Source organism: Oncorhynchus clarkii, chromosome 12 (assembly GCF_045791955.1).
Source record: "Oncorhynchus clarkii lewisi isolate Uvic-CL-2024 chromosome 12, UVic_Ocla_1.0, whole genome shotgun sequence".
NCBI lineage: Eukaryota > Metazoa > Chordata > Actinopteri > Salmoniformes > Salmonidae > Oncorhynchus > Oncorhynchus clarkii.
In genome coordinates, this window is record NC_092158.1 from 14,436,830 (window position 1) to 14,574,611 (window position 137,782).

General features: G+C 45.3%; 4 protein-coding genes across 7 annotated transcripts in view; all 4 read right to left on the minus strand.

The window, feature by feature from the left end:
• LOC139422737 (rab GTPase-activating protein 1-like) overlaps positions 1-37,011 on the minus strand; it is a 144,477-nt gene extending 107,466 nt beyond the window's left edge. Inside the window, exons 1-11 of one of the 3 annotated variants that reach the window (XR_011635756.1) lie at positions 36,721-36,838; positions 27,579-27,786; positions 24,220-24,249; positions 22,991-23,285; positions 22,274-22,487; positions 17,053-17,227; positions 11,066-11,223; positions 2,319-2,429; positions 1,665-1,834; positions 623-792; positions 1-83 (exon numbers count right to left, since the gene is read on the minus strand). The exon at positions 1-83 is cut by the window's left edge and continues 77 nt beyond it. Coding sequence is in view for 2 of the 3 variants with exons in the window: in XM_071174047.1 (XP_071030148.1) it covers positions 1-83; positions 623-792; positions 1,665-1,834; positions 2,319-2,429; positions 11,066-11,223; positions 17,053-17,227; positions 22,274-22,487; positions 22,991-23,285; positions 24,220-24,249; positions 27,579-27,734 (1,562 nt within the window). In the remaining variant the exon portion in view is untranslated. Of the gene's footprint in view, positions 84-622; positions 793-1,664; positions 1,835-2,318; positions 2,430-11,065; positions 11,224-17,052; positions 17,228-22,273; positions 22,488-22,990; positions 23,286-24,219; positions 24,250-27,578; positions 27,787-36,720 lie in introns of all 3 variants that reach the window. The other 2 variants (XM_071174047.1, XM_071174048.1) reach the window with 2 other exon arrangements.
• Positions 37,012-41,954: 4,943 nt separating this feature from the next.
• Positions 41,955-90,779, minus strand: LOC139422739 (roquin-2-like). Of its 2 annotated transcripts, none has more exons than XM_071174054.1 (19): positions 90,545-90,779; positions 84,368-84,690; positions 83,612-83,729; positions 81,888-82,121; positions 79,594-79,769; positions 75,455-75,655; positions 69,999-70,131; positions 68,903-69,024; positions 68,093-68,205; positions 67,628-67,915; positions 66,699-66,919; positions 66,001-66,407; positions 55,071-55,208; positions 50,493-50,654; positions 49,716-50,316; positions 48,305-48,389; positions 46,318-46,501; positions 45,978-46,102; positions 41,955-45,631 (listed from the first exon to the last, which is right to left on the minus strand). In XM_071174054.1, the coding sequence occupies exons 2-19, from the start codon at positions 84,596-84,598 to the stop codon at positions 45,493-45,495; spliced, it is 3,678 nt and encodes a 1,225-aa protein (XP_071030155.1). In that variant the 5' UTR covers positions 84,599-84,690; positions 90,545-90,779; the 3' UTR covers positions 41,955-45,492. The 2 variants fall into 2 exon arrangements, with proteins under 2 accessions (XP_071030155.1, XP_071030156.1); XM_071174055.1 differs by lacking the exon at positions 90,545-90,779 and adding an exon at positions 86,717-86,817.
• A 3,872-nt stretch (positions 90,780-94,651) lies between these two features.
• On the minus strand, positions 94,652-96,402 carry LOC139421874 (zinc finger and BTB domain-containing protein 26-like). Its single transcript, XM_071173003.1, has 2 exons — positions 95,320-96,402; positions 94,652-94,843 (listed from the first exon to the last, which is right to left on the minus strand). Exons 1-2 carry the CDS (start codon positions 96,400-96,402, stop codon positions 94,652-94,654), a joined length of 1,275 nt encoding a protein of 424 aa, XP_071029104.1.
• A 6,264-nt stretch (positions 96,403-102,666) lies between these two features.
• LOC139421875 (keratin, type I cytoskeletal 18-like) lies at positions 102,667-119,098 on the minus strand. The gene is made up of 11 exons (XM_071173004.1): positions 118,990-119,098; positions 114,975-115,245; positions 114,491-114,616; positions 113,894-113,976; positions 113,378-113,534; positions 108,943-109,110; positions 107,335-107,460; positions 106,363-106,485; positions 106,164-106,258; positions 105,673-105,698; positions 102,667-103,467 (listed from the first exon to the last, which is right to left on the minus strand). The coding sequence occupies exons 2-11, from the start codon at positions 115,236-115,238 to the stop codon at positions 103,340-103,342; spliced, it is 1,296 nt and encodes a 431-aa protein (XP_071029105.1). The 5' UTR covers positions 115,239-115,245; positions 118,990-119,098; the 3' UTR covers positions 102,667-103,339.
• Positions 119,099-137,782: the final 18,684 nt, after the last annotated feature.

A 137,782-nucleotide genomic window follows, 5' to 3' on the forward strand; every position in this document is an offset into this window, starting at 1 on the left:
GTCGTCTTCTTCCTCTCCCTCTCTAACTCGCTCTCCAGGCTCAGCACCTCGTACAGGGTGTCCTTGTTCCTCTTACGTTCCATCTGGGAAGGTGGGAAAGTCATGTACAGGGTCGAGACAATAGGTAACCGGTTTCATGGGTAAAGAGTCACATACACCCTTCCTGTCATGGATCTAAAAGCATTGGATGGTGTTGTTGTCCCTCTCTGGGAAGGGGGAGGGAAATGGAGTCACATACAAGCTCAAGACAATAGGTGACCACTTTAACTAGCAGTTACATTGTCAAAGAAAATATAAAAGAGCCTTCTCACAATTCATGTTGGGTTGACATAAATGAACACTAAAAGGTATGTTCGATGTGGATTATCCATTGGAAACCGGCCACAAATGTTTAAGTGTCATAAAAATATATATTATTAATAGCACAACAATAAAAGCCAGGAAAAAGGAGTAGTGGTTTCAGTGAGGTACAATGAATATAAATAGAGGATGATGTCAGATATTAAGTGTTTAAAACTGTCTCACCTGTCTCAAGTTTCAGCTAGAAGCTCCGTCTCACCTGTCTCAAGTTTCAGCTAGAAGCTCTGTCTCACCTGTCTGAGTTTCAGGTAGAACCTCTCACCTGTCTGAGTTTCAGGTAGAAAGTCTCTGTGTAGCTGCGTTTGCTGAATGGCCAGAAGAGCCTCTCGTTGGGGGAGCAGACTCTGACCCTGGTCTCCAGCAGGAAACGAACCGGCTCCTCCACCTCAGTGATCACCAGGTCCACCGCCGTCGTCATGTAGATAAACGTATCTGTTTGACATAACCCATAATCGCCATTAATATAACCCTTAAAGAAACCCTTATATCTGTGGTCAGGCGAGGTCTTCTGAGTGGTGCAGTGGTCTATGGCACTGCATTACAGTGCCACTAGAGATCCTAGTTCGAGTCCAGGCTCTGTCGCAGCCGGCCACGACCGGGAGACCCGTGGAGCGGCACACAATTGGCCCAGCGTCGTCCGGGTTAGGGGAGGGTTTGGCCGGCAGGGATGTGCTTGTACCATCGCACTCTAGCGACTCCTGTGGCGGCCCGGGCACAGTGGACGCTGACACGGTCGCCAGATGTACAGTGTTTCCTCCGACACACTGGTGCTGCTGGCTTCCGGGTTAAGCAGGCATTGTGCCACGAAGCAGTGCGGCTTGGCTGGGTTGTGTTTCGGAGGACACACGGCTCTCGACCTTCGCCTCTCCCGAGTCCGTACGGGAGTTGCAGCGATGAGACAAGACTAACTACCAATTGGACACCACGAAATTGGGGAGAAAAAGGAGTAAAAGTACAAAAAAAAACATTTTGGAATAAAAAATAAATTAAATAAAACAACAAATGTAATAATCTGTGATCAGGTACATGAACCCAACACTCATCAATGTAAACCTTAAAGTTGTGGACCTGTAAATGAACTTATCTGGAACACAAATATCCTCTATGACCAGTACAGTAGCTGTGGTCGTAGCTATGTAGCGAGATGACATCAGCTAGAGAGCCGGCCACGGTCACGGTTGGCTATGAACTATCTGGGGTCATTATACTTAGAATGGTGGACATATACAGACAGGGCAATTACCAATGTTATATTGGCTCTACATAACAAGCTAGGGACACCACTGCATGATGGCCTGCTGTACCTTTGGCTGTCTCCTCGTTGACAGCCTGGAACTGAGGCGTGTTGGGATTCCAGCTCCCTGTGATGATGTAGGACTTTCCATCGGATGACTTCCCCATCGACTCCAGGTCTAGCAGGTGCATGTCACTGTTCTTCACGTTCGTCCCTGGGCACAGCAGTAGGCCGAAGCACCTGGAACACACACACAGAACACACACACACACAGAACACACACAAGAGCACACGCACAGAGCGGAAGCACAGATCACACACACACCTCATAAGAGTGGAACCAGGTGGAAAGTCTCAGCTGATTCATCTCTCACATAGTATCAGGCTAGCTAGCTATATATCCTTCATAAAACGAAGGATAAAAGACCAATTCCGGCCCAGTATAGGAAGTGTAAAATAACAAAGAGCCATGGAAATGAGATGACGGTGGTTCAAAACAACATTATTAACCATAGAGAATTAGCAGGCTCAGAACAGAAACATCCATCTAATTCTCATGGCTGAACTGGGACACTTCAGCTCGGAAACAGACAGACATTAAACAGCGGTTGTTTATCAATTAGAACTGAATTACGGCCTGTTATGAATACCAGGGAGACGTCCAGACTGAGAAGTCTCCATGGTGGCAGGACTGTGTCATGTCTGCGTTGTGTGTATACGTTACCTCTCTATAGACAGCTCCTTATTGGACGTCTGCTGTACGTAGATGAAGACCTTCTTGTCCATTCCAGGACGCAGCTTAAAGCTGTTCTTGTCTTTGTCTTTCGCCACAGCGCTGGAAAAATAGAAAAATAAAGAGTTCTTTCTCTGAAATGCTTTGGCTGGGATTGGGAGAGATCTTGTCTCATTGCCCTGAGAGTCTTTAGCTACATGAGATTCGCAATACCATACGCATGATGATAATATCCCACTTTGCGTTTGTTTATGCATTTCATTGATCTAACGTGATGACGCGAGCACTGATCATTCATTCTGTTTTGAATCGTAATGTTTTGAATGTCTGCCGAAATAGATGAGTCAACCTGATCAAAGCCTGACTCCTACACCCGAAATATATTACACAAATCAAAGAATTTCCACAGCACACACTTCAGGCACTAACACAGCACAAACATGCTTTTAGATACACCACACGGGAGCTATGAGCATGTGAGATCGTAAATACAGTAAGATACTCTGCAAAATAAAAACAGTGTCAACCGGTCTAAGAGTAATTCTGTAAATACACGTTTAACAAAACCAATACATTTGCTAATGAACACCATATTAGAGGGTGAAGACTGAACGGGAAGACAGTCCAAGTTCCTTAAAAAGGATAATTTCAACTCTTCACACTCAACAATATTTTTTACAATCTTTGCATATTTGCTGAGTACTGTAGTTGTAGTGTCTGTTCTGGAATTCCTAGAGCTTAACATGGTAATTACTTGCGTATTACTAGCTAGCGTGTGAACGCTGCTCTTAGATCTCAGCATTCCACAAACAAGCAACCCAAAGCTTAATGAGGAGGAAATATGCCCGTCTAAAAATAAGCAATGGGATTTTTATGTTTTCAAAACAACCAGTGTAGTATTTGGCTATTTGTGAGCTAAGGGAAGTGACTTGTTTGGTGGGAATTGGAAACAACCCCCATCAGAGCCTGAGGAGAAGGACAGGTTAGATTTAGGGCTACGTCAGAGCCTGAGAAGGACGGGTTAGATTTAGGGCTATGTCAGAGCCTGAGAAGTACGGGTTAGATTTAGAGCTATGTCAGAGCCTGAGAAGGACGGGTTAGATTTAGGGCTATGTCAGAGCCTGAGAAGTACGGGTTAGATTTAGGGCTATGTCAGAGTCTGAGGAGAAGGACGGATTAGATTAAGGGCTATGTCTTAATTGCCATAAAAAGCGGGGGCAGTATGTTTTAAGAGAAGGAGTGTTGATCCAGGATCAGGTTAGCCTTTTATATCACAATCCTACCCTGAGACACTTGATACATACGGCCCCTGTCCTCTCCTCAATCACTCTGATCTGAGAGAACTGACGAGCCTCCACCAATCTGTGCAGATGATGAGGAGAAGGGGAGGACAGGAAGACACTGTAGACAATGACAGGGAGGAGAGGAGGACAGGACACATTTTTAGGCAATTGAGACAGAGCCTTGGAGGAGAAGCCATTAGTTCTAGAGACCAGATCCTGCTCTCATCCAAAAAATAAATATAACCCAGCTCAGAGCTGACTAATAATAGGGCCTATGCCTGCCTGAAGAGCATCCGCACTCCCTTTCCATTCCAAGCAGGCATGTCTAGAGTCACCCTGTGACAGTCAGTGACTATCCTCTCTGTCTGTCTGATGAGCAGAACCAGGCTGTCTGATGAGCAAGAACCAGGCTGTCTGATGAGCAGAACCAGGCTGTCTGATCTCCGGTCCAGTAGTGATGATTCCTATCCTAGGAGAATGTGTCTGTGTGTTGGCCTGGGCCAGTGAATACGCCTCTTTGTGAAACCAGGGTATCAGAGCAGAGACTAAGAAAGAAGTAATTTCCTTGTTCACTTAAGGGGCATATTTCTTTCAGGGAGTGAGATTGAATGCCATACATTTCAGTAGAACTAATTCAGTTACTGGTGTGGTTTGAGAGGGGGAAATAACCTTGTAAATAAGCAACAAATAGACGAGAGAATGAGGCCAGTGACGTTCTAAAATGTTCTAATGTAATATACAGTACAGTGTAGAGGTCGACCGATTATGATTTTTCAACGCCGATACCGATACCGATTATTGGAGGACCAAAATAGCTAATACCGATTAATCGGCTGATTTGTATTTTATTTATTTGTAATAATGACAATTACAACAATACTGAATTAACACTTATTTTAATTAATATAATACATCAATAAAATCAATTTAGCCTCAAGTAAATAATGAAACATGTTCAATTTGGTTTAAATAATGAAAAACAAAGTGTTGGAGAAGAAAGTAAAAGTGCAATATGTGCCATGTAAGAAAGCTAACGTTTAAGTTCCTTGCTCAGAACATGAGAACATATGAAAGCTGGTGGTTCCTTTTAACATGAGTCTTCAATATTCCCAGGTAAGAAGTTTTAGGTTGTAGTTATTATAGGACTATTTCCCTCTATACCATTTGTATTTCATTAACCTTTGACTATTGGATGTTCTTATAGGCACTTTAGTATTGCCAGTGTAACAGTATAGCTTCCGTCCCTCTCCTCGCTCCTCCCTGGGCTCGAACCAGCAACACAATGACAACAGCCACCATCGAAGCAGCGTTACCCATGCAGAGCAAGGGGAACAACTACTAGAAGGCTCAGAGCGAGTGACGTTTGAAAAGCTATTAGTCAGCCATTTCACTTCGGTTACACCAGCCTCACCTCGGGAGTTGATAGGCTTGAAGTCATTAACAGCGCAATGCTTGACGCACAACGAAGAGCTGCTGGCAAAACGCACAAAAGTGCTGTTTGAATTCATGTTTACTCGCCTGCTTCTGTCTACCGCCACTCAGTCAGATACTTAGATACTTGTATGCTTGTATGCTCAGTCAGATTATATGCAACGCAGGACGCGCTAGATAATATCTAGTAATATGATCAACCATGTGTTGTTAACTAGTGATTATGATTGATTGTTTTTTATAAGATAAGTTTAATGCTAGCTAGCAACTTACCTTGGCTTACTGCATTTGCGTAACAGGCAGTCTCCTTGTGGAGTGCAACGAGAGAGGCAGGTCGTTATTGCGTGGGACTAGTTAACTGTAAGGTTGCAAGATTGGATCCCCTGAGCAGACAAGGTGAAAATCTGTTGTTCTGCCCCTGAACGAGGCAATTAACCCACCGTTCCTAGTCATTGAAAATAAGAATGTGTTCTTAACTTATTTGGAGTACCTCCCCCCTTCTCAATTTACATCTAAAGACATACCCTAATCTAACTGCATGTAGCTCAGGCCCAGAGGCAAGGATATGCATTTTCTTGGTATCATTTGAAAAGAAACACTCTGAATTTTGTGGAAATGTGAATTGAATATAGGAGAATATAACACAATAGATCTGGTAGAAGAAAATACAAGGAAATAATACGTTTTCTGTTTTGTTGCTGCATCATCTTTCAAATGACCAAGAACAGCCAAACATACAGATAGGATGCTTGGGATGATTTGAATGAAGAACAGCCAAACATACAGATAGGATGCTTGGGATGATTTGAATGAAGAACATAAGATGGCAACAATAGCTGAGCAAAGTTTTAGACAGATAACTTCAAAAATGAGCGAGCTACATGACATGAGCATGAACGCATCCAGATGTCCCAAACAAATGTACCCAAATGTACCCAAGTGGCCGAATAGGTAAAGTGATACATTTTGAAGGAAAGAACTATATACAAAATACATAAATGCTATTCTAACACACCCCACCAAAAAATATATATATATAAAAAAAGAAGGAAAAAAAATAATAATAATTAACACGGGTAACTATTTACACATTTTCTATTTACAATATTGTTAAGACCCTCAGTCCTCTACACAATATTGTTAAGACCCTCAGTCCTCTACACAATATTGTTAAGACCCTCAGTCCTCTACACAATATTGTTAAGACCCTCAGTCCTCTACACAATATTGTGCTGCTGGTGCCATGGCCCACAGCAGTCTCTTTCTGCTGTAAAGCCGAGGTTTACTGAACACGTGGTGCAGGTGATGGGGCATTTCCTGTGACAAAGGGCACAACGACGTCTCCCTACTGTGCCCTTTTTGCCCTGAGGCACATTCATGCCTGCAGAGATGAATCTGGGCAGGTGACCACCACTGGTTGGAGCAGAAGGGACAGAGGTAGAGGGGACAGAAGGTGCTACAGTGGACTTGCTATAGCTAGCAAGCTCCTGGATGAGCAGCTCCCTGAAGGCTAGCTGTGAGATGGGGGGCTGTCCACAGCTCTTAGCCATTTCCTTCTGGAGGATGAAGGCATTCACACACAGAATCAGCCAAAACAAACAGTTTGTAACCCCATTTGGTTGGTTTGTTACGCATGTATTGTTTGAGGCTGATTCTGGCCTTTGAGGCTACCATCCTCTCATCGATGGACAGGTTCTGGGCAGGCTGAAAATAGGTCTTGCAGGCCTCAACGATGTTGGGGTAGAGAGGTTTGATTTTGAACAGCCTATCAAATCTTGGTATGCCTCTCTTCTTGTCATTCTCCTCATCAACTTCTGGGTCACTGATGTGAAGCGCCCGTCACATTCTCCCCATCAACTTCTGGGTCACTGATGTGAAGCGCCCGTCACATTCTCCCCATCAACTTCTGGGTCACTGATGTGAAGCGCCCGTGAGATAGTCAGAAACCTTTTAGAAGACATGACAGTCATGCGGAAAGGCAGTTGATAGAGAGCTGACGTTTCCAGTAGTCCCTTAGAGTTTTCAACTTCACCAGCCCCATGTAAATGACCATTGAAAAGTAGCAGAAAAGGTCTGACATGGAAATGGTCTTCCATGCCTCTTTCTTTCCTGCCTGCTTCTTAGCCCCGTACTTATTGGTGTTCGACACCAGGGAATCAACAACTGACGGGGTGAAAAATAGTTGAAAAAGTTGAAGGGGGCTGTACTTTGCAGTCATGTCTAGTTGAGGTCCTGGCTGCCTTTTGGGTCTATAAACTGGTGGATTTGGTTCCACATCATCTTCTAACACAGAGTGTCAACGACTCTCTGGCCCTCTGTCTGCAGGTTTCTCTCTTCCTCATCTCTGCTTCTTTGTCACTGACTTCACATCTCTAGATGGCCAGGTAGGTGTGGAGCCAGAGACAGCGGGGGTCCGGCTGGATGAACCAGCTTCAGAGGGAGATGGACACCTAGACATTGGCGGCTCATAATCAGAATCACTGCCACTGTGAAAGATTTTTTTTTAATCAGTAACAATACTTTCACGTATGAGCTCTGTATCAACACGTAAAATAAACAGTTATATATAGAGTACATGGAACATAATCACTATGGTGAAGTTGTGAAGGGCTGTTCCATCCCATGTTTATGTAAAATACATTTTAAAAATATATCACACACACACAGTATAGCCAATGTGTACTTTACACATTTCATTACAGATGATATTTTTATATATTGCAAATAAAATAAGAAAATCTTTTAAAAAATCTCATTAGAATCATATTTGATATTATTAATTTCAAACAATGGCATTAGAACGTACCAATCCAGCATGACATCCTCGCCATAAAGAAACATGTCTTCCGCCTGGGAGGCAAAACTAGCTTCGCTGAAAATTTCATCTTCCTGAAGCAAATCGGTCTCGCTGTATCTATCTATTTCCTCTATAATTTGGGTTAAATCTGTATAGCTAGACTTTGTTTTAGCTTTTCCTGATTTATTCGCCATATTTAAAATATATAAACTTGTTGAAAATGCTATTGAATATGTACTGCTATGCGTAACACCCGTGGCTCTGTCAAGTATGATTTTCAATGGCGAATGAACCTCTTTTACGCCAGAGTTTACGACAAAGGCTGGTCTTCAAACGTATAACCATTACATATTGCCGTTTACCTCAGCTCATTGGCTATCTTCCAAGCTATATTTCAAGATGATCAGTGGTCATTGGGCCAAAATACAGTCAATCAACGATAGACCGGTCCTACCATTGGTGCGCAATGATGTCATTGATTGGGGTCTTCAAATCGTTTTGTTTCGGTCAATACGCCCCGGGAAAAGAACCATCAAGTATGGTTGTGTTAGTAACAACCAGAGGATTGCAATGAAACCAACCATGACTGGATAAACGTTTGTTTAGTGTGTGTAATTACCACGAACGCATCGTCCAAAGTTGAATGAGACAGAAATCACGATGCAAGCTGTTTGCAAATGTTTCGTGTTAGGCTATAAAAATAAATTTTATCAAACAAAACGAACATTCACTGTGTAGTTAGGACGCTTGGCATCTTCAATGGTAAGCGATTTAGTTTATTTGTTATTATTTTATTGTCATTTCTGACTTTCATGACGCTAATGCTTGGTTGGTAAATGCTAGTAATACTTGTGTGTGCGTGGCGCCGTCCCCAGAGAATAGCATGTTTGCTTTCGCAGTAACGGCTTCTTGAAATCTGACACCGCGGCTGGATTAACAAGACGTTCATCTTTTAAATGATGTGAGATACATGTATTTACAAGAATGTTTACTATAACAAATGGTGTATTTAGAATGTTAGCTCTCTGTAGTGTCACCGGATATTGGCCTGGTGGGACGTTAGCGTCTCACCTACCCTAGAGAGGTTAACTGACTTGCCTAGTTAAATAAAAGGTATAAAGAATAAATCTAAATTTAAAAAATGTATTCAGCACACCGGCGCCCATAAATACTGATTTCCGATTGTTATGAAAACTTGAAATTGGCCCTAATTAATCGGCCATTCCGATTAATCCGTCGACCTCTAGTACAGTGCCTTTGGAAAGTATTCAGAACCCTTGATTTTTTCCACATTTAGTTACATTACAGCTTTAACTATAAGAATGGCAAAAAACAGCAATCTACACACAATACCCCATAATGACAAAGCAATGCCTCAAAATTGAGCTCAGGTGCATCCTGTTTCCATTGATCAGCCTTGAGATGTTTCTACAACTTTATTGGAGTCCAACTGTGGTAAATTCAATTGATTGGACATGATTTGGAAAGGCACACACCTGTCTATATAAGGTCCCACAGATGACGGTGCATGTCAGAGCAAAAACCAAGCCATGAAGTCGAAAGAATTGTCTGTAGAGCTCCGAGACAGGATTGTGTCGAGACACATATCTGGGGAAGGGTACCAAAACATTTCTGCAGCATTGAAGGTCCCCAAGAACACATTGGCCTCCATCGTTCTTAAATGGAAGAAGTTTGGAACCACCAAGACTCATCCTAGAGCTGGCCGCCCGGCCAAACTGAGCAATCGGGGGAGAAGGGCCTTGGTCAGGGAGGTGACCAAGAACCCGATGGTCACTCTGACAGAGCTCTAGAGCTCCTCTGTGGAGATGGGAGAATCTTCCAGAAGGACAACCATCTCTGCAGCACTCCACCAAACAGGCCTTTATGGTAGAGTGGTCAGACGGGAGCCACTCAGTAAAAGCCACATGACAGCCCACTCTGAGTTTGCCAAAAGGCAAGATTCTCTGGTCTGATGAAACCAAGATTGAACACTTTGGCCTGAATGCCAAGCGTCATATCTGGCGGAAACCTGGCACCATGGTGGTGGCAGCATCATCATGCTGTGGGAATGTTTTTCAGCAGCAGGGACTGGGATACTAGACAGGATCGAGGGAAAAATGAAAAGAGCAAAGTACAGAGATATCCTTGATGAAAACCTGCTCCAGAGCGCTCAGGACCTCAGACTGGGGCGAAGGTTCACGTTCCAATAGGACAACGACCCTAAACACACAGCCAAGACAATGCAGGAGTGGCTTCGGGACAAGTCTCTGAATGTCCTTGAGTGGCCCAGCCAGGGCTGGAACTTTTCCACCTTGCTTCCTCAGGGATTCGAACCAGTGACCTTTCGGTTACCTGCTTCCTGCACCATACATAAACGTCCAAACATACAAAAAATAGATGATGACAGCTCTAGTGTAAAGATTGATGTTCTAACATAAACCCACATTTATCATACAGTCCATGATGAACCCTAATGTCCCATCCAGTCCACAGAAAAAACAAATTTATCAAACAGTCCACGATGAACCCTAATGTACCATCCAGTCCACGATGAACCCTAATGTACCATCCAGTCCACGATGAACCCTAATGTATCATCCAGTCCATGATGAATCCTAATGTACCATCCAGTCCATTATGAAATATAATGTACCATCCAGTACATGATGAACCCTAATGTACCATCCAGTCCACGATAAACCCAAATTTATCATACAGTCCACGATGAACCCTAATGTACCATCCAGTCCACGATGAACCCTAATGTATCATCCAGTCCATGATGAATCCTAATGTACCATCCAGTCCACAATAAACCCACATTTATCATACAGTCTACGATTAATCCTAATGTACCATCCAGTCCACAATAAACCCACATTTATCATACAGTCTACGATGAACCCTAATGTACCATACAGTCTACGATGAACCCTAATGTACCATCCAGTCTACGATGAACCCTAATGTACCATCCAGTCCACAATGAACCCTAATGTACCATCCAGTCTACGATGAACCCTAATGTACCATCCAGTCTACGATGAACCCTAATGTACCATACAGTCTACGATGAACCCTAATGTACCATACAGTCTACGATGAACCCTAATGTACCATCCAGTCTATGATGAACACTAATGTACCATACCACACGTAGAGACTAAGGACAATGACTCTAGTGTACAGATTGATAAGATGAATGCCATGGTTGCGATGCACCATACCTAAAGGTCCCTTTCCCATCATCCTCCTTGATCTCTAGACTGACGGTGAAGGTGAAGACATCGCTGTCTGGGGTCAGGGGCGGAGCCAAGCCCGAGAGGAGCGTCTTCTTGGCGGACCGCCTAAAGGCCGTGGCAAAGCTGTACAGTATCCTGCTGACCTGTGGAGTTCACACACACACACACACACACACACAGGGATTGAATATCAGTGACATACACACACACCATTAGTCCTAGAGCGTTTTTCAGTCATTGGGAGACATGATAGAGTATCATAGATAGGGCTGAGCTGAATTCTCTCTCTGTATGTAGTGTGTGTGTGTGTGTGTGTGATTGTGTGTGTTTCAGTGGAGGCCCTGTGCCCCCACCAGGCTGGACTGGCTGTCTGGAAGATGACATGGTGGGGTCTAGACTGTCTGGAAGATGACATGGGGGGGGTCTGGACGATGACATGGGGGGGGGGTCTGGACTGTCTGGAAGATGACATGGGGGGGGGTCTGGACTGTCTGGAAGATGACATGGGGGGGGGTCTGGACTGTCTGGACGATGACATGGGGGGGGGGGGGGGGTCTGGACTGTCTGGACGATGATATGGGGGGGTCTGGACTGTCTGTCTGGAAGATGATATGGGGGGGGGGTCTGGACTGTGTATGGAAGATGATATGGGGGGGTCTGGACTGTGTCTGGAAGATGATATGGGGGGTCTGGACTGTCTGTCTGGAAGATGATATGGGGGGGGGGGGTCTGGACTGTGTATGGAAGATGATATGGGGGGGGGGGTCTGGACTGTGTCTGGAAGATGACATGGGGGGGTCTGAACTGTCTGGAAGATGATATGGGGGGGGGGGGGGTCTGGACTGTGTATGGAAGTTGATATGGGGGGGTCTGGACTGTGTATGGAAGTTGATATGGGGGGGTCTGGACTGTGTATGGAAGATGATATGGGGGGGGGGGTCTGGACTGTGTCTGGAAGATGACATGGGGGGGGCTGGACTGTCTGGAAGATGACAGAAGGTCCTTCACACCAGGACAGTGTAAAACAGAAGCTCCTCCACACCAGGACAGTGTAAAACAGAAGGTGACACACACCAGGACAGTGTAAAACAGAAGGTCACCCACACCAGGCAGTGCACAAATCACAAACTGGCTAAGTAGTGGCAGATCTCAGACATTCTGGAAGAGTTTGAGACAGAGCCGAGCAAGATTGTAGCTGTGACTGTTGATAATGCTGTTAATATGAATGTTGCCATCAAGAGGCTCCACATCCTAAAATTAGGATGCTTTGCGCACACATTGAATGTGGCAGAGCAGAAATCAGAGCAGTGGTCGTGTGGTTCAAGAGATCCTCGATGTCCAAAACAGTCTGGAAGGAAAAGCAGCAGCTCCTTGGTAAGAAGCCAATATATGTTTTATTTGACATTTTATTTAACCAGGCAAGTCAGTAGAGAACAAATTCTTATTTTCAATGTCGGCCTAGGAACTGTGGGTTAACTGCATTGTTCAGGGGCGGAATGACAGATTTTTACCTTGTCAGCTCGGGGATTTGATCTTGCAACCTTTCCGTTACTAGTCCAACGCTCTAACCACTAGGCTACCCTGCCGTCCCAAAATAATATTAAAATATTATTTTGAAATTCACACATTTAATTCAATATTCAAGTATGCGGTAATAAATGTGTGTTGTTTTTTGTTGTTGTTGTTTCAGACCTTCCGCAACACTCACCCATCCTTGATGTCAGGACCAGATGGAACTCTATCTAATGATAGAGAGATTCATGGAGCACTATCCAGCAATCCAAGCAGCAGCCTTGGAACCACGACTGTGAAAAGCAATGACCAAGGACAACCTGGACCGTCTGAAGGACGAGGACTTCCACCCACTCACGCCGCCAAACATACTCTCGTAAAACTGACTCTCCTACCGATCCTTGACTTCGGCGATGTCATTTACAAAATAGCTTCCAATACTCTACTCAGCAAACTGGATGCAGTCTATCACAGTGCCATCCGTTTTGTCACCAAAGCCCCATATACCACCCACCACTGTGACCTGTATGCTCTAGTCGGCTGGCCCTTGCTACATATTCGTCACCAGACCCACTGGCTCCAGGTCATCTATAAGTCTATACTAGGTAAAGCTCTGCCTTATCTCAGCTTACTGGTCACGATAACAACACCCACCCATAGCACGAATTCCAGCAGGTATATCTCACTGGTCATCCCCAAAGCCAACACCTCTTTGGCCGCCTTTCCTTCCAGTTCTCTGCTGCCAGTGACTGAAACTAATTGCAAAAATCGCTGAAGCTGGAGACTCATATCTCCCTCACTAACTTTAAACATCAGCTATCTGAGCAGCTAACCGATCGCTGCAGCTGTACATAGTCCATCTGTAAATAGCCCACCCAATCTACCTACCTCATCCCCATATTGTTTTTATTTACTTTTCTGCTCTTTTGCACACCAGTAATTACTTCGCTACTATGGGCAATTTATTGCCTTACCTCCTCATGACATTTGCAAACACTGTATATAGACTTCTTTTTTGTGTTATTGACTGTACGGTTGTTTATTCCATGTGTAACTCTGTTGTTTGTGTCACACTGCTTTGCTTTATCTTGGCCAGGTCACAGTTGTAAATGAGAACTTGTTCTCAACTAGCTTACCTGGTTAAATAAAGGTGAAATTATTATTTTATTTTTTTAATAAATAAGGCTGAGGAGTTTGTCCAGCTCATGATAATCCTCTATACATCCACACTGTGTCATGTGAAAAGAATGCCCCCTGTGGTCAGATCAAACCCATCCTCCACAAACTGGAAGAGAACTTCACAGTGAAGCATGAAGATATAACGTTAGTGGCAACCATCAAAGAGAAGGTGTGGGAGAACCTCTCCGAGTGCTATCAGGATGATGACATTCAATCCTTCCTGCATGAGGACACAGCAATGGACCCGAGATTTAAAGGGAGGCTGGTGAGTGACGCCACCTGGGACAGGCTGAGGAAGGCAACTGTTGAGGCCAATGTGAGGAGCAACACCAGGGCTGTCAGAGGAGCCGGAGCAGACAGACACAGAGCACCAGCAACAGGAGGAGTCTGAAGGAGAGGAAATGGAGGAGACAGTCCCTCCATAGTACAAAACAAGGAGTGCCTTGGAGGAGCTGTTCTCAGAGGAGGACAGGGAGTTGAGGTTGACGATCCAACAGGACACCTCGTCCCTCAGCGAGCGTGTTGACCTTGAGGTGGAACTCTATAAAGGCCTGGCTCCCAACCCCATCATCACAACCTAGTCTACAATAGTGATTCGTTTAAAACATTACCGTTTCTTTTGCTGTAAATAATTGTTTATTTTATATTATTTCAGAAAAAAAGCTATGTTAATTCTGTTCTTAATTTGTTTGGGTTTTTTTTTCATAAAAAATAACCGAAAGAATACTGTTAAAGTACCGGATGGATAAGCAGTATCGGTAAGAGTAGTAATACCGTTAAAACCTTAACGATACCCATCTCTACCCAGGACAGAAACACATTTTGATCCAACCAAATTATGAGGAAGCAAAAAGAGAACTATTTGACACACTGGAAAGAATCAACCAAAAAAACTAAACAAATTGGAACGCTATCTCAATCAAATGTATTTATAAAGCCCTTTATACATCAGCCGATGTCACTGTGCTGTACAGAAACCCAGCCTAAAACCTCAAACTGCAAGCAATGCAGATGTCTGGCCCTAAAACAGAGAGTACACAGTGGCAGAATACCTGACCACTGTGACTGACCCACAATTAAGAAAATCCATGATTATGTACAGACTCAGTGAGCATAACCTTGCTATTGAGAGAGAGGCCATAGCCTGTCTTCTCTCGAGAGCCATGTCTGCCTATTTATTTAACTTTTAACCTTTATTTAACCAGGAAGGGCTGATTGAGATTTAAAATCTCTTTTTCAAGAGCGTCCTGGCCAAGATAGTAGTAATCTAGTAAAAACCATAGAATTCACAAGAGTATAACAAAATCAAAAACAACAAATTAAAAACACTGACAGGTCAGGGAATCAGTCTCAAGATCATTCATCAGTGATTTAAAAATACCAATCGGGACAAGTTCTTCCAGTCTAAAAGACTTTTGTAAGGCGTTCCAAGACGAGGGCGCAGAGTACATAAAAGCCCTTTTACCAAATTCAGTTCGGACATTTGGAACAGCAGGTTAATGTCCAGCGAACGAAGAGAGTACCCACCACATTTCTGAACAATAAAAATGCCCAAATAAAAAGGTAGTAAACCCAAAATGGCTTTGTAAATAAAAGTATACCAGTGACTGAGCCTACGAGTGACTAGAGAAGGCCAGCCAACCCTGGTATACAAAGTGCAGTGGTGCGTAAGGGTTTTGCAGTTTAAAATAAATCTCAAAGTGCCATGGTAAAGGGTGTCAATTGATCTCAAACACTGTGCGGAAGCATTCATATATAAAATATCCCTATAGTCTAGTAAAGGCATAAATGTAGCTGATACTAGCCTCCTTCTGGCTTCAAAAGAAAAACAGGCCTTATTCCTAAAATAAAATCCCAATTTCAGCTTCAATATTTTTGTAAGTTGTTGAATATGCAATTTAAAAGAGAGGCCGTCATCAATTAAAATTCCAAGATATTTATATGAGCACGTGCCTATGTGTACACTGCCCGAGAAAAATGAGGTGGAAACTGAGCTGCACTTCCTAACCTCCTGCCAAATGTATGACCACGTTAGAGACACATATTTCCCACAGATCACACAGACCCACAAAGAATTTAAAAACAAATAAACATTGATAAACTCCTATATCTGTTTGGCAAAATACTGCAGTGTGTCATCACAGCAGCAAGATTTGTGGGTCGTTGCCATGAGAAAAGGTCAACCAGTGAAGAACAAACAACATTGTAAATACAACCAATATTCATCTGTTTATTTATATTCCCTTTCACACTTCAACTATATGCACATTGCTACAACACTGTACAACGCCAATAATATAACATCTGAAATGTCTATATTATTTTACAACTTTTGTGAGTGTAATGTTTACTAATGTTTCCCTTGTTTATTTCCCTTTTGTTTATTGTCTATTGTCTATTTTAAGCCCTTTGAATTGAATTGAGGGGTATATAGATGGGCGGTAGCGAGAGAGAGGGGTAGAGAGAGAAGTAGAGAGAGAGAAGTAGAGAGAGAGAAGTAGAGAGAGAGAGGGAGAGAGAGGGAGAGAGGGGTAGAGAGAGAAGTAGAGAGAGAGAGAGAGGGTAGATAGAGGGTAGATAGAGGGAGAGGAGTAGAGAGAGGGAGAGAGGGGTAGAGAGAAGCAGAGAGAGAGAGGGGTAGAGAGAGAAGTAGAGAGAGAGGGTAGATAGAGGGAGAGGGGTAGAGAGAGGGAGAGAGAGAGAGAGGGGTAGAGGGTTAGAGAGAGGGAGAGAGAGGGAGAGAGAGAGAGGGAGAGAGAGGGAGGGGTAGAGAGAGGGAGAGAGAGAGAGAGAGAGGGGTAGAGAGAAAGAGAGAGAGGTAGAGAGAAAGAGAGAGGTAGAGAGAAAGAGAGAGAGAAAGAGAGAGAGGTAGAGAAAGAGAGAGGGGTAGAGAGAAAGGTAGATAGAGATAGATAGAGAGAGAGGGGGTAGAGAGAGGAAGAGAGGGGTAAACAGCTGACAGGGAGAGATATTTCCTCTCAACATGAATGTTTGGGCATTGTGTGTGGGCAGCATGAGAAAAGTGCTGTCCTAAGAATCTGGTACTGTGAAAAAGAGTAGGAACTCTGGCTCCCCCTGCAGTTCATGATTTATACTGCAGTTAAATGTATACGGAAGTGTAGTTTGGCGAAGGAAGACCAAGGCAACATGGAGCTAAACAACTCAATCACTGAAAGTGAATTACTTACCACTGGGCTTTTGTAAAGGCTATGTGCAAGTGTTGATGTCTCAGTCTGTCACCATCCCCGAATCTGTGTGTGTGTGTATGTGTGTGTCCTCACCGCCTCTTGGATCTCACAGCGGAAGACATGTATACGGAAGATCTCTGCGTTGTAGTGGCTCTCTGTAAAGGCAAAGCAGTCAGTCTCAGGCGTGCCGTCATGACCACGCACACAGAACATGATCTTGTAGATGGGGTAACTGGCTATCTCTGTGCTTGTCTGGGGGTCCAGCAACCTGCAGAGAAACAGGCAGGTAAGGTTATGGCTGTTATAGTTCCAAGTTAATTGGTAAAAGTAAAATATAGATTATACACAGACTATATACAGCCTATATAGAGAATACATACAGACTACATACAGCTTATATAGAGACTAGATACAGATTATATACAGCCTATATATAGACTACATACAGATTATATACAGCCTATATAGAGACTACATACAGATTATATACAGCCTATATAGAGATTACGTACAGATTATATAGAGACTACATACAGACTATACACAGATTATATACAGCCTATATAGACTACGTACAGATTATATACAGCCTATATAGAGACTAGATACAGATTATATACAGCCTATATAGAGACTACATACAGATTATATGGAGACTACATACAGACGATACACAGATTATATAGAGCCTATATAGAGACTACATACAGATTATATACAGACTACATACAGACTATACACAGATTATATACAGCCTATATAGAGACTACATACAGATTATAAACAGCCTATATAGAGACTACATACAGATTATATACAGCATATATAGAGATTACGTACAGATTATATAGAGACTATACACAGATTATATACAGCCTATATAGACAACGTACAGATTATATACAGCCTATATAGAGACTACATACAGATTATATACAGCCTATATAGAGACTACATACATATTATATACAGCCTATAGAGATTATGTACAGATTATATAGAGACTATACACAGATTATATACAGCCTATATAGACTAGATACAGATTTATTACAGCCTATAAAGAGACTAGATACAGATAATATACAGCCTATAAAGAGACTAGATACAGATAATATACAGCCTATATAGAGACTACATACAGATTATATACAGCCTATATAGAGACTACATACAGATTATATACAACCTATATAGAGATTACGTACAGATTATATAGAGACTACATACAGACTATACACAGATTATATACAGCCTATATAGACTACGTACAGATTATATACAGCCTATATAGAGACTAGATACAGATTATATACAGCCTATATAGAGACTACATACAGATTTAATAGAGACTACATACAGACAATACACAGATTATATAGAGCCTATATAGAGACTACATACAGATTATATAGAGACTACATACAGACTATAGAGAGACTACATACAGACTACACACAGATGATTATATACAGCCTATAGAGACTATACACAGATAATTTACAGCCTAGAGACTACATGCAGATTATATACAGCCTAAATAGAGACTACATACATATTATATAGAGACTACATACAGACTATATAGAGACTACATACAGACTATACTAAGATTATATATAGCCTATATAGACTACACACAGGTTATATACAGCCTAGAGACTACATACAGACTACATACAAATTATATACAGCCTATATAGAGACTATATACAGATAATATACAGCCTATATAGAGACTGCATACAGATTATATACAGCCTATATAGAGACTACATACAGATTATATACAGCCTATATAGAGACTACATACAGACTACATATATATTATATAGACTACATACAGATTATATACAGCATAGAGACTACATACAGATTATATAGAGTCTACATAGACTACATACAGATTATATACAGATTATATACAGCCTATATAGAGACTACATACAGACTATACACAGATTATATACAGCCTATATAGACTACACACAGGTTATATACAGCCTAGAGACTACATACAGACTACATACAAATTATATACAGCCTATATAGAGACTATATACAGATAATATACAGCCTATAGAGACTACATACAGATTATATAGAGCCTACATACAGACTACATACATATTATATAGACTACATACACATTATATACAGCCTAGAGACTACATAGTCTACATACAGATTATATAGAGACTACATACAGATTATACACAGATTATATACAGCCTATATAGAGACTACATACAGACTACATGGATATTATATAGAGTACATACAGACTACATACATATTATATAGACTACATACAGATTATATACAGATTATAGAGCCTACATACAGATTATATACAGCCTATATAGAGACTACATACAGACTACATACATATTATTTAGAGTACATACAGACCACATACATATTATATAGACTACATACAGATTATATACAGATTATAGAGCCTACATAGACTACATACAGATTATATAGAGACTACATACAGATTATATACAGCCTATATAGAGACTACATACAGATTATATACAGCCTATATAGAGACTACATACAGATTATATACAGCCTATATAGAGACTACATACATATAATATAGAGAACATACAGATTATATACAGCCTAGACACTACATACAGATTACATAGTCTACATAGACTACATACAGATTATATAGAGACTACATACAGATTATACACAGATTATATACAGCCTATATAGAGACTACGTACAGACTACATGCATATTATATAGAGTACATACAGACTACATACATATTATATAGACTACATACAGATTATATATAGATTATAGAGCCTACATACAGATTATATACAGCCTATATAGAGACTACATACAGATTATATACAGCCTATATAGAGACTACATACAGACTACATACATATTATATAGAGTACATACAGACCACGTACATATTATATAGACTACATACAGATTATATACAGATTATAGAGCCTACATACAGATTATATACAGCCTATATAGAGACTACATACAGATTATATACAGTCTATATAGAGATTACATACAGATTGTATACAGCCTATATAGAGATTACATACAGATTATATACAGCCTATATAGAGACTACATACAGATTATATACAGCCTATATAGAGACTACATACAGATTGTATACAGCCTATATAGAGATTACATACAGATTATATACAGCCTATATAGAGACTACATACAGATTATATACAGCCTATATAGAGACTACATACAGATTGTATACAGCCTATATAGAGACTACATACAGATTATATACAGCCTATATAGAGACTACATACATATTATATACAGCCTATATAGAGACTACATACAGATTATATACAGCCTATATAGAGACTACATACAGAGTATATACAGCCTATATAGAGACTACATACATATTATATACAGTCTATATAGAGACTACATACAGATTATATACAGCCTATATAGAGACTACATACAGGCTACATACATATTATATAGAGTACATACATACCACATACATATTATATAGACTACATACAGATTATATACAGATTATAGAGCCTACATAGACTACATACAGATTATATAGAGACTACATACAGATTATATACAGCCTATATAGAGACTACATACAGATTATATACAGCCTATATAGAGACTACATACAGATTATATACAGCCTATATAGAGACTACATACAGATTATATACAGCCTATATAGAGACTACATACAGATTATATACAGCCTATATAGAGACTACATACAGACTGTATACAGCCTATATAGAGACTACATACAGACTACATACAGCCTATATAGAGACTACATACAGACTATACACAGATTATATACAGCCTATATAGAGACTACGTACAGACTACATGCATATTATATAGAGTACATACAGACTACATACATATTATATAGACTACATACAGATTATATACAGATTATAGAGCCTACATACAGATTATATACAGCCTATATAGAGACTACATACAGACTATATACAGCCTATATAGAGACTACATACAGACTATATACAGCCTATATAGAGACTACATACAGACTGTATACAGCCTATATAGAGACTACATAGACTACATACATATTATATAGAGTACATACAGACTACATACATATTATAGACTACATACAGATTATATACAGCCAAGAGACTACATACAGACTATATAGAGACTACATACAGATTACATAAACTATATACAGCCTATATAGAGATTATATCCAGCCTATATAGGAGATTATATCCAGATTATATAGAAACTATATAGAGATTATATCCAGCCTATATAGGAGATTATATCCAGATTATATAGAAACTATATAGGAGATTATATCCAGATTATATAGAAACTATATAGGAAATTATATCCAGATTATATAGAAACTATATAGAGATGATATCCAGCCTATATCCAGCCAATATCCAGATCATATACATCCTATATCCAGTTTATATCCAGATTAGAGGTCGACCGATTATGATTTTTCAACACCGATACCGATTATTGGAGGACCAAAAAAAAAAACGCTTTTTATATATATATATATTTGTAATAATGAAAATTACAACAATACTGAATGAACAATGAACACTTATTTTAACTTAACATAATACATAAATAAAATCTATTTAGTCTCAAATAAATAATGAAACATGTTCAATTTGGTTTAAATAATGCAAAAACACAGTGTTGGAGAAGAAAGTAAAAGTGCAATATGTGCCATGTAAAAAAAAAAGACTACATACAGATTATATACAGCCTATATAGACTACATACAGACTGTATACAGCCTATATAGAGACCACATACAGACTACATACAGCCTATATAGAGACTACATACAGACTATACACAGATTATATACAGCCTATATAGAGACTACATACAGACTGTATACAGCCTATATAGAGACTACATACAGACTATATACAGCCTATATAGAGACTACATACAGACTGTATACAGCCTATATAGAGACTACATAGACTACATACATATTATATAGAGTACATACAGACTACATACATATTATATAGACTACATACATATTATATACAGCCTAGAGACTACATACAGATTATATAGAGTCTACATAGACTACATACAGATTATATACAGCCTATATACAGCCTATATCACGCCAAGTAAGCACCACCGGCAACCCGGATGGGACCACAGACACACATGCGCGCAGACACGTGCACACACACGCACACAGACACACACACAATATTCTCCGGTGTTGGTTTGTTTGACAAGCAGTCCTGACCTGACGGTGCCCTCTGAGACGCCGGGCACAGATAGGGTGACGTCCAGGGGTAGCTGGCACTGCCCTCTGAGGACGGTCATCATGCAGAGAGCTTCCACCTCACTGCGGGGGGCGTTGACCGAGGCACAGCCCAGGTAGGTCAGCTTATTGAAGACCACACTGTCCTCGTCTGGGATGGGTGTACTGGGGCTGCACTCCGATGATGACTCATCCCCTGTGGAAGTCAAAGGTCACATAGAGAGGGTCTAGTGAGAGGGAGAGACATCAGATTAACCCTGAATCCAAAATCTAACCGTAGACCCTACCCCTAGGACATTGGCTATACAGAATTGATATTTCCACCCAGCCAATCAGAAGACAAGATGGAGCTATTACCGAGGTTCTGACATCTATCCAATCCTCTCATATCTACAGAAGTGTCTAAGGTGTAGAGGGGCCCATTCAATACAGCCAGCTGGAGATTATTATTTTGCGTTAAAAAAAACACTCCAGGCCACTCTTGAATGTCTAGAAATAGATAGATTACCATGTGCAAATGATCATGGATCTATATATTTTCCAATATGAGCACTTTTTCTAGACCACAAATAGATTTTGACAAACAAATCCGTAAAAAAAGAAATCTGCTGAATTTCGAAACCCCGATATGGCCCTTGAGCCAAAACATTGCCCTACCCCCGGTGTAGGGGTTGATTTGGTCTCCTTGCTCTGACTCACCACGGTACGATCGTTCATTTAGCTCGCTCTCCTGTGCACCTTGTGCGGATTGGACGGGCAGAACCATCTCAACTTTTGGCAGGGTGTTGAGGGGGTCGCTGAGGGGGTCAGGGCACAGTTGGGGCACGGACTGGGGTGGTACTGCTGTGGTGGGCTGGGACACATGGTCCCCCCCTCCCACCTGGTCTCCCCAGCCACCACCGCCACCGCTCAGAATCTGATCAGCTACAGAGGGGTCCATCAGAACATCCTCCAGCTCCTTCTGCAACTGTTGCTCACTGCCGTTTCCCACAATCTGTCACACACACACACACACAGACACACACAGACACAGACACACACACACAGTCAGGCGGGTGGATGCACACAAACAGACAGAGAATCCCAGAGGCAGACACACACACAGATGGGGAATACGGTCAAAATACAAGGTTATTATCATTCATCAAGCTACCTAAGAAACAGTTAATTAACCTCAGTAACCTTTTTCCTCCCCAATTACCTGAATGGCTAGGTTTAACATGTTACACTGAATGGCTAGGTTTAACATGTTATACTGAATGGCTAGGTTTAACATGTTACACTGAATGGCTAGGTTTAACATGTTATACTGATCTTGAGATTCTCTCCAAGTGATTGACAAGGGATTTATCAAACAGAGGAAGTAACAAGTGATTAGATTAGTATGTGAATTAAATTTAGTATTGTGAATCCAATAGATCACTAAAAGTGGGTTAACACGTGTCTAGATACTACTTCTGGTATGTCTGTTTATAAATTGTAGCCTATCGAAGAAGAGAAAGCACATTCTCACTATCTACAAGTGCCAAGTTCATCGAGCTGACAGACGCTAAGCAAAAGAGGACATTACAGTAACAGAGGGGCACAAAAACTGCAACACCAACTAGTGAAGACTGCGAAGCATAGTCCTCAGCCTACAGCAGAAGCCTAACAGCGCATCACACCCTAAAGTGGCGGACAAGGCTACAAGAGGGGGAACTCAGGAGGGGTGGCTGGGTGACTGGGGGTCTGGCCTGAAAGCCCAGGACTGATAGCTAGAACAAGATCTTGCTCCAGAGCAACTGAGCTAGCTGCTACCTCCTCACAAGACAATCTAGGGCAATCAAATCATTCAATAGCCAATCAAAAACACTTAAGAGCCTCACCGAGCACAGACAGTGTCACCACAGAATCACAGCACAGAGAGGGAGAGAGAGAGATAAACTGACCTTAAAGCTGACCCCTTCCTCAGAAATCACCTGCGTAGCAAACAACACATTTAGACACAATGTGCTACATACCTAGTGGGCTTGGGGAGAAGTGACTAACAGGGAAGTTTATTTTCACATCAATTCTGCTGATTAATAGATATGGTGATGATGTGTACAGTTGGAGTTGAAACTTGTGAGTTTAAATTTTAACATTCCTTAGGCTAGTCTAAATATCTTCTACCTCAACCAAAGGAAATTGAGTAGACTGAGTAGCCTGCCCCTGAATAGCTGGGTATAGTCATTCCAGTAGGCCACTAGCGCCACCTGTTGGTGACTTCAAAGCACTACATTATCACAAGATGGGTCTGTCCAGAGGCACCAAGTAAAGTAAAACATTTAAGGGGAAACTAACATTAACATAAATGTTAACAAACATATATATACGCACACATACACTTATTATGTCTGTATATTACGTGTGTGTGTGTGTGTATGTATATATATATAAATATATAGACAGTGGGGCAAAAAAGTATTTAGTCAGCCACTAGTTTGCAAATAAATTCATAAAAAAATCCTACAATGTGATTTTCTGGATTTTTTTTCTCATTTTGTCTGTCATAGTTGAAGTGAAAATTACAGGCCTCTCTCATCTTTTTAAGTGGGAGAACTTGCACAATTGGTGGCTGACTAAATACTTTTTTGCCCCACTGTACATAGACTACAGTGTATTCATGTTTATTTACAGTACATCATTGGCTTCCTCTCCTCTTAATGGATGTGCTGTACTGACATTGTAAATATAGGCTAATGAAAATGTACTGTAGGCTAGTTTTCCCTTTGACAGCATGAAATGGTACAGACCCACATGAACAGTAGGGCTGGCACAACTGCTGCATAACCATGTAACAGACAGTTATGGATAAAATAACCAGCATAACCCCCCCACCCACCCACCCAAAGAACTGCTAGCTGAAGACGGGATGGTTGGTCATTGGTGCGGTTGAGTCCGTTTCTGCGATAATATGGACTCGTAACAACATGATGAAACTTTGTTGACCCTCTGAAACAAGCAAGGTGTTGTAGCAAACGATGAATAGAATGGGCTTGGAACATCTAACCTTGGCAATTTGACTGGTAAACTCATAGGTACACTCGCAATAGCCGCCTGGTATTGTGATGCAATCATTTCCATGGTAATGGAGAATTTCATTTCATTTTAACTGATGTGGCTCATGCAATGGAATGTATATTTTGTAATGTCAGTTGAGTTGAGTGGTGCATCTGCAGTAGCTCGTGAGGGACTTAGGGGCCAAGAAAAATCTATTCAGCCTCCTGAGGTTGAAGAGGCGCTGCTGTTGCACCTTCTTCACCACGCCGTCTTTGTGAAGTGACCATTTCAAGTTGTCACTGATGTGCATGCAGAGGGACTTGTGGAATAATCTCCAAAACTCTCAAATGTGATGATTTGGTGCCTCTAGGGCAATTCAGACAGCTCATTTTTATTTATCCGTTATTTTACCAGGTGAGTTGACTGAGAACACATTCTCATTTACAGCAATGACCTGGGGAATAGTTACAGGGGAGAGGAGGGGGATGAGTGAGTCAATTGTAAACTGGGGATGATTAAGTGACCATGATGGTATGAGGACCAGATTGGGAATTTAGCCAGGACACCGGGGTTAACACCCCTACTCTTATGATAAGTACCATGGGATATTTAGTGACCACAGAGAGTCAGGACACCGGGGTTAACACCCCTACTCTTATGATAAGTACCATGGGATATTTAGTGTCCACAGAGAGTCAGGACACCGGGGTTAACACCCCTACTCTTATGATAAGTACCATGGGATATTTAGTGACCACAGAGAGTCAGGACACCGGGGTTAACACCCCTACTCTTATGATAAGTACCATGGGATATTTAGTGTCCACAGAGAGTCAGGACACCGGGGTTAACACCCCTACTCTTATGATAAGTACCATGGGATATTTAGTGACCACAGAGAGTCAGGACACCGGGGTTAAAACCCCTACTCTTATGATAAGTACCATGGGATATTTAGTGACCACAGAGAGTCAGGACACCGGGGTTAACACCCCTACTCTTATGATAAGTACCATGGGATATTTAGTGTCCACAGAGAGTCAGGACACCGGGGTTAACACCCCTACTCTTATGATAAGTACCATGGGATATTTAGTGACCACAGAGAGTCAGGACACCGGGGTTAACACCCCTACTCTTATGATAAGTACCATGGGATATTTAGTGTCCACAGAGAGTCAGGACACCGGGGTTAACACCCCTACTCTTATGATAAGTACCATGGGATATTTAGTGACCACAGAGAGTCAGGACACCGGGGTTAAAACCCCTACTCTTATGATAAGTACCATGGGATATTTAGTGACCACAGAGAGTCAGGACACCGGGGTTAACAACCCTACTCTTATGATAAGTACCATGGGATATTTAGTGACCACAGAGAGTCAGGACACCAGGGTTAACACCCCTACTCTTATGATAAGTACCATGGGATATTTAGTGACCACAGAGAGTCAGGACACCAGGGTTAACAACCCTACTCTTATGATAAGTACCATGGGATATGTAGTGACCACAGAGAGTCAGGACACCGGGGTTAACAACCCTACTCTTATGATAAGTACCATGGGATATTTAGTGACCACAGAGAGTCAGGACACCGGGGTTAACAACCCTACTCTTATGATAAGTACCATGGGATATTTAGTGACCACAGAGAGTCAGGACACCAGGGTTAACACCCCTACTCTTATGATAAGTACCATGGGATATTTAGTGACCACAGAGAGTCAGGACACCAGGGTTAACAACCCTACTCTTATGATAAGTACCATGGGATATGTAGTGACCACAGAAAGTCAGGACACCCGTTTAACGTCCCATCTGAAAGACAGCACCCTACACAGGACAATGTCCCCAATCACTTATAGTGTATTGATGTATATATTTTTGTTATTACAGGGCTCATATGTCAAAGAGACCTTGGTCTCAGCATGACTCCTTGTCAAAATAAATGTTACATTCAAAAAACTCCATCACTGCATTGCTTAGGCCTACACCACCTACCCAGGAAGTTCAGATCTACAGTGCAAACATCACAGGGTTAGGTAGGGGCACAGGGCCAAGGAAGTAACCTGGTCCCAGATCTGTTAGTGCATGTCTACTCCACTTGTCATTGTCAATGTTTGGCATGACAATTTTAATAAAGAGTTGGAGAGCAGCAACAGACTGGCATCCAGGCTAAAGGTGAAAGGTTGTGAGTGAATTAGATCCGGGCACGTTAGAGTTCTGTCCACTCACCTAGGTACTCTTTCTTTTGTCTTACCTTCAGTCCTGTCTTTTCGTCATCGCTACCGTTATTAATGGAGGAGCCTGGGGTGTCGTCCCCCAGCCGCGACACCAGCACAAAGTCCTCACTGTTCAGGGTGGACACTGAGTCGGACGACACGCTAATTTTCCCCACCAAGGCCTTGTCATCCATGACAGCTAAACCAAGCCAGACGCATGAATGGAGGAGAAATGAGTAAAATCACCTAGAAAGGAAAAGGAAAAACAAAAATAAAAGTAATGATGAAATGAGGCCGATATTGTGAAAATCATTTATTATTTAACCTCAAGAAAAACGGTAGGGAAGTATCAAGAACTCCAACAGGGAGCATTGAGGTTGAGCTTGAAGAAAAACAGTAGGGAAGTATCAAGAACTCCTATAGGGAGCATTGAGGTTGAGCTTGTGCAGTTACACATAAGCACCTGATGGTGGCAACAGTGAGCTAGTTATTTTGTTGAAATAAGAGAGGAAAAGGACAGTTTGAGAGAGAGAAGGAAGGATAAAGGCAGAAAGAGGGAAGTGGATGAGAAATGGAGAAAGAAAGCAGAGAGAGGGAAGAAAATAAGATCCATATTTTGCATTAAAAGTTGAGTCATTCATTTCAAAAGTATAATATAAGACTTGTCATCTGCAAAGGTAGGTCAAGTTTTAGCCATGGTGCTGCAAAATCAAGTGTGGATATGAGGGAGGTAAGCTGGGACATGGGCGGGGCACGCCTCTAGGTGCACTTGTCAGAAACAACTATATGTTTTAATAAGGTCAGTATCACACCTCATGTAGCCTAGCCCATAGGCCTATATGTTTAAATAAGGTCAGTATCACAACTCATGTAGCCTAGCCCATAGGCCTATATGTTTTAATAAGGTTTGTATCACACCTCATGTAGCCTAGCCCATAGGCCTATATGTTTTAATAAGGTTTGTATCACACCTCATGTAGCCTAGCCCATAGGCCTATATGTTTTAATAAGGTTAGTATCACACCTCATGTAGCCTAGCCCATAGGCCTATATGTTTTAATAAGGTTAGTATCACACCTCATGTAGCCTAGCCCATAGGCCTATATGTTTTAATAAGGTTTGTATCACACCTCATGTAGCCTAGCCCATAGGCCTATATGTTTTAATAAGGTCAGTATCACACCTCATGTAGCCTAGCCCATAGGCCTATATGTTTAAATAAGGTTAGTATCACACCTCATGTAGCCTAGCCCATAGGCCTATATGTTTTAATAAGGTCAGTATCACACCTCATGTAGCCTAGCCCATAGGCCTATATGTTTTAATAAGGTCAGTATCACACCTCATGTAGCCTAGCCCATAGGCCTATATGTTTAAATAAGGTCAGTATCACAACTCATGTAGCCTAGCCCATAGGCCTATATGTTTTAATAAGGTTAGTATCACAACTCATGTAGCCTAGCCCATAGGCCTATATGTTTTAATAAGGTCAGTATCACACCTCATGTAGCCTAGCCCATAGGCCTATATGTTTAAATAAGGTTAGTATCACACCTCATGTAGCCTAGCCCATAGGCCTATATGTTTTAATAAGGTCAGTATCACACCTCATGTAGCCTAGCCCATAGGCCTATATGTTTTAATAAGGTCAGTATCACACCTCATGTAGCCTAGCCCATAGGCCTATATGTTTAAATAAGGTCAGTATCACAACTCATGTAGCCTAGCCCATAGGCCTATATGTTTTAATAAGGTTAGTATCACAACTCATGTAGCCTAGCCCATAGGCCTATATGTTTTAATAAGGTCAGTATCACACCTCATGTAGCCTAGCCCATAGGCCTATATGTTTAAATAAGGTCAGTATCACAACTCATGTAGCCTAGCCCATAGGCCTATATGTTTTAATAAGGTTTGTATCACACCTCATGTAGCCTAGCCCATAGGACTATATGTTTTAATAAGGTTAGTATCACACCTCATGTAGCCTAGCCCATAGGCCTATATGTTTAAATAAGGTCAGTATCACAACTCATGTAGCCTAGCCCATAGGCCTATATGTTTAAATAAGGTCAGTATCACAACTAATGTAGCCTAGCCCATAGGCCTATATGTTTTAATAAGGTTAGTATCACAACTCATGTAGCCTAGCCCATAGGCCTATATGTTTTAATAAGGTTTGTATCACACCTCATGTAGCCTAGCCCATAGGCCTATATGTTTTAATAAGGTTTGTATCACACCTCATGTAGCCTAGCCCATAGGCCTATATGTTTTAATAAGGTTAGTATCACAACTCATGTAGCCTAGCCCATAGGCCTATATGTTTTAATAAGGTTTGTATCACACCTCATGTAGCCTAGCCCATAGGCCTATATGTTTTAATAAGGTTAGTATCACACCTCATGTAGCCTAGCCCATAGGCCTATATGTTTTAATAAGGTTAGTATCACACCTCATGTAGCCTAGCCCATAGGCCTATATATTTTAATAAGGTTTGTATCACACCTCATGTAGCCTAGCCCATAGGCCTATATGTTTTAATAAGGTTAGTATCACACCTCATGTAGCCTAGCCCATAGGCCTATATGTTTTAATAAGGTTAGTATCACACCTCATGTAGCCTAGCCCATAGGCCTATATGTTTTAATAAGGTTTGTATCACACCTCATGTAGCCTAGCCCATAGGCCTATATGTTTTAATAAGGTCAGTATCACACCTCATGTAGCCTAGCCCATAGGCCTATATGTTTTAATAAGGTTTGTATCACACCTCATGTAGCCTAGCCCATAGGCCTATATGTTTTAATAAGGTTAGTATCACACCTCATGTAGCCTAGCCCATAGGCCTATATGTTTTAATAAGGTTTGTATCACACCTCATGTAGCCTAGCCCATAGGCCTATATGTTTTAATAAGGTTAGTATCACACCTCATGTAGCCTAGCCCATAGGCCTATATGTTTTAATAAGGTCAGTATCACACCTCATGTAGCCTAGCCCATAGGCCTATATGTTTTAATAAGGTTAGTATCACACCTCATGTAGCCTAGCCCATAGGCCTATATGTTTTAATAAGGTCAGTATCACACCTCATGTAGCCTAGCCCATAGGCCTATATGTTTTAATAAGGTTAGTATCACACCTCATGTAGCCTAGCCCATAGGCCTATATATTTTAATAAGGTCAGTATCACACCTCATGTAGCCTAGCCCATAGGCCTATATGTTTTAATAAGGTTTGTATCACACCTCATGTAGCCTAGCCCATAGGCCTATATGTTTTAATAAGGTTAGTATCACAACTCATGTAGCCTAGCCCATAGGCCTATATGTTTTAATAAGGTTTGTATCACACCTCATGTAGCCTAGCCCATAGGCCTATATGTTTTAATAAGGTTAGTATCACAACTCATGTAGCCTAGCCCATAGGCCTATGTTTTAATAAGGTTTGTATCACAACTAAAGTGGCCAAATAACTTCTTAAAATTGAGCACATTAATCCGCTTTACAAAGGGTGTAGAACCTAACTGGCATTCATAAGCAGCGTGAGAGTTTCAAGTTCGGGGAAGATAATTTTCACCATAAATATGCACCGTTATAATAAAAGCATTACATGCATAATTGCATTTTGCGGTCACCTTAGATAATGGTGTTTTCCTGCTGATGGAACATTCCTACTTTGAAGAATCTCAGGCAGCATGTAGTCTAGTGGTTAGAGCGTTGGGCCAGTAACCGGAAGGTTGCTAGATCAAATCCCCGAGCTGACAAGGTATCAAATCTGTCGTGAACAAGGCAGTTAACCCACTGTTCCTAGGCAGTCATTGAAAATAAGAATTAGTTCTTAACTGACTTGCCTAGTTAAATAAAAGGTCATTTTTATATTTGTTTAAATATCAAATATATTTGGATTGTTTGACATCTTTTTGGTTACTACATGATTCCATATGTTATTTCATAGTTTTGATGTCTTCACTATTATTATAGAAAATAGTAAAAATAAAGAAAAACCCTTGAATGAGTAGGTGTGTCCAAACTTTTGACTGGTACTGTATGTGTGCTCTCTAAGGTCAGTCAGTGAACGCCGCAATAGGAAAACTGCCAGGGCACTACAACATTTACAAATTGCACCTTTTGCATTCTACTATCACAACTCTCAACAGCAGAAAGTTGAAAGCCTGAATGAGTTCCTAAAAAAAAGTTTAATTATTTTTAAGGCGGGACCCGCAGTCCGTATTGATCTGGTTCTGGGTCCGGACCGCGGTCCGTATTGATCCGGTTCTGGGTCCAGAGTGAGGTCTGTCACTTGCGTGATGTATTGTTGTCTCTACCTTCTTGCCCTTTGTAGTGTTCTCTGTGCCCAACCATGTTTGTACCCCGTTTTGTGCTGTTACCATGTTGTGCTGCTGCCATGTGTTGCTATCATGTTATTGTTGTGTTGCTACCAGGCTGTTGTCATCTTAGGTCTCTCTTTATGTAGTGTTGTCTCTCTTGTCGTGATGTGTGTTTTGTCCTATATTTTTAACACCCCATCACATGATCCCTCTGACACCCCATCACAACAGGGCTGTGACTGTAATACCTAAGCTAACCAATACAAATCTTTTACTTGACCAGCAAGGTCCCAGCATTGCCCCAAATATATTCAAACACTTGGCCTACATGCTAATTTGCTGGCACATATGTAAGTCACACAACTTAACTACCACTTTCAAAGATCCCCAGTGAACTGAACCACATTCCTCTGAGTCTGGTAGCTAATGAAGGCCTAATGAAAGCCATGTGATGTTTGAAAGGAGCCTTTTCTCACACAGCCTGCCAGGTTATCATGGCTGCTTATTTCTCTAGCAGGAAGAGGAGAGGCGGTAGAGAGAGAGATGCCAGCTACACGTAAAGGAACAGGAGAATGGAGGGAAACAGAGCAGAGAAAGAGAAGGGATGTAACAGGAAGAAAAGAGAGATGCCAGCTACACGTAAAGGAACAGGAGAATGGAGGGAAACAGAGCAGAGAAAGAGAAGGGATGTAACAGGAAGAAAAGAGAGATGCCAGCTACACGTAAAGGAACAGGAGAATGGAGGGAAACAGAGCAGAGAAAGAGAAGGGATGTAACAGGAAGAAAAGCTCACCAGAAGGTTTTGGCAGAGGGTCAAGAACCATACAGCAAGCTATACCTGGATCCTTCCCAACAATGGAGGAATAAGAGGAACAAACATGGCAGCAGTTCACACAAAGGCAACGGCTAGGAGCTTTACAGTATGTCAATAACACAATCAAATTCAACAGGGGGCAATTCCATGGTAACAGAGTGACACTGACACTTTAAAATGTATGTCAAACAAAAAACAATGATTGCGAAGTTAAACCAACCATATAACTCTATACACAAGTACTACATTGAACAATTTCCACAGAAACACATTTACTGAAAGAACAGTGCAGATGCAAAGTATTTCAACTGAATGACGGCACAAACAGCACAAACCATCATTCTGGATTCAACAGCTGACGTAAAGTAAAGCATGGTTGGGGTTTTTATCCTGAGCTGTTGAGACTCCTTTCTTGAATTTAGCCAAATTTGACACAGCTTTGGTTTTCTAGGACAGCTAGGGAGCTGGTCATATGGCATTTTAGGGCCATCATGTCACATGACCTCGCTTTTAACCTTTATTTTGAGCCTTTCCAGAAATTAGAATTACACCAACAATGAAAGAAATTGTCTGGTGCTGGACCATCTGATATACAAAGTAAAAGGGAACAGTTCGTCACAAGTCATGTGACATGATTGTCTTGGACACAAGGCTCTAAGCATAGACACTGACAACATTTCCTTCAAAATTAACACAAATTGGCTCGGTGCCTATTTATTTTCAAGTCACATACATTGACACAGAGATGTCAAAGATTTTAATAACTAACCCAAAATAGACCAGAGTCTGTCGTTTCCAATCGGAAGATAGTGAGATTCTATTGGCGCATTCTAGCATTTAATTGCATATTTCCATTAGGGAACGCCTACTCTAAAGTGTGCGTGTGCAATAACTCAATTGGTCCTGGCACTTTGGGTAAGGTCTACAAAACGCAGTCCACTCTGTTTGTTATAGTTTTGGAAACAGAAAACTGTTCGGACATCAAATGTTTCATCAATGAGAAAATTTGCAGAATGTTAGAAGAAATCCATCTCGCGCCATCTTCTCCCACTGCCAGACACTGGGCTTCCCACTGGGCTTCCCACTGGGCTTCCTACTGGGCTTCCTACTGGGCTTCCTACTGGGCTTCCCACTGAGCTTCCCACTGAGCTTCCCACTGGGCTTCCTCTCATCACCATATCTGGTAGTGAGTGGAAACGCCAAACGGATGCTTCACATTTATACATCCAGTGAAATATCTGTGGAGATATTGTAGGCAGGAAGAAATTCAACACACACAGTATATGTTTGTTTATTAAAATCTCCATTAGCTTTTATAGAAGCAGCAGCTACTCTTCCTGGGGTCCAAGTATGGGACAGTTAGACAGTCACATGCATGAATGGACAATCAGACTGGAACACACAATACACTGGCTGAAACTGAATAAACAAACCACTTTAACGGTTGCACTGACATATTCACACAAGAAGACGTTGTTTCATGTTGCTGTCTCACACCCTGACACCCTGCTCTGTTCCCCTGCTCCCAGCTCCTTATAAAGGCTGTTTTGTCAAGGCTTTCCCTCTCCCTCTCTCTCTCTGAACTGAAACACAAGCTGCTGATGTTTCCTCCCTCCGTCTCTTCCCTCCCCTACATCTATCTATCTCTCTCCGTCTCACTCTCACATCCATATATGGGAAGAAAGCAAATGGGGGTTATTCTGATTGCCAAGCTGATGCATCAAGAACTAGTTTCTGTCTTCTGTTCTGTAGGCTTAGCTGTTGTCATGTCAGTTGTGTCTCACCATGACAACACCATCTATCTATCCCTCCAGAGAGACCATGTTAAGATTTCTAGATGTTCAACATATTGACAAAAATGACTGTCTGGGCTGTTAATAAAGCCTCTCAGTGATCATCAGTCAGTGTATTCGAGAAGTTCGGCTAGGGTCTGCTTTGCTCACTGTTCAGCTGCTGGAGTAGTTTGGTTACTAAAGTTTGGCTAATCAGCTGCCACTGCCTTTCAACAGTCGTCAGCTGTGTCTTCAGTCCCGACGCTGCAGGGGGACTCTCTTATCTCTTTGTGCCCTTGTCTGTCGCTCTCCCTACAGCTGAACTGGCTGCTTTAAGGCCTGCCAGGCCAGCTGAGCTCTCCTCCTCTAAGTGCCTCTCATCTCACTAAAGATAGACAGGGACTGGGACTGTGAGCAGTCAGGCTTGCATATCCGCTAGTTTCAACCACATTTAGAGCAGTGATTTCAAAGGCTGTGAGAAAAAGAAAGCGAGAGAGACACAGACAGAGAGACACCGTGGTTACAGTTGAGCTTGGGACAGTCAAGTCACGAGTGGCAGTGCACAAAAGAGAGGAGGGGGAGAGAAAGAGAGCGGCAGAGAGAGACAGAGAGAGGCAGAGAGAGAAAGAGAGAGGCAGTGACAGTCACTGAATCACATTGTGCCGGTAATGATAACCATCTCATTTTGAACCTAGAGAACTCAGCCACATGCACAAGCTTGACTGGCTTAGGGTGATTTCTGGCTATTCATAAAGACATCCTACACACACAGTTTCTCATCATAAGCTACTAAACTGTATTATGTGGAAGACTGAGAAACTGCATGAAGATCTGTACTCATATCTGTATGTGTTGGCCTGGCCTACACCCTTTCCATGTAAGAAAGGTTGCATAATACAATCAATCAATGAATAGCACATGCCAACACTGACACTGAAACTCCCTTCCCATAGCTGAAAGACCAGGTGGTGTGCTCAGCTACTTCAGGGGTACAGTAACAGCACACACACTATGTGTCTGTCTGCATGGAGAACAAGGACAGGTGTCTTATATCCACACAGGTGACATCCTGCAGGCGAACACCTGACTACCTTGTTCAGCAGGTACAATTAGCCCAGAGTACCACCTGTGAAAGTTCTCTGGGGAAAGCCTTGTCCTGTCATGACCTGACTCCTGTCCATGCCTGGCTGTCAACAGATGCCACTGCTAGGCTGACTGGACAATGGGGTAACAATGCAACAACAGTAAGGCCTATCTATACCTGAAGTAACACAATTCAAGGCTACATGGCCAGCTATTAATTTGCACAAAGGAAAATTACTGAAATTCTGCAGCCTGGTATATTATTCAAAACACCTGTCACACAGTCATCAGCAACTCCACCAAACACTGATCAAATACCACTTTAGGAAAGAGCTTTCCTCCACTAGGGCTCCCGAAGCAGGTTTTTATGCAAATATTTGAATATAGTTCAGGATAATGGGGAGGAGGGTGCGTGACAAGCTGCATAGTTGTTTTGTCGACTGCTGCTTGTATTTCAGATGAGTGAACAAACCTCACCTGGTCTGGCTACGTTGCCATGACTACCGCTATGCAGGTACCCTGATGTAATTTGTTAGTCATCAGGGGGCCACCAGCTAGCTGGCTAACTATTCATCTGCCAATGCCGATTATGGGATTTAATACCAAGCAAACTAGCTAAAGTAGCTATCTTTTAAGTCCCCTTCCTTTGTAAATAACGCTAACTTAATGCTAGCACGATTATTTGATCTGCAAACAAATAACGTTAGCTAAACATCCATCTAACACACGATTGAGTGCAATAAACTGTACAGTAGCTGCCTGGGTAGAGCTAAGTTAACTAGCTAACGTAGATGGTTGTTTTTCTCGGTAACTATCATTACCTCTAGTGAGCAGATAGCCCCGCTAGCCTAGCTGATGCGTTAGCTACCTAACTCTGCTTTCTCCAGCCAACTTAAGTTGAAGGAAGACTAGCGTTATATATCTAACTAGCTTACGTTACTGACCAGCTACTGTCTAGTTTGGACATAAAACCAAATATAACTAAATCTGTGATAAAATCTTTCGCAAAACTTGGCCTTCATAGTGATGCACAAGCCTTGAACGTTGACGTTCGTCCAGCAGCCCACTGCACTGTCGGAGCTAGCACTCTAACAGACGCATTAGCTTCAAATTATCCTGTTCAAAGGAGACAACATATTTTTTGAAAACAAATATGCATGTAAGTGTCAAATATCTTACCTTTGTCCATAATTGTGTTTTATTCCAAAGACGGTTGACATAACATTGCACAAGTTAGCTTGCTACTTCTGCAACAACATTCCTTCTGTAAACAGAACCCAAACCCCACTGTAACGGCGCATGCGCAGCACAATGCCCTGGTTGTCAAAGTGTAGCCGTGCAAAATATATATTTTTTTAAGTCTATATGAGAAAATTAAGAGGCACTGAGTGTCTGAGAAAAATCGAATGGAGTGTCAAATAAGTATTCTGCATAGGATTCAGGCATACCAGTAATGACACCGTGAACAGTGCATCACCAGAAAATGTGGATGCTGAACATATGGTTCTTCTTCTTCTATGATATCATGGCGGTCTGGAAACAAACGTTTAAAGTGCATGTCGCCACCTACTGTGCTGGAATGTACGATCAATCATCTTCTACCACAGCCTCCACCCAAACCCATTAAACGTTATCTACAATCAGGTATTCCCAAACTGGGGTCTGCCAAATAAAAATATGACTCACATAAAACATTTATTTTACAAAAATAATCAAATAAAATGAAACCATCTAGTGTTCTGCAAAATAACAACACAATGTCAAATACAGGTAGCCTAGTCAAATAATTAACATCCAATCACATTATCCGTTACTTTCCAGCCGGTATTCCACTAACGTATGTTGGCAAACGTAGCTGCTGCTCATTCCGTTTGCTCGAAAATTGATGAATGATTAAAAACAGTTTGGCCCGCGTCCATAGAGACACATACCAGCTCTACTGGTCATACTGCTACTACCAGCAGTACTACACAAGTTGTTCTTCTTCCACGAGCACATCCAATGCTAGCATCAGTAATTCTACATTTGTTGTTAGCATGGACACTTACAGTTGTGAATCTGATGCAGCCGAAGAGCTACCCGAGAAAGCAATGAACAACAGACAGGGACGTTGGACCATCGAAGAGGCGCAAATATGATGAGTACTACATTGATTTGGAGTTCATTTATATTGGGAGTAGTGCCTTTCCTCAGCCAAGTACTATCTCACAACTCGATGAAACCTTCACTCTGCGCATACATTTAGAAACAAAACATGCCCATTTGAAAAATAAGCCCTGGGAGTTTTTTGATTGAAAATTAAGACGAATTTTGAGTAGTAAGACATGTATAAAACCAACATATACCATTAATAAGAAGGGGCTCGAAGCGTCTTATATGGTGAGCTACCGTGTGGCTAGGACAGGCAAGCCCCATACTATTGTAGAGGACTTCATTCTTCCTGCTGCTGCGGATATGGCTGGGACAATGATGGGGGAAAAGGCAAAAAAAAAACAATACAGACAATGTCTTCATCAAACCAACACTGTTTCACGAAGCATCGGTGACACAGCAGGAGATGTTTTGAAACAATTACTACTTTGCATACAAGCTAGTGAATTCTATGCTTTACAGCTGGATGAGTCAGACGTGGCGGGCCTGGCACAGCTCCTGGTATATTTAAGGAGGGTCAATTAAGGAAGACATCCTCTTCTGTAAACCAGGATAACAGGAGAGGATATTTTTAAAGTACTGGACAGCTTTGTGACATCAAATGGACTTTGGTGGTCAAGATGTGTTGGTATCTGTACTGATGGTGCAAAAGCCATAACAGGGAGACAGTGGAGTGGTAACGCGCCTGCAAGCAGTTGCTCCCGACGCCACTTGGGTACACTGCAGCATCCACCAAAAGGCTCTTGCTGCCAAGGGAATGCCTGACAGCTTGAAAGATGTTTTGGACACTACAGTGAAAATGGTTAACTTTGTTAAAGCAAAGCCCCTGAACTCGTGTATTTTCTGCACTCTGCAATGATATGGGCAGCGACCATGTAACGCTTTTACAACATACAGAAGTGCTCTGGTGATAACCCCCCAGATTGGCCTTTCTCACCTAAATGATCTGAATCTAGGATTACAGGGCCTCGCCGCAACTACATTCAAAGTGCGGCCAAAATTGAGGCTATGATTTAAAAAGTTGGAGCTCTTCTCTGTCTGCATTAACTGTCTGCAAGGACAACACACAGGTCTTTCCATCGTTATATGATTTTTGTGTTCAAATGAACTCCAACTTACGGACAATGTCAAATGTGATATAGCGAAGCACTTGAGTGAGTTGGGTGCGCAATTACGCAGTGTAACAGCTGTTGGAAGGAGTGGAGGACCAAGGTGCAGCTTGGTACGTGTTCATCTTTATTTAACTGACTGAATACAAAAATAAGAAAAGGAAAACCCGAAACAGTCCTGCAAGGTGAAACAAACACTAAACAGAAATACAACTACCCACAACTAAAAGTGGAAAAACAGGCTACCTAAGTATGGTTCCCAATCAGAGACAACGATAGACAGCTGTCCCTGATTGAGAACCATACCCGGCCGAAACATAGAAATACAAAAACCTAGACATACAAACATAGAATGCCCACCCAAATCACACCCTGACCAAACAACAATAGAAACATACAAAGCAATCTACGGTCAGGGCGTGACACGCAGGTACTTTCCTGAAACGGACGACACAAACAACTGGATTGGTTATCTCTTTCATGCCCTGCCTCCAGTCCACTTAACGATATCTGAACAAGAGAGCCTCATCGAAATTGCAACAAGCAGTTCTGTGAAAGTGTAATTTAATCAGAAGCCACTGCCACATTTTAGAGTGTCCTGCCTTGGCAAATCGCGCTGTTAAGACACTGATGCCCTTCGCGACCACGTACCTATGTGAGAGTGGTTACCCGGCCCTCACTAGCATGGAAACTAAATACAGGCACAGAATGTGTGTGAAAAAATACTGACACTCTCTCCAATACAATCCAACACTGCATAGTTATGTGCATCCTTTCAAGCTCACTCTTCTCATTAACCTGTGTTGAGTTATTCACCATTTTTGGTGAACAAATAAGGTTTTATATGTAAGATGGCTAAATAAAGGGAAAATGATTGATTATTATTATATTATTATTTGTGCCCTGGTCTTCTTTGTCACTTCCCACAAGCTGGGTTGTGACAAACTCACACTCATTATTATGTTTAATAAAAGTGTGTGGCAGGCATACAATGATGGCAAAAAACAACATTTGAGAGTGTGCTGACCCTGGTGCTGACCCTGGTGCTAGAGGGGGTACAGCTGGAGGTTGAATGTTTGAAGGGATGCGAGACTATAAAAGGTTTGGGATCCACTGCTCCATATCATGCTGAAACACCATTAGGATTGTTCAGCATGTCAACAACCATTTCAACAGTAACATCTGTTACCCACAATATCTCTTTTGTCGTCTCAAAAATAACCTGGCATTTCTGCTTTCCACATCCCGAGTCGTATTGAAGACCTTACCAATAAAAGCTATGAAGTCAACTTTATTCATTATCACACCGCACATTCACAACATTTCTGAACCAGTCTCGAAACCATCCTGGACCATAAGAAGCACCAGCCCCGACAGTAGGTCCACTTACAGGTACATCCATGATCCATCAGTCTGGCAGTAGGTCCTCTTACTACAGACACATCCATGATCCATCAGTCTGACAGTAGGTCCTCTTACTACAGACACATCCATGATCCATCAGTCTGGCAGTAGGTCCTCTTACTACAGACACATCCATGATCCATCAGTCTGACAGTAGGTCTACTTACTACAGGTACATCCATGATCCATCAGTCTGGCAGTAGGTCCTCTTACTACAGACACATCCATGACCCATCAGTCTGACAGTAGGTCCTCTTACTACAGGTACATCCATGATCCATCAGTCTACACTGTAGTTCTACCAATCTGTTTTCAGGCCTCTGCATATGATACATCATGACTGATCCTGTATCTCTTAGCCTCTCTGTAGTTGGCATCCACCAAATGCTGCATTGTGTTTCCCCCCATAATTCCAACACTTAACCTTCACATTATTTCCACATTCACCATAATCATGTTCCCCTACACACTTGGCACATCTTGTCCTTCCTTTACTCTGAGCAGCTACATGTCCCATTCTTTAGGCATTTAAAACACCACAGTGCATATGGGACAAATTCTCTAACATTGAAACTAAGGAAGACTTTCTCAAACCTCGGCATCACTGATAAGCTTTCACTTGTTTGACCCTCTTTCCTACTGATTAACCTTTTGGCCTCAATCACTCTGCCTTCCTTCCCATTCTCTTTATTATCAACTGTGGACGTAGATATTGGGACCCCAGTGAAGACCCCTCAATCTAGCATTATCACCAGGGACAAGGCTTTTAATCTTCTTCCCATTAAGCTTTTCCACTTTCAGAATCTCCTCTTGCTGAGCCCGTCTACCACACAATGTTAACAATCTACCATTTCCAATGAAATAAGCTCATTTCACTTCACCGACCTCTTTCTCTATGGCATTAGTTAGTTGGATAGGGTGTGAGGCCTTGTGGTCTCATCAAACACCACTTTCCACTCCAACACATCACTACTATTGCTTCCTACCTTGGCCCTCTTTATGCTCTCTTTACTAGACGCTCCACTGCTTTCTGCATCATGATCTCTCTTCTTCCTATGTCTTTCCACTACCGAGCATTCTGGTCCTTGACCCTCATCCTCCCGCTCCGTACCATCAGAACTGACACACATGTTGTTCTCATTCCAGCACAGATGTTGCTTCACCATCTCTTTCTGCATTTCCTCTCACACTCCCCTCTGAACATATGGTTCTTTTTGCAAATTGGTGCAACTCCCCTTCGCCATCAAAACACTGAGGAAACATTGTATCAGAATCTAAATTCAGGTTCGGCAACACCATGGTAAAGGCCATGTAACGCTAGTTCTTCCTGTCAAGGCTTGTTTCATCATGTTCCTGGACTAAAGAGTGTGAAATGTTACCTCAGAAAACTCTGTATCTACCTCTGGTATATTCTGTTGAAATAGAGCTGGAGGGGAAGTGTGTACAATAGGAAATCATAGCAATAGTCACAGGCAGCCCACCAGGGGGAGCCATTCACACTTGTTCTGAAGCTTTATGAATATTTAACCTTTTATTTATTAACTAGTCCAGTCAATTAAGATAAAATTCTTATTTACAATTGTGCACACCCAATGGGACTCCCAATCACAGCCAGTTGTGATACAGCCTGGAATCGAACCAGGGTGTCTGTAATGATGCCTCTCGCACTGAGATGCCTCTGTGCCTCTTGGGAGCCCTGAATATGGGCCCAGATCCGAAGTCCTCTAAGCAGTTGAGACAGGACACATATTTTGTGTTTGTTTTTCATTTATTGTAGCATGCAAAGTTTCAGGTACTGACATCTCCCTCTGATTTCACAGGTCTGCCTGATCCATCAAAAAAGTATCGGAGTATTCTGCTTGGCCAAGCTGTCAGTGCAGGAGCTAATAGCACACAAAGACAACCAACAGGTCAGGCAGTTGGCTGGTCACATCTGAACACAATCAATACTTCAAACTAAGGATACAGTTCAGGATATTGCCTTGCAATGCAGGGAAACCTTTCACAAAGTGATATTTCAAATGAAATAAATGGAATACATATTATTCATTTAGACATGTTTTGTATGCTGTCTCAGCCAGTTTCATCATTCTGAAACCTTTATTTGTCCCTCTATATCAGTATATATTTAAATATCTGATTACATTTGGTTGTATAAACGAGCAGTTAGTCCATCTAACGATGGTGCCAGCCGTGTACAATAATGATGGATGTGTGCACCATCTTGTATTTCATTTACATTTCAATCGAACAATAGATTTGCTAAGAAAATGTCTAATACAGACATAAATATTCAAACACCAGTTCCGTCATAGTTGTACAATTGACAAACAGGCAAATGTTTTCACCTTGCAAGACCATCCTCGGCTAACTTTGACTATTCAGAAAATGTTCAAAATTCAACTGAAGAAGCAGACTTGACTTATCCAGAGGGAAGTACTACAACTCAACCAATGATGGTAGTAAGTCATAAAGATAATAACACATCGATCGTTATCAATAATAAAGCATTTCAGAAGCAGTAAACAGTCAAATGCTGCAGGCAGGCTAAAATACTTGGCGTGGCCACACAGTGGGCATGTGCAGAACACTTACATCGCTGGGTGTGTTGTATCACAACTACAGAATCATGTACTTCCTCCTTCGCCATGACAACAAGAGGGACTAGCATGCATGACCTGGGGGCACTGGCTGGATAGTGGGTAGTAAGAACATCTTGCAATGATGACGTGGGGAGTGCAGTGCGATCAGATCATTACACCAGTGAGTCATTAGACAGGCACTGGAACACTCTGGGAACTCTACCTACATAACTCCCTGTTCTTAAATGTGCCCATTCCCTTCCCAACTGGGTAATACTATTGGTATTGAATCTAAACATAAACACATTATAGCAAATTATAAATCCCTCTTTAGCACATTTATGTGGTGAAAAGTTACATTAAACTATATTCATTGATGTAAATATTTGCTCTCATGACCCATAATAGTCGGTGCTGAAGATGTGTTCAGGGGTGTAATCATTAGCCAAACAGTTGCAAAATATTACATTTTGCAACTAAAATGAGAGTTTCTATTGTACAAATTCAGGTATGTCCCTCCTCGTTTGGTTCCGTTTGCTTCCTGCAACAGAATCAGCGTAATGAGTAAACCCTTTATCAGTAGCTTAGCAACATAAATCACTAAGGGCTGCAGAGACTAGGCTCTAGCACTCCCTGCTGGAACAAACCTAAACTACAGGAGCCAGATAGATTGGTCTAGAATCACAACACTACCCTTGAACTTGACCAGGTTCTAAACCTTAATAGACTCCCTGGTCCTGCCCACATCTTATACCCAAAGGCCCCTATCCCCTAAAGGGCCCTGTCCACCATTAGACAACAATGGACTCCGCTGATTGATTGTACACAATATGACACTAAGACAATTTGTTAAGTCAAAGTCTGAAACAGGAACAGAAGAGCAACAGAAATACAGTAGCCTGTCAGTAATGCTTAGAGAATGGATATACTGTATGTCTATATATGTATGGGGCAGTCCTTAAGAATTATCAATCACTGGTCAAGTTGTCTCACTTAGCCTGTCTGCTTCCTTTCAGACCGTAACAAAATAAACCCTATTATAAATAGGAGAGTTTATCTAAGTGCTGCAAGTTAACACATAGCGTCACCCGAATCTCTTCACCCCCACAGGCAGGAGAAGACAGCAAACAGAACATTCAGTGCACAAAACTGCAGTAAAATAACACTGACCCTTTTAGGCCAATGCATGACCCTCTGTAGCGATCACATAAGGATGATGGACTGTATTCGTTAGACCGTTAACCAGCAGTGAAAAGACTGCTCGAAACATGAATATAGAGACAGACTGATGGATCGGTTTCATTTCTTCCTAAAAATTACCACCAACAACGAAACAAAACAGAGATCCCGATACAAAATATTTTGACAAACAACTTCACGGAAGTTAGCAATGCTTCAAAGAAAATAACAAAGCATTAGTGAAAAGTTTGAACAGGGACAGAACTAAACAAAGACAGCATGAGGGAACCCAATAATCACCTGGTGGTTTGTTGACAATCTGTCATAGTAAACACAGGTTCTGAGTTTGATGCACAGAACCAAAAAGAGCTGCAACAACCCGTTTACATTGTGAGCATATGTCATGTGATTACAGTGTACAGATATCTGTAAGTATGACGTATCATTTCATCACAGCAGATCACTATAATTCAATCCCTGGCTGCAGTTGCACAGAGGAAGGCAATACATGATGGTGCCAGAACCACTGAATACTGAAATCTGTTGAATATATCAAGGATTGTTGATATATGTTTTACTATTTGGTGTTTTTAACGTATTAACCCCATGGTGGAGACTAAATATGAAGAGATACTTTACTAACATAAAAAAGGCCACAGTTGTGCATACATGTGAGTGTGGTGACATCTGATTGATCGTCATCGTCTTGAATCTCATCTATGAAATGCTTGAGACCAACAAATGACACGTCACACAGGATAACACGGCCAAGCCTTAGGAACCTTTGATAGGCTACTACAATGTCTAAAGTAGATAGGAGTTGGACTAGAGCAACATCTAGTGTTGGTATCCTCCATCTCTTCCTGTTCATCGTCCTCTTTTAAGACCTACAAACCCTGTTCAATTAGCGCTGTTTTTTTTTCAAAGTAAAGACTTTTTTCGGGAGGCAAATATCCTTCCTATGACTACAAATGCATAGTAATGTGCTGTTATTGTCATCAGCTCAATGTCAACAGATGCTGATCGCATACACACACACACAACAGTGCTGAACACCTTTGTTACCTTGGAAACATTGTAGAACTAACAAAAAATAAAACTATTGGATGCCATGTGAAGCATGATAAACACCATCATCACCATCATTATAGGAAGTGGAGAGCGAGCAGCACACCCAAACAAACACTTGATCAAAAAAAGACCCTGCCGAGATGAGAAAAGAGTAAATGCGACGGAGGCTACTGGTGTGTGTGTGTCTGAACTATACATCTCTCTTTGTCATGTTTGAAACAACACTACCTGTGGTCTAAAGTAGCATACTGTATATAATATGCCCTCAGACTGGTGATATTAGTGGGGTGAGACCTTATCGCTGTCTGATGATACAGGCCTATACAACCCTAAGATGTTACTGTGAAAGCAGGTGTAGAAGCTGTGTAGCGCTGGGCCGGTACCACTGCTTTGGGACCACCAGCCGGGACCACCTTCGGGACCCCCAGGCGTGGCGGTGAGGTGTGTTTGCCCTCTCAGTTCCCATTGAGCAGCATCTCAGGGCCTGTGTTAGGGCAAGGGCCCATGTCCCCCAGTCTCAGAGGGCCGGTCCTCATCATCAGCTTCCCCACGCTGAGGCCTCCTGAGCCCAGACCTCCAGGGGAGAGAGACCTCCTGGAACACAGATGCAGTATGAGCTCTGATCAGTAACCACTGAGTAGAAGAGATCTCTGCCTTTATAGTCCTTGTCAGAAATAGAGAAGCTGCAGTAAGGGAACAGTTGTTTATTTTATGCTGCACTTACTCACCCAAGTGTAGGCCTATCTGATGTGTGTATGACCATGTTATGACCATGCCTGCCAAAAATAATTACCCTCAGGGATAAATAAAGGTTATTGAATTGAATGTTTGCAATGTGGGAGAAACCACATCAATATTGAGCCTTGCTACTGGTGTGTTTAGTGTTTACTTGTCTCACGTTGCCAGACATCGGTTGAGGCTAGTTGTTGACCGAGCTCACCTGAAGGCCATCTTCTTCAGCAGTTGAGCTTCCATCTTGTCTGCTGACAGCTTGTCTGTCTGTGTCCTCTGGGGTTCACTGCTGGGAGGGGTGAGGAGGTGGGGCTCTCTCAGCTCCAGGGGCTTCTAAGACAACCAGAGAAAAAGTCAGACGGAGAGAGTAGACATGGAAAACAGATTTGATGTAACCAACTAACTACATTACAAATTCAGATGTTGCAATATTCCACCACTTTACAGATCCCAGATCATCCCTTATAGGACACAGATGCCAATCAATCAATTAATCAATCAGTCAATAATGAAATCAACCAATCAGACACAGAGAGACGTCACTGCACCTCAGACTGTTGACTGTTGTCCTGCGGGACAGTGTTCTCTACGTCTAGTACAGACAGCTCCAGTTCTACGTCTCTGTCCAGTTGATGCTCTGTCGTGTCTTTACAGTAGTCAGTCTGCAGCATGTCTCCTGCACCAGCCTTCTCTCCACTGCTGAAGGACCGCCGAAGGGCGGCTAGCTGTTCACTGTTGACATACAGGAATGGTGGCAATTTAAGATTATCTACAATATCTTCATTGCATGTGCTGCTTCAGATATGCAACATCACTGTAAAACAGTGGCTTTGTACTGTATGGTACTGCATTGTAATGTACTGTACTGTTATCACGTGTATTCTGACTGAAATTATGTAAATAGCTGATTTACTGACAGCAGAATGAGAGACTTGTGGAGTACAGAACAGAGGACTAGATTCCCCTCTCCAATCAAAGCTACAGAGAGACTGTTAGTCAGAGTCAGGGGGTTACAGAAGAGAACGTGAGCAGCAAGCAACGACAGACCTGAGAGATGCTCTATGTTTTGTCTGAGGAGAGAACTGACTGCAATACAATGAAAGAGGGGAGAGAAGAGGAGGAGTGGAGAGGAGAGAGAAGAGAAGAGGAGGAGTGGAGAGGAGAGAGAAGAGGAGGAGTGGAGAGGAGAGAGAAGGGGAGGAGTGGAGAGGAGAGAGAAGGGGAGGAGTGGAGAGGAGAGAGAAGAGAAGAGGAGGAGTGGAGAGGAGGGGAGAGGAGAGGAGGAGTGGAGAGGAGAGAGAAGAGGAGGAGTGGAGAGGAGAGGAGGAGGGGAGAGGAGAGGAGGAGAGGAGAGGAGAGAGAAGAGGAGGAGTGGAGAGGAGAGAGAAGAGAAGAGGAGGAGGGGAGAGGAGAGGAGGAGTGGAGAGGAGAAAGAAGAGGAGGAGTGGAGAGGAGAGAGAAGAGGAGGAGTGGAGAGGAGAGAGAAGAGGAGGAGTGGAGAGGAGAGAGAAGAGGAGGAGTGGAGAGGAGAGAGAAGAGGAGGAGTGGAGAGGAGAGAGAAGAGGAGGAGTGGAGAGGAGAGAGAAGAGGTGGAGAGGAGAGAGAAGAGAAGAGGAGGAGTGGAGAGGAGATAGAAGAGGAGGAGTGGAGAGAAGAGGAGTGGAGTGGAGAGGAGAGAGAAGAGGAGGAGTGAAGAGGAGAGAGAAGGGGAGAGGAGAGAGAAGAGGAGGAGTGGAGAGGAGAGAGAAGAGAAGAGGAGGAGTGGAGAGGAGAGAGAAGAGGAGGAGTGAAGAGGAGAGAGAAGGGGAGAGTAGAGAGAAGAGGATAGGAAAGAGAAGGGCAGAGGAGAGAGAAGGAGGAGTGGAGAGGAGAGAGGAAAGAGAAGGGGAGAGGAGAGAGAAGAGGAGGAGTGGAGAGGAAAGAGAAGAGGATGAGTGGAGAGGAAAGAGAAGAGGAGGAGTGGAGAGGAGAGGGGAAAGAGAAGGGGAGAGGAGAGAGAAGAGGAGGAGTGGAGAGGAGAGGGTGAAAACAACACTTCCAACACAGTCATGATGAGCAAGCAAATTCTCAGCTGCATACATACAATAGGACCTCGAAGTAGAAAGACAAGATAAAAAAGACAAGATAAAAAGATGAGATAAAAAAGACAAGATAAGAAAGACAAGATAAAAAGATGAGATAAAAAAGACAAGATAAGAAAGACAAGATAAAAAGATGAGATAAAAAAGACAAGATAAAAAGATGAGATAAAAAAGACAAGATAAGAAAGACAAGATAAAAATGACAAGATAAAAAAGAAAACAGGACAATGCCTTTGTTTAGCGTGAAGAGAGAAAGGGGGGATGGGATAGCTCTACATGGTATATAGTATAGTATTATATAGTAGTATATAGTATTTTATAGTATAGCATTATATAGTATAGTATTATATTGTATTATAGTATTATATCATATTTTATAGTATTAAATAGTATTATATAGTATAGTATTGTATAGTATTATATAGTAGTATATAGTATAGAATCCATACTGTACCCCTCTAGGAAACTGGAGTGGCTGGAAGAGTCAGACCCCCCGGAGCTCCACCTGTAGTCCCCATGGCCGATGTGTGGACCATAATCTGTTAGAACCATAGATTTACAATAACAACATTGAGCAAAACTATTACAATACATTTTCCCACCTTGTCAACACTATTCTTAAGTGAATGCCTGGGAGCGCTGGCTGCAGTGAACCACGGCTCTGCTGAGAGCTGGTTGCATTCAGAGACTGGCCTGGAGATGAAAGAAAACTTTCATTTATATTCATGCTCCAATCCCCCCACATGTTGAGAGGATTCCGCTCTGTGCTAGCCTAGCAGCCGGTCCTAAAATACATGTTAAGAGGATTCTGCTCTGTGCTAGCCTAGCAGCCGGTCCTAAAATACATGTTAAGAGGATTCTGCTCTGTGCTAGCCTAGCAGCCGGTCCTAAAATACATGTTAAGAGGATTCTGCTCTGTGCTAGCCTAGCAGCTGGTCCTAAAACACAGGTTAAGAGGATTCTGCTCTGTGCTAGCCTAGCAGCCGGTCCTAAAATACATGTTAAGAGGATTCTGCTCTGTGCTAGCCTAGCAGCCGGTCCTAAAATACATGTTAAGAGGATTCTGCTCTGTGCTAGACTAGCAGCTGGTCCTAAAACACATGGTAAGAGGATTCTGCTCTGTGCTAGCCAAGCAGCCGGTCCTAAAACACATGTTAAGAGGATTCTGCTCTGTGCTAGCCTAGCAGCCGGTCCTAAAACACATGTTAAGAGGATTCTGCTCTGTGCTAGCCTAGCAGCCGGTCCTAAAATACATGTTAAGAGGATTCCGCTCTGTGCTAGCCTAGCAGCCGGTCCTAAAATACATGTTAAGAGGATTCTGCTCTGTGCTAGCCAAGCAGCCGGTCCTAAAACACATATTAAGAGGATTCTGCTCTGTGCTAGCCTAGCAGCCGGTCCTAAAACACATGTTAAGAGGATTCTGCTCTGTGCTAGCCTAGCAGCTGGTCCTAAAACACAGGTTAAGAGGATTCTGCTCTGTGCTAGCCTAGCAGCTGGTCCTAAAACACATGTTAAGAGGATTCTGCTCTGTGCTAGACTAGCAGCCGGTCCTAAAACACATGTTAAGAGGATTCTGCTCTGTGCTAGCCTAGCAGCCGGTCCTAAAACACATGTTAAGAGGATTCTGCTCTGTGCTAGACTAGCAGCTGGTCCTAAAACTAGCATATTTGAAAGAGAAAATGAACTAGGGAATAACAATTCTGTTGGTTGAACATTAAGTTTTTTCTTCTGCTGTCATTTCACAGTAAATCAGAGACATAACAAGTCATAGATAGGATATATAAAACATTACAAGAGAGGTATAGTATCTTATTCCTTTACATTTGAACTCCAACCCCCCATTTCCTCCCCCATCCCCTCCTCACCTCTGAAGTTGATGGGGATGGTGCTGTTGCTTCCCTGGCAGGCTGTGGCCTGGACCGGGTCGGTGGTGTGGTATCCTGTACGGGAGGCGCGGGATATCGCCCCCCATTTGGAGATGATCGGCCCTTCTCCAAACGGTATGATGGGCCCCTCTCCAAACGGTATGCTGTGGTCCTCGTCTTTCAGACGGCGGTAGGGCTCAAACGGTATGCTGGGGTCCTCGTCTTTCAGACGGCGGTAGGTTTCAAACGGTATGCTGGGGTCCTCGTCTTTCAGACGGCGGTAGGTTTCAAACGGTATGCTGGGGTCCTCGTCTTTCAGACGGCGGTAGGTTTCAAACGGTATGCTGGGGTCCTCGTCTTTCAGACGGCGGTAGGTTTCAAACGGTATGCTGGGGTCCTCGTCTTTCAGACGGCGGTAGGTTTCAAACGGTATGCTGGGGTCCTCGTCTTTCAGACGGCGGTAGGTTTCAAACGGTATGCTGGGGTCCTCGTATTTCAGACGGCGGTAGGTTTCAAACGGTATGCTGGGGTCCTCGTCTTTCAGACGGCGGTAGGGCTCAAACGTGTGTAGCCACCGCGTCCTTTCACCATTGTGTACTTCCTGAAAGACAAAGTATTAGTAGAAAACATAGACATTTTAATTTGTTAGTGTAGATAATGTCACAGTAATTGCCTAATTTGTCATGTGATGCTAGACTATATTGTTATGTTCTGTAGGATCTATATGTGTCTGTGTGGCTGTTTGGTTGAATTAAGAAGGCATGTTGTGAGACCCACTAAGTTTTCGGAGCGGGAGTGAGCTGAGGCCTTGTGATGCTCTGGTTCAAAGGGGCTGATGCAGGTACTGATGGTTCCACAGGACCAGGGAGAGTAGTGGGACAGATTCTCCTCTCCACGGAACTTACAGTTCATACACTGACCACCACCACCGTCATCATGCTAGAGAGAGAGAAAGAAAGAAAGAAAGAAAGAAAGAAAGAAAGAAAGAAAGAAAGAAAGAAAGAAAGAAAGAAAGAACGAGAGAGAGAGGGAAAGAGAGATAGAGGGGACGAGGGAAAGAGAGAGAGAGAGACACATTTGAAATGTCTTTATTCTTTTGGAACTTTTGTAGGTGTAATGTTTACTGTACATTTTTTATTGTTAATTTCACTTTTGTTTATTATCTATTTCACTTGCTTGGCAATGTAAACATATATTTCCCAAGACACTAAAGCCCTTAAATTAAATTGAATTGAAATTGAGAGAGAGAGAAGAGAGGGAGGGGGGAAAATAATGGAGGGATGGGGACAGAGAGAATAAGGGGGGAGAGAGTTATGAGGACTCCCAAACACAGTTTGCCAGTTGCCAAGCAACAGTCACAGTCTAAAATAGCTTTGGTTTCAACACAGCTTTTGGGCCAGAATCAAAAACACACACAAACAACATATACAGTATAAGTCAGCATTCTTTACCTTGATTTCATGGGGCAACAGAGTGGAGAAAACGGATTACAGTATGCCTTTTATACTTGTGCTATACACAAACGTTCTTTTGTTCGTCTCTCTTTCTCTCTCTGTCTTTCTCTCTCTCTTTCTCTCTGTCTTTCTCTCCCTGTCCGTCTCTCTCTCCCTGTCTGTCTCTCCCTGTCTGTCTCTCCCTGTTCGTCTCTCTTTCTCTCTGTCTTTCTCTCCCTGTTCGTCTCTCTTTCTCTCTGTCTTTCTCTCCCTGTTCGTCTCTCTTTCTCTCTGTCTTTCTCTCCCTGTCCGTCTTTCTTTCTCTCTGTCTGTCTTTCTCTCTCTCTTTCTCTCTGTCTTTCTCTCCCTGTCTGTCTCTCTCTCTCTCTCTCCCTGTCCGTCTCTCTCTCCCTGTCTCTCTCTCTCCCTGTCCGCCTCTCCCTCTCTCTCCCTGTCCGTCTCTCCCTCTCTCTCCCTGTTCATCTCTCTTTCTCTCTGTCTGTCTTTCTTTCTCTCTGTCTCTCTCCCTGTCCGTCTCTCTCTCTCTCTCTCTCTCCCTGTCCGTCTCTTCCTCTCTCTCCCTGTCCGTCTCTCCCTCTCTCTCCCTGTTTCCCTCTCCCTGTCTCTCTCCCTGTCCGCCTCTCCCTGTCTCTCTCCCTGTTCGCCTCTCCCTGTCTCTCTCCCTGTCTGTCTCTCCCTGTCTCTCTCCCTGTCCGCCTCTCCCTCTCTCTCCCTGTCCGTCTCTCCCTCTCTCTCCCTGTTTCCCTCTCCCTATCTCTCCCTGTCTCTCTCTCCCTGTCCGCCTCTCCCTCTCTCTCCCTGTCCGCCTCTCCCTCTCTCTCCCTGTCCGCCTCTCCCTCTCTCTCCCTGTCCGCCTCTCCCTCTCTCTCCCTGTCCGCCTCTCCCTCTCTCTCCCTGTCCATCTCTCCCTCTCTCTCCCTGTCCGCCTCTCCCTCTCTCTCCCTGTCCGTCTCTTCCTCTCAATTCAAGGGGCTTTATTGGCATGGGAAACGTGTTAACATTGCAAAAGCAAGTGAGGTAGATAATATATAAAAGTGAAATAAACAATAAAAATAACAGTAAACATTACACATATAGAAGTTTCAAAACAATAAAGACATGACAAATGTCATTATGTATATATACAGTGTTGTAACAATGACAAATGGTTAAAGCACACAAGGGAAAATAAATAAGCATAAATATGGGTTGTATTTAAAATGGTGTTTGTTCTTCACTGGTTGCCCTTTTCTTGTTGCAACAGGTCACAAATCTTGCTGCTGTGATGGCACACTGGAATTTCACCGAGTAGATATGGGAGTTTATCAAAAATGGGTTTGTTTTCGAATTCTTTGTGAATCTGTGTAATCTGAGGGAAATATGTGTCTCTAATATGGTCATACAGGAGGTTAGGAAGTGCAGCTCAGTTTCCACCTCATTTTGTGGGCAGTGAGCACATAGCCTGTCTTCTCTTGAGAGCCATGTCTGCTGACGGCGGCCTTTCTCAATAGCAAGGCTATGCTATGCTGTGTACTCTCTGTTTAGGGCCAAATAGCATTCTAGTTTGCTCTGTTTTTTTGTTCATTCTTTCCAATGTGTCAAGTAATTATCTTTTTGTTTTCTCATGATTTGTGGGCTCTGTGGGGTGTGTTTGTGTTTGTGAACAGAGCCCCAGGACCAGCTATCTTAGGGGACTCTTCTCCAGGTTCATCTCTCTGTAGGTGGTGGCTTTGTTATGGAAGGTTTGGGAATCGCTTCCTTTTAGGTGGTTGTAGAATTTATCGGCTCTTTTCTGGATTTTGATAATTAGTGGGTATCGGCCTAATTCTGCTCTGCATGCATTATTTGGTGTTCTACGTTGTACACGGAGGATATTTTTGCAGAATTCTGCATGCTGAGTCTCAATTTGGTGTTTGTCCCATTTTGTGAAATCTTGGTTGGTGAGCGGACCCCAGACCACACAACCATAAAGGACAATGGGCTCTATGACTGATTCAAGTATTTTTAGACAGATCTTTATTAGTATGTTGAATTTTATGTTCCTTTTGATGGCATAGAAGGCCCTTCTTGCCTTGTCTCTCAGATCGTTCTCAGCTTTGTGGAAGTTACCTGTGGCGCTGATGTTTAGGCCAAGGTATGTATAGTTTTTTGTGTGCTCTAGGGCAACAGTGTCTAGATGGAATTTGTATTTGTGGTCCTGGCAACTGGACCTTTATTGGAACACCATTATTTTTGTCTTACTGAGATTTACTGTCACGGCCCAGGTCTGACAGAATCTTTGCAGAATATCTAGGTGCTGCTGTAGGCCCTCCTTGGTTGGAAGCACCAGATCATCAGCAAACAGTAGACATTTGACTTCAGATCCTAGTAGGTTGAGGCCGGGAGCTGCAGACTTTTCTAGTGCCTGCGCCAATTTGTTGATATATAAGTTGAAGAGTGTGGGGCTTAAACTGCATCCCTGTCTCACCCCATGTGTTTTTTTGCCTATTTTAACTGCACACTTGTTGTTTGTGTACATGGATTTTATAATGTTGTATGTTTTATCCCCAACACCACTTTCCATCAATTTGTGTAGCAGACCGTCATGCCAAATTGAGTCAAAGGCTTTTTTGAAATCAACAAAGCATGAGAAGATTTTTCCTTTGTTTTGGTTTGTTTGGTTGTCAATTAGGGTGTGCAGGGTGAATACATGGTCTGTTGTACGGTAATTAGTAAAAAGCCAATTTGACAGTACATTGTTTTCATTGAGGAAATGTACGAGTCTGCTGTTATTGATAATGCAGAGGATTTTCCCAAGGTTGCTGTTGACGCATATCCCACGGTAGTAATTGGGGTCAAATTTGTCTCCACTTTTGTGGATTGGGGTGATCAGTCCTTGGTTCCAAATATTGGGGAAGATGCCAGAGCTAAGGATGATGTTAAAGAGTTTTAGTATAGCCAATTGGAATTTGTTGTCTGTATATTTGATCATTTCATTAAGGATACCATCAACACCACAGGCCTTTTTGGGTTGGAGGGGTTTTATTTTGTCCTGTAGCTCATTCAATGTAATTGGAGAATCCAGTGGGTTCTGGTAGTCTTTAATAGTTGATTCTAAGATTTGTATTTGATCCTGTATATGTTTTTGCTCTTTATTCTTTGTTATAGAGCCAAAAGATTGGAGAAGTGGTTTACCCATCTCCATTTTGGATAGATAATTCTTCGTGTTGTTGTTTGTTTAGTGTTTTCCAATTTTCCCAGAAGTGGTTAGAGTCTATGGATTCTTCAATTACATTGAGCTGATTTCTGACGTGCTGTTCCTTCTTTTTCCGTAGTGTATTTCTGTATTCTTTTAGTGATTCACCATAGTTAAGGCAGAGACTCAGGTTTTCCGGTTCTCTATGTTTTTGGTTGGACAGGTTTCTCTGGGTCCTCTCTCTCCCTGTCCGTATCTTGCTCTCGCTTCCTGTCCGTCTCTCTCCCTCTCTCCCTGTCCGTCTCTCTCCCTGTCCGTCTCTCTCCCTGTCCCTCTCTCTCTCTCTCTCTCTCTCTCTCTCTCTCTCTCTCTCTCTCTCTCTCTCTCTCTCTCTCTCTCTCTCTCTCTCTCTCTCTCTCTCTCTCTCTCTCTCTCTCTCTCTCTCTCTCTCTCTCTCTCTCTCTCTCTCTCTCTCTCTCTCTCTCTCTCTCTCTCTCTCTCTAACCTCTCCCCCTCTCCTTCTCTCCCTGTTCGTCTCTCTTCCTGTCTGTCTTTCCCTGTCTGTCTCTCTCCCTCTCTCCCTCTTCCCCTCTCTAACCTCTCCCCCTCTGCCTCTCTCCCTGTCCGTCTGTCTCTCTCCCTGTCTGTCTCTTTCCCTGTCCCTCTCTCTCCCTCTCTCTCTCGTTCTATGGTCGTGACTCACAACGGATGTACAAACACACTCTGTGTACATGCAGGCCTACGTACCTCTGCACCAAAGTCTACGGTGAAGACGGGGGAGGACTGGGAGGGCCTGTTCACGTTGCCGTGGTGATGGTGTGCCCACTGCTCCTGTTTCCGCCTGAACAGATCCTCGCATCCAAGAGGAAAACGCCCATAAGAGTTCTGGAGAGGGAGAGGGAGGAGGAGAGAGGGAGAGAGAGGGAGAGAGAGACAGAGAGAGAGAGGGAGAGAGACAGAGAGAGAGAGACAGAGACAGGGAGAGAGAGAGAGAGAGAGACAGGGAGAGAGAGAGAGAGAGAGAGAGAGAGAGAGATACAGGGAGAGAGAGAGAGAGAGAGAGAGAGAGAGAGAGAGAGACAGAGAGAGAGAGAGAGACAGAGACAGGGAGAGAGAGAGAGAGAGAGAGACAGGGAGAGAGAGAGAGAGAGAGAGAGACAGGGAGAGAGAGAGAGAGAGAGAGAGAGAGAGAGAGAGAGAGACAGAGAGAGAGAGAGAGACAGAGACAGGGAGAGAGAGAGAGAGAGAGAGAGAGAGACAGGGAGAGAGAGAGAGAGAGAGAGAGACAGGGAGAGAGAGAGAGAGAGAGAGAGAGAGAGAGAGAGAGAGAGAGAGAGAGAGAGAGAGAGAGAGAGAGAGAGACAGAGAGAGAGAGGGAGAGAGACAGAGAGAGAGAGGGAGAGACAGGGAGAGAGAGAGAGAGAGACAGGGAGAGAGAGAGAGAGAGAGAGAGAGAGAGAGAGAGAGAGACAGGGAGAGAGAGAGAGAGAGAGAGAGAGAGAGAGAGAGAGAGAACACTGTATATAGACATAATATGACATTTGAAATGTCTTTATTCTTTTGGAACTTCTGTGAGTGTGATGTTTACTGTTCATTTTTATTGTATTTTTGTTTGTTATCTACTTCACTTGCTTTGGCAATATTAACATATTTTTCCCATGCCAATAAAGCCCTTAAATTGAAATTGAATTGAGAGAGAGAGATGGAGAGAGAGCAGGGGTTAGAGTTGGCTGAGATCTCCCCCATGTACACTAACCATCTACAACAACATTAATCATAGCCTTCAATAGGAGGAGGAGGAGGAGGGTAACGATGAGGGGAAACGGAGGAGGAGGGCAACGATGAGGCGAAACAGAGGAGGAGGGCAACGTGAAGGTGAAGCGGAGGAGGAGGGCAACGATGAGGGGAAACAGAGGAGGAGGTCTACGATGAGGGGAAACGGAGGAGGAGGGCAACGATGAGAGGAAACGGAGGAGGAGGGCAACGATGAGGGGAAACGGAGGAGGAGGGCAACGATGAGGAGAAACGGAGGAGAAGGGCAACGTGAAGGTGAAGCGGAGGAGGAGGGCAACGATGAGAGGAAACGGAGGAGGAGGGCAACGATGAGGGGAAACGAAGGAGGAGGGCAACGATGAGAGGAAACAGAGGAGGAGGAGGGTAACGATGAGGGGAAATGGAGGAGGAGGGTAACGATGAGGGGAAACGGAGGAGGAGGAGGGTAACGATGAGGGGAAACGGAGGAGGAGGGCAATGATGAGGGGAAACAGGGGAGGAGGGCAACGATGAGGGGAAACGGAGGAGGGCAACGATGAGGTGAAACGGAGGAGGAGGGCAACGATGAGGGGAAACGGAGGAGGAGGGCAACGATGAGGGGAAACGGAGGAGGAGGGCAACGATGAGGGGAAACAGGGGAGGAGGGCAACAATGAGGGAAAATGGAGGAGGGCAACGATGAGGCGAAACGGAGGAGGAGGGCAACGATGAGGGGAAACGGAGGAGGAGGGCAACGATGAGGGGAAAAGGAGGAGGAGGGCAACGATGAGGGGAAACGGAGGAGGAGGGCAACGATGAGGGGAAACGGAGGAGGAGGGCAACAATGAGGGGAAACGGAGGAGGAGGGCAACGATGAGGGGAAACGGAGGAGGAGGGCAACGATGAGGGGAAACGGAGGAGGAGGGTAAAGATGAGGGGACACGGAAGAGGAGGGCAACGATGAGGGGAAACGGAGGAGGAGGGCAACGATGAGGGGAAACGGAGGAGGAGGGCAACGTGAAGGTGAAGCGGAGGAGGGCAACGATGAGAGGAAACGAAGGAGGAGGGTAACGGTGAGGGGAAACGGAGGAGGAGGGCAACGTGAAGGTGAAGCGGATTAGGAGGGCAACGATGAGGGGAAACAGAGAGGGAGGGCAACGATTAGGGGAAACAGAGGAGGAGGGCAACGATGAGGGGAAACGGAGGAGGAGGGCAACGATGAGGGGAAACGGAGGAGGAGGGCAACGTGAAGGTGAAGCGGAGGAGGAGGGCAACGATGAGAGGAAACGGAGGAGGAGGGCAACAATGAGGGGAAACGAAGGAGGAGGGCAACGATGAGAGGAAACGGAGGAGGAGGAGGGTAACGATGAGGGGAAACGAAGGAGGAGGAGGGTAACGATGAGGGGAAACGGAGGAGGAGGAGGGTAACGATGAGAGGAAACGGAGGAGGGCAACGATGAGAGGAAACGGAGGAGGAGGGCAATGATGAGGGGAAACGGAGTAGGAGGGCAACGATGAGGGGAAACGGAGGAGGAGGGCAACATGAAGGTGAAGCGGAGGAGGAGGGCAACGATGAGAGGAAACGAAGGAGGAGGGTAACGATGAGGGGAAACTGAGGAGGAGGTCAACGATGAGAGGAAACGGAGGAGGAGGGCAATGATGAGGGGAAACGGAGGAGGAGGGCAACGATGAGGGGAAACGGAGGAGGAGGGCAACGATGAGGGGAAACAGGGGAGGAGGGCAACGATGAGGGGAAACGGAGGAGGGCAACGATGAGGCGAAACGGTGGTGGGCAACGATGCGGGGAAACGGAGGAGGAGGGCAACGATGAGGGGAAACGGAGGAGGAGGGCAACGATGAGGGGAAACAGGGGAGGAGGGCAACGATGAGGGGAAGCGGGGGAGGAGGGCAACGATGAGGCGAAACGGAGGAGGAGGGCAACGATGAGGGGAAACGAAGGAGGAGGGCAACGATGAGAGGAAACAGAGGAGGAGGAGGGTAACGATGAGGGGAAACGGAGGAGGAGGGTAACGATGAGGGGAAACGGAGGAGGAGGGTAACGATGAGGGGAAACGGAGGAGGAGGGCAACGATGAAGGGAAATAGGGGAGGAGGGCAACAATGCGGGAAAATGGAGGAGGGCAACGATGAGGCGAAACGGAGGAGGAGGGCAACGATGAGGGGAAACGGAGTAGGAGGGCAACGATGAGGGGAAACGGAGGAGGAGGGCAACGATGAGGGGAAACGGAGGAGGAGGGCAACGATGAGGGGAAACGGAGGAGGAGGGCAACGATGAGGGGAAACGGAGGAGGGGGGCAACGATGAGGGGAAACGGAGGAGGAGGGCAACGATGAGGGGAAACGGAGGAGGAGGGTAACGATGAGGGGAAACGGAGGAGGAGGGCAACGATGAGGGGAAACGGAGGAGGAGGGCAACGATGAGGGGAAACGGAGGAGGAGGGCAACGTGAAGGTGAAGCGGAGGAGGGCAACGATGAGAGGAAACGAAGGAGGAGGGTAACGATGAGGGGAAAAGGAGGAGGAGGGCAACGTGAAGGTGAAGCGGAGGAGGAGGGCAACGATGAGGGGAAACAGAGGAGGAGGGCAACGATGAGGGGAAACGGAGGAGGAGGGCAACGATGAGGGGAAACGGAGGAGGAGGGCAACGATGAGGGGAAACGGAGGAGGAGGGCAACGTGAAGGTGAAGCGGAGGAGGAGGGCAACGATGAGAGGAAACGGAGGAGGAGGGCAACGATGAGGGGAAACGAAGGAGGAGGGCAACGATGAGAGGAAACGGAGGAGGAGGAGGGTAACGATGAGGGGAAACGGAAGAGGAGGAGGGTAACGATGAGGGGAAACGGAGGAGGAGGAGGGTAACGATGAGGGGAAAAAGGAGGAGGAGGGTAACGATGAGAGGAAACGGAGGAGGGCAACGATGAGAGGAAACGGAGGAGGAGGGCAATGATGAGGGGAAACGGAGGAGGAGGGCAACGATGAGGGGAAACGGAGGAGGAGGGCAACGTGAAGGTGAAGCGGAGGAGGAGGGCAACGATGAGAGGAAACGAAGGAGGAGGGTAACGATGAGGGGAAACGGAGGAGGAGGGCAACGATGAGAGGAAACGGAGGAGGAGGGCAACGATGAGGGGAAACGGAGGAGGAGGGCAACGATGAGGGGAAACGGAGGAGGAGGGCAACGATGAGGGGAAACAGGAGAGGAGGGCAACGATGAGGGGAAACGGAGGAGGGCAACGATGAGGCGAAACGGAGGAGGGCAACGATGAGGGGAAACGGAGGAGGAGGGCAACGATGAGGGGAAACGGAGGACGAGGGCAACGATGAGGGGAAACAGGGGAGGAGGGCAACGATGATGGGAAACGGAGGAGGGCAACGATGAGGCGAAACGGAGGAGGAGGGCAACGATGAGGGGAAACGGAGGAGGAGGGCACGATGAGGGGAAACGGAGGAGGAGGGCAACGATGAGGGGAAACGGAGGAGGAGGGCAACGTGAAGGTGAAGCGGAGGAGGAGGGCTACGATGAGAGGAAATGAAGGAGGAGGGTAACGATGAGGGGAAACGGAGGAGGAGGGCAATGTGAAGGTGAAGCGGAGGAGGAGGGCAACGATGAGGGGAAACAGAGGAGGAGGGCAACGATGAGGGGAAACGGAAGAGGAGGGCAACGATGAGGGGAAACGGAGGAGGAGGGCAACGTGAAGGTGAAGCGGAGGAGGTGGGCAACGATGAGAGGAAACGGAGGAGGAGGGCAACGATGAGGGGAAACGGAGGAGGAGGAGGGTAACGATGAGGGGAAACGGAGGAGGAGGAGGGTAACGATGAGAGGAAACGGAGGAGGGCAACGATGAGAGGAAACGGAGGAGGAGGGCAACGTGAAGGTGAAGCGGAGGAGGAGGGCAACGATGAGAGGAAACGAAGGAGGAGGGTAACGATGAGGGGAAACTGAGGAGGAGGGCAACGATGAGAGGAAACGGAGGAGGAGGGCAACGATGAGGGGAAACGGAGGAGGAGGGCAACGATGAGGGGAAACGGAAAAGGAGGGCAACGATGAGGGGAAACAGGGGAGGAGGGCAACGATGAGGGGAAGCGGAGGAGGAGGGCAACGATGAGAGGAAACGGAGGAGGAGGGTAATGATGAGAGGAAATGGAGGAGGGCAACGTGAAGGTGAAACGGAGGAGGAGGGCAACGTGAAGGGGAAGCGGAGGAGGAGGGCAACGATGAGGGGAAACAGAGGAGGAGGGCAACGATGAGGGGAAACAGGGGGAGGAGGGCAACGTGAAGGGGAAGCGGAGGAGGAGGGCAATGTGAAGGTGAAGCGGAGGAGGAGGGCAACGATGAGGGGAAACAGAGGAGGAGGGCAACGATGAGGGGAAACGGAAGAGGAGGGCAACGATGAGGGGAAACGGAGGAGGAGGGCAACGTGAAGGTGAAGCGGAGGAGGAGGGCAACGATGAGAGGAAACGGAGGAGGAGGGCAACGATGAGGGGAAACGAAGGAGGAGGGCAACGATGAGAGGAAACGGAGGAGGAGGAGGGTAACGATGAGGGGAAACGGAGGAGGAGGAGGGTAACGATGAGGGGAAACGGAGGAGGAGGGTAACGATGAGGGGAAATCTGAGGAGGAGGAGGGTAACGATGAGAGGAAACGGAGGAGGGCAACGATGAGAGGAAACGGAGGAGGAGGGCAATGATGAGGGGAAACGGAGGAGGAGGGCAACGATGAGGGGAAACGGAGGAGGAGGGCAACGTGAAGGTGAAGCGGAGGAGGAGGGCAACGATGAGAGGAAACGAAGGAGGAGGGTAACGATGAGGGGAAACTGAGGAGGAGGGCAACGATGAGAGGAAACGGAGGAGGAGGGCAACGATGAGGGGAAACGGAGGAGGAGGGCAACGATGAGGGAAAACGGAGGAGGAGGGCAACGATGAGGGGAAACAGGGGAGGAGGGCAACGATGAGGGGAAGCGGAGGAGGAGGGCAACGATGAGAGGAAACGGAGGAGGAGGGTAATGATGAGAGGAAACGGAGGAGGGCAACGTGAAGGTGAAACGGAGGAGGAGGGCAACGTGAAGGGGAAGCGGAGGAGGAGGGCAACGATGAGGGGAAACAGAGGAGGAGGGCAACGATGAGGGGAAACAGGGGGGGAGGGCAACGTGAAGGTTAAGCGGAGGAGGAGGGCAACGTGAAGGGGAAGCGGAGGAAGAGGGCAACGATGAGGGGAAACAGGGGAGAGGACAACAATGAGGGGAAGCAGAGGAGGAGGGAAACGTGAAGGTGAAGCGGAGGAGGAGGGCAACGATGAGGGGAAGCGGAGGAGGGCAACGTGAAGGTGAAGATGAGGAGGAGGGCAACGATGAGGGGAAACGGAGGAGGAGGGCAACGTGAAGGGGAAGCGGAGGAGGAGGGCAACGTGAAGGTGAAGCGGAGGAGGAAGGCAACGATGAGAGGAAACGGAGGAGGAGGGCAACGATGAGGGGAAACGAAGGAGGAGGGCAATGATGAGAGGAAACGGAGGAAGAGGAGGGTAACGATGAGGGGAAACGGAGGAGGAGGAGGGTAACGATGAGGGGAAACGGAGGAGGAGGAGGGTAACGATGAGAGGAAACGGAGGAGGGCAACGATGAGAGGAAACGGAGGAGGAGGGCAATGATGAGGGGAAACGGAGGACGAGGGCAACGATGAGGGGAAACGGAGGAGGAGGGCAATGTGAAGGTGAAGCGGAGGAGGAGGGCAACGATGAGAGGAAACGAAGGAGGAGGGTAACGATGAGGGGAAACTGAGGAGGAGGGCAACGATGAGAGGAAACGGAGGAGGAGGGCAACGATGAGGGGAAACGGAGGAGGAGGGCAACGATGAGGGGAAACGGAGGAGGAGGGCAACGATGAGGGGAAACAGGGGAGGAGGGCAACGATGAGGGGAAGAGGGGGAGGAGGGCAACGATGAGGGAAAGCGGAGGAGGAGGGCAACGATGAGAGGAAACGGGGAGGAGGGTAACGATGAGAGGAAACGGAGGAGGAGGGCAACGATGAGGGGAAACGGAGGAGGAGGGCACGATGAGGGGAAACAGAGGAGGAGGGCAACGATGAGGGGAAACGGAGAAGGAGGGCAACGATGAGGGGAAACGGAGGAGGAGGGCAACGATGAGGGGAAACGGAGGAGGAGGGCAACGATGAGGGGAAATGGAGGAGGAGGGCAACGATGAGGGGAAACGGAGGAGGAGGGTAACGATGAGGGGAAACGGAGGAGGAGGGCAACGATGAGGGGAAACAGAGGAGGAGGGCAACGATGAGGGGAAACGGAGGAGGAGGGCAACGTGAAGATGAAGCGGAGGAGGAGGGCAACGATGAGAGGAAACGAAGGAGGAGGGTAACGATGAGGGGAAACGGAGGAGGAGGGCAACGTGAAGGTGAAGCGGAGGAGGAGGGCAATGATGAGGGGAAACAGAGGAGGAGGGCAACGATGAGGGGAAACGGAAGAGGAGGGCAACGATGAGGGGAAACAGAGGAGGAGGGCAACGTGAAGGTGAAGCGGAGGAGGAGGGCAACGATGAGAGGAAACGGAGGAGGAGGGCAACGATGAGGGGAAACGGAGGAGGAGGGCAACGATGAGAGGAAATGGAGGAGGAGGAGGGTAACGATGAGGGGAAACGGAGGAGGAGGAGGGTAACGATGAGGGGAAACGGAGGAGGAGGAGGGTAACGATGATGGGAAACGGAGGAGGAGGAGGGTAACGATGAGAGGAAACGGAGGAGGGCAACGATGACAGGAAACGGAGGAGGAGGGTAATGATGAGGGGAAACGGAGGAGGAGGAGGGTAACGATGTGGGGAAACGGAGGAGGAGGAGGGTAACGATGAGGGGAAACGGAGGAGGGCAACGATGAGAGGAAACGGAGGAGGAGGGCAATGATGAGGGGAAAAGGAGGAGGAGGGCAACGATGAGGGGAAGCGGAGGAGGAGGGCAATGTGAAGGTGAAGCGGAGGAGGAGGGCAACGATGAGAGGAAACGAAGGAGGAGGGTAACGATGAGGGGAAACTGAGGAGGAGGGCAACGATGAGAGGAAACGGAGGAGGAGGGCAACAATGAGGGGAAACGGAGGAGGAGGGCAACGATGAGGGGAAACGGAGGAGGAGGGCAACGATGAGGGGAAACAGGGGAGGAGGGCAACGATGAGGGGAAGCAGGGGAGGAGGGCAACGATGAGGGGAAGCGGAGGAGGAGGGCAACGATGAGAGGAAACGGAGGAGGAGGGTAACGATGAGAGGAAACGGAGGAGGGCAACGTGAAGGTGAAACGGAGGAGGAGGGCAACGTGAAGGGGAAGCGGAGGAGGAGGGCAACGATGAGGGGAAACGGGAGGAGGGCAACGATGAGGGGAAACAGGGGAGGAGGGCAACGTGAAGGGGAAGCGGAGGAGGAGGGCAACGTGAAGGGGAAGCGGAGGAGGAGGGCAACGATAAGGGGAAACAGGGGAGGAGGGCAACGATGAGGGGAAGCGGAGGAGGAGGGCAACGTGAAGGTGTAGCGGAGGAGGAGGGCAACGATGAGGGGAAACGGGAGTAGGGCAACGATGAGGGGAAACAGGGGAGGAGGGCAACGTGAAGGGGAAGCGGAGGAGGAGGGCAACGTGAAGGGGAAGCGGAGGAGGAGGGCAACGATGAGGGGAAACAGGGGAGGAGGGCAACGATGAGGGGAAGCGGAGGAGGAGGGCAACGTGAAGGTGAAGCGGAGGAGGAGGGCAACGATGAGGGGAAGCGGAGGAGGGCAACGTGAAGGTGAAGCGGAGGAGGAGGGCAACGATGAGGGGAAACGGACGAGGAGGGCAACGTGAAGGGGAAGCGGAGGAGGAGGGCAACGATGAGGGGAAACGGAGGAGGAGGGCAACGATGAGGGGAAACAGAGGAGGAGGGCAACGTGAAGGTGAAGCGGAGGAGGAGGGCAACGATGAGGGGAAGCGGAGGAGGGCAACGTGAAGGTGAAGCGGAGGAGGGCAACGTGAAGGTGAAGCGGAGGAGGAGGGCAACGATGAGGGGAAACGGAGGAGGAGGGCAACGATGAGGGGAAACAGAGGAGGAGGGCAACGATGAGGGGAAACGGAGGAGGGCAACGTGAAGGGGAAGCGGAGGAGGAGGGCAACGATGAGGGGAAACGGAGGAGGAGGGCAACGATGAGGGGAAACAGAGGAGGAGGGCAACGATGAGGGGAAACGGAGGAGGGCAACGTGAAGGGGAAGCGGAGGAGGAGGGCAACGATGAGGGGAAACGGAGGAGGAGGGCAACGATGAGGGGAAACAGAGGAGGAGGGCAACGTGAAGGTGAAGCGGAGGAGGAGGGCAACGATGAGGGGAAACGGAGGAGGAGGGCAACGATGAGGGGAAACGGAGGAGGAGGGCAACGATGAGGGGAAACGGAGGAGGAGGGCAACGATGAGGGGAAACGGAGGAGGAGGGTAACGATGAGGGGAAACGGAGGAGGAGGGCAACGGTGAGGGGAAACGGAGGAGGAGGGCAACGTGAAGGTGAAGCGGAGGAGGAGGGCAACGATGAGGAGAAACAGAGGAGGAGGGCAACGATGAGGGGAAACGGAAGAGGAGGGCAACGATGAGGGGAAACAGAGGAGGAGGGCAACGTGAAGGTGAAGCGGAGGAGGAGGGCAACGATGAGAGGAAACGGAGGAGGAGGGCAACGATGAGGGGAAACGGAGGAGGAGGGCAACGATGAGGGGAAACAGGGGAGGAGGGCAACGATGAGGGGAAGCGGAGGAGGAGGGCAACGTGAAGGTGTAGCGGAGGAGGAGGGCAACGATGAGGGGAAGCGGAGAAGGGCAACGTGAAGGTGAAGCGGAGGAGGAGGGCAACGATGAGGGGAAACGGAGGAGGAGGGCAACGTGAAGGGGAAGCGGAGGAGGAGGGCAACGATGAGGGGAAGCGGAGGAGGGCAACGTGAAGGGGAAGCGGAGGAAGAGGGCAACGATGAGGGGAAACGGGAGGAGGGCAACGATGAGGGGAAACAGGGGAGGAGGGCAACGTGAAGGGGAAGCGGAGGAGGAGGGCAACGATGAGGGGAAACAGGGGAGGAGGGCAACGATGAGGGGAAGCGGAGGAGGAGGGCAACGTGAAGGTGAAGCGGAGGAGGAGGGCAACGATGAGGGGAAGCGGAGGAGGGCAACGTTAAGGTGAAGCGGAGGAGGGCAACGTGAAGGTGAAGCGGAGGAGGAGGGCAACGATGAGGGGAAACGGACGAGGAGGGCAACGTGAAGGGGAAGCGGAGGAGGGCAACGTGAAGGTGAAGCGGAGGAGGAGGGCAACGATGAGGGGAAACGGACGAGGAGGGCAACGTGAAGGGGAAGCGGAGGAGGAGGGCAACGATGAGGGGAAACGGAGGAGGAGGGCAACGATGAGGGGAAACAGAGGAGGAGGGCAACGTGAAGGTGAAGCGGAGGAGGAGGGCAACGATGAGGGGAAGCGGAGGAGGGCAACGTGAAGGTGAAGCGGAGGAGGTTAACGTGAAGGTGAAGCGGAGGAGGAGGGCAACGATGAGGGGAAATGGAGGAGGGCAACGTGAAGGTGAAGCGGAGGAGGAGGGCAACGATGAGGGGAAACGGAGGAGGAGGGCAACGATGAGGGGAAACAGAGGAGGAGGGCAACGATGAGGGGAAACGGAGGAGGGCAACGTGAAGGGGAAGCGGAGGAGGAGGGCAACAATGAGGGGAATTGGAGGAGGAGGGCAACGATGAGGGGAAACAGAGGAGGAGGGCAACGTGAAGGTGAAGCGGAGGAGGAGGAAGAGAATTTGTGGGTGACAATGAGTTTGCTATGTTGATTGGGAAGAGAGGAGAGGCAGGAGGAATAGAAAGACATGATAAAGCCATTTGTGTTCAAGACTGTGCTGCGTGCTTGCAGAGGAGGCTATACAGTAACCGTACCCTGTGCAGTGCTGCTCTGTGCTCCCCCGCTGAGCAGTAGGGGCTGTCCAGGGAGGCGTATCTCTCTCGAAGGGGGGACTGGTACACAGAGGAGTGCAGCACCTCGGGAGGCAGCGAGTTACTCCTGGCGTCCTCACGGTGGTACAGCTGGGGCCTCCACATATGCCGGCTGTCATACAGGGGAGCGTAGCCACCGTGGGCTGGGGCCAGAGGCCTGTACTGGGGGACCGATGGGGGACCGTAGGGAGAGGGACCAGCGTGCTCCCGTGGTGGGGGCAAGGAGGGGTACTGCTCTGAGTACAGAGGGGCCATGGAGGGAGGCATAGAGGACTCTGGGACGTGGCTGGAACGGAAGAAGCGAGCCACGCAGGGTTTGTGGTGGTGTATCGCAGAGGGGTAGTAGTTACCTTAAGAGGGACAGAAGACATCATCAGTGAGTCTACATAATACCTTATTTAGATGATGAAAGATTGAGTAGAGTGAAACGGACACACCTGGATTCAAAGGCATTTGTTATCAAATACTTTAGCTGCAATTGACTATGCTTGTCTGGAGCAATGGAACCAATGGAATAGTCTGTGCAAACCCCGCCCCTCTGGCACTCAGGGAGGCTCAATCAAACGCTAACGTATTTGAAAGAAAACAAATGCTATTCAACCCAGGTCTGACAGACATGTCTCTTAGATGGCTGTACTCACTGGCTGGCTGGTAGGGCTGCACGTCGTAGGGAGGTCGTGGGTCCTGGTAACACAGTTCAGAGGACTGAGGTTGGTGGGGAGGGGGCTGAGGAAGGGGTCTTATCATTAGGTACTGGGTCTGTTTGGGGTGTGCAGAGTCACACTCTAGTCTAGACCCTGGGCCATAGGGAGAAGGAGCTGAGGAGGAATTGACCGGTGTCTTTGGAGGAGAAATAGACTTCCTGAAAGAGAGAGACACAAAGAGGGAGAGAGACAGAGAGAACACTGTATATATACATAATATGACATTTGCAATGTCTTTATTCTTTTGCAACTTTTGTAAGTCTACTGTTGATTTTTTACTGTTTATTTCACTTTTGTTTATTATCTATTTCACTTGCTTTGGCAATGTTAACACATGTTTCCCATGCCAACTAAGCCCTTAAATTGAAAATTGAGGGAGACAGAGAAAGGGACAGAGAAAGAGAGACACAGAGAGAGTGTTTAATCTGATACTGTTATAGCTCAGGCTAAACTGTTTATGAATGTAAGCACTTCAGAGTTATACCAAGCTAATAAGTCACACATGAGGTAAGGAGGTTGTAAGAGTGTGTTTAACTGTCTTTTCATTTACTTTATAGTTCTCACGGAAGGTGATAATTCTGACTAAAACTACAGAATAAAGCTGCCAGTTAAAATGAAGGAACGGTTGTGCTCGCGGGTACTGGAGGGAGCTACAGAGACAACAACATGACTCATTGTACATGATGACACATTAAAGACAGCTGAAAAGTCGCACTTTCAGCCTGAACGTTTAATACTCATCAGTGATGAGTCATCATCACGAATAATAAGAATATACAGTAAGTGACTGAATGTGAAAGTAATGCTGTGCTGCTAGCATAAAGCATTACAGTAGAAGGATCATAATGTGACAGAGAATTACTTACTGTTCCATAGAGCCAGATGAGGATCGGCTGGAGCCTGTGGATCCGTTAAGTACAGACCTCTCCCTCTTCATCTCCTCCATCATATCCCCTCCCCTGGGCATGAGCTGGGAGGGTGTGGCCCCCTCCTTTAGGGATCCTGACCCCTCATTGTCTGAGCTCTTCAGGCCCCCAGTGCAGGCCTCCTCTCCTGAGTCGCCCCCCTCCATACTCAGACCACTACCCATACTCCCCTGGGCCAGGAGGAAGGGCCGGCCCACGCCACTGATCTTCTTGTTTCTCATTCTGTTCCTTGAAAGGGGGAGGGAGAGGGTGGAGAGATGGAGAGGGTGGAGAGAGGGGGGGACAGAGAGAGAGACAGAGATCATTAGAAGGGTAGGTCCATTTAAGGTTTTGTTCACATAAAAGCTTTGATAAAAACTGGTCTGTGCATCACATGCATATGAGTGTGGTGGTGTTCTCCCTCACTTCTCTAGCTCGTCTTGTGTGTGTGCGAAGGTGCAGTTGGATCCTCGGGGACAGCCACCCTGCTGCCGGAGGTCTCGACAGATACTGGTCTTATATTTGCTGTTGGGCTGCGGCTGCATGGGAAGGAGACAGACAGAACAATGTAACTGACAATAGAAAACCACTGTGCTTGATAAAGGACATATCTCTCACACATCAATGTCTCTCACATTGTCTCTGTTGTACATTTAACAGCTGTATTACATTTGCATGTGTGTATGAGCATGTGGGATTTTGCGTGCATGTGTGTGTGCGTGCATGTGCTTCTGTGTGTGTGTGTATGTGTGTACATTTGCGTGTGTTTGTGTGCGTACGTGTGTGCGTACGTGTGTGCGCACGTGTGTGTACTTGTGTGTGTGTGTGCGTACGTGTGTGTGTGTGTGCGTACATGTGTGTGTTCTTGTGTGTGTGTGTGTGTGCGTACGTGCGTGTGTTGTGTGTGTGTGTGCGTACGTGCGTGCGTGTGCGTACGTGTGTGTGTGTGTGTGCGTACGTGTGTGTGTGTGGGTACGTGTGTGTGTGTGGGTACGTGTGTGTGTGCGTACGTGTGTGTGCGCGTACGTGTGTGTGTTCTTGTGTGTGTGTGTGTGGGTACGTGTGTGTGTGTGGGTACGTGCATGTGTGTGTGTGCGTACGTGTGTGTGCGTGTGTGTGTGTGTGTGTGTGGGTACGTGCATTTGTGTGTGTGTGTGGGTACATGCATGTGTGTGTGTGTGTGTGTGTGTGTGTGTGTGTGGGGGGGGGGGGTACGTGTGATGTCTGGTTCTGTACCTGTGCTGTCTCATGGCTCTTCCTATTGAAGTTGTGTATAAACTCAACCAGACCTTGAACGACCACCTTCACCGCCAGCATCACACTCTCCAGCTCCTCCCACCACGGAGCCGCCGCTGCATCTACACCAAAACACACATCCCATATCAACATCCCTGTCTCCTTGTTTCTAAACAATATCATAGTGTCTGCAGCTTCTAAACAATCCAGCAAAACTAAGAAAGATATACCACAGATACCTACACCTGTCTCACAGGCCCGGTCTGTCCACCTGTCTCACAGGCCCGGTCTGTCCACCTGTCTCACAGGCCCGGTCTCTCCACCTGTCTCACAGGCCCGGTCTGTCCACCTGTCTCACAGGCCCGGTCTGTCCACCTGTCTCACAGGCCCGGTCTGTCCACCTGTCTCACAGGCCCGGTCTGTCCACCTGTCTCACAGGCCCGGTCTGTCCACCTGTCTCACAGGCCCGGTCTCTCCACCTGTCTCACAGGCCCGGTCTCTCCACCTGTCTCACAGGCCCGGTCTCTCCACCTGTCTCACAGGCCCGGTCTCTCCACCTGTCTCACAGGCCCGGTCTGTCCACCTGTCTCACAGGCCCGGTCTGTCCACCTGTCTCACAGGCCCGGTCTGTCCACCTGTCTCACAGGTCCGGTCTCTCCACCTGTCTCACAGGCCCGGTCTCTCCACCTGTCTCACAGGCCCGGTCTCTCCACCTGTCTCACAGGCCCGGTCTCTCCACCTGTCTCACAGGCCCGGTCTGTCCATTTCTTTACAAGTCTAGTGAGTCATAGTGTATTCACTTCAGGCAGTTTTCACCCACTAACATGAAACAATGGTGCATTATCATGCTACCTCTTCTGTTCAGTACTATAATTGGTGATGATCTAAACTAGGACTTCCCAGCTGATTCAAATAACCAACTCATCATCAAGCTTTGGTTATTTGAATCAGCTGTGTAGTGCTTGGGCAAAAAATCGGAACGTGCAGCCAGATGTTGGGAAACCCTGGTCTGAACCTCATGGGAGTGTCATGGGGAAGCTGCTGGGTTCACCAGGCCCTGAGCTAAAATGTGTGGGTTGATCTGTACTGTGTCTACCTGGGTTGTGGTCGATGTTGGCCAGTAGTTCCAGGTGTGGTCTGAGGCTGTTCAGATTGGCTGGGTCTCCTGTTCTCTGTAGAACTATCGTCAGCTCCTGGACACTCTTTGCAAAGGACTCTGGGGACTGGAGCTGTGGGAGTGACCATCATCCAATAGAGTTAGTGAAGAAACACCTAACAACACAGTGAAGTGCAATTTAATATGGTTGAACTGTGGCTACACCAGCGGTATTCAACCAGGGGTCAGCGGAGGTACTGCAGGGGATCCACAAAAATATATTTCTTAATTAAAATAAAAGTGGAAAAAATGCTTTTATGAATATCTCTAGCAACAACAGAATAAACTAATTTTAAATGGCATACCTACAGTAGGAAAAGAGGAGAATATCTTATTCCTGATAATGCCAACTTTATTTCTCAACTCATAATGTTGAGCAAATTACACTCACTGGAGTCAGTTACACTCACTGGAGTCAGTTACACTCACTGGAGTCAGTTATACTCACTGGAGTCAATTACACTCACTGGAGTCAATTACACTCACTGGAGTCAGTTACACTCACTGGAGTCAATTACACTCACTGGAGTCAGTTACACTCACTGGAGTCAGTTACACTCACTGGAGTCAGTTACACTCACTGGAATCAATTACACTCACTGGAATCAATTACACTCACTGGAGTCAGTTACACTCACTGGAGTCAATTACACTCACTGGAGTCAGTTACACTCACTGGAGTCAGTTACACTCACTGGAGTCAGTTACACTCACTGGAGTCAGTTACACTCACTGGAGTAACTGACATGCTTTTTCAAAGCCTCCGCAAATAAGCTATCAGTCAATAGGCTACCGGTCAATAGGCTACCAGTCAATAAGCTACCAGTCAATAAGCTACTAGTCAATAGGCTACTAGTCAATAGGCTACCAGTCAATAAGCTACAAGTCAATAGGCTACCAGTCAATAAGCTACCAGTCAATAAACTACAAGTCAATAGGCTACCAGTCAATAAGCTACCAGTCAATAAGCTACCAGTCAATAAGCTACCAGTCAATAGGTTATCAGTCAATAAGCTACCAGTCAATAGGCTACCAGTCAATTGCCAATCAATAAGCTACAAGTCAATAGCCTACCAGTCAATAGCCAGTCAATAACCTACCAGTCAATAAGCTACCAGTCAATAGGCTACCAGTCATTAGACTACCAGTCAATAAGCTACCAGTCAATAGGCTTCCAGTCAATAAGCTACCAGTCAATAGCCAAACAATAAGCTACAAGTCAATAGGCTACCAGTCAATAGGCTACCAGTTAATAGGCTACCATTCAATAGGCTACCAGTCAATAAGCTACCAGTCAATAGACTACCAGTCAATAGACTACCAGTCAATAGGCTACCAGTCAATAGGCTACCAGTCAATAGGCTACTAGTCAATAAGCTACCAGTCAGTAGGCTACCAGGCAATAGGCTACCAGTCAATAACCAGTCAATAGGCTACCAGTCAATAGGCTACCAGTCAGTAGCCAGTCAATAAGCTATCAGTCAATAGGCTACCAGTCAGTAGCCAGTCAATAAGCTACCAGTCAGTAGGCTACCAGTCAGTAGGCTACCAGTCAATAGGCTACCAGTCAATAGGCTAGCAGTCAATAGCCAATCAATAGGTTTACCAGTCAGAAGGCTACTAGTCAATAGGCTACCAGTCAATTTTAAAAAATATATATATATATTTCACCTTTATTTAACCAGGTAAGCTAGTTGAGAACATGTTCTCATTTACAGCTGCGACCTGGCCAAGATAAAGCATAGCAGTGCGACACAAACAACAACACAGAATTACACATGGAATAAACAACCGTACAGTCAATAACACAATAGAAAAAAAGAAAGTCTATATATAGTGTGTGCAAATGGCGTGAGGAGGTAGGCCATAAATAGGCCATAGTAGCGAAGTAATTACAATTTAGCAGATTAACACTGGAGTGATAAATTAGCAGATTATGATGTGCAAGTAGAGATACTGGTGTGCAAAAGAGCAGAAAAGTAAATAAAAACAATATGGGGATGAGGTAGGTAGATTGGGTGGGCTATTTAGATGGGCTATGTACAGCTGCAGCGATCGGTTAGCTGCTCAGATATGTGATGTTTAAAGTTTGTGAGGGACATATAAGACTCCAGCTTCAGCGATTTTTGCAATTCGTTCCAGTCACTGGCAGCAGAGAACTGGAAGGAAAGGCGGCCAAAGGAGGTGTTGGCTTTGGGGATGGCCAGTGAGATACACCTGCTGGAGTGCGTGCTACGGGTTGGTGTTGTTATCGTGACCAGTGAGCTGAGATAAGGCGGAGCTTTACCTAGCATAGACTTATAGATGACCTGGAGCCAGTGGGTCTGGCAACGAATATGTAGCGAGGGCTGCCGACTAGAGCATACAGTTCGCAGTGGTGGGTGGTATAAGGGGCTTTGGTAACAAAACAGATGGCACTGTGATAGACTGCATCCAGTTTGCTAAGTAGAGTATTGGAAGCTATTTTGTAAATGACATCGCCGAAGTCGAGGATCGGTAGGAGAGTCAGTTTTACTAGGGTAAGTTTGGCGGCGTGAGTGAAGGAGGCTTTGTTGCGAAATAGGAAGCCGATTCTAGATTTGATTTTGGATTGGAGATGTTTAATATGAGTCTGGAAGGAGAGTTTACAGTCTAGCCAGACACCTAGGTATTTGTAGTTGTCCACATATTCTAGGTCAGAACCGTCCAGGATAGTGATGCTAGTCGGGCGGGCGGGTGCAGGCAGCGAACGGTTGAAAAGCATGCATTTGGTTTTACTAGCGTTTAAGAGCAGTTGGAGGCCACGGAAGGAGTGTTGTATGGCATCGAAGCTCGTTTGGAGGTTAGTTAACACAGTGTCCAAAGAAGGGTCAGATGTATACAGAATGGTGTCGTCTGCGTAGAGGTGGATCAGGGAATCACCCGCAGCAAGAGCGACATCATTGATATTTACAGAGAAAAGAGTCGGCCCGAGAGTTGAACCCTGTGGTAGGCTACCAGTCAATAGAGTTTACATTTCCTCTTCCAATTATAATGTGGGGAGGTCAAAATAATGAAAAACTATGTATTAAATGTTTTCATTTTAAAATTTAATTAATTCTCCTTGCCATTATCATTCACCTGATGACAAGACAAGACATGATTTTTTGTTGTTGTTGTTGCTAACGTATGGTGGGGATCCCTAGGTCGCCGGTTTGCCTGGGACGTGGTCCCTGGGACGTGGTGCCTGGGACTTGGTCCCTGGGACGTGGTGCCTGGGACGTGGTCCCTGGGACGTGGTCCCTGGAACGTGGTGCCTGGGACTTGGTCCCTGGTCCCTGGGATGTGGTGCCTGGGACGTGGTGCCTGGGACGTGGTCCCTAAGATGTGGTCCCTGGGACGTGGTCCCTGGGCCGTGGTGCCTGGGACGTGGTGCCTGGGACGTGGTGCCTGGGGCGTGGTCCCTGGGATATGGTGCCTGGGACGTGGTCCCTGGGATATGGTGCCTGGGACGTGGTCCCTGGGATATGGTGCCTGGGATATGGTGCCTAGGGTGTGGTGCCTGGGATATGGTGCCTAGGACGTGGTGCCTGGGATATGGTGCCTGGGATATGGTGCCTGGGACGTGTTCCAATTCAGACGTGGTCCCTGGGACGTGGTCCCTGGGACGTGGTCCCTGGGACGTGGTGCCTGGGACGTGGTGCCTGGGACGTGGTCCCTGGGACGTGGTGCCTGGGACGTGGTGCCCGGGACTTGGTGCCTGGGACGTGGTCCCTGGGATGTGGTGCCTGGGACGTGGTGCCTGGGACGTGGTCCCTGGGATGTGGTCCCTGGGACGTGGTCCCTGGGACGTGGTGCCTGGGACGTGGTCCCTGGGACGTGGTCCCTGGGACGTGGTCCCTGGGACGTGGTGCCTGGAACGTGGTCCCTGGGACGTGGTGCCTGGAACGTGGTCCCTGGGACATGGTGCCTGGGACGTGGTCCCTGGGATATGGTGCCTGGGACGTGGTCCCTGGGATATGGTGCCTGGGACGTGGTCCCTGGGATATGGTGCCTGGGATATGGTGCCTAGGGCGTGGTGCCTGGGATATGGTGCCTAGGACGTGGTGCCTGGGATATGGTGCCTGGGATATGGTGCCTGGGATATGGTGCCTGGGACGTGTTCCACTGCAGACGTGGTCCCTGGGACATGGTCCCTGGGACGTGGTCCCTGGGACGTGGTGCCTGGGACGTGGTCCCTGGGACGTGGTGCCTGGGACGTGGTCCCTGGGACGTGGTGCCTGGAACGTGGTCCCTGGGACGTGGTGCCTGGAACGTGGTCCCTGGGACATGGTGCCTGGGACGTGGTCCCTGGGATATGGTGCCTGGGACGTGGTCCCTGGGATATGGTGCCTGGGACGTGGTCCCTGGGATATGGTGCCTGGGATATGGTGCCTAGGGCGTGGTGCCTGGGATATGGTGCCTAGGACGTGGTGCCTGGGATATGGTGCCTGGGATATGGTGCCTGGGATATGGTGCCTGGGACGTGTTCCACTGCAGACGTGGTCCCTGGGACATGGTCCCTGGGACGTGGTGCCTGGGACGTGGTCCCTGGGACGTGGTGCCTGGGACGTGGTCCCTGGGACGTGGTGCCTGGGACGTGGTGCCCGGGACGTGGTCCCTGGGACGTGGTCCCTGGGACGTGGTCCCTGGGACGTGGTGCCTGGGACGTGGTCCCTGGGACATGGCGCCTGGGACGTGGTCCCTGGGATATGGTGCCTGGGATATGGTGCCTAGGACGTGGTGCCTGGGATATGGTGCCTAGGACGTGGTGCCTGGGATATGGTGCCTGGGATATGGTGCCTGGGATATGGTGCCTGGGACGTGTTCCACTGCAGACGTGGTCCCTGGGACGTGGTCCCTGGGACGTGGTGCCTGGGACGTGGTGCCTGGGACGTGGTGCCTGGGACGTGGTCCCTGGTACGTGGTCCCTGGGACGTGGTCCCTGGGACGTGGTGCCTGGGACGTGGTCCCTGGGACATGGTGCCTGGGACGTGGTCCCTGGGATATGGTGCCTGGGACGTGGTCCCTGGGATATGGTGCCTGGGATATGGTGCCTAGGACGTGGTGCCTGGGATATGGTGCCTAGGACGTGGTGCCTGGGATATGGTGCCTGGGATATGGTGCCTGGGACGTGTTCCACTGCAGACGTGGTCCCTGGGACATGGTCCCTGGCAAACCGGCGTCACTACAGACCCTGGTTCGATTCCAGGCTGTATCACAACCGGCCGTGATTGGGAGTCCCATAGGGCGGCACACAATTGGCCCAGCGTCGTCCAGGTTAGGGTTTGGCCGAGGTAGGCCGTCATTGTAAATAAGAATTTGTTCTTAACTGACTTGCCTTAAATAAAGGTTACATGAATAAAAGTAATACAGTGGTGGGGAGGAAGACAGCAAACCTTATCGATGATAGACTGCATGTGTGACTTGTGGATGAGGTCTCCATAGAGCAGAGAGGACCACTGTTCAGGGGAGATACGGAGCCCCGCCTCCATGGCGATGTGTACGATCTGGGCGTCATGCTCGCGACGCAGCGCCTCGTACGCACGGAACTCCTCCTTTAGCTGCATCAGCGACGAGTCCTCGTCACGCTTGGTCACCTGGGAGGGAGGGAGGGAGGGAGGGAGGGGAGGAGGATGGGAGGTAGGGTGGAGGGAGGGAGGGAGGGATGGGAGGGACGTAGGTAGGTAGGAGAGGGAGGGATGGGAGGTAAGGTGGAGGGAGGGGAGGTGAGGGGGTGCGAGGGGAGTAGCGGAGGATGGGAGGTAGGGTGGAGGGAGAGGAGGTGAGGGGGTGTGAGGGGAGGAGCGGAGGATGGGAGGTAGGGTGGAGGGAGGGAGGGAGAGGAGGTGGGGGGGGGGGGGGGGGGTGGGACATACAGTACAGTTAGAAACCTACACCCAATAAACCAAACAAATGCACATGATCTACAGTAACCCAGTGACCTACAGTAACCCAGTGACCTGCAGTAACCCAGTGACCTGCAGTAACCCAGTGATCTACAGTAACCCAGTGATCTATAGTAACCCAGTGACCTGCAGTAACCCAGTGATCTATAGTAACCCAGTGACCTGCAGTAACCCAGTGATCTACAGTAACCCAGTGATCTACAGTAACCCAGTGACCTACAGTAACCCAGTGACCTGCAGTAACCCAGTGATCTACAGTAACCCAGTGACCTGCAGTAACCCAGTGACCTGCAGTAACCCAGTGACCTACAGTAACCCAGTGACCTGCAGTAACCCAGTGACCTACAGTAACCCAGTGACCTGCAGTAACCCAGTGACCTACAGTAACCCTGTGACCTGCAGTAACCCAATGACCTACAGTAACCCAGTGACCTACAGTAACCCAGTGACCTACAGTAACCCAGTGACCTGCAGTAACCCAGTGACCTGCAGTAACCCAGTGACCTGCAGTAACCCAGTGATCTACAGTAACCCAGTGACCTGCAGTAACCCAGTGATCTACAGTAACCCAGTGACCTGCAGTAACCCAGTGACCTACAGTAACCCAGTGACCTGCAGTAACCCAGTGACCTGCAGTAACCCAGTGACCTACAGTAACCCAGTGACCTGCAGTAACCCAGTGACCTGCAGTAACCCAATGACCTACAGTAACCCAGTGACCTGCAGTAACCCAGTGATCTATAGTAACCCAGTGACCTGCAGTAACCCAGTGACCTACAGTAACCCAGTGATCTATAGTAACCCAGTGACCTGCAGTAACCCAGTGATCTACAGTAACCCAGTGACCTGCAGTAACCCAGTGATCTATAGTAACCCAGTGACCTGCAGTAACCCAGTGACCTACAGTAACCCAGTGATCTATAGTAACCCAGTGACCTGCAGTAACCCAGTGATCTACAGTAACCCAGTGATCTACAGTAACCCAGTGACCTGCAGTAACCCAGTGATCTATAGTAACCCAGTGATCTATAGTAACCCAGTGACCTGCAGTAACCCAGTGATCTACAGTAACCCAGTGACCTACAGTAACCCAGTGATCTATAGTAACCCAGTGACCTGCAGTAACCCAGTGACCTGCAGTAACCCAGTGATCTATAGTAACCCAGTGACCTGCAGTAACCCAGTGACCTACAGTAACCCAGTGATCTATAGTAACCCAGTGACCTGCAGTAACCCAGTGATCTACAGTAACCCAGTGATCTACAGTAACCCAGTGACCTGCAGTAACCCAGTGATCTATAGTAACCCAGTGACCTGCAGTAACCCAGTGACCTACAGTAACCCAGTGATCTATAGTAACCCAGTGAGTGACCTGCAGTAACCCAGTGATCTACAGTAACCCAGTGATCTACAGTAACCCAGTGACCTGCAGTAACCCAGTGATCTATAGTAACCCAGTGAACTGCAGTAACCCAGTGATCTACAGTAACCCAGTGATCTACAGTAACCCAGTGACCTGCAGTAACCCAGTGATCTACAGTAACCCAGTGACCTGCAGTAACCCAGTGACCTACAGTAACCCAGTGACCTACAGTAACCCAGTGACCTGCAGTAACCCAGTGACCTGCAGTAACCCAGTGACCTACAGTAACCCTGTGACCTGCAGTAACCCAATGACCTACAGTAACCCAGTGACCTGCAGTAACCCAGTGATCTACAGTAACCCAGTGACCTGCAGTAACCCAGTGACCTGCAGTAACCCAGTGAATATGCAGTAACCCAGTGACCTGCAGTAACCTAGTGACCTACAGTAACCCAGTGACCTGCAGTAACCCAGTGACCTACAGTAACCCTGTGACCTGCAGTAACCCAATGACCTACAGTAACCCAGTGACCTACGGTAACCCAGTGACCTACAGTAACCCAATGACCTACAGTAACCCAGTGACCTGCAGTAACCCAGTGACCTACAGTAACCCTGTGACCTGCAGTAACCCAATGACCTACAGTAACCCAGTGACCTGCAGTAACCCAGTGATCTACAGTAACCCAGTGACCTGCAGTAACCCAGTGACCTGCAGTAACCCAGTGATCTGCAGTAACCCAGTGACCTGCAGTAACCCAGTGACCTACAGTAACCCAATGACCTACAGTAACCCAATGGCCTACAGTAACCCAATGACCTACAGTAAACAGAATTGCATCACTCTCATATGACTGAGAAGATATTTGTGTTTTATTGCCGTGTGTCCTCAGACTCAAAACTCAGATCAGGTGTGAGAAACAGAGTTCCCCCACTCAGTCCCTCTGTGACTGTGCCTCTGTGACTGTGCCTCTGTGACCGACTGGGCAACTGGGGAAAATATAGAACAGTGTTTCACCCTGGGTAAATGGTTGGCATTGCAGTCCTGCCAAACATGCCAACCATGCCAACCATGCTTACAGGCTGGAGGACTCAACAACAAGGCTATCTCTCACTTGCACACACACACACACACACACAGATGCACACACACTTATGCACGCACACACAAACACACACACTTCACCACTAGCGGACCGTTTCTATCACTGGGAGTTTTCAGAGGAGTGAGCAGAAAGAGGACCATTTTGAGTCGTTTCATGTGGAACATGTTCCCAATGACAGCTACAGTAATGTGTCATATTGGCCATATCAATCTAAACTAGAGATGTGAATTTGAAATCTCCCAGAGAGATTCAGGAACACATGGTAAGTGACAAACGGAGGCGTTCTCCACTGCTGGGCATGATGAGTGCCAGAGGAAGAAGGTGGCACCTTTTCAGAGTGCATCAGTAATCATGACTGGTGGTATGGTACAGTATGGTGCCTAGTTATGTCTCTGGCACTTTTAAAATGCTTTTTTAGCGCTTTGATAAAACCATATTTTCTATCATCATTATATTAAACCACGACAGCCTGAAGGCTACAAGGTTATGGAGACCAGTGACGTGTCTGAGTTTGTGGTGTGTGCGTGTGCATGTGTACTTGTGCGTATGTGTGTGTATTTGCATGCCTACGTGCATCATAAGTGCATTTGGGAGCATACAATACAATATGCAGTACAATATACAATACAATATGCAGTACAATATACAATACAATATACAATACAATATACCAATACAATATGCAGTACAATATACAATACAATATGCAGTACAATATACCAATACAATATGCAGTACAATATGCAGTACAATATACAATACAATATGCAGTACAATATACAATACAATATACCAATACAATATGCAGTACAATATACAATACAATATACCAATACAATATACAATACAATATACCAATACAATATGCAGTACAATATACAATACAATATACCAATACAATATGCAGTACAATATACAATACAATATACAATACAATATGCAGTACAATATACAATACAATATACCAATACAATATACAATACAATATACCAATACAATATGCAGTACAATATACAATACAATATACCAATACAATATGCAGTACAATATACAATACAATATACCAATACAATATGCAGTACAATATGCAGTACAATATACAATACAATATGCAGTACAATATACAATACAATATACCAATACAGTAGAATAGGTCTCACCTTAAAGCAGGAGGCCCTGTAGAGTAGCTGGACCACATGTCCTATGGAGGTTTTGGAGGCCTGAGGGAACCGAGCCTCCAGCTTCTGGACCACAAAAAGGACAAGAACTTTCCTGGACAGAGCTGAGCCGTCCTCTAGCGCCAACAGTACCAGCTTCAGAGCATCCTCTTGCGTGGCTGTATCAGACAACACACACAACTGTCATCATGTAGCTACCGTACATACTGCATAGCACATATGAAGTACTGCTAGTACATATCAGTGGCCTTATGTTCCAAAGGGGATGAAGAGGATTAATTAAGGAATTATTTAAGTACTAGTACATACTGCATAGTACTTATGAAGTACTACTAGTACATATCAGTGGCCCGAAACTAATGTTTTAAGTACTAGTACATAGTACATAGTATCTGATATTAATATGCTGTATTATTGATATCACTATGCTTTATTTATGTATTATTATCAAATCAAATAAACATCCGCCTAATACAACCTTACTGTGAAATGCTTACTTACAAGCCCGTTTAACCAACAGTGCAGTTCTAAGAAAATAGAGTAAAGAAAATATTTACTAAGTAAACTAAAGTAAAAAATAAACTAAAAAGTAACACAATAAATTAACAATAACAAGGCTGTTTAGAGGGGATACCGGTACCGAGTCAATGTGCTGGGTACAGGTTAGTTGAGGTAACTTGTACATTTAGGTTGGGGTAAAGTGACTATGCGTAGATAATAAACAGCGAGTAGCAGCAGTGTAAAAAGAAAGGGGGGGTGCAAATTGACCGGATGGCCATTTGATTAAGTGTTCTTATGGTTTGAGGGTAGAAGCTGTTAAGGAGCCTTTTGGACCTAGACTTGGCGCTCAGGTACAGCTTGCCGTGCAGTAGCAGAGAGAACAGTCTATGACTTGTGTGACTGGAGTCTCTGACAATTTTTTGGGCCTTTCTCTGACACCACCTAGTATAGCAGTTTCCATACCAGGCGGTGATGTAACGGGTCAGGATGCTCTCGATGGTGCAACTGTAGAACATTTTGAGGATCTGAGGACCTATGCCAAATCTTTTCAGTCTCCTGAGGGGGAAAAGGTGATGTTGTGCCCTCTTCACGACTGTCTTGGTGTGTTTGCACCATCATAGTTTGTTGGTGATGTGGACATCAAGGAAATTTAAACCCGCACCACTACAGCCCCGTCGATGTGAATGGGGGTGTGTTCGGCCCTCCTTTCCTCGACCCGCACCACTACAGCCCCGTTGATGTGAATGGGGGGGTGTTCGGCCCTCCTTTCCTCGACCCGCACCACTACAGCCCCGTTGATGTGAATGGGGGTGTGTTCGGCCCTCCTTTTCCTCGACCCGCACCACTACAGCCCCGTTGATGTGAATGGGGGTGTGTTCGGCCCTCCTTTTCCTGTAATCCACGGTCAGCTCCTTTTTCTTGCTAACGTTATAAGACACTGCCAGGTCTCTGACCTCCTCCCTATAGGCTGTCTCGTCATTGTCAGTGATCAGGCCTACCACCGTTGTGTCGTCAGCAAACTTAATGATTGTGTTGGAGTTGTGCGTGGCCACTCAGTCGTGAATGAACAGGGAGTACAGTAGGGGACCAAGCACGCACACCTGAGGGGCCCCCTTGTTTAGAATCAGCGTGGTAGATGTGTTGTTGCCTACCCTTACCACCTGGGGGTGGCTGGTCAGGAAGTCCAGGATCCAGTTGCAGAGGGAGGTGTTTATGCAAATAGGAGTGGGTTTGGGGTTTCCGGGATGATTGTTTTGATGTGAGCCATTCAAAGCACTTCATGGCTACAGACGTGAGTGCTACAGGGTGGTAGTCATTTAGGGAGGTTATGCTTTGTGGTTTACGTTGTAAATGTGTCTGAAACTTTGTGTGCTGCCATTTTAGCCAGGTCTCTCTTGTAGAAGAGATTGCTCATCTCAATGAGGCTAACCTGATCAAATAAATAAATGACATAATATGTATTAGTACATATCTGGCATTTCATCATACATATTTTTTTTTTTAAAGCAAGAGGGAATCCTATCACACTGTAGGACATGATACAGTGTTGTACTGGTGTCCTCAGACTGGAACCCCCTCGCTCAGGATCTGCCGTATGAGTAATCATTATAAGACACCATAGTGCTGCAGCATCATATAACAGAGTAGAAAGGGAGGATAGGACACAGAGAGAAAAGCATGCTGAAGATGTGACTGACAGGTGTATTATCCTATCACCACTGACTAGGTCCAGTACATCATATGACTGACAGGTGTATCATCCAATCACCACTCACCAGGCCCCAGGAACTGGCATCCCCGTGCTCTGACGGCGGCCCACAGGTTAGCAGAGAGCTGCTGTGGGTTCTGGTGCTGCAGGATGAGCTCTGTGACGGTACGTTCCCCTAGCGACCTGCCCGCCCGCACCGCCCGCAACCGCCCCTCCTCCTCCACCAGCTGACAGTTGACGAGTGTCACCAGCTTCCTCTGCATGGGCCGACTGAGCACGCTCGGACTGAGGGTCACCACACCTGGATTGCGGAGAGGAAGGGGTCAAACGTCAGAAGACGGCATCAGAAACATAAATACTGAAATACGCACACAAACGGAAAGAATCACGAACAGAAACAGAAACACAGACACACTAACAGAAACACAGACACACTAACAGAAACACAGACACATGAACAGAAACACAGACACACTAACAGAAACACAGACACACGAACAGAAACACAGACACATGAACAGAAACACAGACACACTAACAGAAACACAGACACACAAACAGAAACACAGACACACTAACAGAAACACAGACACACTAACAGAAACACAGACACACACACACTGATATACTAATACAGAGACAATTTCCCAAACTCTGTTTTTGTTTACCAGAGCTAAAATGTAATCCTGGTCTAAAACAAAACTGCATTTATGTAGTCTGCTAGTGCTGCCCACAGTAGAAAACCCCTCTCATCCTCTAATAAATGTCCCATAGCAGGACAAAGTGCTGACGAAAGTGTCTTAAAACCCTTTATTAGAGTGAGTCTATTAAAGACCAGGGATGGATGACCACTGTCCCCTCTCCAATTCTGTGATCACCACAAAAACAGTTGACAAAGCTGCCGAGGGATTGAACTGCATTCTCAGCTTTCCAGGTGAAGTAACCCAATAAACGGAGCACTGCTCCTCAGATATGGGCTTTTAAAAGCACTGATGGGAAAACAGGACTCAAGGTTTACTGCCCGTCTCACAGCGTTTTATGGGTCCTGGGAGAAGGATTTTCCATCCTCCACCATGCAATTATCAAATCAAATTGGATTTGTCACATGCACTGAATACAACCGGTGTAGACCTTACCGTGAAATGTTTACTTACAAGCCCTTAACCAACCGTGTAGTTTTAAGAAAATAAATCAACTAAAGTATTCGCTACAGATGATCTACTCTGCAATATACTGTTATTCTGAGAATGAGGTATAATGAAATATGCCATTTGAAATGACATGCAGGGTAAAGTCATGTTGTTAGATTAACTTCTTCACATTTCGTAAATATACTTTTTTCTTGTCATCTAATTGAAGGACTCCTTTAAATTAAACTAATTTAACTCAAACTACTTTCGGCACAGCTCATTACATTTCCTATTGATGTAATGTGGGGTTTCAGGCTTTGTGTTGGTGTGGGGGGCCCAAGTTCCGTATGGCCTTACAGAGCGCATGGGCTTCCTGGTTCTAGCTGCTTCTACATGCTCTGACGCAAACGTTCCCACCACATTAAGCTCAGACCCTGAGAATAGCAGGAAATACTGTGTTTCTCTAACCTAACCTCAACTGCACACACACACACACATGTACACTGCTCTGACCTCAGTGTCCCCTCAGAAGGAAAAAAAAAACACTGTGCTGAACACATGGTCAGCAGCAGAGAGCACCTCTCTGTCTGGAAACACACACACACACACACACACACACACACACAGATGCATTTAGCACCAAATCTCTGTGTTCTGGTACCTTTTCCTCCACTGATGGGTTTGAGATAGAGAGCCAGCTCCTCCACACACACCCTGCACACCTCATAGTGCCCTACCTCCACAGCACTGCTCAGAGTCACAGCCTGGGACTCCACAGCCTGGGAACACACAACATCATTATCATGACACTCATCATCATAATCAGTATCATCACAATCATTATTATCATCACAATAATCACTCTCATCATCATCATCATCATCATCGGTATCATCATTATAATCATTATCACCATCATCAGTATAATCATCATCATTATCATCATCAGTATCATCAGCTTCACAATCATCATCATTATCATCACTCTCATAATCATCATCGTTATCATCACTATAATCATTATCACCATCATCAGTATCATCATCTTCACAATCATCATCATTATCGTCATCATTGTCATCACAATAATCACAGTCATCAGTATCATGATCATCAATATCATCAGTATCACCATCATCAGTATCATCAATATCATCCTCAGTATCATTATTATCTTCACAATCATCATCATTATCTTCACAATCATCATCAGTATCATCACAATCATTATAATTATCATCACAATCATCATCATCACAATCATCAGTATCATCATAATTTTCGCAATCATCATCATTACCATCACAATCATCATCATTACCATCACAATCATCATCATTACCATCACATTCATTATCATCATTAGCATAACTATCATCATCAGAAGAACCACAACAACAAGACATGCTGTGCCCACCTGAGCTCCCACCAGCTGTAGCAGGGCACTGTTGACTGGCAGGAGGTCGATGTCAGTGTTGATGGCTGTCTGGTCGAACGGACAGGCCTTGCGGTGCAGCTTGTGGAGACAGGTCTTACACACAGTGTGCGAGCAGCCCAGACTGATGGGCTTGTGGCCACTGCTGTCGAACTCGTTGTAGCAGATGGGGCAGGAGAGGAACTCTGTCCACTGGGCCGCCTGCACTGGCATCCTGCTGCCTGTCCTCCCTGCTGTCACCTCTGGAGGGCGCGGTCTTGCTCAGGGGGATCGCATGCCGCCACGCCCAGACAGCTCACTGACAACTGGTATAGAAGAAGAAAGAAAGTGGGTTAGAGTGCAGGTCAGTGGCAGACTGGTCATCGCCAGAGAGATCCTGCACTCCATTGCTCCTCCATTGAGCAAGCTTTTTAGTCCTGGACTTTTAATGTGTCTGGGAAACTGGCCTGTTGAGTTTCAGTGTCGTTTTTTTTGTATTTCATTGCCTTGCAAATACAAAAAGGTGCCAACTGCCCAGGTGCAATGCTTCATAAATCTGTCCCCTAGTGGCTATAGACGTTGTAGCTGTTTCACAATCACAATCTTGGATAATAATGTAGAGCGGTGAGCGGCAATCTCTCAACGCTTTCTTTCTTTCCCTCAATCTCACTCTCTTCTACACCTCTCTCATCCAGTGCCCACAACCCTCTGTAACACAGGTGGTTTGCTGAACCACACTCTCATGACGAGTAACCTCGTCTTGAGACCTGAAGACTTGTGTTAACTGCCCGGTCTAATGCATAGGCTTTAGCTCAGCGGACCACGAAATTAGGGAACACCTGCGCCACGAAATTAGAACCCCAGTTGGTCACACACCCACAATCCCACCCATTCTGCTGCATCTCCACCCTCTCTCTGATGCCTTCCCTGCCCTTCCATCATGCCTCCTCCTGGGCAAGCAGGTGGAGGCCTCCCTTGGCTGGCTAAAGACCATGGAGGTGCTCTACCATGGCATGATCCTATCAGTCTGATTTACACACTGACTGAGTACCAGGCCAGATGTACACCTCTCTCTCTCTCTCTCTCTCTCTGTCTCGGTCTCTCTGTCTCTATGCACTCAGCTACAGGGCACAGGATTATAAATCCTCAGAGTTAAACCCAAGACAGCAACAGGATCAGTAGGGGCACACAGAGAGAGACAGGGATTTAACCAGAATCTGTCTTTATATGGCAAACTCCTTTAAGTCTAGGAAGCAGCCGTTTAACTTGCCATTAAGCAGCGTTTCAAGCTTAATAATGTCTAAATACGTCAATTACTCACCAAATATGGAGTTTAGTTTATCAGCTATAGTCAATTACTGCTGTCACAGCCAGTATGCAAGGTCTAAATAAAAATGTACAATCAACCGAAAAAATGCCTATACGGCAACATCCATTGTATTGTAGATTTGTAGGCAGTGAGGTTAGTGCTGTTCGGGATCCTTGGGACGTGAACGATTGAAGGTGCCGAATAGACCTTTTTATTTTCTACCTTTTATGGAAGTACATACCGGCCGTGACGTAAGTAAATAATTGTTAACCTTGAAAAGCTAGTGAATGGCAAGTTGAATGGGCTTAAAGGAGATTTGCCATATCAACGTCTCCAGTAAAGCCAGATTCTGGTTCAGACAGAGATAGAGAATATGCTCATACAGCCAGTTGTAGCCAAATGGATAAGGACCATTGCTGCAGACGATCTGGCCAATAAGCAAGTCTGTGCAAGGCTTTAATTTAGACCATGGGGTTCTGTAGAATGCAGGAAAAGCACCCGGGAGCCACGGCTGCACCGACAGACCGGCAACTGCTGGGTGGAACCAACTGCTCCATCATCACCCCTCACCCAATGCATGGCATGAGGAAGTTGCATCAGGCAGGCCCAGAGACGGCTCTACCAGGCTAGACCTGTACTATCTTACTGTAATGCTGAGTTCAGTTATGCAACAAAGGAACACACTACTGTTCACAATCAATCATTGTGCAGAGAGAGGGAGACACCATCCACCGTGAACCCAAGGACAGGTAAGTGTGTATGTGTGTGTGTGTGTGTGTGTGTGTGTGTGTGTGTGTGTGTGTGTGTGTGTGTGTGTGTGTGTGTGTGTGTGTGTGTGTGTGTGTGTGTGTGTGTGTGTGTGTGAACATTCTTGACTGGCTGTGTCCATCATTAACTAGAAAATGCCATTATGTAGTAAAAACAACAATTAACTCAACTCACCCAACTAGAAAATGAAATGTTGCATAAAGTATATGCATGCCTACAATTCTATCTACTAAAATATCAAGCAGGTCAAGCTTTTTTCCAACTAAATTACGCACCACATTGCCTCTCCCGCGTGAACAACTCTGTGCTGATCTTGCGCGTCATGTTTCCGCGAGGGCTCAGTCACTGGCTCGCGGACTAAAGTGAAAACGCATGTAAAGGCTATCGGGGGGACGTTTTGGATAGCTGAAGTTAGATTTGATGACGCGCCGAATCCTCTGGGCGGGGAAATGGCAAATACAATTTGAACCACAGTGAGTGATTCAGTGTCTCGTTGAAACCACATGTTCCTGACTGTAAAATACAGCGACATATCCTGTTGTTCGGGGCGCCCCAGATAATTTAAAACATCTCCCCAGGAAGGATTAGGCGGCTGCCTAGGGTGGCAGATTGACGAGGGCGGCATTTTCTAAGATAAATTGACCAAGACGCACCTCGAACAACAACACATAAAACCCCACATAATTCTTCCTAAAAACGATGACAATTTCTCTCAACCAGTGGCGTATGGGCTTTTTAGGTGAGCGCCCTTTGATAAGCAGTGCCCACTTTGTCAAAGGCAGGGGCGCAAAACAGTTTGCTTGTCCAATCCCAGCGCGCCTCTCCATGGTGCCGTTGGAGAGACGCATCTCTGCAGCGATCCACCATCGTTCCTTCAAAAAAAATGATCTAACATAAATCACGTAGTAGATATACGACATGGTAGAAATAGTATGTGGCATTTTCTGTAGCAGGTTTCTCCGATCAAATAGCCTAACCTAAATAGTGCTCAATCAAATAAAAAACGTGCTGTCATGTTAATAAACAACACATCCTAAAAACGGTACAGGTCAAAGTAAAATGGACAATATGGAATGGACAATCACAGCTGTTGTCCAGGAGTTTCATCCCATTATTATGATCAGTGGCTTTAAGTTTGTATAGTTAATTTATGACATAGAGTACATTTTTTGACATAGCTGATCATAGCGAAAAATAAAATACTTCTGTATTTCCCGCTGTGTAAACACATTGCAAATAGGCTCGCGATAACTCCTGATAGAGTTGGGTAGCTGATATTCAGAGTTTAAAATAGTAAAATGTATTAGTCACAGCAAACAGGACTTATAAAGTCAATGCAATGGCCTGTTTTACAAAAAATGGGCCTACCACATGGATGGCCGACATGGTAGGCTACACCCCAGTAAGCATGAGCCGAGCTCTTTTGGATGTATATTTTTGGTCCTGTACTGAACAACGTTTTTTGGTGTTTTACTTACCACATTGATGGGCATCATAAAATTCCATTTCAGACAACATGGTAAGCTACATCTCAGTAAGCACAGGCCGATGCCTTTTGGACCTCTCTTTTTGGTGCAGTTCCAGACTTGCCTTGATTTCCACATCCACAGACATGGTCTATGTTTGGTTCCGATTTTGTCCGGTCTTGACCAGCCTTGATTTGGCCAAAACATAGACATTTATAAATGACTTATTTTCAACTTTCATTCAGAACCAAAAATGGGCTTGATTTCAACACCAGAAAAATATATATTTTTAACATCCAGAAAATACATATTTTTAAACGTCCAGAAAATTTGCCTTTTCAACGCCCTGGAAAATATATATTTTAAATATATTGAAAATACCTTTTCACCTTTCATTCACAACCTAAATGGAACCTAACTTCAACTTCTGGAAAATACGTATTTTATATGTCTTTTAGACGTCTTTTCAACGTCATTTTGCTTACTTATTCTAGTTTTGCGGGAGGCAGTGTTCGTCAGTCTCGCCTAAGGTGGCAGATAGGCAAAGATCGGCCCTGATCTCCTCGTGATATAGAATCTTATACAATCAGTAACCGATGTGATAAACTATATATAAACAAGTGGAAATGGCATGCTCATCATCTTGTGACTACTGTGGGTGAGAAAAGGGGATATCTGTCCTCCTACACACACACACACACACACACACACACACACACACACACACACACACACACACACACACACACACACACACACACACACACACACACACACACACACACACACACACACACACACACACAAACACACACAGTCAGTCCTCACATGGCCCCATAGAGTTCACTGTTGGCTCCCGAAGAGTCCCCTATGTGCCTCTACAGAACAGCAGGTGTTCTAGAACCTAAAGGACTGCCTGGCATTCTAAATGGATCATCAGGGAGTCTGCTGATGGACAGGCCCTCATGTTAGCCGGTCCTCCTCCCCTTTTGGGTAGGGGTAGAACCTGAACCTCTGGAATGTGAGGAGGTTAGCTCCAGTAGTAGGGCTGTTTTATAAGTGTGTGTGTGTGAGTGAGTGAGTGTGTGAGTGAGTGAGTGAGTGAGTGAGTGAGTGAGTGAGTGAGGGAAAAACAGAGAGAAAGAGAGAGAGTGCACACGTGCATGCAAAGGTTTGTGTGGAATATAGAATATGGAATACGGAACATTGCCAGCAGAGTGGGCTTCAATGAGTCACAGTCATTACTGTCTGTTTGAGTCATGAAAAAAGACCGCCACAAACCTAATCACCATTCCCTCACTACCCCCTGAATGAATAGTTCAATATTATATTCCTTTGCATGGTATAGCTTGCTCTTTGCTCGGTACCCCTCATTATCTGAGAAATAGAATCACGGTGTCACGTTTCTGACCATAGTTATTTTGTGTTTTCTTTGTTTTAGTGTTGGTCAGGACGTGAGCTGAGGGGGCATTCTATGTTGTGTGTCTAGTTTTCCCGTTTCTATGTTTGGCCTGATATGGTTCTCAATCAGAGGCAGGTGTTAGTCATTGTCTCTGATTGGAAACTATATTTAGGTAGCCTGTTTTGTGTTGGGTTTTTGTGGGTGGTTGTCTTCTGTCTTCGTCTGTCTGCACCAGACGGAACTGTTTTGGTTTTTCCACATTTGTTATTTTGTAGTGTTTATTGTCTATATTAAACATGATGAACACTAAACACGCTGCGCTTTGGTCCTCTCCTTCGTCCACAGAAGAGCCGTTACACACGGTCCTTTCAAAACAAACTGTTTGTAGGAAAAACAACAAAACAAGCTTGTTTCCTCTTCCTGGGTTCAAAAATAACAAATGTGTTTATTTCCTGTTTTTGTTTATCAGTTTGGATTTCTTTTCTGAGGTCAATCATTTTACAATTTAATTAGTAGAGTGACTTTCAAACATAATCCATATGTCAGGGTTAATATTAGACTATTAAATTAACCATTTGTTATTCTCATTTGGGAACAGAATAACTGCAGTTCTCTATAAACACTATAAGTGCAACTTTTCATTTGTAGGCCTTGTGATATTAGGCCTGGGGCACATTATATGCTGTATATCAGACTGTATTCATTTTGATTTAAGAAGGCCTTTTCAGAGTGTATTCAGCCTGGCATCAATACCTTGGCGGTGGGTGGGTGACACCAGCACATATCACCCGTGAGAGATCTGACTGTACACGGAAGTAGGTGCAACAGTAATTATTGGAGCCTGCATTTTGTTAGGCAACTTCACTGGACAGCCAGTTTGTGTAACATTGTCTAACATTAATTTGTTGATGTCTCTGTGCAAAGAGCCTGATTGAATAATAGCTCTATTTCCAATAGATGAAGATGCAATTGATTATTTGGTATTTTTCTCATGCCAGTTATTGGTTGTGGATTTAGACTTCATGATGATAACACTGGGCTGCACTTTCGATGCACAAATATGAATTCCTCTGAAGAAAATGCTAAGTCACCAATATTTCCAAAATAAATTGCATTTACTACATGATTCCACATCCAAATGGTACAGCCATTCGCCTAGCGTTTTAGCAGCATGCAACACAAACAAATCGTAAATGGACAACCAGCTAAAAGTCGCGCCTCTTTCTGTCACTTACCTTAAGCACTGTAACGGAATACTACAATGATCATCTTTTTATCGTCCAAGAGAACAAACGGGAAAAAACATCAGCAGCTGTTGCAATGGAACAGCTGTAATCAACTGAATGATATAGATCCCGCATTGAAAACTGTCATTTCAGCACATCAAATGACAGTTATCTGCTCCAATTTCTATATTCATTCCCAACCTACGCGACTTGTTCGCTCAGGTAGCCTACCCTCCCTTGGTTTGACAACTAGGGACAACGACCGTGTACGTATTGTATCACTCCGCTTCCCGTTTTTGAACTGCGTGCCGGTAGCATGCGCGTCTTGATCAGCAGGAGAGTGTTTCGTGTTAAAACGAGCGGAACAAAATAATATATATTGAACATTTACCTCGAAACCTTGTTTATTATGGTTGTGCGTATGTGGTACTATTTTCATATTATGGGCAAGGATAAAGACGTAAAGGGGCAAAGCCGGAACAAGCCGCTTTTCGAGGCGTGGACCGCATCGTTTTTAAAGAGACAGGGGATGCTATAAGACCTATAGACACAATGCTCTGAGCGGGTTTTGGCGCTATAATGACAGTCACCTATCGAATTGACCTTCTCAGTGTCTCTGCTTGCTAATCTTATTTGTCTAACAGTACAATCTAATGCAAGATAAAGTGCAGTGCATTCCGAATGATTCTAGCATTCAGTAATTCATCAGTTGTTACTGTGTCATGATTGTAGCCTACCTATAATAACCTACTTATTGAGCCCATACTGGAATCTAAGTTTTCGCTGGTTGTAGTATGGCTCTAGAAGTAGCAGAAACGTTGTTCAGAGGATGGAGAAAGAGAGGCCCAATACTCCCCCTCTCTCCTCTCCTCCATTCCTCATTCAATAATGGAACGGTCCTAAACAGCACTTTACACACACACACACACACACACACACACACACACACACACACACACACACACACACACACACACACACACACACACACACACACACACACACACACACTACTCCCTTTTACAGTCGCTCTGTGTCCCTCTCAGTACTCCAGGGGGACCATGGGAGAATTGTTGGTTTGCACTGAGCTGAGTGAGGCTGACATTTATCCAGCAAAGGGATAAAAGAGAAAGAGGAGAGAGTGACTGAGAGAGAGAAATGAGGGGAGAGAGAGAAAGGAAACCCTCTCAGACATGCAGGAGTATCCACTCAGACAGTGTAGATGCTCAGTGATGACTCGGGTTATATACTGGGGCTCAGTGAGGTACACAGATGACTCAGGTTATATACTGGGGCTCAGTGAGGTACACAGATGACTCAGGTTATATACTGGGGCTCAGTGAGGTACACAGATGACTCAGGTTATATACTGGGGCATACCACTGCCTGATACTTAGTGAGGTACACAGATGACTCAGGTTATATACTGGGGCTCAGTGAGGTACACAGATGACTCAGGTTATATACTGGGGCATACCACTGCCTGATACTTAGTGAGGTACACAGATGACTCAGGTTATATACTGGGGCATACCACTGCCTCCCTCACTCTACATCTCTTACCCATGCAGAACACATAGCCCTACAGACCAACACACAGAAACACCAACATATTGTAGAGCACTCATTTACGCAAAGAATATATTGATTATTACATTCCATTCCTACACACACCAACACATTCCATGATTACGTGTTCTTGGAGAATGACTGTCTACAAGTAAACTCTTTATTCCAAGTGAAATGTCAGAAAGATGAAATTCACATCATCCGATACTGCAGGTGCCACCTTGTGGCCATCTATAAAAGTCTACAACGCAGTATGCAGTTAAAAGAACTACAACCATGACAAGAGAACTGCTGATTTAAACAGACACACATTAAATCAATGAGACATTATGCAATATTCATATGAAAAGAGACAGCTAATGTTACATTTGCAAAGTTACCTAAAATTAGCAATGTCTGATTTGTCAATCAGCATAAAACTACCTCATTATTTTCAGGTGCTTCACAAGTCAAGTAGTAAAACCAAAACATCATCTTAACAACATCATCTTAATAACATCATCTTAACAACATCATCTTAACAACACCATCTTAACAACATCATCTTAACAACATCATCTTAATAACATTATTTTAATAACACCATCTTAATAATGTCATCTTAACAACATAATCGTAATAACATTATCTTAATAACATCATATTAATAACATCATCTTAACAACTTCATCTTAATAACATCATCTTAACAACATCATCTTAACAACATCATCTTAACAACATTATCTTAATAACATTATCTTAACAACATCATCTTAACAACATCATCTTAATAACATTATTTTAATAACACCATCTTAATAATGTCATCTTAACAACATCATCTTAACAACATTATCTTAATAACATTATCTTAACAACATCATCTTAACAACATCATCTTAATAACATTATCTTAACAACATTATCTTAACAACATCATCTTAACAACATTATCTTAATAACATTATCTTAACAACATCATCTTAATAACATCATCTTAATAATATTATCTTAATAACATTATCTTAACAACATCATCTTAACAACATTATCTTAATAACATTATCTTAACAACATCATCTTAACAACATCATCTTAATAACATCATCTTAACAACATTATCTTAATAACATTATCTTAACAACATCATCTTAACAACATCATCTTAATAACATTATTTTAATAACACCATCTTAATAATGTCATCTTAACAACATCATCTTAACAACATTATCTTAATAACATTATCTTAACAACATCATCTTAACAACATCATCTTAATAACATTATCTTAACAACATTATCTTAACAACATCATCTTAACAACATTATCTTAATAACATTATCTTAACAACATCATCTTAATAACATCATCTTAATAATATTATCTTAATAACATTATCTTAACAACATCATCTTAACAACATTATCTTAATAACATTATCTTAACAACATCATCTTAACAACATCATCTTAATAACATCATCTTAATAAAACACACACATGGGATCCTTCGAGGTGTTGTGCGTCACGGCCATATATCAAAGCAGCAGATATCTATCATAAAGAAACACAGACAGGTGGACACATTTCTCTTACAGTACACACATACACACACACACAAATACACACACACACACACAAATACACACACACACACACAAATACACACACACACACACACACACACAAATACATACACACAAATACACACACACACACACACACACACACACACACACACACACACACACACACACACACACACACACACACACACACACACACACACACACACACACACACACACACACGTGGGTACACACTCTAATGCACAAAAATATAAATAGCAGTGATGTAGCTACAGTTTGTTGACTGATTCTGTATGTTCCTGTGCTAGTCCATCAAAACACTCATTAGAGTCTCTGGATGGGGGGAGAAAATAAAGTGCAAAAACATCACATTAGGAAAGAGGCAAACTAGTGGAAGATCATCTTCAGTTGGTCATTTCAATATCTTTTCAATCCACTCTAGTTTAGTCTACTTCTCCCTCCTGGCCTGTTCTTCTACATAGTTTTCATTTAGACATGGGTCTGTGCTAAAACTCTCGCTACATCATTAAAGAGGCAGACAAGTTGAATATATACTGGCATATTGAGTACACATTGAGTGCAATACATTTACACTAGTTTCCTCCTTGTCTTTGTAGTTCTAATTCTCTGTAGTTTAAATTCATTGTAGTTCTAATTCTCTGTAGTTGGATTTTTTTGTAGTTCTAATTCTCTGTAGTTTTAATTCTTTGTAGTTCTAATTCTCTGTAGTTTAAATTCTTTGTAGTTCTAATGCTCTGTAGTTTAAATTCTTTGTAGTTCTAATTCTCTGTAGTTTAAATTCTTTGTAGTTCTAATGCTCTGTAGTTTTAATTATTTGTAGTTCTAATTCTTTGTAGTTCTAATTCTCTGTAGTTTTAATTCTTTGTAGTTCTAATTCTCTGTAGTTTTCATTTAGGCACTGGTATGCTTAACTCAGAAGTCTCTTGCTGCAGAAGTCCAGCAGCTCCCAGGCTCACACCACCTCCTCAAACATGTTCTGAAGGCTGCTCTTGCCATGGATGTCCTTGAGGTGGCGCCGGAGGCCTGGTTTGTGTGCGAAGTGGATGGCGCAGTAGTTGCACTTGTGTGGCTTGTCCCCTGTGTGGAGGTTAAGGTGGTCTTGCAGCGTGGCCTTCTGGGAAAAGGTCTTGTGGCAAAGCGGGCACTGGAATAATAATATAGTAATAGAATAATAATATATGAAATTTAGCAGACAGTTACATCCAAAGCAGATTACAATACATTTCATACAAACAATACTAAAATACTTAAAGGAGAGTTACAGGTCTGTGAGAGCCAGAAATCTTGCTTGTTTGTAGGTGACCAAATACTTATTTTCCACCATAATTTGCAAATAAATTCATAAAAAATCCTACAATGTGATTTTCTGGATATTATTTTCTCATTTTGTCTGTCATAGTTGAAGTGTACCTATGATGAAAATTACAGGCCTCTCTCATCTTTTTAAGTGGGAGAACTTGCACAATTAGTGGCTGATTAAATACTTTTTTGCCCCACTGTACATCTCACAACCCTGGCATTGACAGCCCCACACGCTTACCAACTGAGTCACATAGGAGCTTGTCAAGATGCTCAAAGTGCTTTAAACACAGTAAAGGTGGAGGGATGTGTTCCACTCACCTGGAAAGGCTTGACCCCTGTGTGAACCCTGATGTGTCGGGTCAGGTTGCTTTTCTGGCTGAAGCTCTTCCCACAGAGAAGACACGGGTAGAGCCTGTGTTCCTTTAGGTGTCCCACGTAGCTGTCCAGGTGGTGGAACCCTCGGTCACACTTCCTGCACAGGTAGGGTCTCTGGAGGAGCATCTCCTGTCCCCGTCCTGAAAACTCTGCCCCCGTCAGAACTCTAAAGGAGGACTCGGGAGATCCGCCCCCAGCGCCCTGCATATGACGAGCAGCAAGCATGTATATGTCCTCTCCAGAGTCCCTGTCCACTTCCTGGTCCTGGGAGCTGTCAGCCAATCCTGAACTGCTGTGGGCAGGACTTCCTGCTGGGGGGAAGGTCCTCTTCCTATACTCTCTGCATGGCGTGGGCGGGCGCTGCTTGCGTCTGTGAGCGCCCGTCGGGTAAGGGTACGGGCTGTAAGGGTACGTGCTGTTAGTGTGTACCATGTGGACACTGTCCATAGTGTCTTCTGAGGTCAGGCTGTGGTCCCTGTCCTCTGGGTCCTCCTGGGTCTCCCCCTCCACCTCCCTCTCGTCCAGACTTGCTGAGCTGGGTTGGGGTTTAACGCTGTCTGGTGGTGGTAGAGGGGTTCCCTCGGTCTCTGGGCTCCTCTCCAGCTTCAGGTGGGCAAGGGTGGGGTCCAGGTACTGAGAGACGGCCTGGGCACACCTCTCCACCACGTGGCTCATCTGCAGTGCGCTCGCTGCCGTCAGATAGCTGACCAGCTCCCTCAGAGGGACCTCCAGGTGGCCTGTGTAACAGGACAGGAGCAGCCGACGGCCCACCTCCGCACTGGGCACCACAGTCACCAGCAGCTCCCGGCTCCCCTCATGCAGCAGGAACTGGTCCCGGAGGAAGGCAGAGGAGGCCGCCAGGACCACCCGGTGACCCGGGAAGCGGAACGACCCTGATCCGAGGACGAGGGTGATGTCACAGAAGCGTCGGTCCTCTCTCAGCAGGCTCATCTTTTGCAGGATGGAATCATCGTGGACGGGGCTGGAGAAACGGAACTGGAGTGTGTCTGAGAATGAAGATGACATGGTGGTGCTCTTCTCTCTCTCTGTAATTACAATGTTATAACATCATCATTACATAGTTGTTACTGTTTATGAGGTACCTTTCTACTGACACAAAACGTATTTTGCCCGTAAATATATTTTTCATCGTTTTTTTTTTATAGAAGAGCTATTTTATTTATCTAAAAGTTACAGGCCAGTCAGTGACTGAAAATGTGCTTTTTCTCATGTGGGGATCTTGTATCTTCATGACGAGTGCTACTGCATATCCGACAATTATCAACTGAACAATACGTTCGAAAACAATCTGGTCATGAATTACAGACAGTGTATTGTTGTAGTTGAATGATGCAGCATAAGAGATTGCATATTTCAAACTCGCCTGATATGAGTAATGAAGTAGAGTCCCTAGTCTACTCTTCTTCCTTCTCCTGAATACAGTACGTAGCCTAGGGTGGGTGACGAATTATATGTTGTCTATAATTGTGTAGGCTGACAAATGTCTGTAATCATCTCCGCATCTCTGAAGCATCATCAAGCGAGCACCGCTCATTCACAAAAAAAGAGAGTCGCTTGCGGATCACTTCCTGTTTCCTGGGCGTTCCAAACGCACGCACTTCGTTTATTGTGCGCAGGAGCGCTTGATAGTAGCACATGCTGAAATGCCTTGGTCCCCTCAGATGGGTGATGAGAACACTAACGTTAATATTATGTCATTCCTGCGATATGTGTGATATGCGCTTGAGTTTCTAAAATTGTTCCACCTTCATGTGGCTCTCATTTAATCCTCAGATCATGAAGTAATTATTCCTCATCATGTGTGTCACTCCTGCAACCTAGTATTACAAGACAGTTAGCCTACAAGATATTGACGATAATTTACCTAATTTACCTTTGTCTTTTATAATTTCATCGACCTACTGAATACATGGAATGGAATATAATGAAATAACAAAAGTAGCAAAAGTAACGGTTGTATTCTTTATCTGCTGTCATGTCAAGGTTTCACCACTAGAGGGAAGTCCACACAAACAATAGAGCAGCCACAGAGGCAAGCCAATGATCAAGTGTCTGATGTAAATGACTTAACATCACCAGATGAGAGACACACTGAGTCCCTACAATATATCTGCTTGATTCACCCAAAAATATATTTAGATGATTGTGTGTATATATGTATGGGGAGTGGGGGGGGGGGGGGGGGGGGGGGGGGGGGGGGGCTAGCATTAACTTAATACTTTTTCTTGCAGAATTTGCCTTAGGGCGTTATATTTGTTGCTACAGTAATATCCCCTGAAGCATTCTTGTCATTTCTTTCCAAATTAGGTTATTATTATTATTAAACTTCTATTTGGACAGGGAAGCTATACTGAGACCAGGCTCTCTTCTTCAGATGAGCCCTGCATAAATACATCAAACATATATATACAACATGCAATATACAAAATTACAAAACATATGAAGAAAAACAGACACATTTATCAACATAGAGGTCTCGGATCCTTTCTCTGAACTGACCAATGGGGGACCAGAACATCTCATTTCAAAAAGCTTGTTGAGTTGTTCCACATAAAGGCAAAAATGTAGGCTAAGAGCTGCCAAGGAAATAACAGTTAATTGCAGTCTTCTATCCCCAAGCCATAAGACTGATGAACAATTCATCAAATGGCCTCCTGAACTATTTACATAGCTGCTACTGTTTATTATCTATGCACAGTCAATATACCCCTACTTACATGTACAAATGACCTCCACTAACCTCTACCCCCGCACATTGACTCGGTACCGGTACCCCTATATATATATAGCCTTGTTATTGTTCATTTCTTTTTTAATTTGATATTTTACTTTAGTTTATTTCGTAAATATTTTCTTAAAACTGCATTGTTGGTCAAGGGCTTGTAAGTAAGCATTTCACGGTAAGGTCTACCTACACCTGTTGGTCAAGGGCTTGTAAGTAAGCATTTCACGGTAAGGTCTACCTACACCTGTTGGTCAAGGGCTTGTAAGTAAGCATTTCACAGTAAGGTCTACATGTTTGTTAAGGGCTTGTAAGTCAGCATTTCACTGTAAGATCTACCTGTTGGTTAAGGGCTTGTAGTAAGCATTTCACTGTAAGGTCTACCTACACCTGTTGGTTAAGGTCTTGTAAGTCAGCATTTCACTGTAAGGTCTACCTACACCTGTTGGTTAAGGGCTTGTCAGTAAGCATTTCACTGTAAGGTCTACCTGTTGGTTAAGGGCTTGTAAGTAAGCATTTCACTGTAAGGTCTACCTGTTGGTTAAGGTCTTGTAAGTCAGCATTTCACTGTAAGGTCTACCTGTTGGTTAAGGGCTTGTAGTAAGCATTTCACTGTAAGTTCTACCTGTTGGTTAAGGGCTTGTAGTAAGCATTTCACTGTAAGGTCTACCTGTTGGTTAAGGGCTTGTAGTAAGCATTTCACTGTAAGGTCTACCTACACCTGTTGGTTAAGGGCTTGTAGTATGCATTTCACTGTAAGGTCTACCTACACCTGTTGGTTAAGGGCTTGTAAGTCAGCATTTCACTGTGAGGTCTACCTACACCTGTTGGTTAAGGGCTTGTCAGTAAGCATTTCACTGTAAGGTCTACCTGTTGGTTAAGGGCTTGTAGTAAGCATTTCACTGTAAGGTCTACCTACACCTGTTGGTTAAGGTCTTGTAAGTCAGCATTTCACTGTAAGGTCTACCTACACCTGTTGGTTAAGGGCTTGTAAGTAAGCATTTCACTGTAAGGTCTACCTGTTGGTTAAGGGCTTGTAGTAAGCATTTCACTGTAAGGTCTACCTACACCTGTTGGTTAAGGTCTTGTAAGTCAGCATTTCACTGTAAGGTCTACCTACACCTGTTGGTTAAGGGCTTGTAAGTAAGCATTTCACTGTAAGGTCTACCTACACCTGTTGGTTAAGGTCTTGTAAGTCAGCATTTCACTGTAAGGTCTACCTACACCTGTTGGTTAAGGGCTTGTCAGTATGCATTTCACTGTAAGGTCTACATGTTGGTTAAGGGCTTGTAGTAAGCATTTCACAGTAAGTTCTACCTGTTGTATTCGGCGCATGTGACTAATAACATTTGATTTGATTTGAATTGATAGTTGGTCAAGACGAGTGCTGGCCAAACAGATGGATATGGGATCGGGAGCACAGCTGTCCATGTAGGCTAATCATGGCTGTGGTTGAACATCAAAACACAGCTCTCTTTTAGTCTTAAATGCCTTTGTTGTTCTGACAACAACCACAGACGTTTGATTGTTTCTCTTACAAGAATATATAGTATATTCCTCAAGGAGATAATGGCTTGAAGGAGAAAAGCCTGTAACTGGCCTAGTCTGATGACGCTACAGTAACTATCTTGCCTCGGGGCTTACAGGCATTTTAAAGTTGTGAATGCTACACTTTTCCCCATCCTTAGTGGTCCAGCAGATTACGAGGACCCAAAATATAATGATGTGGAGGAGCATGCCGAGACCTGTTTCTCTATGTCTGTTGAGTTGTAGAAAATAAATGTCTGATCAGCATCACAGCTTTGACAAGCTGGGTTAGGATGTAGTAATTATTTACCTTTCATATCGGGACAAGGGATTGAAGATGAATGACACATTGAATTAACTATAGTCTAATTTGTTGACTGGAGCCTCTTAAGAAACAACAATAGCCTCAGACTTCCAAGACCTTATCTGACCTCCGGAGAAACTCTACTGTAGGCAGAACCCAGACAGAGAGACAGGGGGAGGTGTTGTTCATCACCACCATAATAATAATAACAGTCATTGCCAAACATTACTACACAGTCATTATTACACAGTCATTATACAGGCCTTAATCTGGCTCATCAATAAGGCTTCCAGAGGCTCATGTAGTGGTGCACCGCCCAGACAGACACATCTCCTTAGGACAGGTGTGTCACACACGACTGCACACACAGGCAGCGTGTACATGTTTATAGTGTCTTCTGAAACACATCTGTCTGTCTGTCTCTCGTCCATGAGTTTATGATAGATAGATGCCTATGACAGACAGACAGACGAATGAACATCTGTCATAGACATCTGTCATAGACGTCTGTTTATCATAAACTTATGAATGAGAGTGGGACGGAATCTCTCCTGTACTATGTCTGGCTGCCTCACAGTCCTCTCAGTCTGCCTCAGCTCACGCCATGCCAATAGTAGGGTTTAACAGATCTCTGAAAGTGGCCGTTATTAAGGATGGAAGGAAGAAGAAACTTTGGGCTGGGCACATAGTGTGGCGCCCACCCTCATCAGTCAGTCCCTTCTTCTGATGTGTGTCAGGGAGCTTAGAGGGTTTGTCGCTGGGAAAGTCCCACACACACCCTGGTCTCCTCAGCCCGTGTGGCTTGGCTGGTTGAGGATAGTACAGTAGAGGAAAGAGACAAGCAGACACACTCATATTCCAATAATTGTTCATTGTGACAATGATTAGTGTCCAGAGAGACAATCACCTCCCAAGAAGGCCTCAATGTCCGACTGTGACCACTCCACTGTGTTGATGGAGAGCTTTTGAAGCAGCACACATATACATAACTATACAACACCATACATAACTATACATGATCATACATGACAATACATGACTATACATGATCATACATTACTATCTGGGTCTGTGTGGGTCTTTGTGGGTCTCTATACACCCAAACAGACCCACACAGACCCGGACAGACCCACATAGACCCACACAGTCCCACATAGACCCACACAGACCTGGACAGACCAACACAGACACAAAAAGACCGACAGAAACATGGACAGACCCACATAGACCCACAGACCCACATAGATCCGGACAGACCCACACAGACCCACACAACCCACACAGACATGGACAGACCCACAGAGACCCACAGAGACCCAGACAGACCCACACAGACCTACACAGACCTGGACAGACCCACACAGACCCACAGAGACCGGGACAGACCGGGTCAGACCTGGACAGACCCACACAGACCGGGACAGACCCACAAAGACCCACAAAGACCCACACAGACCCACACAGACCCACACAGACCTGGATAGACCCACACAGACCGGGACAGACCCACAAAGACCTACACAGACCATCACAGACCCGGACAGACCCACACATACTTACAAACAGCCCTATCCCATCGCATATTTAGACACATTTTTTGCTTTCACAGATTATCTTCCCATAAATAACTGATGCCAAGGTGACAGCATAATGGTTTCTGCAGGTAATGATTATGTAATTACATCTGTGTAGCTCAGCAACACACTGCTTTACATTCACAACAATGCATTTCAGCAACACAGTTTTTGGACTCAGCTGACTTGCATTTGATGGAGGTCGTGAACTTGTCATTGTAAAAGCTGTTTGTCTGTTGAAGTCAGTCAGTCATTTAGTAAAACATATTATTTAGACGGCACCTCTGTCTCGTACCTCACAGCCTTTAGCAGCATTTACTAAATGTCTCTGATTACAAGGTAAAGTATTCTGGTGAAAGATTGGATGGCATTTGCATTATTTGACTTCGATGTTAAAGTTGATTAAAGGCCATAAGTACAATAAGGACATCAAATCGAATTGTCTTACTAAGCTTTCATCATTACAAAGTGTCATTAGCTAAGTGCTATGATGGATGAATAGGACTGGAGCATTAATCAGAGCTGTCAGACAGACGTTTAGGCTCAACATGAAGGTAACCTTGCAGTGTTGTATGCATGCCTACCTACTGCACAAAGCAGTCATCACACGCACATGAACAGGCACAGTTATCTCCACTGACGTGCCATTGTGCTCATTAGGCTACGTAGTAGACAGGGTAGTTTCATGGTTTTACATAGAATGTGTTTTCAGTATGTGTAGAATTCATAGAATGTGTTTTGAGTATGTGTAGAATTCATAGAATGTGTTTTCAGTATGTGTAGAATTCATAGAATGTGTTTTCAGTGTGTGTAGAATTCATAGAATGTGTTTTCAGTGTGTGTAGAATTCATAGAATGTGTTTTGAGTGTGTGTAGAATTCATAGAATGTGTTTTGAGTGTGTGTAGAATTCATAGAATGTGTTTTGAGTATGTGTAGAATTCATAGAATGTGTTTTGAGTATGTGTAGAATTCATAGAATGTGTTTTGAGTATGTTTTGAGTATGTTTTGAGTATGTGTGGAATGTGTTGGATGTAATACGTCTTACATTGTAGATTGTGGTTGATAGTTATTGAACATATAAGAAGTATTTTGGACACTCCATGATGATGAAACAAAATAAAAGGGAAAATAATACCAACTTTGACTAAAAGACAAACCTTTATTTCAGACATTACAGAAGTTTATAGACACAGACACAAAAGCCTGTTGAAAGCCCAGCCCAAAAAATGCAGTTCAGTTGAAAGAGATTTACTGTGTCTATTGCTTGTTACTTAAATATAGAAATAAATAGTTTAATGCACAAAGCAAAACCTTTTATTAAACAACAGCCATGTTAGTCATGTGACAACTGAGTGACAGATGTCATATGATACATCTCATTGACTTTCAGTACATCTCATATTATTGTGTTATCATATTATTGTATGCATACTATATACTATATAGCTCATAGTGTCCACAGACATATCCATGAGGCTGTGAAAGGAACAGGGAAGACTAACACTCTGATGGGATTGAAACAGACATCCATGTTAGTGGAGGCCCCTGAGGGTCAGTGGGTAAGGCTGGCCCTTGACCACGATGTGTGAGAAGAAACGATCAAATCAAATGTTATTTGTCACACAGGTGTAGTAGACCTTACTGTGAAATGCTTACTTACAAGCCCTTAACCAACAATGCAGTTTTAAGAAATTATAGTTAAGAAAATGTTTACTAAATAAAGTAAAAATTAATTTAAAAAAGAACACAATAAAATAACATTAACGAGGCTATATGAAGATGATGATGATGATGATGATGATGAGGCCCTTCTCACTTCTTCTTCTTCTTCACCTCCTCCTGTATCTGCTCCACCTCGCTGGACTCATCCACCACCTTACCGTTGATCATAGTCTGAGTCACCACCTTCACTATCTTCCTGGTCCGCACATCCGGCTCCTCTGCAGGGAAACGAGAGGAAGAGGTTGAGGAAGAGGATGAGGAAGAGGATGTCACAGTATTGCTGTAACCCAACAGGCTCTGATTTGTAACACGACCTATGAACTTGCCAACTTGTTGATGATATATCTACTGCTTATGAATGTGTTAAGTATAGCTTATGAATGTGTTATGTATAGCTTATGAATGAGTTAAGTATAGCTTATAAATGAGTTAAGTATAGCTTATGAATGTGTTATGTATAGCTTATGAATGAGTTAAGTATAGCTTATGAATGAGTTAAGTATAGCTTATGAAAGAGTTAAGTATAGCTTATGAATGTGTTAAGTATAGCTTATGAATGTGTTAAGTATAGCTTATGAATGTGTTATGTATAGCTTATGAATGTGTTAAGTATAGCTTATGAATGAGTTAAGTATAGCTTATGAATGTGTTATGTATAGCTTATGAATGTGTTAAGTATAGCTTATGAATGAGTTAAGTGTAGCTTATAAATGAGTTAAGTATAGCTTATGAATGTGTTATGTATAGCTTATGAATGAGTTAAGTATAGCTTATGAATGAGTTAAGTATAGCTTATGAATGAGTTAAGTATAGCTTATAAATGAGTTAAGTATAGCTTATGAATGTGTTATGTATAGCTTATGAATGAGTTAAGTATAGCTTATGAATGAGTTAAGTATAGCTTATGAAAGAGTTAAGTATAGCTTATGAATGTGTTATGTATAGCTTATGAATGTGTTAAGTATAGCTTATGAATGAGTTAAGTGTAGCTTATGAATGAGTTAAGTGTAGCTTATGAATGATTTAAGTATAGCTTATGAATGAGTTAAGTATAGCTTATGAATGAGTTAAGTATAGTGTATGAATGAATTAAGTATAGCTTATGAATGTGCTAAGAATTCCTTTTGTAAGTACACCCCAAATAAAGTGCTACCAAATTGATGCAGTGAGTAGTCAGTAACACTACGTTACAACATTGAGACTTGTGGTATTATTTTCATCTAAGGCAGTTGCTAGGGACAGCGCTGTTTTGGGTGTTTGCTTTGTTTGCAGGCTTATGAAACTGCCATTAGTCTGTGGCCACGGCCCCTTGATTTGATGCCAGGGTGGCGGAAGCAGCACAGAATTAAGTTGTACATTTGATTCTGACATAAGGCAACACCGCTGACCCTATTTTAAACCTGCAGTGTAAATAGGTGTTGGGCAGTTGGCTTTGTCAGTGAGCCAATGGCCCGGAGTACCTCCACTTTACTCTATAAGTCACCGACAGTACCTACACAAGCTAGCCTAGGGTCGTTTCCCAGTGTAACTGCTTGGTGTAGGGTAAAGTTGCCCCTAGATTTTGATCTTGGGTCAGTTTTGCAGTTTCCCGACTAGGATTGGGGGAGGGGGAGCTGATCCTAAATCTGTACCTAGGGGAAACTTCCCCCAGGAGCGTAACCCCCCTGGACCTTGAGCCTGGTGAACATTCAGACCAATGAAATGCTCGATGAAGGTGAGAGTGAGTTGGAGAAGGGAGGAGGGATGAGAGAAGGGAGGAGGGATGAGAGAAGGGAGGAGGGACGAGAGAAGGGAGGAGGGACGAGAGAAGGGAGGAGGGACGAGAGAAGGGAGGAGGGAGGAGAGAAGGGAGGAGGGACGAGAGAAGGGAGGAGGGACGAGGAGGGACGAGAGAAGGGAGGAGGGAGGAGAGAAGGGAGGGAGGAGGGAGGAGAGAAGGGAGGAGGGAAGATACGAAAGAAAGAAAGGGAAACAAACGATGGATGGGTGACCAGGATGGGTGATCAGGATAAGTCCATGCAGTCCATTTGAGAGGCTGAGGTGAATTGAGGTCTCTCTGTGTGAGAATGAAATGACCTATTCATGAATGAATGGGGACTCTTTTCACACACCATGGATGGAATTACCTAATGTCACACTGATACCTTTATCAGCTTTCTCCATCCAGGTGTACGGTCACGTCCACAATCATTTTAATCGTTTCTTTTATTTTTTATTGAACCTTCATTTAACTGGGCAAGTCAGTTAGGAACAAATTATTATTTACAATGACGGCCTACCCCGGCCAAACCTGGAAGACGCTGGGCCAATTGTGCGCCAATCAATCAATGTTTTTCTGAGTAAGTAATTGTTGATGTTTGCTTAGGTTAGCCTGTGTCAATGAGGATGTGAGAGTGATGTCAAGTTAAAGTATTGTTACTCACGTTTTGGTGATGGTACTTCTTTTATCCTGCATCAATAATGGAAAAAGAATGTGCTCAATGACTTTAACTGATACATGGAAATTGCCACTGGCAGAAGATGTTATGTCCCAGGAAGAACAATTATCTGTTTGAATCAACTCAACTGAGAGCAGAACTTTCCTGGATATACAGTACTAAGCACCCCTTATTTACATCTGACCATAGCATTATATGTAACAAAGATAGAGGAAGAGAAGCGTTTCCAATGACATCATCAATTAATTAGTAGACAATTAGCAGGCAATGCCTACTCATAATTGGTTAAAATCACACGATGCACACGGATGATGTCTCTGGAAACACTTATCTTCCTCTATATTTTTTTACTACAAAACATAGAAACGTGCAATTTTCATATATGTTAATGTTGGGGTGGTGCTGGAGATGATGAATATGAAGTTGAAAATGTCCCTTTAAACGTTCACATAAAGACGATCATCCTCGTGACTCACGTCTCCTCTCCCTCCAGCAGTCTCCTGTAGGTGGCGATCTCTATCTCTAAGTTCTGCTTGATGCGGAGCAGCTGTTCATAGTCCGTCTTGTTGCGCTGCAATAAAATACAACACAACTTTATTAGTCCATTTGTTACTGTAAACAACGGAGATGTGAATACAGTTCCACCTCCTTAGCCGCTGGGCTACCAGTGAGTACCTGCATGTCCAGACGCAGCTGAGACAGGTCCTCCTCCAGCTGGGACAGCGTGGTCTGCAGACGCTCCATCTCCAGGCTGTACTTCTGACCAGTCTCCCCCAGGTTACCCTTCAGAGCTGACACCTGGGGTGGAGAGGGTGAGTCCGATAAAGAAATCACATCAAATCAAATGTTATTTGTCACATGCGCCAAATACAACAGACCTTACTGTGAAATGCTGAATACAACAGGTGTAACCTTACTGTGAAATGCTTACTTACAAGCCCTTAACCAACAATGCAGATTTAAGAAAAAAAAAAAAAAGTAAGAGATAAGAATAACAAATAATTAAAGAGCAGCAATAAATAACAATAGCGGGGCTACATACAGGGGGTACCGTTACCGAGGTAATTGAGGTAATATGTACATGTAGGTAGAGTTATTAAAGTGACGATGCATAGATAATAACAGAGAGTAGCAGCAGTGTTCCAGGGGGGGAGGGGCAATGCAAATAAACTGAGGACGAGACAAACATGCATGCACACATGAACACGCGCAGATTAAATGTATACCCGATACACCTTCTCATCAAATATACAGTGATGTACACGCGCAGATTAAATGTATACCCGATACACCTTCTCATCAAATATACAGTGTGTGATTACAGAAAGGAAGAGAATCTGTACATACAGGTCAGGGGATGGGTGTCGTTATAACACTGATCCCTACACTCTTAGAAACAAGGTGCTCTCTAGAACCTGCTAGAAGAACCATTTAAAGAACCCTAGAACCAAAAAGGGTTCTCCTAAAGGAGTGTATCTGACCCAACATCAAGGAAGGTGAGATATATTTACAGTCAACAACATGGGTTGTCCATAACATGGGTGGGGAAAAGAGCAAGGATCCCATCGATACTGTAGTTGTGCTGGTTGTCCAGCTGTAGATCCCCAGTACAACACAACGCCCAGTTGACAGGTTCCTAGTTCCTACCTGTTTGTGCAGACTCTCCAGCTCCACCTCCAGGTTCTGTAGGAAGCGCTGTCTCTCCACCAACTCACTCTGAGCCCCCCTGAGAGCCTCGTTAGACTCCTTTACCTCGTTCTGCACCATCTCCAGCTGTAACACACCACACACACGTTCCTAAATGCACCGCACCCCCAGGTTACTGAAAACAGTAACACACGTTCCTGAACACACCTCACCTCCAGGTTACTGAGAACAGTAACACACACGTTCCTGAACACACCTCACCCCCAGGTTACTGAAAACAGTAACACACACGTTCCTGAACACACCTCACCCCCAGGTTACTGAAAACAGTAACACACACGTTCCTGAACACACCTCACCCCCAGGTTACTGAAAACAGTAACACACACGTTCCTGAACACACCTCACCCCCAGGTTACTGCAAACAGTAACACACACGTTCCTGAACAAACCACATCCCCAGGTTACTGAAAACAGTAACACACACGTTCCTGAACACACCGCATCCCCAGGTTACTGAGAACAGTAACACACACGTTCCTGAACACACCGCATCCCCAGGTTACTGAGAACACTACAGTAAGTTACTAGATACCACACCTGGGTTCACCTGGATATGATAACTATGATACGCCTGAATCGTAACTTGAGATACACATGCATTTCCAACGGGAGATTTGCATGAACATTTGAGTCACAGGCACTTATCTCATGTTACAAATCAGCCCCTAGAGACTAAACTCTAGTGTCTAGTTTCTGGCATGGTGATGCACCCAGCCAGCCAGTCTCCCACTGACCTTCTGAGGTCCCCAGCCAGCCAGTCCCCCACTGACCTTCTTGAGGTCCCCATCCAGCCAGTCTCCCACTGACCTTCTTGAGGTCCCCATCCAGCCAGTCTCCCACTGACCTTCTTGAGGTCCCCATCCAGCCAATCCCCCACTGACCTTCTTGAGGTCCCCATCCAGCCAGTCTCCCACTGACCTTCTTGAGGTCCCCAGCCAGCCAGTCTCCCACTGACCTTCTTGAGGTCCCCAGCCAGCCAGTCCCCCACTGACCTTCTTGAGGTCCCCATCCAGCCAGTCTCCCACTGACCTTCTTGAGGTCCCCATCCAGCCAGTCTCCCACTGACCTTCTTGAGGTCCCCATCCAGCCAATCCCCCACTGACCTTCTTGAGGTCCCCATCCAGCCAGTCTCCCACTGACCTTCTTGAGGTCCCCAGCCAGCCAGTCCCCCACTGACCTTCTGAGGTCCCCAGCCAGCCAGTCCCCCACTGACCTTCTTGAGGTCCCCATCCAGCCAGTCTCCCACTGACCTTCTTGAGGTCCCCATCCAGCCAGTCTCCCACTGACCTTCTTGAGGTCCCCATCCAGCCAGTCTCCCACTGACCTTCTTGAGGTCCCCATCCAGCCAGTCCCCCACTGACCTTCTTGAGGTCCCCATCCAGCCAGTCCCCACTGACCTTCTTGAGGTACCCATCTAGCCAGTCCCCCACTGACCTTCTTGAGGTCCCCATCCAGCCAATCCCCCACTGACCTTCTTGAGGTCCCCATCCAGCCAGTCCCCCACTGACCTTCTTGAGGTCCCCAGCCAGCCAGTCCTGAACTAACCTTCTTGAGGTACCACTGCTCAGCCTGGTCCTTGTTCTTCTTGATGATGCCCTCGTACTGAGTTCTGAGCTCTGACATTACTGTGCCCAGTTCAGGTCCACCACGGCCCGCGTCCACCTCCACGTTCACAGTCTGAGCAGCAATATGGCCCTTCATAGACTCCACCTCCTGCAGAGAGACAAGTCATACATAAATCAATCAATCAATTACAAATGTTGTCACAAAGTACCAGGGGTTGGAACTTTTTTCCAATGGTGTCTTTCTGAACAGAACCATTACTTATTTTGTTCCGTCCAATGTTCCGACCAGTAAAATAAAGTTCTGAAACGGTCCGAACCCCCCAAAACGTACTTTTATATCGCTCCTTTCTGTTCCTTTTAAAACCTCTGAGATGATTGTATTTTTTACATTGAGCTCGACATTAAAATACTCAGTGCGGAAGGAGCAGCTTGCTACGGAGCAGGCAAACGATTACATCTGTATGGGAAAGTCATTAAGAGCAAATTGTCTTTTGCTGTAACAGAATGGTTTAATCATAATGAAAGCCAAACCCTTACACTGTGCTGCCAGTCACTGTGGACAGACAAGTGTAGGACATGAGATGAGACTGAGATTTTACAGTGAGAAAGGGTGGAGGAGGAGGCTTGCCTTGAAGCTCTGGGCATCTTATTATGGTCTGCATAATCTGAATTAGGACCACAGAATTATACCTACGAGGAGCAGAGTCTATGGAGGAACTTTGAATGTCTTTGAACATCCGAGAGTTGTCTTAATGTTGGACAAAGCTAACGTTAGCTAGCTAACAAGCTTGTTTGTGCAGAGCAGCACTAGAATTAAAAGCACATCTTACCTTTTTGTGGCTAATAATTTCAAAGGGAAATGTGATAACTACAGTATCCTCAACTAGCATTGAAAAAGTTCATCCATTCTGATTGAAAATCTCTCTCCCTAATTCCTGAATCACGCTTGTAACATCATCAGTAGACTACAGTAACCTATGTAACATCATCAGTAGACTACAGTAACCTATGTAACATCATCACTAGACTACAGTAACCTATGTAACATCATCACTAGACTACAGTAACCTATTTAACATCATCACTAGACTACAGTAACCTATGTAACATCATCACTAGACTACAGTAACCTATTTAACATCATCAGTAGACTACAGTAGCCTATGTAACATCATCAGTAGACTACAGTAACTTATGTAACATCATCAGTAGACTACAGTAACCTATGTAACATCATCAGTAGACTACAGTAAACTATGTAACATCATCAGTAGGCTACAGTAACCTATGTAACATCATCAGTAGGCTACAGTAACCTATGTAACATCATCAGTAGTCTACAGTAACCTATGTAACATCATCAGTAGACTACAGTAACCTATGTAACATCATCAGTAGGCTACAGTAACCTATGTAGCATCATCAGTAGACTACAGTAACCTATGTAACATCATCAGTAGACTACAGTAACCTATGTAACATCAACACTAGGCTACAGTAACCTATGTAACATCATCAGTAGACTACAGTAACCTATGTAACATCATCAGTAGACTACAGTAACCTATGTAACATCATCAGTAGACTACAGTAACCTATGTAACATCATCAGTAGACTACAGTAACCTATGTAACATCATCAGTAGACTACAGTAACCTATGTAACATCATCAGTAGGCTACAGTAATCTATGCTTCAGGAGGAGTGAGGGCTTTGCATAGGTGCTTTGTTGAGTTTAATTGTGGGACTAGAAAAAAATGCTGGAACTTAAAATAACGTTATTAACCAGTTCCCATACTTTTAAAATAACGGTTCTGTTTCAGAACAATGTAGATAACCTTCGTTCCCTGTTCTGATTCTGTTCCTTTAATAATTTTGATATTTGACTGTTTTCTGTTCTGTTCCCTGAACTGGTTCCAACCCCTGCAAAGTACCTGACAGGAACCTGGCTTAGACCCCCAGACTTAAATAATGAGTCTGTGATTGACTTTGTGTTTCAGTGTATTTCTAACATGTTTTTCCCCCATGTTGATCTCTATGTTAGTTTTTCTATGCTTTTATGAATATTCTGTGTTTGTGTATTAGTCCTCCAAGAGAGCGTGTGCTGTAATACATTAAAAACCGGGTGGTTTGAGCCCTGAATGCCGATTAGCTAACATCCGTGGTATATCAGACATTATAAACTGGGTGGATCGCGCCCTGAATGCTGATTGGCTGAAAGCCGTAGTATATCAGACATTCTATACCCCACTGTGACAGAGAGAAGGTCAGTGAATTCTACACACCACTGTGACAGAGAGAGATCAGCGAATTCTACACACCACTGTGACAGAGAGAGGTCAGTGAATTCTACACACCACTGTGACAGAGAGGTCAGTGAATTCTACACACCTCTGTGACAGAGAGAAGGTCAGTGAATTCTACACACCACTGTGACAGAGAGAGATCAGCGAATTCTACACACCACTGTGACAGAGAGAGGTCAGTGAATTCTACACACCACTGTGACAGAGAGAGGTCAGTGAATTCTACACACCACTGTGACAGAGAGGTCAGTGAATTCTACACCCCACTGTGACAGAGAGGTCAGTGAATTCTACACACCACTGTGACAGAGAGGTCAGTGAATTCTACACACCACTGTGACAGAGAGGTCAGTGAATTCTACACACCACTGTGACAGAGAGAGGTCAGTGAATTCTACACACCACTGTGACAGAGAGGTCAGTGAATTCTACACACCACTGTGACAGAGAGGTCAGTGAATTCTACACACCACTGTGACAGAGAGGTCAGTGAATTCTACACACCACTGTGACAGAGAGGTCAGTGAATTCTACACCCCACTGTGACAGAGAGGTCAGTGAATTCTACACACCACTGTGACAGAGAGGTCAGTGAATTCTACACCCCACTGTGACAGAGAGGTCAGTGAATTCTACACCCCACTGTGACAGAGAGGTCAGTGAATTCTACACACCACTGTGACAGAGAGGTCAGTGAATTCTACACACCACTGTGACAGAGAGGTCAGTGAATTCTACACCCCACTGTGACAGAGAGGTCAGTGAATTCTACACACCACTGTGACAGAGAGGTCAGTGAATTCTACACCCCACTGTGACAGAGAGACCCTCTTCATTATTAACATCCTCTCCATGAATACTTGATGAAGGTGAGCTCATGTCACTGTTCTCTCTCACTGTTCCCTATCACTGCTGTCTCTCACTGTTCCCTCTTACAGGGACAGGGGGATAGTCAGTTGTACAACTGAATGCATTCAACTGAAATGTGTCTTCCGCATTAAATCCAACCCCTCTGAATCAGAGAGGTGCAGTTAGTTGCCTCAATCTACATCCACGCCATCGGCGCCCGGAGAACAGTGGGTTAACTGCCTTGCTCAGGGGCCTCTCACTGCCCCCCCCCCCCTCTCTCTCTCTCTCTCTCCCTCTTCCTCTCCCTCTCCCTCTCCCTCTCTGCGAAATACACATCTTAATATACTCAGCATATGGCACCACTGCATTGGCACCACAACCAGCTTTATAGACACACCGAGCACATCTAGGGCTAGTTATCGACAACACACAAACACACACACATACACACACCAGAGGAAAATAGGAAGGGATTAGCCAAGCACCCACACACACAGAGGCAGGCACACACACGCACACGGACGCAGGCACGTGCACACTCACACCAGTCGAAACTTACAATCACATCGTTCTACCCTGTGCCACATACAAGTAGTACAAGGTGACTTATCCCTTCACACAGGTCTGTAGTGTTCCTATTCAGAGCAGAGCAACCAGTGAACCAATGCTGTTTTGAGAGGGGTCTCTGTAGACTTGAGTAAAAAAAGCTAAGACCTGAGTTACTCAGGCTTTGAGTTACTTAAGACAAAGAGGCCTCCGGTGCTGGGTTTCAGAGTCTGAGCCGGTTCCTACTCCAAGCTTCCAAGGGGATGTAGAGTGATACCACCACTGGGACAGAAATGAACAGAGGACCAGTCTCTTCCCCTTTCAGACCACTTACGTGATTCAGTGGTCTGTCATTCAGTTCAGACCATTCGGTCAATGGCCAGTAAGAAGAGAAAAAGTGACAGAGGACATCCTTGTCTTACTCCAGTCAGAGATATCTCCCCATTCTAGGAGAGCATGGGTTCAGTTATAACCTGGCTATAACTAGGGACCCATAGTTTTTCCTGGCTTCGTAATGAAGTGAGGAAAAACTCCTGGCCCCTCTATCCCAGAGGTCAAAACTGGTTAAAATGACATCTTGATGACATCATTTCCACTAGTTTTGTCTGTCAGGATACCATCATCCTTAATAAAGAAAGTCCACCTCTCTCCAATTTCTGACTTATATGCTTTAAGATGGATAAAGTCCTAATCTACGGAGCTACCTCCTCTCACCTCCTCATGGTTCTTCTTCAGGAAGTAGATCTCTTCCTTCAGGCTGTCTAGGTCTCCTTTCAGGGACCCAATGATCTGATCATGGTCCACCTTGGCCTTCTTCAGGGCCAAACAGTCCCTCTCCACAGACTGGGACATGCACAACTCTGTCTCCCACCTGGAGGAGGAGGAGGAGGAGGAGGAGGAAGAGATTGAGAAGTGAGAGATTCTGAGGGAGAGATTGTGAGAGCTTTGGTGACTAATGTTTCTAAAGTATTCAATACAGATAGTAAAATCAACATTACACTTGAAGAAGGGGTGGGGTTGGGTGAGGGAGGAGGGGAAGGATTAACTGACACAAACACAGACTAAAACACACACAAGCACACAGTTGCACTATGCAGACAAATATTTGTCTACTTAGTGCAGCGTTGGTGTGGAGCCTGAACATACATCTGCAAACCATGTTTGAAGAGCTTTCACTTCAAAACTGAACTGGACAGATGTTCAGAAGCAAACACAGAGAAACACACTCACTTGATCCTGAAGTCGTCAGCTGCCAGTTTAGCATTGTCAATCTCCAGCATGAGGCGAGCGTTCTCCAGTGTCTTCTTCCTCACCTGAGGAAAGACAGGGGTCAGGGTAAGCGTTACCTTTCACATATCTACCACGTACTAGTACAATTTTACAGTTGAAGGTTTCCATCATCTCTAATGTATCTTAAACTGACCCTTTCACTGTCACTTAACCCTCACTTACTGAAACACTGACTCCATATGCATCCTTGGGATATTGGGTAATGCATTAAACTGTACCCGTTTAAAATGGCCTTATGCTCATCTATAACCCACCATCTGGTGGGGCAGTCTAGCGCAGGTTAAGTAAAAGGGTCTATTTCTGCTAATGTTAAACACCTATTAAAGAGAGTCACTGTGTTAACACTTGTATGGTAAACCTGTACGTGTACGGGCCACACGTGTGTACTGAGCGTGACTATGTTCACAATGTGTAAATACACATCATGACTCAGACATAGACACAGTGTCCTCATTGTACAGTGAGAAAAGAGCATTGGTTAAGTTACGTGGGGTGAGAGAGAGGGCTCATGGGAACGTAGGGACGCTGGGAACCCACCTCCTGTTCCACCTGGTGGGCCTGGGCCATCATGGTTTCGAAGTCGTGACCTTTAGGGAGGCGCTCAATCATTATCTGCTTGATCCTCAGCTCCAGGTCTGCGTTGGACGTCTCCAGGGAGCGCACCTAAGAACAAGACTTATCCATTATCTTGCAAAGTGCTTGCTCAAGGGTACAACGACAGGATGGCACTCAGGATCAGAAGAGGACGGGCTCATTGTAATGGCTGGAAAGGAATCCATGGAATGAGGTTAAACATGTGGTTTCCATGTGTCTGATGTGTCTGATAACGTTTCATTAATGACATTACAGATATTACAATGAGCTCTTCCTCCTAAGCTCCTCCCACCAGCCTCCTCTGTTCAGGAAAGCAGCTAGCTCACTCTACACTAGATTTCCAGTCAGATCTAGGATTTGAACCAGCGAGCCTCCGGTTGCTGAACCACTTCTCTAACCCCTACCCCCTAGGCTACCTTCCACCCACCTTGTCCAGGTAAGTGGCCAGGCGGTTGTTGAGGCCCTGCATGGCCTCCTTCTCGTTGGTGTGGTTGCCCAGCTGCCCATTGAGGTTCAGGGTGACTGGAACTCTGTTCAGGTCATGGCTGATGGAGGCGGAGCGGGTCAGGGGGCTGGTGGCAAAGGACACGGCAGCTCTGGAGCGGGCACGGCCGCTGTCTCTCAGAGACAGGCTTGAGAAAGAGGGCTGACGGCCCACAGAGAAGCTCCGCACTGAGAAACTGGACGACATGACGGCGCTGTGTGGGAGATGACAAAGAGGAAGAAGACCTGATAAAAATTTGAGGGTCGGAACGCTGTTGTAATAAACACACTTGTGTCGACTTCACATAACTAATGTGGCCTCAAGAAAAATGTCTCTAGTCTAGTGATGCTTCAGCTCAGTTTCATATGTAAATCCTCAAAATAGATCAAGGTCATTACACCATTGATTGTTGCAGTATGCAAATAATTATTAAAGGCACGTAAACCTTAGGCTAGTATAACAGGTCTGTCAACATACCAAATGTGCATGACTTTGATCAGACGGAAACAATATATTCATGGGCTAAAAAGAACACAGCCTGGGGGCCATTTTGACATCGCTGCTGTCTATTCAAACCAAGAATCAGCCAGTGATAAACCTCAATGGATTACTATTTTTACAACTACTACACTGTCTTTATGATTACTAGACAGTTTTTATGACTACCAGACTGTCTTTATGACTACCAGACTGTCTTTATGACTACCAGACTGTCTGTATGGCCACTAGACAGTTTGTATGGCCACTAGACAGATTTTATGACTACTAGACTGTCTTTGTGACTACTAGACTGTCTGCACGGCTACTAGACAGTTTGTATGACTACTAGACTGTCTTTACGGCTACTAGACAGTCTTTGTGACTACTAAACTGTCTTTATGGCTACTAAACTGTCTTTATGGCTACCATACTGTCTTCATGATTATCAAATCAAATCAAAGTTTATTTGTCACATGAAATGCTCACTTACAGGCTCTAACCAATAGTGCAAAAAAGGTGTTAGGTAAACAATAGGTAAAATACAGTTGAAAATAACAGTAGAGAGGCTATATACAGTAGAGGCTATATACAGTAGAGAGGCTATATACAGTAGAGAGGCTATATACAGTAGAGAGGCTATATACAGTAGCGAGGCTATATACAGTAGAGAGGCTATATACAGTAGAGAGGCTATATACAGTAGAGAGGCTATATACAGTAGAGAGGCTATAGACAGTAGAGAGGCTATATACAGTAGCGAGGCTATATACAGTAGAGAGGCTATATACAGTAGAGAGGCTATATACAGTAGAGAGGCTATATACAGTAGAGAGGCTATAGACAGTAGAGAGGCTATATACAGTAGAGAGGCTATATACAGTAGAGAGGCTATATACAGTAGAGAGGCTATATACAGTAGAGAGGCTATAGACAGTAGAGAGGCTATATACAGTAGCGAGGCTATATACAGTAGAGAGGCTATATACAGTAGAGAGGCTATATACAGTAGAGAGGCTATAGACAGTAGAGAGGCTATATACAGTAGCGAGACTATATACAGTAGCGAGGCTATATACAGTAGAGAGGCTATATACAGTAGAGAGGCTATAGACAGTAGAGAGGCTATATACAGTAGCGAGGCTATATACAGTAGCGAGGCTATATACAGTAGCGAGGCTATATACAGTAGCGAGGCTATACACAGTAGCGAGGCTATATACAGTAGCGAGGCTATATACAGTAGAGAGGCTATATACAGTAGAGAGGCTATATACAGTAGAGAGGCTATATACAGTAGAGAGGCTATATACAGTAGCGAGGCTATATACAGTAGCGAGGCTATATACAGTAGAGAGGCTATATACAGTAGAGAGGCTATATACAGTAGAGAGGCTATATACAGTAGCGAGGCTATATACAGTAGCGAGGCTATATACAGACACCGGTTAGTCAGGCTGATTGAGGTAGTATGTACATGTAGATATGGTTAAAAAAGTGGCATATATGATGAACAGAGAGTAGCAGTAGCATAAAGAGGGGTTGGCGGGACACAATGCAGATAGCCCGGTTAGCCAATGTGCGGGAGCACTGGTTACTAGACTGTTTTTGTGATTACTAGGCTGTCTTTGTGACTAGTAGACTGTCTTTATGGCTACTAGACTGTCTTCACGGCTAGTAGACAGTTTGTATGACTATTAGACTGTCTTTGTGATTACTAGACTATAGCGAGGCTATATACAGTAGCGAGGCTATATACAGTAGCGAGGCTATATACAGTAGAGAGGCTATATACAGTAGAGAGGCTATAGACAGTAGAGAGGCTATATACAGTAGCGAGGCTATATACAGTAGAGAGGCTATATACAGTAGAGAGGCTATATACAGTAGAGAGGCTATATACAGTAGAGAGGCTATAGACAGTAGAGAGGCTATATACAGTAGCGAGGCTATATACAGTAGCGAGGCTATATACAGTAGAGAGGCTATATACAGTAGAGAGGCTATAGACAGTAGAGAGGCTATATACAGTAGCGAGGCTATATACAGTAGCGAGGCTATATACAGTAGCGAGGCTATATACAGTAGCGGGGCTATATACAGTAGCGAGGCTATATACAGTAGAGAGGCTATATACAGTAGCGAGGCTATACACAGTAGCGAGGCTATATACAGTAGCGAGGCTATATACAGTAGAGAGGCTATATACAGTAGAGAGGCTATATACAGTAGAGAGGCTATATACAGTAGCGAGGCTATATACAGTAGCGAGGCTATATACAGACACCGGTTAGTCAGGCTGATTGAGGTAGTATGTACATGTAGATATGGTTAAAAAAGTGGCATATATGATGAACAGAGAGTAGCAGTAGCATAAAGAGGGGTTGGCGGGACACAATGCAGATAGCCCGGTTAGCCAATGTGCGGGAGCACTGGTTACTAGACTGTTTTTGTGATTACTAGGCTGTCTTTGTGACTAGTAGACTGTCTTTATGGCTACTAGACTGTCTTCACGGCTAGTAGACAGTTTGTATGACTATTAGACTGTCTTTGTGATTACTAGACTGTCTTTGTGACTACTAAACTGTTTGAGACAATCAACAATTACTTCATCCCAGTTTACAGTACAATCATCAACATGTAAATTACCAATCTGGTATCAGAAGAGTTTCCCAAGAACTGTCAGAAAACCCTTCATATCTTACATTACTATGGGGATAGTTATTGTTGTTATTATTCTATTCAACAATAAGGTAGAAAGCTAGTTTTTACCTCTTGTCAATGACAGAAATCACAAAACCAAGAACAGACATGAGTTCAGATGAAGGAGTTCATAGTTATGTTCTGTCTAAAACAATACTAGTATTGTTTGGTGTTTGCATGGTAAACAGACAGTGTCCACAGTCACCAGCCACTGGGCACAGATGTCAGTTCAACGTCTAGTTTGGATTTACATTTGGTTGAGTTGTCCGCTAAAGTGAATTCAATGTGAAATCAACCAAAAATGTCACCCTGTCAGTGGATTTAGGGGAAAAGTTGGGTGAAAAACATACACAATTCCCTAACGTTGAGGACTTTTTGCAAATTCGATCAGTTTTCCAAGTGAATTTAATGTCATCACGTTGAGTTCTTTGGTTGAAATGATATGGAAACAACGCTGATTGGACCAGTGGGTGGGCCGTTCAATAGGTAGAACTCTCTGTCATTTAATACTCTGTGAGTTTCTCCTACCAACGACAAAACATCAGGAAAAATAAAACCTTCCTTTGTGATGTGATGAGTAGAGAAACATATAGAAATAAGGCGATGAAGGCACAAATAAAGATATTTGAACAATAATTTATAATCTTATGATCTTTCATTATAATTTAGTTTTCAATGTTTTTGTCATTACACATTTACTGTTTTCAAAAATACATTTCATTCCAGTTATTCAGACAAACTTGATTATCTATAGAAATAGTGAAATGAAACCACTGACCTGGATTCTGTTTTCTTCAGTGAGAAAGAGAAAGAGGGAGAGAGGGATCCTGGAGAATGCTGAGTCTACTGTGAGACTAATGCAACAGGTGCATTAATATAGAGGTGAGAAATGGGGAGGGGCCACATCTAAAAGTGGGTGTAGCCTCTGAAGCTTCTGTAAGACATTGGAGTTGTTCTCTCCTGCAGGTAGCTAGAAGTCACCTGAACTTCATTCAGTAGAGTAAAATCAAATATTTTAAAATAAGGAAAGAGAATGGGTCTAATCAAACAACAGAAGGCTATGTCAATAGATTTATACTGTATGTGTGGCTATGTCAATACTAAATAATTCTACTGCATGTGTGGCTATGTCAATACTACATAGTTCTACTGTATATATGTGGCTATGTCAATATTAAATAGTTCTACTGTATATATGTGGCTATGTCAATACTAAATAGTTATACTGCATGTGTGGCTATGTCAATACTAAATAGTTCTACTGTATATATGTGGCTATGTCAATATTAAATAGTTATACTGTATATATGTGGCTATGTCAATACTAAATAGTTATACTGTATGTGTGGCTATGTCAATACTAAATTGTTCTATCACTTCTGAAGAGTTTAGGTGATTGGCTATATCGATTCTAATGAGAGGGCTATAGAAGGGCTTGACTGTTTATCCTAAGGAGTTTAGGAGGTATGAGGCTGTATTTTAAGACCCTTGAGGCTACAGAGAGTTGACCGATGAAAACCTGCTCCAGAGTGCTCAGGACCCCAGACTGGGGTGAAGGTTCAGCTTCCAACAGGACAACGACCCTAAGCACACAGCCAAGACAACGCAGGAGTGGTTTCGGGACAAGTCTCTGAATGTCCTTGAGTGGCCCAGCCAGAGCCCGGACTTGAACCTGATCGAACATCTCTTGAGAGATCTGAAAATAGCTGTGCAGCGATGCTCCCTATCCAAGCTGTCAGAGCTTGAGAGGATCTGTGAAGAAGAATGGGAGAAACTCCCCAAATACAGGTGTGCCAGACTTGTAGTGTCATACCCAAGAAGACTCGAGGCTGTAATCGCTGCCAAGGGTGCTTCAACAAAGTACTTAGTAAAGGGACTGGATTAAAAAAAACGTTTTTTATAAATTTGCAAAAAATTCGAAAAACCTGTTTTTGCTTTTTCATTATGGGTTATTGTGTGTAGATTGATGAGGGGAAAACATATATTTAACACATTTTAGAATAAGGCTGTAACGTAACAACATGTGGAAAAAGTCAAGGGGTCTGAGGCAGTGCTAAAAATTGTAACACAACAATGTTTGAGAGAGCAAGCGAGAGAAGAGAGAGAGAGATAGAGAAGGAGAGAGAGAGAATAGAGAGCAAGAGAGAGAGAGAGAGAGAGAGAGAGAGAGAGAGAGAGAGAGACACTGTGGAGACACTGTGGATTTGCTGGTCTTCCTATAAGTCTGTCTTCCTCTTGTAAACTGTGTGCCCCCCCCCCCAATCTCTCTGTGACGTTAATCAGGTTGATCACAGCCAACACACCTGCTCTACAGTAAGGTCCATCCCAACTTGATGACTTCCTGACTTCCTGAGGCCATAACCACAATATCTCCCTCCAACAGGTCTCAGCAGGTGCGCTTCCTGAGGTTCCACAGTAGCTGGTACTGAGCTTGGCCTCAATGCACTGTTATTACACTTCTTCATACGGTGTTAGTCCATACATACTATGAAATAGCATCATAGAGCAAAATAGAGGGCACACAAAAGACATACAGTATCATGTAGTGTTGTAAAAAGCTGTATCCTGAAGACATTTATCTAAAATATTCAAGTACTGTTGACCGTCTTGTCAACCTGACGCCTCTCTGTAAACTGCCTGATGATTCATGTGATTAATGTTGCTCTGGTGTGGTTTTCCTTTCTCCCTCCTTCCTCTGTTCAACAGAGCTGAATAGTGTGAATACGTAACAAGACAACAAATGTGGAGCAGGTACAGCGGCCATTTTGCCTCAAGTTGTGTAGTAGATCAAAGAATCTCCTGTCACTAAGTAGTCTTTGGTCTGTCAGTTAAATCCTGCTCTACGAGTTTCACTGTAGACAACGTGCATTTTGTCCTATGTTGACAGTTGTTTTCACCACGTTGGTTGAAAGAGGACTGAGTATACAGTGGAGGAGAAAAAAACAAGTAAAAAAGGAGAGTGAGATATTCTGTCTCAGATATATACAAGTCATATTGTCAGGTGATTGGTGAATGTTTTGCATCCTACTGTACAACGTCCACAGGAGGGGAACCATGCAAATACTGTATCTAGCCAGAAGCGTTATTGCGGTTCAGTGGTAAAGTGCATCTGTCACTCTTTTTTTGAATAACATATGGTACACACTTTGAGAAGAAAATTCAGGTTAAACACCACACAGTCATTGTTGTACAAGCTTTGAAAGTTAGCTGCCATTTATATCATATTTTGTAAAGGATGGCAAAAATACTTTTTATGATGTTTACATAATTTGCATTGGTGAGACTACGAATACATCCTCCATTGGTTTATGATTTGACTATCGTCAGTGAATAATCCTCTGTATAGGGCTTTTGTTTGGCAACCATTTAAGGAATATCCAATGACAGCCAGAAGTTTAGAGACTTTTTTATTATCTGCAAGGTATTGTTGCCACCTTGTGGCTTACGATGGTTACTACATGTTCTGAACATCACTGTGTTTTTAGGTCTGACAAAGAGATATTAGGTCTGACTAAGAGAGATTAGGTCTGACAAAGAGGTATTAGGTCTGACAAAGAAAATATACAAGTAATATTGAAGTCTTAGTGACACAATGCAGTTAGAAAGGTAGCTGTTAGAAAGGTAGCATTAGAAAGGTAACTGTTGCCAGCTAGTGAAAAAGGCTCCACTATGGAGGAAATAGCACAGGGCTGCACAATTCCAGTCTTGGAGGGACGAAAAGCTTCTCACCTTCTAATCAGGGACCAGACATGGGACACCGGGTGTCTGCAATTAACTACCAGGTAGAAACAAAAAGCAGAAGTGTTTCAGCCCTCCAGGACTGGAATTGGGCAAACCTGACATAGCATAAGCCAGATCTTCAAGACTGCAGCACTGGCATTCACCACATCTCCAAGAGAGGGCAGTAACAAGCTACGTCTCCAAGAGAGGGCAGTAACAAGCTACGTCTCCAAGAGAGGGCAGTACATCTCCAAGAGAGCGCAGTAACAAGCTACATCTCCAAGAGAGGGCAGTAGCACACTACATCTCCAAGAGAGGGCAGTAACAAGCTACGTCTCCAAGAGAGGGCAGTACATCTCCAAGAGAGGGCAGTACATCTCCAAGAGAGGGCAGTACATCTCCAAGAGAGGGCAGTACATCTCCAAGAGAGCGCAGTAACAAGCTACATCTCCAAGAGAGGGCAGTGGCACACTACATCTCCAAGAGAGGGCAGTAACAAGCTACGTCTCCAAGAGAGGGCAGTACATCTCCAAGAGAGGGCAGTACATCTCCAAGAGAGGGCAGTGGCACACTACATCTCCAAGAGAGGGCAGTAACAAGCTACATCTCCAAGAGAGGGCAGTACATCTCCAAGAGAGGGCAGTACATCTCCAAGAGAAGGCAGTGGCACACTACATCTCCAAGAGAGGGCAGTAACAAGCTACATCTCCAAGAGAGGGCAGTAACAAGCTACGTCTCCAAGAGAGGGCAGTACATCTCCAAGAGAGGGCAGTACATCTCCAAGAGAGGGCAGTACATCTCCAAGAGAGCGCAGTAACAAGCTACGTCTCCAAGAGAGGGCAGTACATCTCCAAGAGAGCGCAGTAACAAGCTACATCTCCAAGAGAGGGCAGTAGCACACTACATCTCCAAGAGAGGGCAGTACATCTCCAAGAGAGCGCAGTAACAAGCTACGTCTCCAAGAGAGGGCAGTACATCTCCAAGAGAGCGCAGTAACAAGCTACGTCTCCAAGAGAGGGCAGTACATCTCCAAGAGAGCGCAGTAACAAGCTACGTCTCCAAGAGAGGGCAGTAGCACGTTACATCTCCAAGAGAGGGCAGTAGCAAGCTACATCTCCAAGAGAGGGCAGTACATCTCCAAGAGAGGGCAGTACATCTCCAAGAGAGCGCAGTAGCAAACTACATCTCCAAGAGAGGGCAGTACATCTCCAAGAGAGGGCAGTACATCTCCAAGAGAGGGCAGTACATCTCCAAGAGAGGGCAGTACATCTCCAAGAGAGCGCAGTAACAAGCTACATCTCCAAGAGAGGGCAGTACATCTCCAAGAGAGGGCAGTACATCTCCAAGAGAGGGCAGTACATCTCCAAGAGAGGGCAGTGGCACACTACATCTCCAAGAGAGGGCAGTAACAAGCTACATCTCCAAGAGAGGGCAGTACATCTCCAAGAGAGGGCAGTAACAAGCTACATCTCCAAGAGAGGGCAGTACATCTCCAAGAGAGGGCAGTAACAAGCTACATCTCCAAGAGAGGGCAGTACATCTCCAAGAGAGGGCAGTAACAAGCTACGTCTCCAAGAGAGGGCAGTACATCTCCAAGAGAGCGCAGTAACAAGCTACATCTCCAAGAGAGGGCAGTAGCACACTACATCTCCAAGAGAGGGCAGTAACAAGCTACGTCTCCAAGAGAGGGCAGTACATCTCCAAGAGAGCGCAGTAACAAGCTACATCTCCAAGAGAGGGCAGTAGCACACTACATCTCCAAGAGAGGGCAGTAACAAGCTACATCTCCAAGAGAGGGCAGTACATCTCCAAGAGAGGGCAGTACATCTCCAAGAGAGCGCAGTAACAAGCTACGTCTCCAAGAGAGGGCAGTACATCTCCAAGAGAGCGCAGTAACAAGCTACGTCTCCAAGAGAGGGCAGTACATCTCCAAGAGAGCGCAGTAACAAGCTACGTCTCCAAGAGAGGGCAGTAGCATGTTACATCTCCAAGAGAGGGCAGTAGCAAGCTACATCTCCAAGAGAGGGCAGTACATCTCCAAGAGAGGGCAGTACATCTCCAAGAGAGCGCAGTAGCAAACTACATCTCCAAGAGAGGGCAGTACATCTCCAAGAGAGGGCAGTACATCTCCAAGAGAGGGCAGTACATCTCCAAGAGAGGCCAGTACATCTCCAAGAGAGGGCAGTACATCTCCAAGAGAGGGCAGTACATCTCCAAGAGAGGGCAGTACATCTCCAAGAGAGCGCAGTAGCAAACTACATCTCCAAGAGAGGGCAGTACATCTCCAAGAGAGGGCAGTACATCTCCAAGAGAGGGCAGTACATCTCCAAGAGAGGGCAGTACATCTCCAAGAGAGGGCAGTACATCTCCAAGAGAGGGCAGTACATCTCCAAGAGAGGGCAGTACATCTCCAAGAGAGGGCAGTGGCACACTACATCTCCAAGAGAGGGCAGTAGCAAGCTACGTCTCCAAGAGAGGGCAGTACATCTCCAAGAGAGCGCAGTAACAAGCTACGTCTCCAAGAGAGGGCAGTAGCATGTTACATCTCCAAGAGAGGGCAGTAGCAAGCTACGTCTCCAAGAGAGGGCAGTACATCTCCAAGAGAGCGCAGTAACAAGCTACGTCTCCAAGAGAGGGCAGTTGCACGTTACATCTCCAAGAGAGGGCAGTAGCAAGCTACATCTCCAAGAGAGGGCAGTACATCTCCAAGAGAGCGCAGTAGCAAACTACATCTCCAAGAGAGGGCAGTACATCTCCAAGAGAGGGCAGTAACAAGCTACACCTCCAAGAGAGGGCAGTACATCTCCAAGAGAGGGCAGTACATCTCCAAGAGAGGGCAGTAACAAGCTACATCTCCAAGAGAGGGCAGTACATCTCCAAGAGAGGGCAGTGGCACACTACGTCTCCAAGAGAGCGCAGTAGCAAGCTACATCTCCAAGAGAGGGCAGTACATCTCCAAGAGAGCGCAGTAGCACGCTACACCTCCATGAGAGGGCAGTAGCAAGCTACGTCTCCAAGAGAGCGCAGTAGCAAGCTACATCTCCAAGAGAGGGCAGTACATCTCCAAGAGAGCGCAGTAGCACGCTACACCTCCAAGAGAGGGCAGTAGCAAGCTACGTCTCCAAGAGAGCGCAGTAGCAAGCTACATCTCCAAAAGAGGGCAGTACATCTCCAAGAGAGGGCAGTAGCACGCTTCATCTCCAAGAGAGGGCAGTAGCATGCTTCATCTCCAAGGGTCTCTATAGGTGTCGGTCCCTCTGCTGGTATAATCACATATGAGGGGTGAGGAAGGCCTAAGTAATGTCAGGAGTTGCATTAGACTAATAATTTACTTATTGATTAAACAACAACTTAAATCTATGTTGACTGACTCCTCTCAATTAACATGGGTGAGTAGAGACATTCACAAACTGCAGTTTCTTGGAGATGTACTGTAGTGTGCTACTGCCCTCTCTTGGAGACTTAGCTTGTTACTGCCCTCTCTTGGAGACGTAGCTTGTTACTGCCGTAGCATGCTACATCTCCAAGAGAGGGCAGCACATCTCCAAGAGAGGGCAGTAGCCCGCTACATCTCCAAGAGAGGGCAGTAGCAAGCTACGTCTCCAAGAGAGGGCAGTAACAAGCTAAGTCTCCAAGAGAGGGCAGTAGCACACTACAGTACATCTCCAAGAAACAGCAGTTTGTGAATGTCTCTACTCACCCATGTTAATTGAGAGGAGTCAGTCAACATAGATTTAAGTTGTTGTTTAATCAATAAGTAAATGATTAGTCTAATGCAACTCCTGACATTACTTAGGCCTTCCTCACCCCTCATATGTGACTATACCAGCAGAGGGACCGACATCTATAGAGACCCTTACAGAGACCCCTACAGAGACCTCTATAGAGACCCTTACAGAGACCCCTACAGAGACCCTTACAGAGACCTCTACAGAGACCCTTACAGAGACCCCTACAGAGACCCCTACAGAGACCCTTACAGAGACCCCTACAGAGACCCTTACAGAGACCTATACAGAGGCCTCTACAGAGACCTCTACAGAGACCCTTACAGAGACCTCTACAGAGACCCTTACAGAGACCCTTACAGAGACCCTTACAGAGACCTCTACAGAGACCCTTACAGAGACCCTTACAGAGACCTCTACAGAGACCCTTACAGAGACCTCTACAGAGACCCTTACAGAGACCTCTACAGAGACCCTTACAGAGACCTCTACAGAGACCCTTACAGAGACCTCTACAGAGACCCTTACAGAGACCTCTACAGAGACCCTTACAGAGACCCTTACAGAGACCCTTACAGAGACCCCTACAGAGACCCTTACAGAGACCTCTACAGAGACCCTTACAGAGACCCCTACAGAGACCCCTACAGAGACCCTTACAGAGACCCTTACAGAGACCTCTACAGAGACCTCTACAGAGACCCTTACAGAGACCCTTACAGAGACCTCTACAGAGACCCTTACAGAGACCTCTACAGCAAATACACGGTGTGTGTGTGTGTGTGTGTGTGTGTGTGTGTGTGTGTGTGTGTGTGTGTGTGTGTGTGTGTGTGTGTTGGTGTGTGTGTGTGTGTGTGTGTGTGTGTGTGTGTGTGTGTGTGTGTGTGTGTGTGTGTGTGTGTGCAGGGTCACCTAACACTTTTGGATGGTTTTTGCTATCAAATTGAAGGAATATGCTGAATTGCAGGAGGATATGAATAAAAGCAACACAATGTCTGCAAGATCCTACACATAAGTGCATTGACTAAAAATGACACGGTTATTTCTTTAACACTGAAGGACAGGAACCAGCCTTTTTCTAAAATGTTTTTTTTACAACAAATGAAATCACTTCTAAAACCCTTTTTACATCAGCTGATGTCACAACGTGCTGTACAGAAACCCAGCCTATAACCCCAAACAGCAAGCAAAGCAGAAAGAGTGGAACTTAACAAGTGTTGTATCTTAACACAACCCCTTAAACAATTACAGTGAGAGCTTTGGACTGTAGCAATAGGCCCCAAACAGCAGGTAGACACTAGCGTGGTTTTAGGGTTATAAAGGAGATTGGACAGGTGTGGAAATGACCTGTGTCTGTGATCACAAATACAATGCAATCCCCATCATGTGGATCACTCAGTTATTTTACTGCAAACAAATCTGGAATTGACTCATATACATAATCTAGTATTAGCAATAAAAAAGTGTTATACATATAATATATAAGCAAGATATTAAAGAAGTAGTGATTTTCAACATAATGTACACAAAACACAGCATCCATTAGTTCTGCAAGAACAATGAGCAATCTGTAGCTCATTAGAACAGCAAGCTGGCAAGCCTTCTCAAGCTTTCTCACAACTGGTATGAAACAAGTATGGTAGCCTAAAAATGTCAAATACAAAGTAATACAAATTTCATAATAGGACCAAATGAAAACATGTTTGTTCCCCAGGCTCCTTCATATTTCCATAATCAGCAACATTGAATTCTTCTTCGGGAAATGCTTTCTGTAGATGGATATTGGGTGCGACTGTGAGCCATAGACAGAGAAGCACAAGACAATAATTATATGGTCATATGATCCAGTGATAATGTAGTGGTAGTCTGTTTGTTTTGAGAAGCAGGCTTAAATCTAATGTTGCTCAGCTTTATCTGGAGATACATTTTGTCATATGTACACTGCATCTCTTTCTCCTGTCCTGAAAGTCCTTAAATGACTTTGCGTTTTGGATGAATTGTCAGTAGTTCAGTATATAACCTACGATTTGAACAAAAGCCAATGAATGCAATCATCACTTGAATAGAGAGATGGACTAATATACTGAGTTAATTTGAGTCATCACAGAACCGCTCAGTAAAACAATGAACGATAATAGAGACAATGCGTGTGTGTGTGTGTGTGTGTGTGTGTGTGTGTGTGTGTGTGTGTGTGTGTGTGTGTGTGTGTGTGTGTGTGTGTGTGTGTGTGTGTGTGCAAATGAAAAGACATACATTATTTTAATTAAAACAAAAACATTTTGCATGATGCTATATGATGCTATTTTACCAGGACTAGCAGTGAGCAACAGGATACAAAAGTGAATGCAAAGATGATGAATTACTATTATTATTCATTATTATTATTATTTAGCAAATCTTTAGGGCTGGTGGGCCTACATTTTTTAGCCCGTTTATTGAACAATTGTATTTAAAATTCTAAATTCAAAAATTCAAATAGTTAGTTTATATAAGAAGAAATGGAAACAAAATCCCTCCAATAGCCGAATTTTGCTTTAAAAATAGTTTGTTGGAAAATAATATCCTGAACTACAGTGGTAAACTGTGAGGGGCAGTGGCACGCGACGCGCCTGCTACTCAGTCCACACCTTCAACTTCCGACAGAAAAGGTAACATGCTCCTTTTTTTTACTCAACCATTCGTTCGCCGTAAATTGCAGCGCTTTAAAGTTGTTGATCAATATGCAAAGCAGCAACGATGAATATACCACGAGCCGAGGGGTCCGGTAATTACACCTCAGGGTGGCAGCACGGTAATTTGGCGGCTCGGGGATCCTGCAATCAGCGTTCTATTCATTAACGCGGGAGTCATTTAATCTGCGGCCACTCGAGCCTGCCAATCACCCCCGCAGACACATGACATTACAAAAGCGAAATGAAAAAGTTTAAATTACCAGCCAGGCCCGCGCGTGTAACAACTCTAAACACTATATTTAGGCTTCTTTATGTCGCTGAATGGTCGTTGCCACATTGTGAAAGGACAAGGGGAGACAAACTTAATGAAACAACATCATTTTATGCATTTGTATAGACACCTTTATTTCTTGCGGCTGCAACAGAACAGGCTTATAGACCTATCACGTCCCCGTGCCTGGCCTACCATTTGTCTTTAACCAGCACAACAATTGCCTCATGTTAAAAGGAAATATGAAAAAGAAAAGGATTGATTGAAAGCTGCCACTCAGGGCTATTGTCTCAGGCTTGAGAGAGGACATTCTACCCGTTGCTGTTTGGGGGTGCCAGAGGGCAGGAGAGAAAAGGATTGATTGAAAGCTGCCACTCAGGGCTATTGTCTCAGGCTTGAGAGAGGACATTCTACCCGTTGCTGTTTGGGGGTGCCAGAGGGCAGGAGAGAAAAGGATTGATTGAAAGCTGCCACTCAGGGCTATTGTCTCAGGCTTGAGAGAGGACATTCTACCCGTTGCTGTTTGGGGGTGCCAGAGGGCAGGAGAGAAAAGGATTGATTGAAAGCTGCCACTCAGGGCTATTGTCTCAGGCTTGAGAGAGGACATTCTACCCGTTGCTGTTTGGGGGTGCCAGAGGGCAGGAGAGAAAAGGATTGATTGAAAGCTGCCACTCAGGGCTATTGTCTCAGGCTTGAGAGAGGACATTCTACCCGTTGCTGTTTGGGGGTGCCAGAGGGCAGGAGAGAAAAGGATTGATTGAAAGCTGCCACTCAGGGCTATTGTCTCAGGCTTGAGAGAGGACATTCTACCCGTTGCTGTTTGGGGGTGCCAGAGGGCAGGAGAGAAAAGGATTGATTGAAAGCTGCCACTCAGGGCTATTGTCTCAGGCTTGAGAGAGGACATTCTACCCGTTGCTGTTTGGGGGTGCCAGAGGGCAGGAGAGAAAAGGATTGATTGAAAGCTGCCACTCAGGGCTATTGTCTCAGGCTTGAGAGAGGACATTCTACCCGTTGCTGTTTGGGGGTGCCAGAGGGCAGGAGAGAAAAGGATTGATTGAAAGCTGCCACTCAGGGCTATTGTCTCAGGCTTGAGAGAGGACATTCTACCCGTTGCTGTTTGGGGGTGCCAGAGGGCAGGAGAGAAAAGGATTGATTGAAAGCTGCCACTCAGGGCTATTGTCTCAGGCTTGAGAGAGGACATTCTACCCGTTGCTGTTTGGGGGTGCCAGAGGGCAGGAGAGAAAAGGATTGATTGAAAGCTGCCACTCAGGGCTATTGTCTCAGGCTTGAGAGAGGACATTCTACCCGTTGCTGTTTGGGGGTGCCAGAGGGCAGGAGAGAAAAGGATTGATTGAAAGCTGCCACTCAGGGCTATTGTCTCAGGCTTGAGAGAGGACATTCTACCCGTTGCTGTTTGGGGGTGCCAGAGGGCAGGAGAGAAAAGGATTGATTGAAAGCTGCCACTCAGGGCTATTGTCTCAGGCTTGAGAGAGGACATTCTACCCGTTGCTGTTTGGGGGTGCCAGAGGGCAGGAGAGAAAAGGATTGATTGAAAGCTGCCACTCAGGGCTATTGTCTCAGGCTTGAGAGAGGACATTCTACCCGTTGCTGTTTGGGGGTGCCAGAGGGCAGGAGAGAAAAGGGTTGATTGAAAGCTGCCACTCAGGGCTATTGTCTCAGGCTTGAGAGAGGACATTCTACCCGTTGCTGTTTGGGGGTGCCAGAGGGCAGGAGAGAAAAGGATTGATTGAAAGCTGCCACTCAGGGCTATTGTCTCAGGCTTGAGAGAGGACATTCTACCCGTTGCTGTTTGGGGGTGCCAGAGGGCAGGAGAGAAAAGGATTGATTGAAAGCTGCCACTCAGGGCTATTGTCTCAGGCTTGAGAGAGGACATTCTACCCGTTGCTGTTTGGGGGTGCCAGAGGGCAGGAGAGAAAAGGATTGATTGAAAGCTGCCACTCAGGGCTATTGTCTCAGGCTTGAGAGAGGACATTCTACCCGTTGCTGTTTGGGGGTGCCAGAGGGCAGGAGAGAAAAGGATTGATTGAAAGCTGCCACTCAGGGCTATTGTCTCAGGCTTGAGAGAGGACATTCTACCCGTTGCTGTTTGGGGGTGCCAGAGGGCAGGAGAGAAAAGGATTGATTGAAAGCTGCCACTCAGGGCTATTGTCTCAGGCTTGAGAGAGGACATTCTACCCGTTGCTGTTTGGGGGTGCCAGAGGGCAGGAGAGAAAAGGATTGATTGAAAGCTGCCACTCAGGGCTATTGTCTCAGGCTTGAGAGAGGACATTCTACCCGTTGCTGTTTGGGGGTGCCAGAGGGCAGGAGAGAAAAGGATTGATTGAAAGCTGCCACTCAGGGCTATTGTCTCAGGCTTGAGAGAGGACATTCTACCCGTTGCTGTTTGGGGGTGCCAGAGGGCAGGAGAGAAAAGGATTGATTGAAAGCTGCCACTCAGGGCTATTGTCTCAGGCTTGAGAGAGGACATTCTACCCGTTGCTGTTTGGGGGTGCCAGAGGGCAGGAGAGAAAAGGATTGATTGAAAGCTGCCACTCAGGGCTATTGTCTCAGGCTTGAGAGAGGACATTCTACCCGTTGCTGTTTGGGGGTGCCAGAGGGCAGGAGAGAAAAGGATTGATTGAAAGCTGCCACTCAGGGCTATTGTCTCAAGCTTGAGAGAGGACATTCTACCCGTTGCTGTTTGGGGGTGCCAGAGGGCAGGAGAGAAAAAGGTTGATTGAAAGCTGCCACTCAGGGCTATTGTCTCAGGCTTGAGAGAGGACATTCTACCCGTTGCTGTTTGGGGGTGCCAGAGGGCAGGAGAGAAAAGGATTGATTGAAAGCTGCCACTCAGGGCTATTGTCTCAGGCTTGAGAGAGGACATTCTACCCGTTGCTGTTTGGGGGTGCCAGAGGGCAGGAGAGAAAAGGATTGATTGAAAGCTGCCACTCAGGGCTATTGTCTCAGGCTTGAGAGAGGACATTCTACCCGTTGCTGTTTGGGGGTGCCAGAGGGCAGGAGAGAAAAGGATTGATTGAAAGCTGCCACTCAGGGCTATTGTCTCAGGCTTGAGAGAGGACATTCTACCCGTTGCTGTTTGGGGGTGCCAGAGGGCAGGAGAGAAAAGGATTGATTGAAAGCTGCCACTCAGGGCTATTGTCTCAGGCTTGAGAGAGGACATTCTACCCGTTGCTGTTTGGGGGTGCCAGAGGGCAGGAGAGAAAAGGATTGATTGAAAGCTGCCACTCAGGGCTATTGTCTCAGGCTTGAGAGAGGACATTCTACCCGTTGCTGTTTGGGGGTGCCAGAGGGCAGGAGAGAAAAGGATTGATTGAAAGCTGCCACTCAGGGCTATTGTCTCAGGCTTGAGAGAGGACATTCTACCCGTTGCTGTTTGGGGGTGCCAGAGGGCAGGAGAGAAAAGGATTGATTGAAAGCTGCCACTCAGGGCTATTGTCTCAGGCTTGAGAGAGGACATTCTACCCGTTGCTGTTTGGGGGTGCCAGAGGGCAGGAGAGAAAAGGATTGATTGAAAGCTGCCACTCAGGGCTATTGTCTCAGGCTTGAGAGAGGACATTCTACCCGTTGCTGTTTGGGGGTGCCAGAGGGCAGGAGAGAAAAGGATTGATTGAAAGCTGCCACTCAGGGCTATTGTCTCAGGCTTGAGAGAGGACATTCTACCCGTTGCTGTTTGGGGGTGCCAGAGGGCAGGAGAGAAAAGGATTGATTGAAAGCTGCCACTCAGGGCTATTGTCTCAGGCTTGAGAGAGGACATTCTACCCGTTGCTGTTTGGGGGTGCCAGAGGGCAGGAGAGAAAAGGATTGATTGAAAGCTGCCACTCAGGGCTATTGTCTCAAGCTTGAGAGAGGACATTCTACCCGTTGCTGTTTGGGGGTGCCAGAGGGCAGGAGAGAAAAGGATTGATTGAAAGCTGCCACTCAGGGCTATTGTCTCAGGCTTGAGAGAGGACATTCTACCCGTTGCTGTTTGGGGGTGCCAGAGGGCAGGAGAGAAAAGGTCATGTAACTCTCCTTAGTTAGATAGAGTGAGGTAACTAACTGTACAGACATAATCTCCATTATATCGTTAACACACATGGTTTTCTGGCTGACTTAGTAAGCTACTTGAAAAATATAGGGTGAATTTGATCAACATTCTGCATCTAGTGCTTTAGTAGTCTTATCTAGAAATGTTTTCAAAAAAGTACGTTGTTTTTCTGGTGGCCATGCATAGCATGTAGCATGTTGACTCTATGGCACACCGTGAATGGCATAACAGACCCCTCTTTTCTGCCTTCCTGTACATCCAATCAGGTCTGTCCTGAAAACCTCTCTCTGTCCATAGGGGATTTGGGTTAAGGGGGATGCATGTGGCTGACATGCAGTCTGATGAAGGAGGAGAGAGGGACTGTGAGGGTGGCCAATCCTCTCTCTCCTCTGACTGCCAATAGCAACCCCAGAGTGGGTTGTGGCTGGGCCGCGCTCTGCACCAACAAACCCAGACCTGGGCACGGATCCAGGCCAAGCAGGCAGCGTGGGCAGGAACCCCTCTGTCTGCATCCCAAAATGCACCCTATTCCTTACTTTTGACACATAGGGCTCTGTTCAAAAGTAGTGCAATATGTAGGGAATAAGGTGCCATTTGGGACTCAGATGTCTCTGCTCTGGAGGCTCTGCTTGGTGGAGGGAGGGGCTTCCATATATCAGCTGTCTGATGACCTGTCGTCTAGGTCCCAGCCCAGTCCCACTGCTGAGTAGTGGGAGACAGAGAGGGGAAGAGAGAGAGGCAGAGAGAGACAGAGAGAGTTAATGAGAGAGAGAGGCAGAGTGAGACAGAAAGAGGTAAAGAGAGAGAGAGAGGCAGAGAGAGTTAAAGAGAAAGAGAGAGAGAGGCAGAGTGAGACAGAGAGAGAGAGAGAGGCAGAGTGAGATAGAGAGAGTTAATGAGAGAGAGAGAGAGAGGCAGAGAGAGTTAAAGAGAGAGAGAGAGAGGCAGTGAGACAGAGCAAGTTAATGAGAGAGAGAGAGAGAGAGAGATTCACTTTATATATTATCTACCTCACTTGCTTTGGCAATGTTAACACGTTTCTCATGCCAATAAAGCCCTTGAATTGAATTGAATTGAGAGAGAGGCAGAGTGAGACAGAGAGAGTTAAAGAGAGAGAGAGGCAGAGTGAGACAGAGAGAGTTAAAGAGAGAGAGAAGCAGAGTGAGACAGAGAGAGTTAAAGAGAGAGAGAGAGAGGCAGAGTGAGAGAGAGAGAGGCAGAGAGAGTTAAAGAGAGAGAGAGGGGCATTGAGACAGAGAGAGTTAAAGAGAGAGAGGCAGAGAGTGTTAATGAGAGAGAGCGGCAGAGTGAGACAGAGAGAGTTAAAGAGAGAGAGGCAGAGTGAGACAGAGAGTTAAAGAGAGAGAGAAGCAGAGTGAGACAGAGAGAGTTAAAGAGAGAGAGAGGCAGAGTGAGAGAGAGAGAGGCATAGAGAGTTAAAGAGAGAGAGAGAGAGGGAGAGGCAGAGTGAGAGTTAATGAGAGAGAGGCAGAGTGAGACAGTGAGAGTTAAAGAGAGAGAGAGAGAAGCAGAGTGAGATAGAGTTAAAGAGAGAGAGAAGCAGAGTGAGATAGACAGAGTTAAAGAGAGAGAGAGGCTCAGAGTGAGACAGAGAGTTAAAGAGAGACAAAGGAGAGAGAGAGAAGCAGAGTGAGATAGAGTTAAAGAGAGAGAGAGAAGCAGAGTGAGATAGACAGAGTTAAAGAGAGAGAGAGGCAGAGTGAGACAGTGAGACAGAGAGTTAAAGAGAGAGAGAGAGAGAAGCAGAGTGAGACAGAGAGTTAAAGAGAGAGACAAAGGAGAGAGAGAGGCAGAGTGAGACAGAGAGAGAGAAATCAAATCCAATTTTATTGGTCACATACACGTGATTAGCAGATGTTATTGTGAGTGTAGCGAAATGCTTGTGTTTCTATTTCCGACAGTGCAGTAATATCTAACAAGTAATATCTAACAAATTACACAACATATACCCAATACACACAAATCTAAGTAGGAAAGTATTAAGACTAGAAACATATGGACGAGCGATGTCAGAGCGGAACGGACTAAGATACGGACTAAGAATAGAAAACAGTATATACATATGAGATGAGTAAAGCAAGATATGTAAACATTAAGTTACTAGAATACCTTAGAATAGTATATAATCCAGTATATACATATACTATATTCTTGGGGCTGCATGTAGCCTAGTGGTTAGAGCCAGTAACCGAAAGGTTACTGGATCAAATCCCCGAGCTGACAAGGTCAAAATGTGTCGTTCTGCCCCTGAACCAGGCAGTTAACCCACTGTTCCCTGGTAGGCTGTCATTGTAAATAAGAATTTGTTCTGAACTGACTTGCCTAGTTAAAATGAGAGAGTTAAGGAGATGTAATGTTTCCCTTGCTTTGGCAATGTAAACATGTGTTTTCCATGCCAATAAAGCCCCTAAATTGGAGAGGGAGGATGTTGACCTGTCATTTTTTTCTGCCAAACCTGCAGCAGGTCAGGAAGGAAGTTTCCTCCCAGCAGCCGGCGGTAGGAGAGGAAGAGAGGGGTCTGCAGGAGAGTGAGCTCCTGTCCAGGGGCCGCTGGGCGCGCTGTGAATCCTCTATTGTTCCCTCTCCGCTGACACCAGTCCGCCATTTCCTCTGTCATAAATCTGCCCCAGGAGGTGTCACCCGCCCCCCCTCCATTGTCTCTGAAGAGGAAACCTGTAGTGGAGGAGGCGGCCTGGATGTACTCGTCTTCAGCCGGGTCAAAGGGCAGGGGAGCAGTTTGGTATACTCAGTGAATATGTATTGTGATTTGATAGAGGTATGGTACAGAGGTATGGTACATGAGGACTGGGTGGGTTAGACTCCTGCTGTACCTCTCTACCAGCCAGCCAGCCAGCCAGCCAGAGGTATGGTACAGGAGGACTGGGTGGGTTAGACTCCTGCTGTACCTCACTACCAGCCAGCCAGCCAGCCAGCCAGCCAGCCAGCCAGCCAGCCAGAGGTATGGTACATGAGGACTGGGTGGGTTAGACTCCTGCTGTACCTCTCTACCAGCCAGCCAGCCAGAGGTATGGTACATGAGCACTGGGTGGGTTAGACTCCTGCTGTACCTCTCTACCAGCCAGCCAGCCAGAGGTATGGTACATGAGGACTGGGTGGGTTAGACTCCTGCTGTACCTCTCTACCAGCCAGCCAGCCAGAGGTATGGTACATGAGGACTGGGTGGGTTAGACTCCTGCTGTACCTCTCTACCAGCCAGCCAGCCAGCCAGAGGTATGGTACATGAGGACAGGGTGGGTTAGACTCCTGCTGTACCTCTCTACCAGCCAACCAGCCAGCCAGCCAGCCAGAGGTATGGTACAGGAGGACTGGGTGGGTTAGACTCCTGCTGTACCTCTCTACCAGCTAGCCAGCCAGAGGTATGGTACATGAGGACTGGGTGGGTTAGACTCCTGCTGTACCTCTCTACCAGCCAGCCAGCCAGAGGTATGGTACAGGAGGACTGGGTGGGTTAGACTCCTGCTGTACCTCTCTACCAGCCAGCCAGCCAGAGATATGGTACAGGAGGACTGGGTGGGTTAGACTCCTGCTGTACCTCTCTACCAGCCAGCCAGCCAGAGGTATGGTACATGAGGACTGGGTGGGTTAGACTCCTGCTGTACCTCTCTACCAGCCAGGGTACAGTGTTACAGTCTAATCATGGCTCCCCTCTGGAAACCATCAACGGGGCCAGGCCCCTGAATCATCCTCTAAATCAAGCCCTTGTTCCACGTCACTGTGCTGTAGCCACCGGGGCCTCCCACTACTAACTCAAAGCAAGCAATACACACATTAACGCTGAAGGAGAATGCTCGCACTAGAGGTTGGTAGGCCTCAGACTGACAGACAGGCAGGAAAGAATGAAAACCTATTACAACACTAACTAGGGTTTTTATGGAGTTGTTGAGGTCGATGTCAACTAAAGTTCTGTTTTGTGATAGAGTGTTTATAAATGCTTTATGAATGTTGCCTTTCTGTGGATGGAAAGGACTTGTCCCTCATTATCGGTTGTAGCTGATTAAAGCGGCCACTTAAATTCGATTGTCTTGATTTGTGAAACGCAGATGTTTATTGTAGTAGGAATTGATGAGCAACATGCCTGATATTTACTGTTTGAATGGCGCACGTGTGGGGCCTGCGGCTTACAATTCAGTAGCCTGTTTGTTGAATCTGTCTGTTGTGAATTGTAACTGTTATTATGTGAGATGATTGTGGGTGGACCCCCCCCCCCCCCCCCCCCCCCTATATCCCATTGACTCTGTCTGTTGTGAATTGGTGGACCCCCCCCCCCCCCCCTGACATTGCCACTGGACACCACACATGCAAAGTTAGTAACTCTTTCTACAAACCATTGAAAAACATCACTCCCATCTCCATCATGTTAGTGAACCACTTCAGTTGTCAGTGTGATTGACCAGACTGTCAGTTGTCAGTGTGATTGACCAGACTGTCAGTTGTTAGTGTGATTGACCAGACTGTCAGTTGTCAGTGTGATTGACCAGACTGTCAGTTGTCAGTGTGATTGACCAGTCAGTTGTCAGTGTGATTGACCAGACTGTCAGTTGTCAGTGTGATTGACCAGACTGTCAGTTGTCAGTGTGGTTGACCAGACTGTCAGTTGTCAGTGTGATTGACCAGACTGTCAGTTGTTAGTGTGATTGACCAGACTGTCAGTTGTCAGTGTGATTGACCAGACTGTCAGTTGTCAGTGTGATTGACCAGACTGTCAGTTGTCAGTGTGATTGACCAGACTGTCAGTTGTCAATAAGAGGAGGGGGAAGAAGGCGTTTTCAGAAGACTCCCTCCACAGGAGAGAGGAGAGGTGAATTCCAGAAAAGGTGGGAATTTATGACATTCTTTGTCCGCGTGAAACAACAAACGGTCCTGAAAGGTGTGAACAGTATTCCAGCTCCGTCGCGGTACCTGGAAGTGAAAGAGAGCACCTGTCGAGCCCACCACCATTCTCATGGCAAACCACTAGCCCTCGGCCCCTCCCCCTGACACCTAACTGTCATTCTCGCCCGGCATGGTGGGTGGCAGTGGAAAAGGATCATTTCATTTGGCAGCAGCTATTTCACTAATCCAAAACAACAGCTGTAAGGTAGAAATGAGTG

Excerpts from the sequence above, each read along its gene's own strand:
- LOC139421875 (XM_071173004.1), bottom strand. The coding sequence starts at position 115,238 with ATGTCGTCCAGTTTCTCAGTGCGGAGCTTCTCTGTGGGCCGTCAGCCC. Across the intron at positions 113,535-113,893 it reads GCTGACGACTTCAGGATCAA|GTGGGAGACAGAGTTGTGCA; the intron begins GTGAGTGTGTTT and ends CTCCTCCTCCAG. Across the intron at positions 103,468-105,672 it reads AGAAGTACCATCACCAAAAC|AGGAGCCGGATGTGCGGACC; the intron begins GTGAGTAACAAT and ends GTTTCCCTGCAG.
- LOC139421874 (XM_071173003.1), bottom strand. The coding sequence starts at position 96,402 with ATGTCATCTTCATTCTCAGACACACTCCAGTTCCGTTTCTCCAGCCCC. Across the intron at positions 94,844-95,319 it reads CAGGGGTCAAGCCTTTCCAG|TGCCCGCTTTGCCACAAGAC; the intron begins GTGAGTGGAACA and ends TTATTATTCCAG.
- LOC139422739 (XM_071174054.1), bottom strand. The coding sequence starts at position 84,598 with ATGCCAGTGCAGGCGGCCCAGTGGACAGAGTTCCTCTCCTGCCCCATC. Across the intron at positions 82,122-83,611 it reads ACCCATCAGTGGAGGAAAAG|GTGTGGTGACCCTCAGTCCG; the intron begins GTACCAGAACAC and ends TCCGCAATCCAG. Across the intron at positions 67,916-68,092 it reads ACACAAGACGAGCTAGAGAA|GAACAGAATGAGAAACAAGA; the intron begins GTGAGGGAGAAC and ends CCCCCTTTCAAG.